The sequence below is a fragment of the Trichosurus vulpecula genome, chromosome 6 (genome assembly GCF_011100635.1).
Source record: "Trichosurus vulpecula isolate mTriVul1 chromosome 6, mTriVul1.pri, whole genome shotgun sequence".
NCBI classification, from domain to species: domain Eukaryota; kingdom Metazoa; phylum Chordata; class Mammalia; order Diprotodontia; family Phalangeridae; genus Trichosurus; species Trichosurus vulpecula.
In genome coordinates this window covers 269,757,420-269,887,902 of record NC_050578.1, presented here as the reverse complement: position 1 = coordinate 269,887,902, position 130,483 = coordinate 269,757,420, and the positions used below count along the sequence as shown (strand labels likewise).

Genomic DNA, 130,483 nt, shown 5'->3' with positions numbered 1-130,483 from the left:
TATGGAAGCAGGCAGCAATGACACTATAGATGTGTCTGATACCTCAAAAGGTAATGTGAAATGGTCTCCAGCCCAAAAAGCATTGCTGGAAGAGCTAAAGGAGGATTTTAAAAAACCAAATTAGGGAGTTAAAAGAAGACGAAATCAAGTCCCTAAAGAATAAGAGAGGTGAAATGGCTATGGAGATACAAATCTAAAGAGAGAAAATGACACCCTGAGAGGTAAAATCAACCAACTGGAAAAGGAGACTCAAAAGCAAAATGAAAACACTAACTCATTAAAAGTTAGAGTTGAGCAACTGGAAGGTAATGAATCTATAATGCAGCAAGAAGTAGTAAAGCAAAACGTTAAGAAAGAAAAAATAGAAAAAAATGTGAAATACCTGATTGGGAAAAAAAAAAAAAACAACTGACCTGGAAAACAGATGCAGGAGAGACAATTTAAGAGTTATTGGTCTACCGGAAATCCATGATGAAAAAAGGAGCCTTGACAGTATCTTCGAAGAAATTATCAAAGACAACTGCCCAGAGGTCCTAGAACCTGAGGGCAAAATAGTCATTGAAAGAATTCACCGATCACCCCCTGAAAGAGATCCCAAACTGAAAACACCAAGAAATATTATAGCCAAATTACAGAACTATAAACTCAAGGAGAAAATACTGCAAACAGCCAAAAAGAAGCAATACAAATATCGTGGAACTACAGTCAGGATCACGCAGGATCTCTCAGCTTCCACCTCAAAAGACAGGAGAAATTGGAATATGATATTCCGAAGGGCAAAGGAGCTGGGACTACAACCAAGGATCAATTACCCAGCGAAACTAAGCATAATTTTTCAGGCAAGGCAATGGACATTCAATGAAATAAGGGAATTCCAGACCTTCCGGAGGAAAAGGCCAGAACTCAATGGAAAATTTGATCTCCAAATACAAAACTCAAGAGAGACATAAAAAGGGTAAATTACACCAAATGAAGTGGCACAAAAACATATTATAGTAGAGGGAAAGAAGGGAGTGAGAAGAGCAGTATTTGAGCTTTACTGTCATCTGATCTAGTTCAAGAAGGGAATAACATACCCTAATAAGTTTAGAAATCTAACTTGTCCTACAGGAAGTAGGAGGGGAAGGGGGGGAAAAGGGAGGGGTGTGTTCAGAAGGGAGGAGAGAAGTAGTAAGTGGGAAATGGTGAGATAAGGGATGGGAATAAAGAGGGAAGGTAAACTGATGAAGGTGGCAGTCAAAAGCAAAATTTTGTTGAGGAGGAGAAGGGGAAAGGGAGAAATAAAAGCATAAACAGGGGGAAATAGGATGGAGAAAAAGACACAGATAGAAATCATAACTCTGAACGTGAAGGGGTTGAACACTCTCATAAAACAGAAGCAGATAGCAGAATGGATTACAAACCATAATCCTACAATATGCTGTTTACAAGAAATGCATTTGAAACAGGGGGATACACACAGGGTACAGGTAAAAGGATGGAGTAAAATATATTTTGCATCAGCTAATGGAAAAAAAGCAGGTGTAGCAATTCTAATCTCAGACAAAACAAACGTAAAACTAGATTTGATTAAAAGAGATAAGGAAGGACATTAAAAAGGCACATATGATAGACCTCTGGAGAAAACTGAATGGGGATAAAAGGGAATATACTTTCTTCTCAAAAGTACATGGCACATACTCAAAAATTGACCATGTACTAGGGCATAAAAACCTCACAATCCAGTGCAGAAAAGCAGAAGTAGTCAATGCATCCTTGTCAGATCATGATGCAATAAGTATCATTTTTAATAAAGTAACATGGAAAAATAAGCTAAAAACTAATTGGAAACTAAATAATTCAATTCTAAAGAATGAGATGGCCAAAGAACAAATCAGAGGAAAAATTAATAATTTCATTCAAGAGAATGACAATAATGAAACAACATACCAAAACTTATGGGATGCAGCAAAAGCAGTTCTTAGGGGAAGTTTTATATCTCTAAATGCCTACATGAATAAAATAGGGAAAGAGGAGATCAATGATCTGGGCATACAGCTGAAAAAGCTAGAAAAAAAGCACATTGAAAATCCCCAATTAAATACTAAATTAGAAATACTGAAAATCAAAGGAGAGATTAATAAAATTGAAACCAAGAAAACTATTGAATTAATAAATAAAACAAAGAGCTGGTTTTATGAAAAAAACAATAAAATTGATAAACTTTGGCCAATTTGATTAAAAAAAAGAAAGAAGAAAATCAAATTAGCAGTATCAAAAATGAAAAGGGTGAGGTCACCTCTAATGAAGAGGAAATCAAAACAATAATTAGGAATTATTTTGCCCAACTGTATGCCCATAAATTTGACAACCTTAGAGATATGGATGAATATCTACAAAAACATAAACTGCCCAGGCTAACAGAGAAGGAAGTGAAATTTCTTAATAACCCCATATCAGAAAAAGAAATTGAGCATGCCATCAATGAACTCCCTAGGAAAAAATCTCCAGGGCCAGATGGTTTTACAGGTGAATTCTATCAAACATTTAAAGAACAACTAATTCCAATACTTTGTAGACTGTTTGGGAAAATAGGGGAAGAAGGAGTCCTACCAAATTCTTTTTATGACACAAATATGGTACTAATACCCAAACCAGGTACAGTCAAAACAGAGAAAGAAAATTATAGACCAATTTCTCTAATGAATATTGATGCAAAAATTTTAAATAAAATATTAGCAAAAAGATTGCAGCAACTCATCATGAGAATAATACACTATGACCAGGTAGGATTTATTCCAGGAATGCAAGGCTGGTTCAATATTAGGAAACCTATTAGCATAATTGACCATATCAACAACAAAACTAGCAGAAACCATATGATCATCTCAATAGACGCAGAAAAAGCCTTTGACAAAGTACAAAACCCATTCTTATTAAAAACACTAGAAAGCACAGGAATAAGTGGAACCTTCCTCAAAATTATAAATAGCATCTAGAAACGTTAGCTGTAGCAATAAGAGAAGAAAAGGAAATTGAATGAATTAGAATAGGAAAAGAAGAAACTAAATTATCACTTTTTGCAGATGATATGATGATTTATTTAGTGAATCCTAGAGAATAAAGTAAAAAACTACTTGAAATAATAAACAAATTTAGGTACTGATGGCACTATAAAATATTTGGGAGTCTATTTGCCAAGACAAACCCAGGGCCTATATGAACATAACTATGAAACACTTTTCACGCGAATAAAATCAGATCTAAATAAATGGAAAAATATCAGTTGCTCATGGTTAGCCCGAGCTAATATAATAAAAATGACAATTTTACCTAAATTAATCTATCTATTCAGTGCCATACCAATCGAACTACCAAAAAAATTTTTTACTGAGCTGGACAAAATATTAACAAAATTCATTTGGAAAACAAGAGGTCTAGAGTTTCTAGGGTATTAATGAAAAGACATCCTAGAGAAGGTGGCTTAGCCACACCAGATATTAAACTGTACTACAGAGCAGCAGTCATCAAAACTGCCTGGTACTGGTTAAGAAACAAGGGTGTGGATCAGTTGAATAGGATAGGTACACAGGTAGGAGAAATCAACAAGTTGAGCAATCTACTCTTTGATAAACCCAAAGAGGCCAGCTTCTGGGCTAATAACTCACTCTTTCACAAAAACTGTTGGGAAAATTGGAAAATGGTAGGGCAAAAACTGGGCATAGACCAATATCTTACACCATATACCAAAATAAAGTCAAAATGGGTTCATGATTTAGGAGTAAAAGCTGATACTCTAAGTAATTTGGGAAAGCAAGGAATAGTTTACTTATCGGATTTATGGAAATGTAAAGAATTCATGACCCAACAAGAGATAGAGAGCATTACAAAATGCAAAATGGATAATTTTGATTATGTCAAATTGAAATGTTTTTGTACAAAAACAGCCAATGCAACAAGAATTAGGAGGGAAGCAGAAAATTGGGAGAAAATCTTTGCAACTAGTATCTCTGATAAAGGCCTCATTTCTAAAATATACAGGGAGCTGAGCCAAATATATAGGAATACAAGCCATTCCTCAATTGAGAAATGGTCAAAGGATATGAACAGGCAATTTTCAGAGGAAGAAATTAAAGCTATCTATAGGCATATGAAAAAATGCTCTGGATCACTACTGATTAGAGAAATGCAAATCAAAACAGCTCTTAGATACCACATCTCTCCTGTCAGATTGGCTAAAATAACAAAACAGGAAAATGATAAATGCTGGAAAGGATATGGGGAAATTGGAACATTGTTGCATTGCTGGTGAAGTTGTGAGCTGATCCAGCCATTTTGGAGAGCAGTTTGGAACTATGCCCAAAGGGCTATAGAAATATTCATACCCTTTGACCCAGCAATACCACTTCTAGGGTTGTATCCCAAAGAAATCACACAAGCGGGAAAAGGACCCATATGTACAAGGATATTTATAGCAGCTCTTTTTGTGGTAGACAAGAATTGGAAATCAAAGGGATGCCCATCAATTGGGGAATGGCTGAACAAGCTGTGGTATATGAAGGTGATGGAATACTATTGTGCCATAAGAAATGGGGATGATGCAGACTTCGTAACAACCTGGAAAAACCTACACGACATAATGCTGAGTGAGTGGAGCAGAGCCAGGAGAAAGTTGTGCACAGCCACAGATATATGGATCCCGTGAGGACCAACCCTGACATACTGTGCTCTTCTCAGCAACCTAAGGGGCAAGGACAACTCCAGGGGACTCAAGATGGAGAATGCTGTCTTCATCCAGAGAAAGAACTGTGAAGTTTGAATACAGATCGAGGCGCACTACATGCTCACCGTTTTTGCTTCTCTCTTGTTTTTGTTTTTGGGTTGTTTTTTTTTTGGTTCTGTTTCTTCTTTCTCATGATTAATTCCATTGGTCAAAGTTCTTCTCCACAACTTGACTAGTGCATAAATTAATTTAATGCAAAGTTATACATGACAGTTATATGAGATTCCATGCTGTCTTGGGGAGGAAGGGGGGAGGGAGGGGAGAAAATCTGGAACTCAAAACTATGTAGAACCGTGTGTGGCAAACTAAAAATAAATAAAGAAATTAAAAAAAAAAAAGAAAAGGCACATATGATAGACCTCTGGAGAAAACCGAATGGGGATAAAAAGGAATATACTTTCTTCTCAGCGGTACATGGTACATACTCAAAAATTGACCATGTACTAGGGCATAAAAACCTCACAGTCCAGTGCACAAAGGCAGAAGTAGTCAAAGCATCCCTTCCAGATCATGATGAAATAAGAATCATTTTTAGTAAAGAACCATGGAAAAATAAGCTAAAAACTAATTGGAAACTACATAATCTAATTCTAAAGAATGAGTGGGCCAAAGAACAAATCAGATAAACAATTAATAACTTCATTCAAAGAATGACAATAATGAAACAACATACCAAAACTTATGGGATGCAGCAAAAGCAGTTCTTAGGGGGAGTTTTATATCCCTAAATGCTTACATGAATAAAATAGGGAAAAAGGAGATCAATGATCTGGGCATACAGCTGAAAAAGCTAGAAAAAAAGCAAATTGAAAACCCCCAATTAAATACCAAATTAGAAATACTGAAAATGAAGGAGAGATTAATAAAATTGAAACCAAGAAAACTATTGAATTAATAAATAAAACCAAGAGCTGGTTTTATGAAAAAAACAATAAAATTGATAAACTTTGGCCAATTTGATTAAAAAAAAGAAAGAAGAAAATCAAATTACCAGTATCAAAAATGAAAAGGGTGAGTTCACCTCCAATGAAGAGGAAATCAAAACAATAATTAGGAATTATTTTGCCCAGTTGTATGCCCATAAATTTGACAACCTTAGAGATATGGATGAATATCTACAAAAAATAAACTGCCCAGCTTAACAGAAAAGGAAGCAAAATTTGTAAATAACCCCATCTCAGAAAAAGAAATTGAGCATGCCATCAATGAACTCCCTAAGAAAAAATCTCCAGGGCCAGATAGTTTTACATGTGAATTCTATCAAACATTTAAAGAACAACTAATTCCAATACTTTGTAGACTATTTGGGAAAATAGGTGAAGAAGGAGTCCTACCAAATTCTTTTTATGACACAAATATGGTACTAATACCCAAACCAGGTACAGTCAAAACAGAGAAAGAAAATTATAGACCAATTTCTCTAATGAATATTGATGCAAAAATTTTAAATAAAATATTAGCAAAAAGATTGCAGCAACTCATCACGAGAATAGTGACCAGGTAGGATTTATTCCAGGAATGCAAGGCTGGTTCAATATTAGGCAAACTATTAGCATAATTGACCATATCAACAACAAAACTAGCAGAAACCATATGATCATCTCAATAGATGCAGAAAAAGCCTTTGACAAAGTACAACACCCATTATTTTTTAAAACACTAGAAAGCGTAGGAATAAATGCAACCTTCCTTAAAATTATTAGCATCTACCTAAAACCATCGCCAAGCATTATTTGTAATGGGGATAAGCTAGATGCTTTCCCAATAAGATCAGGAGTGAAACAAGGATGTCCATTATCATGCCTATTATTCAATTTGGTACTAGAAACTTTAGCTGTAGCAATAAGAGAAGAAAAAGAAATTGAAGGAATTAGAATAGGAAAAGAAGAAACTAAATTATCACTTTTTGCAGATGATATGATGATTTATTTAGAGAATCCTAGAGAATCAACTAAAAAACTACATGAAATAATAAACACCTTTAGGAAATTTGCAGGATATAAAATAATCCCACATAAATCCTCAGCATTCCTATACATTACTGACAAAGCCCAACAGCAAGAGACAGAAAGAGAAATTCCATTCAAAGTTACTGTAGACACTATAAAATATTTGGGAGTCTATTTGCCAAGACAAACCCAGGGCCTATATGAACATAACTATGAAACACTTTTCACGCAAATAAAAGCAGATCTAACTAAATGGAAAAATACCAGTTGCTCATGGTTAGGTCGAGCTAATATAATAAAAATGACAATTTTACCTAAATTAATCTATCTATTCAGTGCCATACCAATTGAACTACCAAAAATTATTTTACTGAGCTGGACAAAATAATAACAAAATTCATCTGGAAAAACAAGAGATCTAGAATATCTAAGGTATTAATGAAAAGAAATGCTAGAGAAGGTGGCCTAGCCATACCAGATATTAAAGTGTACTACACAGCAGCAGTCATCAAAACTACCTGGTACTGGTTAAGAAACAGGGGTGTGGATCAGTGGAATAGGATAGGTACACAAGATGGAGAAGTCAACAACTATAGCAATCTACTCTTTGATAAACCCAAAGAGGCCAGCTTCTGGGCTAATAATTCATTATTTCACAAAAACTGCTGGGAAAATTGGAAAATGGTAGGGCAGAAACTGGGCATAGACCAATATCTCACACCATATATCAGAATAAAGTCAAAATGGGTTCATGATCTAGTAATAAAAGCTGATACTATAAGTAATTTGGGAGAGCAAAGAATAGTTTACTTATCAGATTTATGGAAAAGAAAAGAATTCATGACCCAACAAGAGATAGAGAGCATTACCAAATGCAAAATGGATAATTTTGATTATGTTAAATTGAAAAGTTTTTGTACAAAAGAAGCCAATGCAACAAAAATTAGGAGGGAAGCAGAAAATTGGGAGAAAATCTTTGCCACTAGTGTAATTGATAAAGGCCTCATTTCTAAAATATACAGGGAACTGAGCCAAATATATAGGAATACAAGCCATTCCCCAATTGAGAAATGGCCAAAGGATATGAACAGGCAGTTTTCAGAGGACGAAATTAAAGCTATCTATAGGCATATGAAAAAATGCTCTGGATCACTACTGATTAGAGAAATGCAAATCAAAACAACTCTTAGATACCACATCTTTCCTGTCAGATTGGCTAAACTAACAAAGCAGGAGGATGATAAATGCTGGAGAGGATGTGGGGAAATTGGAACATTGTTACATTGCTGGTGAAGTTGTGAAATAATCCAGCCATTAGGGAGAGTAATTTGGAACTACGCCCAAAGAGCCATAGGAATGTTCATACCGTTTGACCCAGCAATACCACTTTTAGGGTTGTATCCCAAAGAAATCACACAAGAGGGAAAGGGACCCATATGTACAAAGATGTTTATAGCAGCTCTCTTTGTGGTAGTCAAGAATTGGAAATGAAAGGGATGCCCATCAATTGGGGAATGGCTGAACAAGCTGTGGTATATGAAGGTAATGGAATACTATTGTGCCATAAGAAATGGGGATGATGCAGACTTCGTAACAACCTTGAAAAACCTACATGACATAATGCTGAGTGAGCGGAGCAGAACCAGGAGAACATTGTATGCAACCACAGATATATGGATTCCGTGAAGACCAACCCTGACAGACTTGCTCTTCTCAGCAACGCAAGGTGCAAGGACAACTCCAGGGGACTCACAATGGAGAATGCTATCTTCATCCAGAGAAAGAAATGTGAAGTTTGAATGCAGATTGAGGCACACTAGATGCTCGCCTTTTTTCTTCTCTTTTCTTTTTGATTTTGTTTTTTTTTTTTTTTGGTTCTGTCTCTTCTTTCTCATGATTCATTCCATTGGTCATAATTCTTCTCCACAACTTGACTAGTGTATAAATTAATTCAATGCGAAGTTATACATTGTAGTTATATGAGATTCCATGCTGTCTTGGGGACAGAGGGGGGAGGGAGGGGAGAAAATCAGGAACTCAAAATTATGTAGAACCGTGTGTGGTAAACTAAAAGTAAAAAATATTAAAAAAAATCTCTCCTGGATCTATTTTCCAGGTCAGTGGTTTTTCCAATGAGATAATTCACATTGTCTTCCATTTTTTCATTACTTTCATTCTGTTTTATAATATCTTGATTTCTCTTAAAGTCACTAGCTTTCACTTGCTCCAATCTAATTTTTAAGGTAGCATTTTCTTCAGTGTCCTTTTGGACCTCTTTTTCCATTTGGCTACTTCTTCCTTTGAAGGCAATTTTTTCCTCATTGGCTTTTTGGAGCTCTTTTGCCATTTGAGTTACTCTATTTTTTAAGGTGTTATTTTCTTCAGTATTTTTTTGGGTCTCCTTTAGCAAGTCATTGACTTGTTATTCATGGTTTTCTCACATCACTCTCATTTCTCTTCCCAATTTTTCCTCTACTTCTCTAACTTCCTTCTCTCAGTGCTTTTTGAGCTCCTCCATGGCCTGAGACACGTTCATGTTTTTCTTGGAGGCTTTTGAAGTAGGCTCTTTGACTTTGTTGACTTCTTCTGGCTGTATGTTTTGGTCTTCCTTGTCACTAGAGAAAGATTCCAAAGTCTGAGGCTGAATCTGAGGCCATTTTCACTGCCTGGCCATGTTCCCAACCAACTACTTGACCCTTTAATTTCTTGTCGAGGTATGACTGCTTTTAGAGTATAGAGTACTTTGTCACAAGTTTGAGGGGCTGTGCTGTTTTTTTCCGAGCTATTTCTACACAGCAAACTCTGCCATACCAGTGGTTCTCCTCCCCCAAGAACTGCCAACCAAGACTGTGACTCAGATTTGAGCAGGCTCTACACTCCCACTCTGATCTGCCACTTAATTCCTCCCACCAAGTGGGCCTGGGGCTGGGAGCAACTGCATCTGTAGTTCTGTAGCTGCACCTCCTCCACTGCCCATGGGGCACTGGCCAAACCACGAACTCTTTTCACTGGGTCCCTGAAGTTTTTCCCACTAATCTTCTCTGTTGTCTTTGGTATTTGTGGGTTGAGAAGTCTGGTAACTGCTACAGCTCACTGATTCAGGGCGCTAGGACCTGTTTCGCCCATCTCCCAGTCTGGTTGGTCTGGGCGAAGCCCATGCTATGCTCTGGTCCGCTCAGCTCCCACCTCCATGCAATAGACTTTACCCAGAGACCATCCAGGCTGTCCTGGGCTGGAGCCCTGCTTCACTCTGCTATTTTGTGGGTTCTGTAGTTCTAGCACTTGTTCAGATTCATTTTTTATAGGTGTTTGGAGCGTACTGTGGGAGAACTTTAGGCAAGTATCTGCCTTCCTGCCGCCATCTTGACTCTGCCCCCAGGCATTTAACATTTAAAATATTAAAAGGTTAAACCCAGAAGAGGATGCTTGCAGGACTCTTTCACATCATTCATGTCTTTTTTATTTTTTTTTAATTTTTAGTTTACAACACTCACTTCTACATAGTTTTGAGTTCCAGATTTTCTTCCCTTCCTCCCCACCTCCCTCCCCAAGATGGCATGGTATCCCGTATAACCTCCATGTATAACTTCTCATTGAATTAATTTACACACTATCAAGTTATGGAGAAGAATTGTGACCAATGAAATGAATCATGAGAAAGTAGAAACAGGACCAAAAATAAAAAAAAAAAAACAAAACCAACCCAAAAACAAAAACAAAAGAGAGAAAAAGAAAAAAAAAGGGGGCAGGGGAGGCTAGCATGAAGTGTACCTCAGTTTGCATTCATACTTCATAGTTCTTTCTCTGGATGTAGATAGCATTCTTCATTGTGAGTCCTTTGGAGTTGTCTTTGTACCTTGTGTTGCTGAGACGAGCAAAGTCTGTCAGGGTTAGTCCTCACAGAATCCGTCTATCTGTGGTTGTGTATAATGTTCTCCTGGCTCTGCTCCGCTCAGTCAGCACTATGTCATGCAGGTTTTTCCAGGTTGTTATGAAGTCTGTATCATCCCCATTTCTTATAGCAAAATAGTATTCTATTGCCTTCATATACCACCGCTTATTCAGCCATTCCCCAACTGATGGACATCTCTGTGATTTCCAATTCTTAGCTACCACAAAAAGAGCTTTTATAAATATTTTTGTACATATGGGTCCTTTTCCCACTTGTGTGATCTCTTTGGGATACAACCCTAGAAGTGGTATTGCTGAGTAAAGGGTTTGAACATTTTTATAGCCCTTTGGGCATAGTTCCAAATTGCTCTTCAAAATGGCTACACCATTCATGTCTTAAATAAGATTTCTCACTTCTGTTTTCATGCAAGAAACCCTGGAATCACGCATAAGCTTGTATTCCTCTGAGCATCTTTGGGTCAAATGCAGAGAATGAGGGCAAGAAAATAATAGGAAATAGTATTTAACAAACTGACTTCTGAGGTAACTGTCTCAGACACTCATTCTCATCATTGTCTGTGATTCAGTTTTCTTTCTATAAAATGATATGATTAGATTTGATGACTTTCATGTTCTATGTGTCTTTCTACCCATTCCACTCTCATCACATAACAATATGAAGAAAACATGAGAAGTGAAGTGATTTGGGATTAGGGGAACGAGATGTGGTAGGAGGCTGAGCAAAAGGAGTGGGGTGGAGGGGCAGCAAGGCCAGGATAGAAGTGGCAGGAAGAGAATGAAGGCAGACTTTTCAATGGGGTGAAAAGCAACCAGGCCATCCCTAGGCCATCATCACAACTGGAAGAAGGGCTGAGCAATGGAGAACTCGCCACTCTTCAAACTTCCAAAGCCCAGCAGCTATGGGGAAATATCTCCCTCTCCCTCCTCCTTCCATCCATTTAGATGGGAAAGAAAAATAAAAAAAAAAACTAATCTATTTATTTTACTATCTCCACTACAGATTGTATTTTGGAAGCCTTTTAATACATTTGTTGGCTCCCCTTTTTGCTGGCATGTTGCTACCTGTATCACAGATTGCATAGGAGGATGGCCCTGAGGGATTTTGTATTTCATAGACTGTCTCCTTAGGACTCTGCAGATATGGCCCTGGGCAGGTAAAATAAATCTCTGGGCAGGGCAACTACATGTTGCATTGGATAGAGCATCATCCCTGGAGTAAGGATGACTTGAGTTCAAATGAGATCTCAGACACTTGCTAGCTGTATGATCCTGGGCAAGTCACTTAACCTGGAATGCCACAAAAAACCCAAAACATAACCTCCCTACGTACTATGAAGCCCCAGATTATTTTGATAGAGGTTGAATAATTCTCCCAAGCAGAACCTTAGCATTTGAACTTGGGATTTGCTTCATTTTCCCTAGAACAATGAGCTGATTACTGTCCTCAGTGTTGTTGGGAGCTGGGATGTGGTTGTCCCAGAGGCTAAACTCCACCCCTTCTACCTGAAGGGATGAAGAACTTAGGAGGAGCTAGAGAGAGCCTGGTTCCAAAGTGGACCTAAGGAGCAGAATCAGAGACCCCTGGGCTCCAGCTCTTTCTTTTTGAGAAGATAGCAGAGACCTCTAGTGCTCTAGAGCAACCTCTGGGGTGTAGTCAGAAAAGGATAGGTGTCAAGGATTCATTGCAAATTTGCCTAAAGAGAAGTGTGAGAACCCAGAGGATCTGAGGCTGGAGCAGTTTAGTCAACTAAGCAATCAATCAACAAACATTTATTCAGCACCTACTATGTGCCAGACACTGTGCATGGCAGCTGTGAAAAAAGTGTGAGACATTGTGAGGAACCGCAGGATCCAGAAAAGAACGAAAGAGTTTCACAAGAAGGTCAAGCTCAGTCAATCTGAGAAAAATGATGTCTGCTTAGAATACAGGAGAACTGAGTCCAGGAAAATTCTATGAGGCAGGGGTTCCAGCTGAGTTGGGAATCAGGTGTCTGGAACCTCAGTGGATTCAGCACTGGACTAAGGGAAGGACCTTGGGCCAGGATACATTGGATTCTAATTTCTCTGAGGAAAGGAGAAATAGGCATATTTTCTTTTGTCTTGACCTGAGAATGTATGGCAATATCAGTGAACTAGACAATGATTTTAACAATATAGTGAATAATGTGAGTCTGTGTGGATTTAAATCTACAAGGAGACCAGGCAGCCTCTCTGAGCATCCCCAGAGGTCCCCAGAGAAGCAATCCAACATTTGGTCTCTTGACCTGCCTTCCTGCCTGGGGTCAGCTCTGGAGAGGAATGACATGGAACAGATACAAGAGTATGGAATATGGATCTCAGGATTTTGGTGGAGAATCACTGGCCCCACTTCTTCCAGTAATAGTAGCAGAAAGTTTCCAAGGCTGAAGAACTTTCCTCATGCCCCCCTTTGCTCCCCTTCATCTTCATGGAGGGGACTGTGCCATAGAGGAAAGAACACTTCTTTGGAATCAAAGATTCAATCCCAGCTGTGCTAATTACTAGTTGCATGATCTTGAGATAGTCAGTTTCCTCTTTGGGCAGCAGTTTCATTATCTGCAAAGTAAGGGGGAGTGGACTCCAGGTAATCTAATGGTCCCTTTTCATTCTAAATCCATGCATCTTCCTCCCTCCCTCTGCCATTGTTACCCTGTGTTACAACAATCTGGCTAGCAGATGTTGTGGGGGTGAAAGACCAACACAAGCCCAATGACAAGCATACTACCAGCATGCTGCAAAAGCCCAGGTTCTTTTGATCTGCTTTACTAAGGAAAGCAATGTTATGGGGTTGACAAGCTTACTTTAATTTAGCATACAAATACCATTCACTTAGTTCAGAGGGAAAAGCCAGCACCCTGAAATTTGGAGCAAATACAAATTACAAACATCTACAGACAGACCAAATACAATTCATAGTTACCAACATCTGAGTTCAGCCCAGGAGCTCATAACAAGGGCTAGCCCAGAGTCCTGCACGCCACCATGGCTGTGGGTAAGAGCTATGAAAAAGAGAAAGCTAATCCCTGGTTTTATATCTTTTTCGGGGTCAAGGGTGAGTCACACATGTGACTCACCCATGTGACCTGAAATTGTCACAAAGAGGCGACTTAAACCCACGTGGTCAAAAAATCTCTGATGTCCCAAATATGTCACTCAAACTCATGTGTAAACTAGGCCCTCCCCTGAGGCAAAGAAGTCACCAAGGATTCCCGATCTAATCAAGGAAACAAAGGCCAAACTCTTCAACTGCAGTTGGTTGAACTGGGTGCTAAGAGCCCATTTTGTTTGCCAACACACCCTGGCCTTCAGCATCCTGCCACAGTGCATGACACTTAGGGGAAACTGAGGACAAGGGTGATCCATCAAAGGTTCTGCTGATGCTGTCTAGTGTAGCCATCCAGGAATTAGTGAACTGTTCTCATGCCGGGAAGGAGTAGTGAGAAAGAGCCGATGCCCAAGACTAAGGTTGCTCTTTTATCAAAGACTTCCAGGAAAATTTAGTCATTTACCTGTCTTCAGTTGAGAAGTATCTATTCTAAGAAAACATCATCCATGGCGATGGGGAAACCCGTTGTTCAAATGGTGCAATTGGGATGGCTTCCTGGGAACTTGTCCTCACCAGCATCTAAGGCCTGAATCACCAACCCTTCTTTGGAGACTTCAGCCATTAGAACTTCTTGCACATAGGGAGAGAAAGACATGAGGAGGGTGACCTGCAAAGTTAACAGAAACCAATCCCATAAGTCCCTGGCTGAAAGACCCGGGGAGGCAGGCACTGGCAGCCAAGTGCTGGCAATGCTTCCCTTCCCTGCCTAGCCCCAGCTTCTCAACACAAACGCTGTCAGCCTGCTATCCCCTCCTCCCAGTTCCTCCCTGGTTGGTCCCCTACTTTTCTCCTTTGGAGCAAATGGAGGACTTTTCCTCTCCTGCCCTTGTTCTCCACGGGGACATTGTGCCTGCCTCATTGAAGAGATGATGGTTTGTGGTGATAGGGAAGCATGAAAATGGTTAGCAGATGCCAGCTGCTTAGCAAGGACTTGACAATTAGCCTCCCAATCTGGACAACAGGCTGTGATGCCCGGAATGTAGGAGGTAGAGACACCAGTGACCTGTGAGGTGCGGTATCCCAGAGAAGGTGGTTCTTCCTTAGATGACCTCTGTGAAGCTTACACACCTTTCTTAATGTCCAGTCCAGGCTCTCTGCCTGCATCTCACAGGTAAAGGCCCATGGGACTGTGGGCACCATGTGGCATCAGGTACTGACACCACCCTGCTTACAAAAAGTGATATGACAACCAAAACCTGATAGGGAGAATCATGATGTTGAATTCCAAGAAGGGGAAGACCAGCAAGAACCCATTGATACCCTAGAAAGAGAACAGGATGTGTAACTGGGGGAAAATTAAATATCAAAGAAAAAAGAACAGAAAAGAGTTAGAGGTGGAGAATTTTGTGAGAAATAAGGAAAGTTACCAAAGGTTAGCTAAGGCCAAGGATGGAGAGGAGGAGGCCAGGCCTATATTCCGAGTTTAAGCTCTGCCTGACTACCTGACCTGTGGTAACATCCTGGATCACTAGCTTTAAAATTTTAAACCTACAAATCATTACAATTGCGGTGATCATGACATATAGGACAGAAAGCTATCCTTGGAACCAGGGAAACCTGGGTTCAAGTGTATCTTCAGATGCATAATAGCCAAACACCTAAGCCTCAGTGCTCCCAGGTAACTCTAAGACCAGAGGAGGCAGAGGAATTGGTGACTTGGGTTAGTCCCAGGAGCTTGCTCAGCAATAGCCCCTTTACCCATGTCACTGCCCTTCCCAAGCAAAGGCAATGCTGCTGTTGAACCCTATGTCCCTGGGGCCTCTTTGAGGACACCTTGGGAAAGCCATCAGATAAGAAAGAGAAACCGTGTGTACAGGGAGGGTACCATAAGTGACACATCTCTTAGGTTTTCCCATTGGATGATGGCATCCTAGAAGAAATAAACTCAAGTCACAGTTATACTTACACACACACACACACACACACACACACACACACACACACACAATATCACACACAAACATTCATAGACATGCGTGCGCACACACATGCACACACAGAAACACCCACACGCACACACACAAATACAAACACACAAACAACCAGACTCACACACACACACACACACTCACACAAAGTTAAGGACCCTGGTCAAGATGATCTCCATTCTCCTTTTAGCTTTAAATCTATGGTCTCCCAAGGGCAGCTAGGTGGTAAAGTGGATAGAGCTTCATGACTGGAGTCAGGAAGTGCTGAGTTCAAATCAGGCCTTCCACACAGTTAAAAGCTGTGTGACCCTAGGCAAGTCACTTAATTTCTGTTTGCCTCACTTTCCTCATCTGTAAAATGAGGATAATGATGGTAACTCCCTCACAGGAATGTTCTGGAGATCACAAGAGATCCTACATGTGAAGTGCCTGGCACGGAGTAAATGCTATAAAAATGTGAGCTATTATTATCCTTCTCTGTCCCTCATTATCCATTTGTAAAATGGGAAAGCTGGACTAGATGATCTCCTAGCCCCCCTTTTTTTCTTATTGAAATAAGTTTTTAATTTTTTAACTGTATAGTTAGTCGCTAAAACCTATCATTTGGTCACTTTTTAATAAGAGATAGTTTAACATAACATGCGACCTATGAAATGCATTTGACAAACACAGAGCCCCTCTCTATAAGAAGTTATTTGAATGCAATTTAAAAAAAAATCTGTAGACATCTTCTGGCTTTCTAGATGGGAAAGACCAGAAACAAAGCTTGAACTAATAAAGTAAAATTGTATGTAAAGCAATAACTGTCATTAAAGCCCATCAGGCCAGTACACTTTTGATATTCCAAGGCTTTAGAGATCTATGTAATTATTCAAATATGGTAAAACAATCAATCCATTAGGTATTATTTAGATCAATTCAAACACTTAAAAACTTGTGGTACAGTTAATAAAGATTAACTATACTTACGCAATTGCAACATTGCTCCCATCTATAACAACATGCCTTAAATCTGATCTCCCTGGTTCATTTTTTAATTCCAGCCTGTATGGTGTTTTTAGAGTATCCTGGAATCTTTGAACCCCAGTAACTGAGGAATGAATACAACGATTAGATGGTCCTGCCAGCTTAACATTAGTAACTGAAGGGAGAAGCTGGGGTGGAAAAAAGGCATTGGAGGGAGAAGTTGGCAATTTGGCTTGACTTGGGAAGGGCTGCAACATCCTAGCTGGCTTTCACATATGAGATTAACATTATTCTTTGGAACTGTGATCCCAGCTTTTGGAAACAAAATATTTTCAGGAATAACTGGTACTCTTGGCTGGTGACTCGGAGTTCCTCTGGCAATAAAATCTAATTCTGTAAGTATTCCCTTGTCATTTAAGAGCTTCTTTAAAGGGGAAACAGAAGGTGAAGAGCCATCCATTTCATGTGGGGAACATGGCTCTGGGTAGAATTCCAGTTTTCTGCTCTCTCTTCTGTTGGAACTGAACTGGTAGTTTTCATTTTGCAGTTTGAGGTACCTGGTTTTTCTTCTATTCTGAGAGGTGACTGAGATTGTTCTATTATGTTTTGCTGCATGAGATCCTTTGTTTTCTTTGGAGAAAAAATCATTTTAAATTCATTTTGACTATTGCAAATACCCTTGCTTTTGGCTTCAGTGACCTCCAGGCACAAAATTGAAGCGTGCCTAGGGAAGACTTTTTCTTCCTGGAACTTTTGTTTTCCTTTTCAATTTCTTCTAAGAGTACTAAGGGTTCTGTAGATGGTCCCTGTTCTTTAATAACCTTTTCTACAGTTTCCTGGGAGTATCCCATGGTTTTAAAAAAGTTTACCAGGATGTTATATTCCATTTCCTCAGTAGTGTCTTTTACATCAATGCCTATATCTTCAGAGATTGTACAGGAATCAGAGAGCAGGTTAATCACTGTGCCAGCAGTCAATTTCTTAGTAGCAGATGGAGGCTCACCCCCCTGAACATTTTCCATTGAAAACTGCTTCTTCGTATGTCTTTCTTCAGGATCAGAAGACCTTCTTTTGTGACACATCCTCTCTTTGGAAACAGATTCTTCAGGTGGAGCTACACCATTTACAGGAACAAAAAGAACCTCTGTGGAACCAGAAAACCTGTGTCCATTTGTTTTGTTAGCTCAGAAACAGGGGTTCCTGCTTGCTTTCTTTCATCCTCCTGAAAAACTTGTCCATCTTTGGACATGCTCAGCTCTTGGATGCCATTGTGCGTAAATTCTGTTTTAGGATCTGTAAGATCAATAACATCATTATCGTCATAATCTAATTCATAGGGATCTTCACCATGGGTAACATTTAGGAGTTCTTTCTTCAATGAACCGTAAAATCAACAAGTCCATTGTATATTTATCTGCATGTGGTTCAACAAATTGTTTAAACTGCTTTTTCACCTCTGATTCATTCTGAGTACTTGGTAGACTCGCATTGTTTTCGAAGAGCTTCACAAATTGCTGTACGTGACTTCTGGCCATGATGACAGCTTCAGCACCACCTCTGATACTAAGAACACCAATATCCAGAATGGACATATCAGCACATGTGTCCTGGATCAAACACTTAAGAAACAGGTTCTGTGCCCCAATAAAAATACAGTGCATGTCCTTTGGATAACATTCTCTCTCTTTTAATTCGGGTTCACAGATTCCCTTGATGAATTCCTTGGCGCTGCTGACAGCCTCCTTGGCACCGCTGAGCTGCGGCCAGATGCGGCCAGGCGCGGGCAGCGGCGTGGGGGCGTCTGGCGGGCCCAGCACTGTGAGGGACACCCCGAAGAGGCCCTCGATGTGGCCCCGACTCTCCTGCAGCAGTGCCGTCCTCTCCCCGGGGGCCGTGAGCTCCTCTAGCACGGCCTGGACCGAGAGCCCCGCCATGGCCGCTGCTCCTCCGCCAGGGCCCGGGCCGCCCGGCCTCCGGGGCCCGATCCAGAGATCCGACCGGCGGTAGCAGCCCCCGGAGCCCTCCCCGGCCGCTCCGGGCCCCCACGGACCGCAATCTCCACTAAACCATCCCGCTCTGTGGGCCGCAGGACCGCACTGTAGGAAGGCAGGGCCGCGCCCCTCCACCCCTTCACCACCGCTGTCCCTTTTATGGTCTAAATCTACGATCCAATGAAGTTTTATGGGAGTGGAGTCAGAGATGGGAGAATGCTGAAGATAAAGTCTGTGATACCAAAGGAACATAAGGCTGATCTACACAATCTTAAGTCACTAGAGAAAATGTGGACCTTCCAAAGGGAAAGACTTCCAAGATTCCTCCCTGAGCCTGTCTGCCCATTCCCAAAGACATCAAAGTCCTCCAAGCAGTCAGAAGGGAAGGTCATATTCTCCTGTAGAATTCTTATTCCCACCCAGCTCAGGGAATACTCACAAATAAGATGGAGAACCCCATAGGAAAGACCTCAGACTCAGTGACAGAATGCTGAAAGAAGGAATATATTGCCTAAACTGCCCAGAAGTAAACAGATCCCAATCCCTGAGGTGATGGCACTGACAGTGTTCAATCCCAGGCTGCTCTTGACCTGAATAGAAAGATTCAAAAATGTTCTGAGAATCGGTTATTAACCCACCTTGTTACCAGAGTTGCCAGATGCAGAGATGTGTAAGCTCGAGGGAGTAAAACACTTGGGATGCATGTAACTATATGTGGGCTACTTTCTCCTTGGGGAATCACTATAAGGCCCTTCCCTTCCCTCTGGGCCTCAGTCTGCTCCAAGAAAGGGGTTGGACTAATGGTATTCCAAATCAAAATTCTGTGAAACCAATCATGTGAAGTAGCAAGAGGAGGAAGAAAAAGGAAAGGGCCCAAAGAGAAAGGAAGGCAATTGAGTGACCAGAGATCCAGAGCCATCTTTGCACCCTTCCCTGCTATCTCTTGGATTGCTGAGTTTCCTTCCAGGTTTCACCTTAAGTACTACATGAAGCTCTTTCTTCCCTCCACCCAAAGCCCCTTGTCTCTATTTCTGGCCATCTAAATGACTAGATAGAGACTTGTGTGTGTGTGTGTGTGTGTGTGTGTGTGTGTGTGTTATATTTGTATATGTGCATATCTATCAAGAATATATGAGTGAAACATCAATGCCATATTAATCTGTATAGCCATACATGTATTTGTATATGTAGTGTAGATGCCTCCCCAAACCATTTTGAACCCCCAAGATCTGAGAAAGGCCTACCACCTGGATGGGCCAGTCAAGAGGGGCATTGTGGCACATGCTGATCTTAATCTACCATAATGCCTTGTATTTTCTGGCAAAACAGACATGCCTTGCTCTTTGAGTGAACTCAAAATGCCCCTTCTTGTGTCAACACTACAAGGCCGGATGAAGCTGACTAGAGCATTGATATCATTATCTAAATGATAATGAAAGACAAGGTCCTTGACCAGATACTACATTGAATAATGGGACTTGACTTAAGTATTAATAGACGAATACTATATTATGTCATGTTAATGGTGAAGGAAACACAGATAGCCTGGGACTCTAATTTCAACTGACACGTTGTCAATTGTCTAGTCTTATTGTATTTACAACCTATTCACTTAAGAAATTCCTTTCTCATATCATCCATGTGGAGACCATAATTTTAGCTGACATAAGCATTCTGAGGCAGGAAGGTTGGGAGGGGTAGGAGGGAATTGCTCTGAAGATATAAAAATCCTGTTTATACATCTTCGAGTTCATTGTCTCACAACGAGCTTCTATGAGTCTGTCTATATTCATGTTTCACATGCATTTGAGAGAAATAAGCACTAATGTTCAGATTAATTTTGTTTGTCTTTCTAAGAACGAACTTACTAATGGTTGACAAGAGACACACCTCCACCAGCTAGACTGGGAATTTCTTGAGAGCAGAAACTAGTTTTCTTTTCTTTTCTTTATATGAACCTTACTATTTATCTCTGTGCCCGGTGACTAATAAGTGGTTAAAAAATCCTTGTTGACTTGTGGACTTGTCTGTGTATTTCCACAGCCATAGTAGGAACTTAATAAGAGTTTGTGGCTTGATTATTACCTAAGGAGAACCTGAGTTTAAATCCAGCCTCAGACACTTAACAATTATCAGCTGTCTGACCTTGGGCAAGTCACTTAAGCCCAATTGTCTTGCCTTACCCCTCCAAATAAAAAAAATCCATCTTGATTTATGGACTTGTCTGCGTATTTCCATAGCCGTAGTAGGAACTTAATAAAAGTCTGTGGATTGCATTCCTTAGTACGTAAGAGGCTGAGCCTGGATTTGAACCAATGTTCAACTAACTGATGGAGACAGTGCCTGGCACATTAATAGGGACTTAAAAATGTTTATTGACTGAGACAGCATTGTAATCTTTAATTCAATTCAATAAACAATTGTTTAGCACTTACTAGGCCCCAGGCACTGTGCTAAACACTGGGGATACAAAAAGAGGCACAATACCAGGAGGTTACAATCTTCCCCTCAAGGAGTTTATGACATCTTGGGCAGAAAATGTGCAAACAAATATACACAAGGCAAGTTATATATGGGATAAGTAGGAAATGATTAACAGAGGGAAGGCACTGAAATTAAAACGCATTGAGGAAGGCTTCCTGGGGAAGGTGGGATTTTTGTTGGGTCTTAAAGGAAGCCAGTAGTCAGGACAATAGTTGGAGCAGAGGAGGCAGAGCATTAAAGGCATGTGAGCAGCCAGAGAGAATGCCCTGAACCAAGAGATGGAGGGTCTCCTTGATGGAACAGCCCTGAGGCCAGTGTGACTGGATTCGAGAGTGCACATTGGGGGGCAGGAGTGAAAAGACTGGAAAGGCAGCGGGGGCCAGGTTAGGAAGGGCTTTGCACACCAAACATCCATGAAAGTAGAAGAAAGGATGAGTCTGTTTCTACCACTTGGTTCCCCCATGACCCAGAGAACTCACTTGCTTTCTCCTGATCTGCATCTTCTTTTCTAAAATGATGGTGTTGGACTAGGTGAACTCTAATGTCCCTGAGGCCTTTAAACCTTAAGACTCTCTGATCCCAAGGCTCCATCTAATTAAGCAGAGGAAGAATGTTGGGGAATGAGGGGAAATATCTGCTCAAGGTGGGGAAAGAGAAGACCCTCCCAGGATCATTTGACCTTCCCCAGCCCCAAAGGGGTGATGCATACAGGGACATCACCTCTGGGGGATTACAGGAATGTGTGTAAAGGCATTTTCTTTTTGGTACACGGATGTGTGCTGTAATGCAGGGAGGGGTCAACAACTGTCCTAAAACAGGGTTCTTTATTATAGATCTAAACTGTAATCTTAATTCCAAGTATCACATTAGGAACACTTGATCTAAGTGACTTCATATTTGAGTTCTATCTTTTTGAGTATAACATTAAAATATACATAAAATACCAAACAATATAAAATTTACAATGACCACATGTTGCCATGTATACCAAAGCAGTGAAAGTTTCATTAATTGCACCTAGTTTTAATCATTTTCTGTCTATACAATATAAACTGCATGGGAATTTCACTCAAATGAATAACCAGAACAACATTTGCAGGCCTTGACCTAGGGATTAACAAATGAAAAATGATGCTGGCATCAAGAATTTTTTAATTTACTGTCATTACAATGTTGCCTATATTCGAAATGATCAGTTGTGCAAATGATTCCTCCTCTGAGTAATGACAGCACTGGTTTTGATGTTTTAGAGACTGTTGATGCTTTTCTGCTCGTAATTATGAACTTCTGCAGATAGACTGAATTGTGTTATTTGCTCGGTTTATATAATGTATGGTTGGTTAAAGTCAGATTGATAACCCCTTGAAGCGGCTTTCCTTAGAAAAGCAGATCAAAGAACCTATGCTGGCAGCTCTTCTTGCTGGTCTTGTTGGATCTTACACCTATAGAGCAGCTGCTAGCCAAAGTGTTGTTACACTTATGTACTAAGTTGGTAGAGTTTTGCTAAACCTGGGCACGGGAAGTCTCTGAAAACTCTTTCCCTTATTCTCAATTAATTCTTCTTTCTTTTGCTTGCCAGAATTCTATAGCTCCTCAAATTCTTCTCTCAAAGTTCTCCTTCTCAGTTCTTCCTCTAATTAAATACTCTTTGTTATTTCCATCTTTTCCGCCAGAATTTCTTCATCTTGTCTTTATTCTGAGCATGCATCTACTCTGGTAGTGAAGAAGGGACTGTACAAGTCACATGAGGAAAATACATCTTAAAATATTATTTGTTAGGGTCTTCCTCTTTAAATGTTATAAAAGTTTGTTACTGCTCACTTTTCTGTACTAAAGAAGAACCCCAGTCATTTCAAATGAAATGACTCAAGCCTCATCCTTTCCAAGGACTTGGTGAAGGACAAGAGAGCTGTTTATCATATTTGCACATGACATGGAGCTGGGAGAGTTCGATTAAACTGGCATGAGCAGGACAGAACACAACCCAATAATGGAAGTCTCAAGAATCTAACTGAATCAGGTAAGGAGAAAGTTGACAGTAATAAATATGATCATAATTATTCCTTCAAAATCAGCAACATAATGCTACCATGACTGAGGAGTGGTTACTCTCAGGAAAGTTATTTTAGGTTTGTAGTAAGCTATTAATTGTTTCCAAGAGAGGAATTTTCTTCTATTACAAAGAATGTGATGGTCTTTCAGTGTAAGACTATAGTCAAACTACATTTGGTTTATGATGTTATTTTCTGGGCACAACATAATAGAAAATGCTGCAAAAAGTTAGAGAGGAGGAACAAAAGGGCAAGGAGTATGGCAAAGGACCTTAAGTCAATGTCACCTGCAAATGAGTTTGAATGAATCAGAGGGGTTTAAAAAAGCGAAGGGGAAACACGATAGCTCTTGTCCTGGACCAAAACCTATTTACTTGAATAGCTCTTCTTTTCATAGTTGTACAGATCATAATTAAGAGAGATGGCTTGACAAATTTAGGTTTAATGTAAGGAAACACTTCCTCATGATTAAAATTATGCAAATAAGGAATGCAGTCCCTTTGGATATTGTGGGATCCTCCTCAATGGAGGTTTTATATAACAGGGCCAAAGACTCCCCATCATATACTTTGTAGATATTAAATATTATGGGCCAGGTTTGGGACTTCACAGAGCAGTCAGAACAGCATTTGAAATCATTGTTTTGTGTACCTATATCACTCCTCTGCTCTTGCCATAAAGAACCTTATTGTGTACTCATTGTCTGTGAGAGTCTTTAAGATGGGCAGCCAGGTGGTACATTGGATTAAGTACCAACCCTGGAGCCATGAGCACCCAATATCAATCTGGCTTCAGACCTCTGACACTTACTAGATGTGTGAACCTGGGCAAGTCAGTTAACCACAATTGTCTCAAAAAAGAAAATGAAAAAGAATTAATAAGAGCTCAACTGTTGAGTTCCAATAGCCTTTCAGTCCCTGTCCCAGGCCTCATCTCACTTCGTAGGCTTATTGCACAGTACTTCTTTTTAAGTTATCCACATTGAATCCAAACTGATTTATTTGCTGCAGCATACCTGAAAACATAATTCCTTTTATGATATCTTTGCATAAGCAATTATTCATGTTGGAACATGCTCTCATGTGTACTTGGACTTTCAAAATTTTTGCTCTCTTCAAAGTTGATCTTTGAATCACTTGCTACAAGAAGTTTACCATCAGCTTTCTAGTAAGTAATGGAATCACAGATATTTCACTGCATTTATTTTTGTGTGTTTTTGTGTATGTGTAAAGATGGTGAGCCATCAATCAAATTTAAGCTTGAAATAGACAAGATTTTAAATTTCTTCTATTTTGATTCTTATGACATAGAGCAATGAATTGGTATATAAAAAGTTATGGAATAAATGAATGAAAAACCCTCAAAGAATGAACCAATAGTTAGTCTTTTCTGTTGCTGAAAGACTATGGTTCCATCACTTCCCAAATGGAACCAATGACTTCTATTTGAGCCTTGCCAAACCCCAACTCCAGATTACTCCCAGTATCTAACTCTTCAAATATTACTCAGATGCTATTAAGGAGAATGGAGGAAATCTAAAAAAAACTGCAGAGTGGATGCACTACAAATTTATACAATGTCATCTCAATTGGGCTCTCACTGCAAGGCAATTCATGTACTATTTCAAAGTTACTTCCTATTCTTTTTTACCCAAAAGATATTCAAAATCTGTGCTTTTGTTTTCAAACTTTGGTATTACCTCATTCTCCAAATTCTCAGTTGTGGATATTACTTTAAAATATTGGGATAAATTAGAAGCCATTAGTTTGATCTGCTCCTTCACTTTCCTCTGTATTCAAAGTACATGTCACATAAGAGTCATTCTCAATTGACTTGCTTTAGTCCCTAATAAAGTTAAGTATCTAAACATTTATACACTCATAATTTCTACCAAACTACAATCTTTTACGCTTTTCCCCTTTGCCTTCCCTCAATGACTACCCAAAAAGAATTTAAAACCTCATCTGTGAGCATTCGAATGGCCTCCTAGTGGCTCTTTTCCCATCCATCTCTTCTGACATTTGCTAGTGCCCCAATGATGTTGAAGGGACTTTCCTAGAATACAGCACATGGCCTGACACTCCCTTATTTCTAAATTTGAATCACTTTCTAGTACCTCTCTGGTGAAAGAAAAACTTCACAAGATTTATCATCTTCATACCTCAGTCCCCATCTCAGTATCTATATATATTATCCTTCACCACTTTTCGTGACGTTTTAAGTAAGCCAAAGAGTGCACACCACTCTTCATGTTGCACACTCCATTTCTCACTTTCATGCTTTTGGAAATAATCTCTTTTTTCCAAGAATGCAATCTCTCCTTACTTACACGTCTCACAATTCCTAGTTTCCTTTAAATTTCAAGTCAGTTGACATGAAAGCTTTTCTGCTCCGGCAGCTGCTAGAAACTTTCTTCAAATTATATTTTGTCACCTTTGTCTCTAATTAAATATATTGCTATATGCACATGTTTTCTGTGCAAGCTAGGTTGTAACCTCCTGCAGGGAAAGGATTTTTTTCTTCATTTTTTTTATCTCAACATTTCCATTATTTGGAAATGCCTGAACTCTAGTAAGGGCCTCAGATGCTTGTAAGGTGATTGAAATAACTTGTTAATTATTTCAATCTTTGCTGTCTTTCAGTTCACTGCATCGTGACTTTGAGAACATTTATTTAACTTCTCTTCCTCATTCTCACTGTATTTTCTTCAGCCCCTGAAACTGTGGAAGACTCTCTCCTCATTGGCGCCATCCTCTCTCTCAGTTTTAGGGATCATGTTTTAACTTCTGATCCTTTTCTTACTGCTCCTTCTCTGTCTCATTTGCTGGATCCTCTTCAGATCATACTGTACTGCAGGTTTCACTCAGGGATCTGTCTCCAACCTACTGTACTATTTCACTTAGTTATCATATCAGTTCCCATGATTTACATTACATCTCTATGCTGATGAATCTCAGATTTCGCTGTCCTGCCCCAAACTTTCTGCTGACATCCCATCTCATGTTACCAACTGCCTTTCATATATCTTCAACTAAAATTCCAGGCAACATCTTAAATTCAGTATGTCCAAAATGGAAATCCTTATTTTTTGACTCTAAACTCTACCTCCTCCTACTTTCCCTATTACTGTGCAGGACAAGACCATCCTCTCATGCCCTCTTGTTCCAAACCTTGGAGTGAACGTATAGTCTTCTATATCTCTCAACCCACATATCCAGGTTCTTGACTAGGTCTTTCAGTTTCACCTTCTCTCCTCTGACACTGCCAACAATATAGTGAAGGACTTCATTACCTCATACATTCATCCTGCAATAAACTCTTGGTGAGGCTGCCTGCTTTTAATCCTTCCCCACTTTAACCCATCCTCCATTCAGTCACTAATGTGATTTCCCTAAACACAGCTCTCATCATATCATTTCACAATAAAATAAACCCCAGTAACTTCCTATTGCTTTCAGGATCACATATAAATCCTCTGTTTCCCATAGAAAATCCTTTCTCACTTATTCCCCTCCTAAACATCCACTCCAGTACTTTATATTCTTCAACATAGTGCCAGTGGGCTTAGGGATGTTTCATAAACCAGAACCTCCATCTCTAGGATGTGGGTATTTTCTCTGACTTTTCCTCCTTCCTGGAGTGCTTTCCCTCTTCTGTGAAAGCTTAAATAGTTTTGTTTGTGCTAAACTCTTTTAATTTCATGAAATCTTTGTTATTCATTTTATTTCCTCTGATCCTTTCTATCTCTTGTTTGGTCATAAACTCTTCCCTTATTCATAGATTTTGTAGCTCCATTTTCCCATGCTCCTCCAATTATGTATGATATTAACCTTTATGTCCGAATCATTCATATTTTTTGACCTTATCTTCATATTCAGTGTGTGATGTTGGTATCTATCTAGCTTCTGCCAAAATGCTTTCTAGTTTCGCCAAAAATTTTTCTCAAATGGTGAGTTTTTCCTCTAAATGCTTGGACCTTTGTGTTTGTTAAACTCTGGATTGCTGTGCTCATTTCTACTGTGTATCTGTACTTAATCTATCCCACTGACCACATCTTTATTTCTTACCCAATACCAGATGGTTTTCAAAATATCCACTTTGTATTAGAGCTTATCATTTGCTTTTGCAAGGCCACTTACCTTCACATTTTTCATTGAATCCCTTGATATTCTTGACTGGTCTTACCAGATGAATTCTGTATTATTTATTTTTATTTTTATAAAATAATCTTCTGGTAATTTTCACTTGTAAATGCATCTGGTCCTGAGATTTTTTCCTAGGTGAATTGTTAATGGCTCATTCAATGTCTTTGTCCACCATGTTGTTGTTAATATTACTCAGTTTTGTCTGCTCTTTGTGTCCCTATTGACAATAGTACACCAGGTTCTTCTATCTGACACCAACTCTCAAAGTCTGTCCAAGTCCTGTTCTTTGTTTTCCATTACAGTTTCTATTCATCTCATCCTGTACCATTCCCTTTCCCTTTTTACTTCAATCCTTCTCAACATCAGGGTGTTTTCCAGTAAGTCCCATCTTCTCATTATGCGGACAAAGTATTTAAACTTGAGCTTCAGTGTTTTACCTTCCAGGGAATAGCCTGAATTAATATCCTGAAGAATGGACATATTCCATCTCTTTGCTGTCCAAGGGACTCTCAAAAACCTTGTCCAGTACCACAATTCAAGAATGTTAAGTCTACAGTACTCACCTTTCCTTACAATCCAACTCTCAGAATCTATGTTATCCTGAGTTCCATTGTTTCTGATTCTCCCTTTCCCCATTCCATTGATTTACGTCTCTACTTTTTATGAATGTCAAATGATTTCTATGGCTGTTGTTTATAATATAGTTTGACCTTTGGGAGGGCCATTCCTTTTATTGACACTTAATTCCTTATTTCACTTAGTATTCTAGATAAGTCATTTCTTCAGATGAATTTAAAGTATTATTAAGTTCTGTTATGTCCTCCTTTTTACATTTGATTAAACATTTATTTTGTAAACCTATTTTCCTAGTGCTGTCATTTGCTTATTTACTGCCCTGTCAATCAAACTACCAAAAATTACTTTATACATCTGCATGTCACAGAAAAAAATAAATTAGTTTAAGGATTATTTTCATTAAATTAAATGAGATTGGCCTATCCATGAACAAGGCATATTTACCTAATTATTTAGAGCTTTTGGAATATCTGTGAAGGACTTTCTCATAATGTTCATATAGCTCCAGTGTCTTCTCAGATAGACTCTCAAATGTTTTATACTGGCTATAGTTATATCACAAAAATTTTTTCTTTCTACGGTTTCCTACTTTATATGGTTGGTAATAAGCAGACATGCTAATAATTTGTGTGAATTGTTTGCATATCCTGCCACTTTGCTGAAGTTATTCGTTATTTGCATTAATTTTCAAATCAGCTCTCTAGGCTTCCCTAGGTAAAATATCATATAATCTGTAAAAAGGAATAGACATATCTTGTCTTCCTCTTGGTCCTCAGGATGAACTTGATTCTTTGTTCTTAAGTGACTGATATATGGAGGGGAAATTGTACAGGCTTAAACCTGAAAGTGAGGAACAAGAATGTGTTCCAGGCACATGGATATGGAGAATTTTCTGGCCTAGAACAGGGAATTTGGAACAGGAGAACCCAGGAGTGTAACCATATGGTATGGCATATTCTCCACTTACTGTGGAAGTAAAGGTCCCCTCACATCAAACTCCCCCCTTGCAAATAAAATTACAAAGGACTGAACTGCAAAGTTTATAAGTTTGTAGAAGGCAAAGGGGTCTTTTTTATTTAATATATTTAGTTTTCAACATTGGTTTTCACAAGAGTTTAAATTACAAATTTTCTCCCCATTTCTACCCTCCCCCCCCACTCCAAGATGGCATATATTCTGGTTGCCCTGTTCCCCAGTCAGCCCTCCCTTCTGTCACCCTACTCCCCTCCCATCCCCTTTTCCCTTCCTTTCTTGTAGGGCAAGATAAATTTCTATGCCCCATTGCCTGTGTATCTTATGTTCTAGTTGCATGCAAAACCTTTTTTTTTTTGTTTTTGAACATCTGTTTTTAAAACTTTGAGTTCCAAATTCTCCTCCCTCTTCCCTTCCCACCCACCCTTCCTAAGAAGTCAAGCAATTCAACATAGGCCACAGGTGTATCATTATGTATAACCCTTCCATAATATTCATGTTGTGAAAGACTAATTATATTTTGCTCCTTCCTAACCTATCCCCCTTTATTGAATTTTCTCCCTTGACCCTGTCCGCTTTCGAAAGTGTTTGTTTTTGATTACCTCCACCCCCATCTGCCCTCCCTTCTATTATCCCGCTTTTTTATCTTCTTCCTCCTTCTTTCCTATGGGGCAAGATACCCAATTGAGTATGAATGGTATTCCCTCCTCAGGTCAAATCTGATGAGAGCAAGATTCACTCATTCCCCCTTCACCTGCCTTCACATCTCTTCCTACAGAACTGCTTTTTCTTGCCACTTTTATGTGAGATAATTTACCCCATTCTATCTCTCCCTATCTCCCTCTCTCAATATATCCCTCTCTCATACCTTAATTTGATTTTATTTCTTTTAGATATATTCCCTTCATTTTTAACTCACCCTGTACCCTCTCTCTCTCTCTCTCTCTCTCTCTCTCTCTCTCTCTCTCTCTCTCTCCCTCTCTGATATACACACACACACACACACACACACATACATATATACATATATACACATTCAAATATACATATATATACATAAGCATAAGCATATATATGCATATTCCCTTCAGCTACCCTAATACTGAAGTCTCATGAATCATACACATCACCTTTCCTTGTAGGAATGTAAACAAAACAGTTCAACTTTAGTAAGTCCCTCACAATTTCTTTTTGTTGTTCTTTTTCTTGATTACCTTTTAATGCTTCTCTTGATTCTTGTGTTTGAAAGTCAAATTTTCTATTCAGCTCTTGTCTTTTCACTGAGAAAGCTTGAAAGTCCTCTATTTTATTGAAAGTCCAAATTTTGCCTTGGAGCATGATATTCAGTTTTGCTGGGTAGGTGATTCTTGGTTTTAATCCTAGCTCCATTGACCACCAGAATATCGTATTCCAAGTCCTTCGATCTCTTAATGTAGAAGCTGCTAGATCTTGGGTTATTCTGATTGTGTTTCCACAATACTCAAATTGTTTCTTTCTGGCTGCTTGCAGTATTTTCTCCTTGACCTGGGAGCTCTGGAATTTGGCGATGATATTCCTAGGAGATTTCTTTTTGGGATCTATTTTAGGAGGCAATCAGTGGATTCTTTCAATTTCTATTTTGCCCTGTGGCTCTAGAATATCAGGGCAGTTCTCCTTCATAATTTCTTGAAAGATGATATCTAGGCTCTTTTTTTGATCATGGCTTTCAGGTAGTCCAATAATTTTTAAATTCTCTCCCCTGGATATATTTTCCAGGTCAGTGGTTTTTCCAAGGAGATATTTCACATTGTCTTCCATTTTTTCATTCCTTTGGTTCTGTTTTATAATATCTTGATTTCTCATAAAGTCACTAGCTTCAACTTGCTCCAATCTCATTTTTAAGGTAGTATTTTCTTCAGTGGTCTTTTGGACCTCCTTTTCCATTTGGCTAATTCTGCTTTTCAAGGAATTCTTCTCCTCATTGGCTTTTTGGAGCTCTTTTGCCATTTGAGTTAGTTCATTTTTTAGGGTGTTGTTTTCTTCAGTATATTTTTCAGTATTTTTTTGGGTCTCCTTTAGCAAGTCATTGACTTGTTTTTCATGGGTGTCTCACATCGTTCTCATTTCTCTTCCCAATTTTTCCTCTACTTCTCTAACTTGCTTTTCCTAATCCTTTTTGAGCTCTTTTATGGCCTGAGACCAGTTCATCTTTTTCTTGGAGGCTTTTGTTGTAGGCTCTTTGACTTTGTTGACTTCTTCTGGCTTTATGTTTTGGTCTTCTTTGTTACCAAAGAAAGATTCCAAAGTCTGAGACTGAATCTGAGTGCGTTTTCACTGCCTGGCCGTATTCCCAGCCAAATAACTTGACCCTTGAGTTATTCAGCGGGCTATGACTGCTTGTAGAGTTAAGAGAACTATGTTCCAAGCTTGGGGGGATGTGCCAGCTCTGCCACACCACTACTCCTCCTTCCCCAAGAACCACCAACCCAAACTGGACTTAGATCTTCAGCAGGCTGTGCACTCCTGCTCTGATATGCCACTTAATTTCTCCCACCAGGTGTGCCTGGGACTGGAAGTAACTGCAGCTGTAGTTCTGTAGCTGCCCCACCTCCACTGTCCTGGGGGCAGTGGCTGAACCAGGAACTTCTTTTTTCACTCTGTCCCCAGCAGCTTTTCCCACTAACCTTCTCTGTTGTCTTTGGTGCTTGTGGGTTGAGAAGTCTGGTTACAGCTGCAGGTCACTGATTCAGAGTGCTAGGGCACGCTCCGCCCAGCTCCTGGTCTGGTTGGTCCCCGCTGCCCATGCTGGGCTCTGCTTCACCCCACTCCACTCCACTCCCAGCTCTGTGCAGGACAGACCTCACCCACGGACCATCCATGCTGTCCTGGGCTGGAACCCTGCTCCCCTCTGCTATTTTGTGGGCTCTGCCATTCTAGAATTGGTTCAGAGCCATTTTTTATACGTTTTTGGAGGGACTCGGCGGGGAGCTCACGCTAGTCACTGTTTTCCATCCGCCATCTTGGCTCCGCCCCTCCAGGCATAGGTGTCTTAAGCTTGTGGCAGTGGAAAGCCAGGGACTGTGAGACTGTCTGCAGTGCAGGCTTTGTGACATTAGCTTCAGATGTATTTTTCCATCAAAACTTCCCATGAGCCAGTTCTAGACTTTTTGTCCTTCTTGGCTTTGTATGTTTTACTTACACTGCATATTATTTGTTCTGGAATAATGCTGCCATTGGAGATATCACTGCTGTCATCTGGTGCTATTTCCTGTTGTTTTGGGACTGAATATTGTTTAAAAAGAAGTGAATAGATTTGGGCTATGGTATTTATATCCTCTTTACTACAGAAACAAAAATTGGTGCATTCACACAAAAATACATATGCAATTCTCTGTTTATTCCTTAGAAGAGATTACAGAATTTCATCAATCAGTTTTTCAGAAGTGCTCTAAGCCAAGAGTAACATTAAAAGATGTCCCCAAAACAAAGCAAATGGCAAGACGCTGCCTAACAAGAAGCACTGGGAGATGGGGTGAAAAAATAATGGGTGCTCAAAAATATCTCAATTATAGTACACTTCAAAAAAAAGAAGCAACTACTAATACATGACTGCTTTTTCATTTTTATTGTGTCTTCTGACAATCAGGTACTGATATATCCAAAATAACTTTGCCAAAAGTACTAGAAGGGAAAATACTGCTTTGGCAAGAGTTTTCTGGACCAGACCATGGCTTTACAAATACATAGTTGATAGAAAGGAATGAAAGGCAAAATAACTTCTGGTACTCTTTCACTGGTGACAAATCACCAGGCTTGGCAAATTCATTACGTCTTAAACATTCTCCAGCAGATCTTCTCTTTTGGCTATGTTCAATTCATCCAATAATATTTGATAAATATATTGAGTGATAAAACTCAGACATGCAATCTCAGGAAAATTATAGTTCCAATTTTGTAAATAAAAAAATCAATGACTCAGAATGCTGTATGGTCTTATGTAAGCTTAAAATTGGACACCAGGCACTCATATCTTTAAATTAATTTATTTTTCCACTATTATTTTAAATCATCATTCATGTATTAAGTGCCTGCCATACATAAGATATTTCAAAACACCTGATCTAGTACAACCTCTATTAAGAAATCAGGCAATGGGACTGCTATCAGTATACTATTAGATTCAGATGGAAAATATAAAGAGATGATATTAACAGAAAATAGAAGGCTCATATGGTAGATATATTTAAATATGTTATTAAGACTGAAAGGGACAAGGAGCAACTTCACTGTGATTAGTGATGAAAAATTTGAGAACATCTGGCTACTCAGGGATTAGTTTTCTTGTTCAATATCTCCAGGGTATTTCTGTCTGACCTCAGAAGGATCACATAGCACTTGGGAGCAAAGATGCAAATGAGAATCCCAGCACTGGAGGCCAAGATGGAAAACTCTTCCACAACCACCATGGCCTTGCCCTTGGTGCTCTGATATGTGGGCAGAAAGGATATCCAGACACTGAAGAACACAAGCATGCTGAAGGTCAGGAACTTGGCTTCATTGAAAGTGTCTGGCAGATTCCTGGCCAAGAAAGCCATGGTGAAGCTCCCCAAGGCCAGCAAGGCCATGTAGCCTAGGACACAGTAAAAGGCAATGATGGAGCCCTCATTACACTGAATAACAATGAAGGAAGGCTCCATATGCATGTCCATCTCCAGAAATGGGGGATAGGTCCCAAGCCAGATGCCACAGAGACATATTTGGAATAGAGTACATATCAAAATGACAGAATAAGATGCTGTGGGGCTCAGCCACCTCCTGAGCTTGCTCCCTGGCTTAGTGGCCTTGAAGGCCAGAACAACAATGATGGTTTTGGCCATGATGGAGGCAATGGCCACTGTGAACACAACTGCAAATGTGGTTTGTCGCAGGAGACAAGTGGCAGTATTAGGACGGCCAATGAAGAGCAAGGAACAGAGGAAGCAGAGGCTGAGGGAGACCAGAAGAGTGTAGCTGAGGCTGCGGTTATTTGCTTTGACTATGGGGGTGTCTCTGTGTTTCACAAAGACTCCAAGAACCAGAGCTGTGAGGAAGGAAAAGGAGAGTGCTGCACAGGCCAGAGTCATTCCAAGAGGTTCTTCATATGCCAGGAAGGTCACAGTCTTGGGGAAGCATTGATCTCTCTCCCTGCTTGGGTAGTGATCTTCAGGGCACAACAGACACTGCTCTGCATCTGCAAACAAGCAAAAAGAACCTTGCTATGTCTCATACAGATCACAGTTTTCTTTCTCCAATAAAGCAAAGTTGTATTCATTCCACGTTCAGCTCAGCCTCATTCTGTACTCCTGTAGGAGGAGAAGAATTCTAGAGGCTGAATAAGACAAACACATGTTGCAGTATGTTCATATCTTCACCTATGGATAAAATAATTTAATGAAAGTATTGATTCCTTTTCACACATTTACTAAACAGAAATATAAGTAGTCAATATTCCTTTCCAATATTAAATGAAGTACAATGAGCTCTAAAGGGTCACGTTACAGATAATCCTATATTTTCAGCATAGAAACAAGACATTGAAAGAGCAATTCTGCCATTTTTTCATAGATGAAGGAGAGGAAACAATAATAAAATTGATAAAAAAAGACTTAATGTTTTTCTTTTAATTCAAGGTCCTAACTAAAGATTTGGGTTCTTGTAGTACATGGTTCTCCTTATACAAGTCAAACATCTTCAAATAAAGTAATTTTTTATAACAATTCGTACTTTTATCAGGAAATATATGACAATTATTCCTTAGTTTCTGCAGCACAGTAAGTGAGGATTTCAAACCTGTCTCCTTGTTGATTTCCAGTACTCAGTGTTATTATGTTATCATCCATATATTCATTACTTCAACCTCAAGGCCCTATTTCTTATATATTAAACACACATGTACATTTTTTTATTGCTTGCTGAAGTAATAATAAATTGTACAGTTATTAAAATTGAAGTTTAGTTATGATTATGAGATTATAATTCTAGTCTCTTGTTTGACTATAAAGATAAAACAGAAATTCCATACATATGGAATTACATATTAAAAATGGAATTCTGAGAGTCAGAAGTAAGGAGTAGCTGTAATACAGAAATTGGGGAAAGCTAAGAAGTGAAGACAGGACAATGTGTTAAGGTAAAGTTAAACTGACCCAAAAAAAGTTCAAGCTTTTGAATAGATTGGTTGACTAAGCAACGTATGCCAATTACATAATAAATCAGAATTAGGCCTCCCCAGTTTTCACACTGAACCTGAAATGCAGGATGTGGGAGGGAGGGTCAGATTTTTATACAATTTTTTGAAAGTCAAGCTTGGTTGAGGCAGGACTCCAAGCCCCAGTAAAACAGCCTTTTATAAAAACTCCGTAGAATACTCTCATTAATCTGTCACCCAGGGACGATTTCATGAAGACTACCACCAGAGGCCAGACTCCTACCCTTTATCCAAATTTATCTCTGTTTACATAATGTTTCGATTTGAAGTATTTGACTACTATTATTTACCTTAGGATTGGGGAAGTTTAGGATCAAGTTTTAGTTTAAGGTTTCATACAGGAGTGAGGAGTTTGCAATTAGGGAATTAGGGAAGGGAGGGATTATGGATTCCAGCAGTAGTGAAATACTGGTGGGTCATTCTTGGATAGATTTTTTTTCTTATGAACCAGAGGATGCTCCTGAGTGTTACGGGAATGATGAAAAATCACGAGTGAAAGGGCTTGAATGAGTGCAGTATTATGTTACCACAGAAAATATTATTTTCATAACTAAAAGTCAATTCAGGTTTAGACTCCAAAAATATATAATTTCTATTACTTTGGGAGAAGGACTGTTTATCTTTAGGAACTCACCTGTCTGATTGGAAAACTGCCCTTCAGGGCATTGGGTGCAATCAAAGCAGCAGACAGGTTTGCTTTCAAGGACTGTCTTCTTGAATCCAGGGCCACAGCTCAGGCTGCACACGGAAGCTGGAGTCTGCATTTCCACCATAGAAAGGGATAAAATGTCAGTGTAAGAATTACTGAAAGATAGATGAAGAAAGGCAATGATGACCTTGGGTGCTTCCCATGGAAGGCATTCAGCAGAAAGGATGTGCAATTTTCAAGGCAAGGACGATCTCCTTCTCAATGGAGATTTTCTTCCTATATTTTCATCTTACACTCCATGTCATCTTTTCCCCAATGAACCTATACTGATTCTCCACTAGGCACAATCAAGCACCTTGGTTTTTTTAATGTAATATCTTGGTGACACATTTCCCTTAAAAGTACTAGTTTTTTCTCTAAAAATGCACTGTACTATTGAATAGGCAATGCTGAAATAATTCATTGACCATGTAAGGGATTATATTTCTTTAATTTACCCCCAAGTTCTTTTCTTGTGTTTTCATGAAGTATCCTGAATGTTTCAAAGAATCATAACTTTAGAGAATATGATCAACTAAGTATATATTTCACCTTGAGTGTAAGAATCAGTTGACTTGATTGACTGATCTAATCTTTGGGCTGACATTTGGATCCTCATCTGGGGACCACTGTGAATGGTGAGGGTGGGATTTATCAGATCACACAGACAAATGAAATTGCATATATACATATATTTACCATCAGTATATGACATAACCACAAGATTTAAATTAATAATCTCTAAAAGCTATTGTCCTACTTTGGGACACAAACTCAGGACAACTGTTTTTCTGTAGCTGTGGGATCCCAAATATTGCATAGTCTGTGGTGCAATAGGTCCCTTTGGGGGAAAAAATTCTGCACTCTTCAACCTGTTGTTATTATTCAAGCTTGAACACTTAATTTAGGATATTTCAACATTACCTTAGTATGAACAATTTAGAACATTTTGCAAGTTAGCTGGAAAGAACTGGAAAGTAGGATTATAAAAAAGCAAATCAGAGCTGTGAGTTACAATAAATGAAGAGTAAGTGGATGCAAGTACCTTGTCACAGTCATTTCTAGTGTCTGTGGGGTAGTTCCTGGTGCCAATGAAGAAACAACATCATCCAGGACCCAGAACATGCAAAGTGATAAATCCCATATCATTCACTCACCCCTTACCTCAGAGAACTCTTCTGGCCAATCTATGTCTTCTTCATTAATGCTGAATTGCTGGTCATGAGGGCTCACTTCACCCACTTTCACCATCATCTCATTCCAATGAACGAAGTATTTATAATTCAGGATATCATAAGTTTCAATAGCCTTCCTGGCTCCATCTCCACATGACTCATCCCTGGCACCACTGATGGGACTGGTGCACTTCAGAAGGTGGTGGAGCTGAAGGCGAGGACAGGAGTTTGTTACTCGTTGGGGAAAGAAGGACTAATGCCCGTATCCCAGCCTTGACTATGCACACCAAATAGGCTCTGAATTTGGAGCTTTTAAAAGTTGTAATTCTCTCTTTTCTTCAAATTCTTTTTAAGCTCCCTTTGGAGCTCTGCACTATTTTTCTCCTTTTCTGTATCAAGCAAAGGACAATGGAAGAACAACAAATCTAGTAAACAATTATGTGTTTACATACTGAGCTTACCAAAAAAGCCATTTCATCTTCCTTTCATGAAATCAGGAATTTCTTCCAAATATCTCAGGTTTTTTTTTATTCCAAGGTCTTTTGTAAAACCTGTGGTCACAGGGAACTCAGTACCTTCTACAAGTAGAAGTTTATCATTTCTTCCCCATTACATTGTTATATGCTTAAAAACTAGGACTTTCTTTTCCATTCTTTGCATCACCAGATCTTAGCACATTTCCTAGGACACTGAAGTTGTTTACAAAATTTGTATCAATGGGTTGATACTTAGGGTAAATGGTACTCCATGTACACAAAACTCTTTAAATATAAAAAGTTTGATGTTGTTTTCTGAAGTGGGTGATAAAGTAAACTAAGGAATAAAGGATGATTTGACACTCATACTGATCCATCTCACAGCAAAGAAGCAAAAGCAATTACAAATGATTAAGAGATAAAACCATTTGGAAAATAAGCAGTGCAAAATAAATACAAAATTGAATAATTTCAATGGAAGAAATTGTGAAAGAAATGGCATAATGATAAACTGTAACAAAATGGAACATGTATGCAATATGAGGAAGATTTGAGAACCAGAGATTGCAATAAAAGCTAGAAAATAATTTTGGACACAGGATCTGGATGACAACATTCATTCAGAAATATTCAAGAAAAAGTTCCTAGAGAGATTGAAAATTTGGAATTAGAAGGCTGAAAAGAGAAATGAAGTCTACATTCTTTTCATTGAGAAATGTTGTGGTAAGAGTACAGTATTAAAGGGGAAAAGCCAAGATTGTAACAGGCCAGAAATAAATGTTTGGTGTTCAGTTGTCAAGGCCTGTCCAACTCTTCATGACCCTATGGACCATGTCATGCTTGGCCCTTCTATTTTCCACCATATTTCAAAGTCCGTCCAAGGCAATGTTCAAGGTTTCCACGAAAATATCTTTCTATCTCACTCTCTGTCATTCTCTCCTCCTTTACCTTTAATCTTTTCCAATATCAGAGTCTTTTCCAGTGAGTCCCATCTTCTCATTAAGTGATGAAATTATTTAACCTTCAACTTCAGGATTTGACCTTCCAGTGAACAGTAAGAATTAATTTAAGTATTGACTGATTTGATATCCTTACTGACCAAGAGAGTCTCAAAAGCCTTCTCCAGCACCACAATTCAAAAGGATCATTGCGGTAGCACACAGTTTTCCCTATAGTCCTGATCTTCCAGTCATACATTGTTAATGAAAAAAAAAACATATCTTTGAAAACATAGAGCTTTGTCAGCAAAGTTTAATTCCCATAATCATCACATGTATATATTTTTTTATTTTTTTAAATGCAATTTATTTATTTAACATATTTGGTTTTCAGCAGTGATTTTCACAACATTTTGAATTACAAATTTTCTCCCCATTTCTACCCTCCCCCCCACTCCAAGATGGCACATATTCTGGTTGCCCTGTTCCCCAGTCAGCCCTCCCCTCTATCACCCCCCTCCCCTCTCCTCCCCTTTTCCCTTCCTTTCTTGTAGGGCAAGATAAATTTCTACGCCCCATTGCCTGTGTAACTTATTTTTTAGTTGCATACAAAAACATTTTTTTATTTTTGAACATCTGATTTTAAAACTTTGAGTTACAAATTCTCTTCCCTCTTCCCTTCCCACCCACCCTCCCTAAGAAGTTGAGCAATTCAACCTAGGCCACACATGTATTATTATGTATAACCCTTCCACAATACTCATGTTGTGAAAGGCTAACTACATTTTGCTCCTTCCCAACCCATCCCGCTTTATTGAATTTTCTCCCTTGACCCTGTCCCCTTTCCAAAGTGTTTGTTTTGATTACCTCCACCCCCATCTGCCCTCCCCTCCATCATCCCCCTGCCTTTTATTTTTTTTATCTTCCTCCCTCTTCTTTCCTGTGGAGTAAGATACCCAACTGAGTATGTATGGTATTCCCCCTCAGGCCAAATCTGATGAGAGCAAGGTTCACTCATTCCCCCCTCACCTGCCCTCTCCCCTCCTCCCATAGAACTGCTTCCTCTTGCCACCTTTATGCAAGATAATCCACCCCATTCTATCTCTCCCTATCTCCCTCTCTCAGTATGTTACTCTATCATCCCTTAATTTCATTTTATTTCTTTTAGATATCTTCCCTTCATCTTCAACTCACCCTGTGTCTGCTCTCTCTCTTTTACATATATATATATATATATATATATATATATATATATATATATATATATATATATATATATATATATATATATATATATATATATATATATAAACACATATATATACACATACATACATACATATACACATAGATATATACATACATACACATTCGCTTATATATATACATAAACATATATATATATATATATATATATATATATCTATATATGCATATTCCCTTCAACTACCCTAATACTGAGGTCTCATGAATCATACTCATCATCTTTCCATGTAGGAATGTAAACAAAACAGTTCAACTTTAGTAAGTCCCTTGCAATTTCCGTTTCTTGATTACCTTTTCATGCTTCTCTTGATTCTTGTGTTTGAAAGTCAAATTTTCTATTCAGTTCTGGTCTTTTCACTGAGAAAGCTTGAAAGTCCTCTATTTTATTGAAACTCCATATTTTGCCTTGGAACATGATACTCAGTTTTGCTGGGTAGGTGATTCTAGGTTTTAATCCTAGCTCCATTGACCTCCGGAATATCGTATTCCAAGCCCTTCGATCTCTTAATGTAGAAGCTGCCAGATCTTGGGTTATTCTGATTGGGTTTCCACAATACTCAAATTGTTTCTTTCTGGCTGCTTTCAGTATTTTCTCCTTGATCTGGGAGCTCTGGAATTTGGCAACAATATTCCTAGGAGATTTCTTTTTGGGATCTATTTGAGGAGGCGATCGATGGATTCTTTCAATTTCTATTTTGCCCTGTGGCTTTAGAATATCAGGGCAGTTCTCCTTGATAATTTCCTGAAAGATGGTATCTAGGCTCTTTTTTTGATCATGGCTTTCAGGTAGTCCAATAATTTTTAAATTATCTCTCCTGGATCTATTTTCCAGGTCAGTGGTTTTTCCAACGAGATATTTCACATTGTCTTCCATTTTTTCATTCCTCTGGTTCTTTTATAATATCCTGATTTCTCATAAAGTCACTAGCTTCCACTTGCTCCAATCTAATTTTTAAAGTAGTATTTTCTTCAGTGGTCTTTTGGACCTCCTTTTCCATTTGGCTAATTCTGCCTTTCAAGGCATTATTCTCCTCATTGGCTTTTTGGAGCTCTTTTGCCATTTGAGTTAGTCTGTTTTTTAAGGTGTTGTTTTCTTCAGTGTATTTTTCAGTATTTTTTTGGGTCTCCTTTAGCAAGTCATTGACTTGTTTTTCATGGTTTTCTCGCATCCTTCTCATTTGTCTTCCCAATTTTTCCTCTACTTCTCTGACTTGCTTTTCCAAATCCTTTTTGAGTTCTTCTATGGCCTGGGGCCAGTTCATGTTTTTCTTGGAGGCTTTTGTTGTAGGCTCTATGACTTTGTTGTCTTCTTTAGGCTGTATGTTTTGGTCTTCTTTGTCACCAAAGAAAGAATCCAAAGTCTGAGACTGAATCTGGGCGCGTTTTCGCTGCCTGGCCATATTCCCAACCAACTAACTTGACCCTTGAGTTTTTCAGTGGGGTATGACTGCTTGTAGACTAACGAGTTCTATGTTCTACGTTTGGGAGGGAGGTGCCAGCTGTGTCAGAGCCGCACTCCTCCTTCCCCAAGGACCCCCAGTCCAGACTGGGCTTAGATCTTCAGCAGGCTGTTGCACTCCTGCTCTGATCCACCACTTAATTCCTCCCACCAGGCGGGCCTGGAGCCAGAAGTAACAACAGCTGTAGCTGCCCCACCTCCGCTGCCCCTGGGGCTGGAAGCCGAACCGCGAACTCCTTCTACTCCCCCAGCTTTTCCCACTAACCTTCTCTGCAGTCTTTGGTGTTTGTGGGTCGAGGGGTCTGGTAACTGCCGCAGCTCACATATTCAGGGCGCTAGGGCCCCCTCCGCCCGGCTTCTGGTCTGGATCGTCCACGCCGCTCAGGCTGGGCTCTGCTCCCCTCCGTTCCCAGCTCCCAGCTCCGTGCGGGATAGACCTCACCCAGAGACCATCCAGGCTGTCCTGGGCTGGAGCCCTGCTTCCCTCTGCTGTTCTGTGGGTTCTGCCGTTCTAGAATTGGTTCAGAGCCATTTTTATAGGTTTTTGGAGGGACTCGGGTACGGAGCTCACTCTAGTCCGTGCTTACCAGCCGCCATCTTGGCTCCGCCCCCCCAATCATCACATATATTACTGTGGGCAAGAATCTCTTACAAGAAATGGAGTAGCCCTTGTAGTACATGAAAGGGTGAGAGAAGCAGTATTAGGGTCTCATCTCAAAAATGACAACATGGTATCTCTTAGAATTCATGGGAACCTGCTCACCGTAATAACAATAGAAGTGTTTGCTAGAAAGACTGATGCCAAAAAAGCCACAGTTGATCAGTTCTATGAAGACCTGCAGTATCATTAGCAATTCACACACACATACACACACATACACACACATACACACACACACACACACAAAGATGTCACACTAATCATAGGGGATAGGAAGGTCAAACTAGGGAATCAATAAAGAAATAGAATAATAAGCAAGTTTGTGATTGTGCTTCAAAATGAAGAAGAAATACAAATAAGAAAGCCAGATTACGTCATACAAAGTATGTAATTCAGAACACTAAATATGAAAAGTACAGAAGATACAACATAACAAAAGTCAGATGAACATAGTTTTTAATACCAAAATTCCTAGGTAGCCAAACTATGTCAGTGTGTTTGGGCAGACTTCTGTGGTATGTTCGTGCATACATATAGAGGTAGATATGTTAACTTTGAGAAGTCCATGAATTCTAGAAAAAGGGGCAAAACTTCAAAAAACCTTGGCCACTTCTGAGATAAAGTGCCCTTAACTTTCTTAAAGCTTGGCAGTCAAAGAATTAACAAGTGATTTGTAGAGGAAAATTATTATGTTCTCTTTAAGGTACCAGAAAAATAAAAAGAAACAACAATAAAGAATTCATCAGTAGGAAGGAATAAAAACAACTTCGAAGATGAAAGAAGGAGGCATGGCTGGGATTGTTTAGAATGCCTTGTAAAAGAGTATCACAAATAAAGTCCAAGCTATTGGAGAAAATTAGGAAAGGGGGACAGTAAATAATCCTCAAGTCTCTTGGGTAAATACAAAAAAAGTCATTGAAAATAGTTCATTATATTTTTTTTTATCAGAGCCAGGGAGGCAGAGTAGAGGTAGCAACCGAGATGAATTCTCTCAATATTATCTTCCAAATATGCATCCAATCCAATTCTGGAGCAGCACAGCCACCAAAAGTCATGATGAGGCAATTTTTGTGCTCCAAACAGCTTAAAAGGTTACATGGAGAGGTCTGTGATGTCTTTTTGGGTCCTAAACCAGAGGGGACATTGTCAAAATAAAAGGAGTGGGCATTGGAGGCAGCTGCAAGAGCAGCTGCAGCACCTTCAGGAACTCAGCCCAAAGACTTTCCAGGGCAGAGAGGAGCACTAACTACTTAGGCTCTAGAGGAACAGGGGACTTGGTCACAGTTGAAAGGTAGAGGGCTGTGTTTCTGCTCACAAGTGTAGAAGAAAAGAACTGATTCTTGGGTAAAGACCAGACCCCAGGAAAGAGAGCAGTAACTACACTGTAGAAAAACATCTTAGGAGCACCAATAACATGTACACACCCAGAACTAGGTCTTAAAAAAAGGACTGCATAAAAGACCAGACCCTTGAGGCAATGACCCCACCCCCACCCACTCTAAGACCACAGCCCAACCTTTCTGTAAGTTCAAAATTAAGAAATAGTCTAGGAATATGAGCAAGAGTTTCTGAACTATCCCAAATTCTCTTCAAAATAACATCACAATAATGCCTCAAAACAAATTCAGGAACAGGAGAACCAAAAAAAGGTGGGAGTGAAACAAATTTCCAGCCCAAGTCAACTTGAGAGTTGTTATGTTACACTGGAGTGGGAGTTTAGCATAGTACAGAAAAAGCCATTCCTGCACAAGCCAGTGGCTCTCCCCAGAAAGTCAGCACCCATGGCACACTCCTTAGTTTAATCTGCATTATTAACACTTTTTTTTTACCATCGCCTTATTTCTTGACAATCTTTTTGCTTCCTATAGAACCAATAAACAATAAAACAAGCCTTGATTTATACCCCCAAAAAGAGAGAGAATCTATTCAAGAAACTTATCAGCATGCAAAGACAAGTGTGCTAACTTACAGTTAATGTTAGTTGTCATAATAGTACTTGCAGTAGTTGCCTAGGTAGTGGTTGTAGTTGTAGTAGTAGCAGTAGTGATACTAGTAGTATAAGAAAATATAGCAGAAATAGTGGTATTTATATTATTATAATATAATTGTACATTTTGACATATATTTTACATTATATATCTAATATAATTACAAGATATTATAAAATTAGGAATTATTTTATAAATTATAACTATAATAAGAATAATTATTTTAGTAAAATAAGTACTGATAGAATACTTACTATGAGGCAGACACTGTACTAGGTAAATTACAAATGTAATTTTCTTTTATCCTAATAACAAACCTCAGACTTAGGTATAGTTATTTTCACCGTAGCAGAGCAGTAGAAACTGAGACAAATAGATTTAAGTGACTAGCCCAAGATCACATAAGCATTATGTGTATGGGGCTAGATTTCAATTGAGATCTTCCTGACTCTAGACCCAGCACTAAATCAATTAACAGAGTTGTCAGGTTCTCAAAAGAGAAACAGCAACAACAACAAACTCATTAAAACAATCAAACAGCCAGTTCACAGAAGGCTAGAGCTTCTCCCTCTGATTTATGAGCACAGAAGCAAAGCTTCAAATCCCCTCAGACACTATCCTCAGTGGATGTGACTATTGGTTCTTGATTTGTGTTAGTCTTTGCTCTGGTCTGACTTTCCTCTACCAGACAATTTACTAATCTCATTTGCTAACTCACAGATTAGTTATAAGGATTTCATTGTCTGGTTCACACCCAGGCCAGACAACTCCTTATAAAGTGTTTTATTTTACTCTCAGTGGATGGTAAAACAAGCAAACGATAACTGAGCAGCCACTATTCTGTTGCCACTTATCATTTTTACATTCAACCAAAGCTGTTTTCTCATCTATTATTTAATGCAAAAGCTGGAAAAAGTAAAGGACAAAATGACTTTTTCTATTAACCTCATTTCCTCAACAGACTAAGATAATTCTGATCTTTGGTTCTCTTAGAATTATCCTTACAGGACCATTTCATGTTTTATCATGGAAATCTGCGGCATGCCCTTTTCTCTTTCTCCTGTATATATGATATCTAGATCTGAGTTGGTGGTTGAGTTTTTCGTGCTTCATCCTTGCTCTACACAAGCAAGTTCCTGTTTCCTTCCTTGCTGGTACCATTTCTTGTTTGACTACTGAATTACTACCTTTAAACTTCCTATGCATCTCAGGATGAATTATCTTCTAGGACTTAAAACTAAAAAAGAGTTGCTTCTTGGGTAAAAACCAGACCACAGACAAAGAGAACAGTAACTACACTTCTCTCTGCAGAAAAATATCTTAGGAGCACCAATAATATGTACACCCCCAGAACTAGCTCTTAAAAGAACTGCATCAAAAGACCAAACCCTTGATCCATTGACCCCATTGATGGGTTTGGAATATGGCCTTTGAATCTGGACTGCCGATCATTCTGTACTCGAATGTCCTCTTTTCTATTATAATCTTTAATAGCCCATGATAACTCCCTATGTGTCAATTTCCCAATATTTCCACCACAGGAACAAGTTCCTTCAAGCACTAAGAATCATATCTAGATTACAGTTGTCCTTAAAGGATTCCTCTTCATTTAAAAAAATGAATGCATCATTGAAGCAAATGGACTCATACACAAAGATGAACTAGGCTGTTCAACTACAGATGTTAAGTGAAGTAAAAAGTGATCTAATGGAAGTCCTACAAAACACTTTGGTATTTTCAGTGTCATGGCCAAGATCATTGTAAAGGCCCTAAATTGGAACAAACTTATGGAAAATTTCTTGCCACATAGACACACATTCAGAGAGATGTGTAAAAGGAAGAACACCAACAACTTAAACAAGGTTGCTGTAACAGTTGAAATAAATGCCTATTAGCTGAGGTCATTACATTTTTTCACCTGAAATTTAATGAAATTAAAAATGAAAAAAAATAAACAGAGAATAATTAGAGAATAAGAGGTCATATTAATGTCTCACATCATTGATGCTTCATCTATAGAACAGATAAGAACGAAATGAATGTTGTGAATACCCTGCGCAAAGCCCAAGAGAGAAAGAGAAATGTTACCTTCCAAGAAAGATCTGGGATACTTCCAACTTCTGAGGTCTCTTTTGGCTCTGAATGGAGCATTTGATGGAGAGCATGGGCCACTAAATATACTGCTTTGTAAACATTAGAACTCAGTTCCATAATGATCTTGTCAAATTTTTTAAAATGTAGAGCTGTCAAGGAAAGGCCTTCTGGGCATATACTATATGACAGTTCTATATGACTTTTTTCTGAAAATTTGCAATTAAAGACTGACTCAAAGAAGGTCTTTAGGAAAATGTCCTCAGAGTTCACTCTGGGATTCAGGCTTCTTAGAAAATCTGGGAAACCAGGAATCTCAGTCTGGGAATGAGAAAATAGTATTGTACCATGAAAATGGGTAAGCACTTCGACGCTGGCATCAAAAGCAATATCCCAAGCAGTGGTGGCAACAAGTATCTTCCCATAAACTGGATACACAGTGAATGCATTAGCAAGTTGTTGAAGGGAGTCTGTATCTATATAGACGAAAATCACAGTGGATGATGATGCAGCGACCTTAGCAGTGATTTCATAATATTCATTAGTGTCATGCATTGTGAGCACTCTTTCCTTAAAAGCCACACACAGACCTTTCCTGTCCATCTCTCCTTTCAGAACCCTGAAGAAATTTTCCCCTGTCTCATTATCTGAAATAAGCAGTCCCACCCAAGTCCAGCCAAAATGGAGCATCAGTTGGATGAATGCAAGGTGAAGAGTGGATTCCCTCCTGCCCATCTGATAGATATATGGATACTGGACCTTATCAGTCAGGAGAAGATCGAATAGTCCATAGGTGATCTAAATGAAAGAGGAAGAACACTGGAATCATGATTCCAATTTCTTTAGAGTAGGAATTTGTCCTCCTTTTCATTTGTATATCAAACAAATGTCATTAGTTTACCCATAGGTAATAGTGAATAAGTGCTTGCTAATTTTAATTTATAGATTCAGATCACAAAACTACACTATTATGGAATGTAACAATGTGAAGGAAAGCTCCCTGAAGGAAATACTTCCTTAATAATTAAAATAAGGCAAGTGAAAGTTAATGATTCAGAAGATATCAAGGAAGAATAAAAGAAAATGAAATACATAAAATGGAAGCAAATAAAAACATAACTCACTGTAAAAGTAAATAACCTGTAAAATAGATACAGGAGTGATAATTTAAGAATTATTGGAGTACCTGAAAGCCATGATCAGAAAAGAGCTTAGACATAATATTTCAAAAAATTTTCAAGGAAAACTGCCCTGAATCCTAGAAACAGAGGATAAAAGAGAAATTGGAAGAATCCAATAATCACCTCCTAAAAGAGATCTCAAAAGGAAAATACCCAGGAGTATTAGAGCAAAATTCCAGACATCCCAGGTCAAGGAGAAGGCTACTGTAACACAAAAAATACAAGAGACATAATTTCTGGCTCATTAATAATCAATTTTAGTAATTATGTCTAGCACGCAATTAATACAATAATGGTCACTTGGATTTCTCTTGTAAACCACAGATAAGTCATGGAAGTCTTTCAATGCTTATATGCCCTTGAAAGAATGTCCTGTCAGTTTGAAATCAATAGTGCTTGATTCAGAATTAACGAGAGAATAGACATTATAGTGAAAAGTGGGCTTAGTCTAATGAGGAGCCCAGAGATAGGAAGTTGATCATATGCCTCATGGACAAAGAGAGACACATCCCAAGCCACCGCTGCCTTAGGCAAGCTATATAAAAGGATCTACCTAGGCCATGAGCAATGACAGATGGTGGGTTCAAAGTTCCCCTAGATGAGATGGCTTCAGTGGTGTTAATTTTAAGGACAGTATCAGAAATGACCTTGAAATTTTGGACTTTCAGTGAAGGAATAGAAAAGGAAAAAAAAACTTGGATCCTGGCCTGCCCTTCCCCCCCACCCATTAACTGATTATTTATATGGGATACAGATAACCATTTCTTTTACTGAAAACAGCCAGAAAGAAGAAAATTCCAATATTGTGGAGCTGCAGTCAGGATTACATTGGATTAAAAGCCTTGACCTTAAAGGATCATAGGCTTGGAACAGGATATTGTGGAAGGGAAAGGAACTATGATGACAACCAAGAATCATCTACAAGGTGAAAATGAGTCTAATTATTCAGGGGGAAAATGGATATAAATATAATTTACCCTATGAGGAAGTGGGATGGGAAGAGGACAAGAGAAAGACACAGGGGCTAATAGAAGGGAGGGCATATTCGAGTAGGTGGTAGTCAGAATTAAAACAGACTTTTGGTGAGGAACAGGATCAAAAAATGGAAAATCATAAATATGGAGAAATAGGATGAAGGGAAATACACAGTAGTTGTAACTGTGAATATAACTGGGCTGAACTCAGAAAACAGAAAAGGACAGCAAAGTATAGTAAAAAAAAAAGAGAGAGAGAGAGAGAGAGAGAGAGAGAGAGAATCCTGCAATACGTTGTTTACATACCACACATTTGAAGCAGAGAGACAAAGAGTTAATGTAAGAAGCTGGCACTGTTATGCCCTACCCCCCCCTTTTTCAGTTTCTCCATCTTGCCCCAGCTCACCCCGCTGTTTGTGTCCCCATCTCCACAGAAATGATCCTGCTTCAGCTTGTCCCACTGTTTGTGTCCCCATCTCCACAGAAATGATCCTGCTTCAGCTTGTCCCACTGTTTGTGTCCCCATCTCCACAGAAATGATCCTGCTTCAGCTTGTCCCACTGTTTGTGTCCCCATCTCCACAGAAATGATCCTGCTTCAGCTTGTCCCACTGTTTGTGTCCCCATCTCCACGGAAATCTAATTGTGTTCTTTCCCTTTAAATACTTTTTCTCTCCCTTTGCTCAGGGCTGTTGGATTTGAGTAATTACTCCAAACAGTCGCAGGCTTCAATAAATCCACATCTAAATTTATATCCAGGTCTTGCTCGCTTTTTTTCGGCACAACATTTCTGGAGGCCCCAGCGAGATTTGGGAGTGGTCTGTGACACCCCCCGACGCCGACCTGCCCTCTATTCGGACTTTTGTGGGAAAAAAAAAAAAAACCTCTGGGGAAGCAGTCTCTGAGACATTCCAGAGCCCCAGAGGGTAAGTTGAGTCAGGTTTCTGTTTTGTGGTTTTCCCTTCTGGTTCTGGTAGAGATTCAGGCCGTATGCGGCTGTAGTGGTCAGTAAGGCTGGGAGACAGACCTAATTCGTGTGATAGGCCCTCCTTCTGAAGCACCATCTCCCAGCCATGTGCTAAGGCGTTAGGACTCTGCCCGTTCCGGTTTCTGGTATCTGTCCCAGGGTGTCTTTCTGTTTTGTGTCTCTGTCTGTGTCTGTACATGTGCATCCAGGAATGAGTGAGAGTACCCTATCAGCCACTGCAGCAGCAGCTGGCAGCAAACTCCCCCCTTGCCACTCCCCATCATGCTGGCATTCCTGAGGAGGGAGCAGAGCAGGCTATGTGTCCGTACTCTGGTTAAAGTTTAACACTGTAAGGAGAAATACCCATAAGTTAAAGTCAAGTTGTGGGGGGATATTAATGTATGTTGAAGACCGGAGAAAACAGGGTACGTGAGAAAAGAAAGCCTAAGGAGTGTTAAGACCGAGTTCTCAGGGCTCTCGCATAACTTCTGCTCAAAAGGCAGAGTTATCCGAGCAGAAAGACTTAAAGGTAACCGCTCAGGAGAAAAACTTAAAAGTTACATGGGAGAAGTTCCTTTGAACTTCTCTGCACTAAAAAAAGTTTCAAGATAAGGAAGGGTTAACTCCTCCCTAGAGATCAAAAGGGAAACAGCTAGAGAAGTGTTTTAACCCTTTTTCTGCCTATATAAAGGAGAAAAAGTCTTTGTGTAATGGGACCCAACCAGAAAAGAAGTGAAAAGTGAGAAGTGAAGATGTGTCATTCCTAATTTAATGCTTAAGATAAATTAGAGTTCATTTTACTGCTTGTCACTAAGGTTTATGGGAAAAGGAAAAGAGAGACTGTGATAAAAAGTGGAAGATAAGTAAATTAAAATCTTGAGCAAGCAGCTTAGAGTAAAAGGCTTGATAGCCTGAGTTAAAAAACCCAATAGATGAAGTTATAGAGAGATGGAAGGATTATGTCCACCCACCTTTTGGACTAGATCTGTGAGTAGGTTCTATTAAATTTAACATGAATATTGGTCCAGTATGTCACTTTAAACTGACCTGGTTATAACAGGTGATTCCAAATTGTAATAGTATTCTTAATTGTCAAAGTACTTAGTATATTGATTTGCCAAAAAAACAAACGTTCAAGTTAAATAGAATTGCTCCATATGTGAATTTTCTCAGATGTTAAGTTTATGTAAATGGTGATAAGATGAAGGTGGAAATACATCCAGCCAGATTGGTAATTAATTAATTTTGATTCTAATGGTTTACATCTGTTTATGGTATTGTTCTATTTCATATTGCTTGGTAAGTTAGAGAAACAATTTCTCTAAGTGTTGTTAGACTGACAACTGTACTGTTAAAATAATGAATGGATTAGGAAACTGTTAAGTCACTTCATATGACCATGTCTTTTAAAGAAGTTTAATTTAAGAAGTTAAAAACTTCCAGGGTTTGTAGCAGCAGTACTGGGATCCCTATTTGTACAATAAGTTGGGAAAAGCCCAAGTAGAAGTTTTATACTGAAAGAAAGAGAACAGTGGAGTCAGAAACTAGCTGACCTCTGAACCTGGCTTTTAAAGTCAGCAGGACTAATTTTTAATAATTGGCTTTTAGGATATTCTTTTAAAAATTAAAATTTGATTGTGAGGTCGTGGTAAAAGCTTTAAAAAGAAAAGGTATTTGTCAGCAACTGCTGTTACTGTCAAATTGTGATACCCAAAGACCATGGTGAGTCCGCCTCCCTGGACCTAGCCCCGACACCACCCCCCCCACCTCTGTGTTGCCCTCCCCTCCCCACCTGCCCTTCTTGTGCTGAGTTCCTCCTTCATGAGCTGACACATCACCTTCTGCCAGCCCCCACCTGGACTGCCTTTTTCCCTGGTCCCTGGGGTTTGGGCCACATCTAACCCTCCTGGCTCCTAGCCACAGCCTCTCTGGTTTCTATTCATCAGTATCCCATATCTTCTGAGGCCAACAGGGGCATAGCTCTCAGGTTTTTTTTTCTCCTCCAGTGACCTTCCCCCAGGACCCTGAACTGCTTTTCTAGCCTCCATACAGATTCGTTCTCTTTCCTCAGTAGCTCTCCATATTTCCTGCCTCAAGGAGGCTGGCATCCTTGTCCCGTGCCAGTCCCCCTGGGACACCCCTCTGCTTTCTGTTAGAAAGCCTGGCACTTCTGATTTTCGGCCAGTGCAAGATCTTCGGGAGGGCAATAAGCCATCCTTACACCCTCCTCACGCTGTGTACACTGTCTTATACCTTAAAGACACTTTCTTCTCCATGCCTTTGGCTCCTGTAAGCCAGCCCCTTTTCTCCTTTACCTGCGTCGACCTTTCTTCGAGCTTCTCTGGCCAGCTGACCTGGACAAGGTTGCCTCAGGGTTTCAAAAATTCCCCCACCCTCTTTTATGAAGCCCTCCACCTGAATCTCTTGCCTTTCTCGGAATCTAACCTTTCTTGCTCCCTCATTCAGTATGTTAATGATCTCTTGTTAGCTACATCCACTGAGGACGGTTGCTTTCAAGCCACCCACTCTCTTCTGTCCCTTTTAAATTCCCTGAGCTACCGCGCAGATCTGTTACACCTCTGTTTCCCACCTTGGGCACCCCGCCTTGAGGCCAGAAATCTCTCTCAATCTCTGTCTCTCTGTCTCTCTCTCTCTCTCTCAAGCTCGCATCCAGGCCATCCTAAACATTCCTGTTCCTACTACCAAGAAGCGGGTCCGTGAACTGCTGGATCCTTGGGTTTGCTGACCTTGCTAAACCCCTTTACTCTTCTACTGCCGGGTCTGGCCCTCTAGTCTGGACCCCGGCGGAACAAAACTCCCTTGACCCCCTAAAAACGTCCATTTCCTCTGCCCCTGCCTTTGCTCTCACTGACATCACTAAGCCCTTTCATCTTTTCGTAGCAGATCAGCCCCTGCCCTACCCTTTCTAAGTCTTCTCCTCTTAACCCTGCCACACTCCTTCCTGACTCCGACGATTTTTCTGTCTATTTACAAAGAACGGGGCCCCCTAACATGTTCCGGTAGGACAGTCGGAGTCAGGGGGGGAGATCCACGCCCTCCTAGACTCTTTGGCTCCCCTCTCAAATTTCTCTTGTCCACTGCCTGGGCCATCAACTCGGCGACTACCGTGAAGCAACTGGCAACCGCCCAGCCGATGCCGCTGCCCAGGCAGGATCCCTCTTGGAAGCCGCCCCACTTCTTCTTGTTTCAGACCCCCTTCCCTCTGCCACCCCTCCTCCCTCTTATTCACCCTTGGATGATTCCTTCACCGCCAAAAGAAAAAAAAAAGCGGGTGGCGGGTGGGGGAAGAAGGATTCCGGGTGGTGAGTTTTGGGAGACGGTCAAACTTTTGTTCCTGAGGTCTTGGAGAGGGATTGGGTGAGAAGCCTCCATCAGATCATACCCCTGGGGGGAGCTACGTAGGGACAGATATTACATCCCCCACTTAGACAACATCCTTACCAGCACAATCACCAGATGCGCGTCCTGCGCCCAAGTGAACGCTAAACAGACGAACACAGCTCCACTGGGGGTGGGGTTGCCTAGGGCGCAACCAGGGGAACATTGGGAAATGGATTTTGCTGAAGCCAAACCATCAGCAGCAGGTTTTAAATGTCTCTTGGTCCTTGCTGAAGAAAGAGACAGCCCCAGTGGTTGTAAAGAAACTCTTGAATGAATTGATCCCCCGTTTCAGCCTTCCCCCTAGGATTGGCACAGATAATGGCCCCAGCTTTGTTGCCAAAGTATGTTAAGGTGTGCCCATGGCCCCAGAGCGCTGGTCAGGTTGAATGAGCAAACCGCACCTTTAAGAAGTTTCAGGAGAACTGGGTCACTCTGTTCCCCCTGGCCCTGCCCTACAGCCCATGCACCCCTAATAAACTAGGTTTGACCCCCTCTGAAATTCTTTTTCTGCACCCCCCTCCTATTAATGTTTCCCTCATTAAGTTCCTACAGGGTCTGCAATATACCCAGTCTCAGCTACATAAATCTGTCCGGGAAGCCCCGCCTACTCCAACTTCTGACCACCTCCACCCTTCCAGCCTGGGGACTCTGTCCTACTCCAAAAACCATACAGCCGCCTCTGGTCTGGAGCCTAAGCGGAAGGACCCTTACACTGTCACCCTGACCACCCCATCTGCATTCAAGGTGAACTCCATTCCTGTCTGGCTCCACCACAGCAATGTTAAAGCAGCTATGTCCACACGATGGAAGGCAGAGCCCCTCGAGGACCCCCTAAAGCTAAGACTATTCTGATCTCCTTCTTAATCTTCCTATTAACCCCTTCCAAGGTTCCTCACAATCGCCATACCCCCAGGCTAAGCTCTACTTGGGTAATCACTACAGGGAACAAATAGTTCTGGACTTTCCAAAGTCACCAAGACATGCATCTCCCCCTCAATATCCTTTTTGTGGGCCCACCAGCAGACACAGGCTACCTGCTCTGTTCTACTTCAGGATGCCCAACCACATGTGACTGCCCTTATATCACGACCTACATCCTCCCCTCAACTGATCTTAGTGACTCCCTGTGTGTCCCACTGGGCAGCATTAGGAGCTCCAACCAACCCTCAGACCCATTACTCCGTATCCGTATAATCAAGTCCAACACCTGGTACCCCAAACTCGATCTTATTGTCCTAAATCTTTTCGACCCTGCCTGGAGAGGCCTAGTCTCTCGGGTACTGTGACTCATTATTATCCCTTGGGTGACCAAGGGGTTTCCGCACGTGGGAGAGATGGTGACCCTGACTGTGACCAAGAAGCTTTTACCAGGTCCCCATCCCACTGGCCCAATAGGGGACCTGGCCATCCCTGCCCCATTAGGGAACCTAGTCATCCTGCCCCAATACCTATTACCCAAGAACCCCATACCTACTAGGTTTCCTTGCTTGCCCTTTTATCGGCTGTTCATAAGACACTTAACAGCTCTAACCACACACTGGGCAAAGATTGTTGGATCTGTGTTAAGCCCCAGCCTCCTTACTATGTAGTGGTGACACTAAATGCCTCCATCACCCCTACCTCCAACATGGAGAACTGCGAGTGGAACCAACCACGGCTCACCCTTGGGGATGTGCAGGGAACAGGCCTTTGCCTTACATCATCTAACACCACTTTATCCAGTTCTCAGTATGGCTCCATTTGCGAACAAACTCAGGAAATTCAGGCCTCCAGCTCAGACTACTTCCTGGCACCTCCAGGAGCCTTGTGGGTGTGTCATGGTGGCCTTACCCAGTGTGTCTCTGCTACTGTGTTCCTCAGACACCAACAACACCCAGAGGGCCCCCTGTGCATCTTGGTGGCCACAATTCCCCGGGTTTCCCTCCTCCCGGGTGAGGAAGGTGGAAGGCTGGTGCTATTTTTCCCTTGAAGGCCAACCAAGTTACCATCAAAGGCAAGCAATACCACTCCTCATCCCCATCTTAGTGGGCCTGGGGCTTGTGGGCTTCGCCACCACTGGGACAGCAGCCCTAGTCAAAGGGGATCTCAACTATAAGGCCTTAAGTGCACAGGTAAACACTGACCTCTGCCACATAGAGCAGTCCATCTCAGTCCTAGAAAAACAAATGGACTCGTTGGTGGAGGTGGCCCTCCAGAACCACAGAGGCCTTGACCTTCTTTTTCTCAAGCAAGGTGGCCTATGTGTGGCGCTAGGAGAGGCTTGTTGTTTCTATGCTAACAACTCTGGGGTGGTGCGGGAAAGCCTGAGGTTGGTATGCCAAAATATTGCCAATAGACAAAGGGAGCTGGAAAACTCTGAGAACTGGTATCAGTCCCTGTTACGTAGATCCCCTTGGCTCACTACGCTGGTGACCACCCTGGCTGGCCCCCTCCTCCTCTTCACTATAGCTCTGGTTGTGGGCCCCTGCCTCATTAATCGTTTTCTGCAATTTGTCAAGTCCCGCATAAACTCTGTTAAACTGCTATTGATTAGGGATCTCCATTTCCGATTTGCAAATCCCAGTCCCCCTGATTCTTGTGACAGATCCCCTGAGAATGTGTCAAAGAATTGACACACTTGAAAAAAGAATTGGGGAATGTTAAGCCCTGCCCTCCCTTTCAGTTTCTCCGTCTTGCCCCAGCTCACCCCACTGTTTTTACTCCCATATCCACGGACCCCACTGTTTGTGTTCACTTCTCCATGGAAATAATCCTGCTTCAGCTTGTCCTGCTGTTTGTGTCCCCATTTCCACAGAAATCTAATTGTTTTCTTTTCCTTTGAATACTCTTTCTCTTCCCTTGCTCACTGCTGTTCGATTTGAGTAATTACTCCAAATAGTGCCGCGCTTCAATAAATCTACATCTAAATTTATATCTGGGTCTCAATCACTTTTTTTCGACACAACAAAATCCTTCCGGGATTATGTCCTAAATGTGGTTTGGCTGCTACTCTTTTCTCTGCTACCAACTCTAGGGGATAAATGTCCTGGTAATGCAACTTTAAGGCCTTGAATGCTGAAAAGTTCAAAAACTCTTCCATCCTATGTCAAGATAGTTATTTACAAATGATAAAGAAAGGGAGAAAAGCAAAAGAAAGAAGCACAATATGTTTAAGTAGGAGAAGAATTGAGAACTAAGTACAAGACTGGCTTCCTGGTTCTCCTTTGAGAATACAAGAATTTCAAGAACTGATTTCTTTGCATGTCTGAGTTTAATGGAGGGGGAAGGGAGGTGTGGCCAATGAAACTAGGACCATAAAGCATGAAAAAACATTCCCCGCCTGCTACCATTTCAGCCTCTGAATCTTTGGAACAAAGTTTGGGCCTTAATGATTTAGAACTTCCTAGGAAATGATTCATACCAAGGACCAATATTTCCCTCTCTCTCCTTACTGATATTTTGGTAAGAATGCTAGTGAGCTCATAGGAGCTGTCCTCTTTATCCTCCCAACTGGATAAATGGTGGACTTAAACGGGGGATCTCCCACTACAACAAAAGAGCCTTCTCATCCTTGAAGGTCGGTTTGCCTGTCTAAGCACTTCCACCGGTCGGTCAGATCCTCCTACAAGCTCTTATACCTAACTTTCCAGAATTCTTCTCCACCATTGCTCTCAAAAATACCCACATCTTTTGCAAAATCCCCACAGTGAAGCCTCCTTTTTTTGTCTTATTTCTCCCATACTAGGACATAAGCTTCGGGGAATTAAGAACCTCAGCTATAGTGAGTATATCTGCAGGCCCAGTGCGTGCTGTTGTGTTCTTCTTGTTTGTTCTTTGTTCTTGAAGAAAACTACAGCATGGCTGGGGCAGGACAGTGAGGGTGGGGTGGGGTGGGGAATGATTTCAAGACATGCAAGTGAATTGAATTCAAGGGAAAGGGGGCTTTGCAAAGTCACCAGCCTTACTTTCTCCTCTGGAGGTATCTATGTCCAGTGGTGAGATATAGATCTGGAACACTGGAGATAGCCCAGATGCAGTGTGGGAACTTGGCCTTTCTTAAGCTAAAATATTTAACAGGTATCAGTTTGACTGAGGAAATACCCATTTAGTGATTAAGGCTAGGTTACAAATGAGGCAGAGAATGGTGCCCTTACCAGGTCAAAAAAAAAATAGATCTCAGAGGGGAGGGGAAGCCTTGCAGGTTTTCTGGCCATAACGGAAACAGTTGTTATTTACATTCACTTGGTGAAAAGGTTTTTCTTCAAACTAACTTAAATCGAATATACAAATTATTTCCGTACTGGAGGGATGCATCATATATTTGGCAAATTAGGCATGGATGCAGGAAGGAGGCAAATTTTCACTAAAATTGGAAGATTACTCTAACCACAGAGTTGGATGATGCTTGCTAACACAGACTGCTAAAGGAAACACCTAGAGTTTCATCCATTAGAGAAAATATACAAAAAGATTTCAAGACAAAAATGAACAGTGCAATTTCTCTGGGAATTTTCTGAGGTAAAGAAAGGATAAATCTTTCCTTTAAAGTCTTCAGAGTTCTATAAAATATAAAAAAAAATGAACTAGGAGTATAGTGACCATTAGTTGGGTAGGGTTTTCTTTGGTTCAGAATGGTCACAGTTAAACCGATGAAATACAACCTAATCTAAAAGGCAGAGAGAGTTCTCCCCCCCCCTTTTTTTGTATCTTCTTTTGTGAGAACAGTTCCTAGAACTTCTTGTTAACTGTTTATTGACTCAATGGCATTGTGCTAGAACAGATTGTAAAGGACTTGCTATTTTAAATACAAAGATCATACTGGAGGAAAATGAATCACAGTATTGGGTTCCCTTACCTGTGGAACTTTATAAAGTTTGAGAATGGTGGCCATGGCCATGGACAATTTGGATGTCATCCCTCCAATGACAGCCACTGAATTTTGCTCTTTGCCACAGCTATAGTTAGGGATAGTTGGACCCATCCCTGACAGCCATATCAAGGAGCTTTCCACAGCTACTCTGTCTCGAAGGAAGTTATTAAGCAACTGGTAACCCAAGGTTATGTTCGGCAGCAAATGGGGCATCTTGTTGATCTCATCCACAGCAAACTGGAAAGCGAGGATATGTTGGTAATACTTTCGTAGTACCCTAAAGTGAGAGGAAAAGTATAAAGAAGCAGGCAAACTCTCTATGCTTAGAAAGAGCAACATGTCTTACCCTACAAGAAATAAGGGGAAAGGGGATAAGGGTGGGGGGAGTGGGATAATAGAAGGGAGGGCAGACTCGGGAAAGGGGCAATCAGAATGCATGCCATCATGTGGTGGGGGGTATTGAAGAGATGAGGAGAAAATTTGTAACTCAAAATCTTGTAGAAATGAATGTTAAAAACTAAAAATAAATAAAATAATCTTAAAAGATAGAGAACGATGTCATAGTGGTTGAAATGCTAGACATGGAGTCAGGAATTGTTGTCTTAAATCTTTGACCTTATATTTACTAACAGTGTGGCCCTGGGCCAGTCATTGTATCACCATTAGCATCAATGGCCACATCTGTAAAATGAGAGACTTGAACTAAGCATCCACTAAAATCCTTTCAAGAATACTCACACACACACACACACACACACACACACACACACATAACACACACACTCACAGACAAATGATGATATGTTTTAGATATTAGAATATGTCTTGTCTTGCAGTGGAACTAAATTAAGCAGGTAGCCTGATTTTTTATCTTGTGCAAATATAGAAAGAGTAGTTCATAATTCTGAACTTGCAATTTGGAGATATTTTTAATGGACTCTTTTACCATGCAAAACATATTAGCTAGGAATAGACAAACATATTGATAACATAGCTTCAGATGTATTATACTGATTTTTAAGTTCATAGGTTGGGGTGAAAATAGAATACTTGTATTTCAAAAGTAGGACTTTCATGAAAATGCAGTGGGTGACACTGAAGGATTCAACATGAAGTACTCACTAACTCTTTCTGAAATAAGTATATGAAATACAGCAGGATAATTCTCAAAATTTGGAATTTCAGGGCATATTTTTAGCTCTATAGTTCATTCTCCTTTCTTATTCAGTTAAGGAAACTATGTTCCTCTCTTAGAAGCTGGATAACTGAGAACCAGGAAATCAAGCAAGCAGAACATATGAAGAATTTACTATGTGCCAGGCACTGTGCTAAACAATGAGGATACCAAAAGCAACAAGAGAAAGTCCTGCCCTCAAGGAGACTACAATTTATTGGGAAAGAGCATGAACACACACACACACACACACACAGAAACTAGAAACACACACATACATGTAGAAAAACAGAGAAACACAGAGAAATAGGCAAGAAGACAGAGAGAGAGAGAGAGAGAGAGAGAGAGAGAGAGAGAGAGAGAGAGAGAGAGAGAGTAAGAGAAAGAGGCAGAGAAAGAGGCAGAGAAAGAGGCAGAGATAGAGGCAGAGATAGAGGCAGAGACAGAGAGATAGAAGAACAGACAGACAGTTTAAATTGACTGGCTTTGGTAACATCTTGGATATGTGGGGACAGAGAGAGAGAAGAATGTAGGATTGCTCCAAGTTTGGGGGACACAGGGCATCGGGGGATGGTCTTGCTTTTTCTAGTATTAGGAGAGAGTTTAGGGGGAAGATAAAATTATTTCCATTTTGGATATACAGAATTTAAGCTCTCCAGTGATCACTTAGTTCAAAATGCCAAAAAACACAGTTGGTAATAAGAGATGTGATGTCAGCAGAGAGTTTGGGCCAGGATAGAGTATTATGAAGGCAGAATTTGTAATTTCAAAGAGAATCGTATATATGTCTGAAAGTTTCAGAAGTGCAGGATATAAGGAATTCTCAAGGTAGGAGGCAGAAGAATTGAAGCGTGTATTTAAGCTCCAGAGTAACAGACCCACAAACCAGCATCCCCATTTTGATATTTGGATCAAAAACCTCCAGGCCCAATAAGTCCGCCTCACAACAGTAACCAGGAGGCCACAGAGAAGCATGATGGTATAAAGCAAAATCATATACATGCTTCCCCTCTATGATAAAAAGATTACCCACTGGCCTCAAATCCTTGTTCAGCACTCCTTGATCCACCCGTAGGTCAGCTCTGCTACTGGCAGCTCCTGCTTCAGCTTCGGCTGTAGCTGTCTCTGGCTCCAATGGAAGCTGTTTTTAACAGTCCGGCTAGCAGCTTCTGTGGGGGTGTAAGACCCGCCCACAGCTTCTGCCAATACACCAGGAAAGCACAGGTTCTTTCGATCTGCTTAAGCAAGGTGAAGGGGTTGACTGGGAAAGCACAGGTTCTTTTGATCTGCTTAACCAAGGGAAGCAAGGTGAAGGGGTTGACAAGCTTACTTTATTTAATCCAACATAGGCCCTCCCTGGAGTTAGCCCTACCCCACCAAGCACCCATCAAGGCTCAATGAGATACACTGAGTCACTGAAAGAAAACAAAGGCCATTCTGCTTACAGATAGGTAAATCTGAGAATCACCATCATAGCAAGAGAGAAGAGAGTACCAAGGAAGAGAGAGTGATTAAGGGTGTCACATGCTGCAGAGAAAACAATGAGAATGAGAAAGAGAAGTTAAATAAATGGTCTCAAACTCACATGTAGCAAATGGAAGAAGCTGGAGTTCCCAATGCGCAGAAACTCAAAGGACTAACAAATGATTTCAAACACCTTACCAGCATTTATGAGGCCTGTGGTAGAGTTCAGGCATTTGCAAGTCATGGGGGTGTAGAGACAAAAATGGAAAAACAAAACACCTGTCCTCAAAGAGATTACATTGTAGCCCACAGAGAAAAACATGTCCATAAGGAAAACAATCCATTAAAGTAGACAAAGATGAAAAAGATGATTTGGAAGAAGTTACTAACAGCTTGGGGTGGGTGGGGGTGTGGTGATAATGTGATTAAACATCTTTCCCACCTATTCAATTAGTCTCAGGAGGGGCCAGTTAAAGGAGGACTGATTAGAGGCAGGCCTACACCTTCGCTATGCTAATCAGTGATTTAAGATCTTTCCCACACCCTTTTGCTAAGTAGAGCCTCAGGCCCACACACTTTTGCTGATTGGATGTGAAGCCCTCAGGCCCTAAAAAGAGTATATACAGCCAGAAGGTAGCCATTGAGGACCGGCAATTCAGAAGTCAGAAGGCAGAAGCCAGAATTCAGAATCCAGCCCAAGGAGGAGAAGTAAGAACTGGGAGACAGCAAAGCTGCAGAAAGAGTACAGAGTAGAGAGTGGAAACCAGGGAGCTACAGAGACCACAGAACTGAGGAAGGAGAGGATACAGGCAACCAGACAGTCAGGATTCATGAGTGTTTACAGAGAGGCAACAGAAGAGGGGAAGGTTGCTGGACGACTTGGTTCCTTGCTATAATACTATGTTATAATTTCTTTGTTACCCCATTGATGTGCGCTTACTGGTTTTGGAATATAATTACTGCCATATTGAATTGGAGTTATCGGTCTTGGGGATTTGATCCTCTTCCGTCTACATAAAGGTTATACTTTCTCTGCCTTCTACTTAGAGAGTTTTTCATACTTTGTGATTCTGAAACATACGGGCAGATACCTTCATGGTCATCCTCGAAGTCATGAATCTTGCCTTACTGATACAGGGGAAAATAAAGCCTTCATATCAAATGACTTGAAATATAAATGAAACTATCAATTCTGAGACACAGAAGTTGTGAGTGATTACTTTCCTGGGGGAAACAGTATTCCCAAAAGTAAAAAGGAGAGATGGAGGGTGGAACCTGAAGAATGGTGTGATCTCTTTGGCTTTTTTAAAAAGGTCATGAAAGGTGGTGAAGGACTATATAGATACAGATATAGATATAGATATGTAGATATAGATATATAGATATAGATACATATATAGATATAGATATGTAGATATAGATAGATAGATATAGATACAGATATAGATATAGATATGTAGATATAGATATATAGATATAGATACATATATAGATATAGATATGTAGATATAGATATAGATATAGATACATATATAGATATAGATATGTAGATATAGATAGATAGATATAGATACAGATATAGATATAGATATGTAGATAGAGATATATAGATATAGATACATATATAGATATAGATATGTAGATATAGATATATAGATATAGATACATATATAGATATAGATATGTAGATATAGATATATAGATATAGATACAGATATAGATATAGATATGTAGATATAGATATATAGATATAGACATAGATATAGCTAGCTAACTAGATATTTAGGCGTGCTCAAAGGTATGGCCATGTTACAGTCTTGTGAAGTTTATATGGACTAGAGAGGTATCAGAATGCAATTCAAATTTAGGATATAGGGAAATTTCGTGTCAGTTGTTGTACTTTATGAAAATCCCTAGATATCATTCGGGAAACTAGCAAATGTCAAAAGAGATATGTGGCAGGAGAGCCAGTAGGGGAATGTTTTAGTGCTCATTAGTAGAGGCGGTGATTTCTTGTTGGGAAGTCATGGAGTGAAGTCAAAGGGGGGGGGACAAGTATAAAAGATTGTAGTTTGGTAGAAATTATGAGTATATAAATGATTGTATATGTATCTTCATCAGACACCAGATGAAATGGAGAGAGAATGGGCAATTATGTGAATATGAGTCTGAATATGGAGAAAAGGGAAGGAGCAGAACAAACTACTGATTTCCGTTTTATCAGTATATTTTTAGGCAATGTCCTCAGCTGAAAATGTGGAGAATGAGGTCACATTGGAAATTTGCATATGCAAGTGAAGGCTTTGAATAGCTGCTGAGGAAAGAGGAATCAGCATTGACTTGGGAAGTAGTACATGGATTGCCTTGCTGTAATGAGAGCCCCATCAGGATAATATACCATCAATTAGTAGTAGATTCATTCTACAACATGTTATGACTTTCTTAACTTTTATTTAATAGCACTTGAGTAGTATTTGAAGAAGTAGACAGTGGGAATAATGTGGAGCTTGTGTTCAACAAGGCTCAAACGGAAATCTTTGGGACTGTTTTCACAACGGAAAAGTCCCATCATTGGTCCATTCTTCAGAGTTTTTTCTGATTTTTTTGGATGTGCATGTGTGTGTGTATGTATGTATATGTATGTATGTGTATATGTGTGTATCCATGTATATATGTATGCATATGTGTTTATATATGTATATACACACAATTGTTAATGCTCATCACTGTTCTAAGTGCTACGGGATCACAACAAAACATTTCAAAATCCTAGGTACTTCTACCTTGATTGATGGGAAACCATCTATACACATACACACACACAAACAGAAATACACAGTATGTACATAAAAATCAACGCAATGAAATTTCTGTGGTTTGGTTATAGTAACTGGAAAACTCAGAGAAAACTTCTGGTAGTAAGTGGCACTCAAGATTAATTTTAAACGAAGCAAACTATTTTGAATGTCCAAGTATATGTGAAATCATCTTCCAAGAATGAGTGATTACCTGTGCAAAGTTAATATATAAGGAGTCATGATTTCATATATGACTCGCAGCAAGTAAAGCAGGTGGGATACAGTGTAGATTACCTGAAGGAGTGTGTTGGGCAATAAGTTTACAAAGGGTGATGAAGCCTGGGTCAGAGGCTGAAAGGCTATTGGAACTTAGCAGATGAGTTATTTACTCCTACAGACATTAAGTAGCCAATGGCCTGCTTTGGGCCTAGAGCAGAAGAGTGATATGGGTACACACAAACAAATGTATTTCAGTGTTGTTCTGGCAACTCTAAGAAAACTCAAACCATACATCACAAAGGTGAATCTTGATAATATATGTAATGACAGGTTTCTTTGCCCTTTTATTTCAAATCTCCATTGAGGAGGATCACACAATATCCAATGGGAAACAATTCTATATTTGAAAGTATTTCCTTCCATCAACCCTAAATGTGTCTAACCATCTCTCCAAGTTGTGACTTGTAAAGCTAAGGGATGAAACCCACCCCAAATAAAGAGTCTTCCAAATCAATAGGTTGGGTCTATGATAACCATTATCAAGTTCCCCTGGGTTTTTTAAAGCATTACGATTCATTCAAAATGATTTGTAGGTTGCCATTTCCGTATTTCCTGACTTTTTCCACTTCTCCAACTTTTTGCATCATTTTCAACAATACTATGCCCAGAAAGTAACATAATAAACCAAATGTGGTCTGACTACTGTCTTGTACTGAGAGATCATCACATTCTTTGTGATAGAAAATTCACCTCTTTAAATCACTTAATAATTCACTACAGCCGTGAAATAATTTTTTTTCTGATAGTAATCACATCTCAGTCATGGTATTCTTATTTTTTGATTTTGAAGGCAGAATGAAGAGTACATTTATCACTATTATGTTTCTCCTCAAAGGATGCAGTGCCATCCTTGAGTCTTCCAAGATTGTGTAGTGTCCTGAGTTTCTCCAACCATGTTTTATCTCACCCTCCTAGCTCTGTGTCATCTGCTTGTTTGATAAACTGCCCTCTTATCCTTTATCAGGTCCTTGGAAAAGATGATATTTAAGTCATTTCATTAGAAATGACCCGGATTCTTCCCAGTGTATGCAGAAAATTGATGAACAACACATATTTTTTTTAGCCTTTAAACGCACACCACACACAAAGTTAGTATTTTTAAGATATATTTTACTCTTGGGATACCTTCTCCATTCACAGTGTAGGTGTATGACCAGAATGAAAACAAGATGAAGAAATTCTGTCAGAAAAGAAGGAATTAAACAAGAATACATAATTAGAAGAAGGACTGAGAAGTAGAAACTTGAGAGAACAACCTGCCATGAAAAATGGCAATGAATTAAATGAGAATAAAAGAAATACTCATCAGAGATTTCCAATGCTCAGGTTTTTGAAATACTCCACCTGATGGTTATATAAGGAACACAGAAGGAATTAAAAATATTGTGCATTTCACACACCTCAATTAGGAGATATCCTAGAAGACAGCCATATGCCATTATCACTGACCACATTGTAATGACGTCTGAAGGACAATTCCCAAATCAAGCGCAATCACTATGTCCCCTCCTAAATTTTCAAAACCATATTTAATATGTGGAAGGGAAGGAGAGGGAAGGAGTGGAAAAAGGAGAGGAAGGAAGGGAAAGAAAGGGATGAGAATGGAAGGTAAATAAGGAAAGGGAAGGGAAGGGAAGGGAAGGGAAGGGAAGGGAAGGGAAGGGAAGGGAAGGGAAGGGAAGGGAAGGGAAGGGAAGGGAAGGGAAGGGAAGGGAAGGGAAGGGAAGGGAAGGGAAAGGAAGGCAAGGGGATGGAAGGGAAGGCAAGGGGATGGAAGGGAAGGGAAGGGAAGGGAAAGGAAGGGAAGGGAAGGGAAGGGAAGGGAAGGGAAAGGAAGGCAAGGGGATGGAAGGGAAGGCAAGGGGATGGAAGGGAAGGGAAGGGTAGGGAAGGGAAGGGGACAGAAGGGAAGGAGACGGGAGGGGAGGGGAGGGAAGGGAAGGGAAGGGAAGGGAAGGGAAGGAGACGGGAGGGGAGGGGAGGGAAGGGAAGGGAAGGGAAGGGAAGGGAAGGGAAGGGAAGGGAAGGGAAGGGAAGGGAAGGGAAGGGAAAAGAAGGGAAGGGAAGGGAATGGAAGGGAAGGGAAGGGAAGGGAAAAGAAGGGAAGGGAAGGCAAGGGAAAAGAAGGGAAGGTAAGGGGATGGAAGGGAAGGGGATGGGAGGGAAGGGGATGGGAGGGAAGGGGAAGGAAGATTGCAATGACAGTAAATAAAACAATTTTTGATTCCAGGGTCATTTTTCATTTGTTAATCCCTAGCTCATGGCATACACATACTGTATATTGGAGAGAAATTGTCCTCTAGTTTATACTATGTAGATATAAAAGGATTGAATACTCAGTTCAATTGTCAGTGGCCTAATAGACATGGCACTTTTGGTCATTGTGACCTTTATATTATTTGGTGTTTTAGATACATTTTAATGTTGTCATGATAGATCTCCAATATGGAGTCACTTAGATAAATTTGTCCTAAAGTCCATCAGAGTATATAAGCAATGAGAAGCATTTTGCCTTTTCCCTTGGTAACTGTCAGGCAGACGAGGCTTGATACTTTGGACTGGATGAAAATCTGGACCTACTGTAGTATTCTGAATTCATTCTCTTTTCTGGAGCCTAAGATAGTTAACATTTGATTCTTCCCCTAATTTGTTCTATGTAGTTTCAGAAACCCCCAACCCAAACCTCACCCAAGCTTCGAGAAGTGACCTCGAAAAGTTCTCCCTCATAGACAGATCCAGTAAGGAGTAATTCCTAACATATTTGGCACCAATAACAAGTTGTCAAGTAGCCCATTCTTAAGAAATAGAGTTGACCACCTAAAGTCCAGTTATGAATATATTTTCTCCCTGATGTGTCTCCCTCATCTTTGTAATGGTTGAGTTTTTTTCATCTCTTAGATGAATCTCTGACTTTTCAAATGGCATGTAGATGTGTATGGATAGTCTCCATTTCTCTGCTTGCTGCACTGTACATTAATAAAACCTTTAATTTACCAGTTTCCTGAGTACCAGGATTCTAGAAATTATCAAACCCAGGTCTTTGCTTTAAACAATGCTGTGAGGCTAAATAAAACACAATCCAAGCAACAAACCAGTCAGTCAGAAATATGGATGAAAATTTCAGCAATCAGAAAAATACAAACAACCACTTACTTTTGGTCTGGAGCAATCCAGAGGGGAGGACTTTGGAAGAGAAACTTGTTATATGTTACCTCCACCTTTAAATACAAGGAGAAGAAGCCCCCTATGACTAGGTCCCCTTCTTTTCTATAGGTGGGAGTGTAAGGTCTTTCTAGATAACAAAGACTCTTCTCCATGTGATACTCAGAGAGAGAAAACTGCAAAAATAGGATCACAAAGAACCTAGAGAACAAGAGCAGCAGTTTCCCCAGACCCATGGCCAATATCCCAAATCTCTAAAGAGCCAGTAAGTAGGGCACTCTAAGTTGACTCTAAGTTGTTGTTTGTGGAGCTATAGGCAGATTATTACTAAAGACTTTCCTTTCCTAACGGATGCCCACACTTTGAAAAATCTCTCTCGCTTGGACAAGCTGAATGTAAGACATGCAGCAGGCCTCTGATTAGGTCAAAGGCAAAAGCTAGAAAAAGCAGGGTATACTTATGGGATATTTTTGCCTCCTGGATATTATTCTTCTTGTCACCTGTGGATGGATTCAAAAAGGAGGGCCACCTTTAAGCCTCTTGGGTTCAAGTCAAGCAAATATGTTGACTGAAGTCTGAGAGTGAGGGTCTCTATGGACCATATTACACAGAAATTCTGCACCTGTGTCCTTCACATTGGAAACCTGAAAAACACAAGCATAAAAAGATGTTTGTCTCCTTCCCAGCCTTCAGTCCTGGGTGGCATCACAGCTTCCATGGCTTCTGAGATGCCCACAGGACCCTCTCATCACTATCAAGTGAAGTTTCTTGCACCTTGCAGAGTACTACTTCCATTCTCCCAAAGCCAAGTTTCTGCAGTGCCTCAAAATTACCAGATGTTATATCAGTCAAAGGACAGTGTGACATGACAAGGGCAGAAAGTGTGAATGATAATGATGAGGCCTAGGCCTACAAGTTCCCAGACTGAGATGAATGTAATATTTATGTGACTTGGATTGCTTTGGCCATGGGAAGTACACACTAAACATTTGCTGAATGAATAAACAATCATAAGAACAATAGAACCCTCAATAATATTTTAGGTTGACAAATCACATTGCTTACAAGCCTGTTTCTGACCTTACTAGTGGATGCCATGAGTTCAGTAGGGCAATTACCTCCCACAGGAGAAGGATCATAGAAGATGAAATTGGGTCATACTTGAGATGAATGAAAAGCCAGAGAAACAGAATTTCTGAATAATTAATAGTCAATTTCTCAATTAGACTGGAAAGTAATCAATAAATTGAAGATCAGTGGTCTTTCTTGGAACAAAGACAATACCATGGACATCACTGAATGCTTATATATCTTTGGAAAAACTGGTGTCCTGACAGGTGAAAATCACCCCTGATGGCTTAACAATCAAGGGGGTCAGGGCTTTTTCAAATGAGGAGGTGGGCTAAAAGCCCTCAACCCATCATGCTGAGAATGTGGTTTGATCATGAGACCCAGCCATCTCCAGTAATCTGGACAATGGAATGTGTCTCTGCTGAGAACACTCTGGATTGATTCTCCTTCATGAGCTGAGTTGTGCTACACACAATGGGAGGATTCCAAGGGCATAAGCATAGTGCCTTATGATTGGAATTCTACTTGATTAAGTTTTGTTTATACTGGAAACAGAAATGAGGTCTTGTACACTAGTGAGGAAGATATACAGGGCAAAATTTTCAGACAGTAGATGTCAGTGGGTTGGGGTGGAAATAAAAGAAAAAGAAAAAACTGGATCCCAAATTAATAATTGGTTCTGAATATAATAGAAAAATGATCCCTTTTCTCATACTCCAACTGCCATGCTTGAGTTGGGGACAAGTCAGACTCTTTACTCTCATGCTCATTAATCCATCCTTGTGGTTATATATTTTTATTTAATAAACATTTATCCTGTCCTGATAATGTGACAAATGTTATGCTGGTGCTAAGGATAATAATGACAGCACCCCAGTAATTCAATGATCTTCTCATTGTCAGCTTTCACTCCATAGATTGTGATCTCAGCCTTCAGATGTCTATCTTGGGGGCATCTTGCCTCTGTCTTCCCATTAATTTCCTACTGGGAACCACCCCTGCTGCTGCAGCTTTTCCCTAATTTCTCCCAACAACACAAATGTACCAATGGAGCAAACGAACTCTTCGTCAATTATCACTACTGCTATCATGTGATTGTGGCACCTCATGTTTTACCCATACATTTAATGAATTACATATTTTTCACTGTTTGTTCCTTGTGAAGCCTTATTATAACACTCTGTCATCTGGAAACACCTATTTAAAAGGAAGATATATTTAATCATCTCACCATTTCCTTTAAATAGTTGGAGTCTATGTTTTGATGTTAGTTCAAGCCAATACAGTGAGTCTGTGTGAATGAACTAGTGAGCACCAATTTCGTCGGTAGCTTAGCATTAGCCACCCACAAATTGGAGCTTGGCATACCATTGTATCCCCACTGCCTGGTACCATGCTTTACACATAATAATGGATTCATAAATGCTGGTTCAGTGACTGCTCTCAAGAGCACAAGTTCATGGGCAAAGATGGCAGAGTGAAACAAGTGACTTACTGGAGCTCTCTTACAAATTCTCTGAAAAACTGAATCTCAGCAGATTTGAGAGAGTTAGAAGACAATAGGAGACTGAGTGTGGCAGATTTCCAAGCCAGAATTGTCCTCAGGGATGAAAGGATGAGTCTGTGGGCTGGGAGAGTGCTGAGCATATGGAACTAAACCATATGTGACGTGGGGTAGGAGAAGGCCCAGGGCTAAAATGGCAGCTATGGTGGCGATCCCCAGGCCTCTCAGTGCAGGAAGTGAGTCTGCTGGAACTACAGGAGACAGGAATGCAGAGCCTGCAGCCGTGGCACCAACTATTACTGAGGCTTCCAGCCCATAGTCTAAGGGTTCGAAACTGCCTTTCTTGAATTTCTGGGAGCCATGATGACCACGTAAAATGGCTTTCATCCCTCCCTTCCTCGCCCAGATAATACTCCCCTTGGAGAAAACCTAGAATAGAGGACTCGGAAGTGGGGCTTCAGTAGCTTTGACCTTGGGAAGCTCAAGAAATGGTCCCCTCCTGTGGTGGCAGAAGAAGACCAATGCAAGACCAATGCAGACCAAGGAGAGTACTGGTGCTGCAGGGGTATGGAAACTGCAAGCACCAATGCTGGAAACCCAGAGGTGCCTTCACATAGCCAGGGAAGTTGCGGACGCCAGCCCAGACAACTGCTGAAACCACCTACACTGTAGAGCAGCCCTAGGGGAAGACGAGACTTCTAGCAGCCAGACCACCCCTCCCCCACACTTCACATCAGGAACTTCAGTGTAACCCATAGGAACTCGGAAGGACATTACCTGGCACAGACCTTGGCACATGATCCAGCCCTAGCTCAGCACCAAGTGACTGGCAGCATTATATAGACTCTACGTGACAAAGCAGGAGGCCACAGCACAAAAAGCAAGTAACCAGGCCACACTGTGCAGCACAAGAAGCTTGGGATACAATGCCCTGGTCCTTAGAAGCAGAAATCCATTTTAAAAGCCAGGAAAAAGACAATCACCAGGAAGAAACAGCAGAGAAAACCAAGAACTCTTGATTCTTATTACAGAGAGGGGGAAGATTATATACCAATTCAGAAGAGGACAGCATTGACACTATATCCACATCTGAAATCTCAAAAAGGAATGTGAAATGGTCTCAAGCCCAAAAAGCATTCCTGGAAGAGATTAAGGAGGATGTTAAAAACGAAGCTAGAGAGGCAGCCAGGTGGCACTGTGAGTAGAGCACCATCCCTGGAGTAAGGAGTACCTGAGATCAAATCCATACTCAGACACTTGACACACTTACTAGCTGTGTGACCTTGGCCAAGTCTCTTAAACCCAGTTCCCCTGCCTTCCCCCCTCCAAAAGAAAAAGAAAAAAAAGTAGAGAGATAAAATATAAAATGGAAAAAAGTAACTGATGAGAACATTTTTTTTCCAATTAGATCTTTGATTTTTAGTTTACAACACTTAGTTTTACATGTTCTTGAGTTTCAAATTTTCTTACCTTCCCTCCCCTTCCCCTTTCCCCCCAAGGCAGCATGCAGTCTGATATAGATTCTACATAAACCTTAACATAAAACTTACTTACACAACAGTCAAGTTGCTAAGAAGAATTATGGCCAAAGGAATGAATCATGAAAGAGAAGAAACAAAACCACAAAAAAAGAGGAAAAAAAGAGAGAGAGCAAATAGTTTGCCTCAATCTGCATTCAGATTCCACAGTTCTTTTTCTGGATGCAGCTAGCTTTTTCCAATATGAGTCCTTTGGAGCTGTCTTGGGCCTTGTATTGCTGAGGCAAACTAAGTCTATCAAGGTCAGTCATCACAAAATTAACATGTCTGTGACTGTGTGTAATGTTTTCCTGGTTCTGCTACTCTCACTCAGCATCAGATCATGTAGGTCTTTCCAGGTTATTATGAAATCTGTATCTTCCCCATTTCTTATAGCAAAATAGTATTTCATTACATTCATATACTCCAACTTGTTCAGCCATTCCCCAATTGATGAGCATCCACTTGATTTCCACCACAAAAAGTGCAAATATAAATATTTTTGTACATACAGGTGCCATTCCCATCTGTGTAATCTCCTTGGGATATAGCCCTAGAAGTGGTATTGATGGGTCAAAGAGTATGTACATTTTTATAGCCCTTTGGACATAGTTCCAAATTGCTGTTCACAACTCCACCAACAATATATTAATGTTCCAATTTGCCCACATCCTCTCCAGCATTTATCATTTTCCTTTTTTGTCAGGTTAGCCAATCTGACAGGAGAGATGTGGTACCTAAGAGTTATTTTGATTTGAATTTCTCTGAACAATAGTGATTTAGAGCATTTTTTCATGTGCCTGTAGATATCTTTAATCACTCCCTCTAAAAACTACCTGTTCATATCCTTTGACCATTTCTCAATTTGGAAGTGACTTTTATTCTACAAATTCGGCTAAATTCCATATATATTTTACATATGAGGCCTTTATCAGAGACAGTGATCGTAAAGATTTTCTCCCAATTTTCTGCTTCTGTCCTAATCTTTGCTGCATTGGCTTTGCTTATACAAAACCTTTTCAGTTTAGCATAATCAAAACTATCCGTTTTTCATTTTATACTGCTCTCTATCTCTTGATGTGTCATGAATTCTTCCCTTTCCCATAAATCTGACAGATAAACTATTCCTTGCTCTCCCAAATTGCTTATAGTATCAGGCTTTATTCCTAAACCATGTACCTATTTTGACTGTATTTTTGTATACGCTGTAACATATTTGTCTATGCCCAGTTTCTGCCATATTCTTTTCTTTTTTCTCTCTCTCTTTTTAAAAAATTTATTAATTTAATTAATTTAATATATTTAGTTTTCAGCATTGATTTTCACAAGAGTGTGAATTATGAATTTTCTCCCCATTTCTACCCTCCTGCCCACTCCAAGATTGCATATGTTCTGGTTGCCCTTTTCCCCAGTCAGCCCTCCATTTCGTCACCCCACTCCGCTCCCACGCCATTTTCCCTTCCTTCCTTGTAGGGCAAGATAAATTTGTATACCCCATTGCTTGTGCATCTTATTTCCTAGTTGCATGCAAAAACTTTTTTTTTTTGTTTATAAGCATCTGTTTTTAAAACTTTGAGTTCCTAATTCTCTCCCCTCTTCCCTCCCCACTGACCAACCCTGAGAAGGCAAGCATTTCAACATAGGCCACATGTATATCATTATATAAAACCCTTCCACAATACTCATGTCGTGAAAGACTAACTATATTTTGCTTCTTCCTAACCTATCCCCCTTTACTGAATTTTCTCCCTTGACTCTGTCTCTTTTCAAAAGTGTTTTGATTACCTCCTCCCCCATCTGCCCTCCATTCTATCGTCCCCACTTTTTTATCTTCTTCCTCCTTCTTTCCTGTGGGGTAAGATACCCAATTGAGTGTGTATGGTATTCCCTCCTCAGGTCAAATCCGATGAGAACAAGATTGACTCATTCTTTCTCACCTGCCCCCTCTTCCCTTCCTAATGAGCTGCTTTTTCTTGCCACTTTTATGTGAGATGATTTACCCCATTCTATCTCTCCCTTTCTCCCTCTCTCAATATATTCCTCTCTCAACCATTAATTTGATTTTATTTTTTAGATATCATCCCTTCATGTTCAACTCACCTTGTGCCCACTGTTTATATATATGTATATATATATATGTATATATATATATATATGTATATATATATATATATATGTATATATATATATATATATATATATATATATATATATATTCCCTTCAGCCACCCTGATACTGAGGATTGATGAATCATACACGTCATCTTTCCATGTAGGAATGTAAACAAAACAGTTCAACTTTAGTAAGTCTCTTAGGATTTCTCTTTCTTGTTTACCTTTTCATGCTTCTCTTGATTCTTGTCTTTGACAGTCAAATTTCCTATTCAACTCTGGTGTTTTCATTGAGAAAGCTTGAAAGTCCACTATTTTATTGAAAGTACATATTTTGCCTTGGAGTACGATACTAAGTTTTGCTGGGTAGGTGATTCATGTTTTAATCCCAGCTCCACTGACCTCCAGAATATCTTATTCCAAGCCCTTCGATCCCTTAATGTAGAAGCTGCTAGATCTTGTGTTATTCTGAACGTGTTTCCACAATACCCACATTGTTTCTTTCTGGCTGCTTGCAGTATTTTCTCCTTGATCTGGGAGCTCTGGAATTTGGTGACAATATTCCTAGGAGTTTTCTTTTTGGGATCTTTTTCAGGAGTCAATCGGTGGATTCTTTCAATTTCTATTTTACCCCCTGCTTCTAGAATATCAGGGCAGTTCCTGTTGACAATTTCTTGAAAGATGACATCTAGGATCTTTTTTGGATCATGGCTTTCACTTAGTCCAATAATTTTTAAATTCTCTCTCCTGGATCTATTTTCCAGGTCAGTGGTTTTTCCAATGAGATATTTCACATTGTCTTCCATTTTTTCATTCTTTTGGTTCTGCTTTATAATATCTTGATTTCTCAGCAAGTCACTAGCTTCCACTTGCTCTAATCTCATTTTTAAGGTAGTATTTTCTTCAGTGGTCTTTTGGACCTCCTCTTCCATTTGGCTAATTCTGCCTTTCAAGGCATTCTTCTCCTCATTCGTTTTTTGGAGCTCTTTTGCCATTTGAGTTAGTCTATTTTTTAAGGTGTTGTTTTCTTCAGTATTTTTTCTGTATTTTTTGGGTCTCCTTTAGCAAGTCATTGACTTGTTTTTCATGGTTTTCTCACATCATTCTCATTTCTCTTCCCAATTTTTCCTCTACTTCTCTAACTTGCTTTCCAAATCCTTTTTGAGCTCTTCCATGACCTGAGACCAGTTCATGTGTTTTCTTGGAGGCTTTCGATGTAGGCTCTTTGATTTTGTTGACTTCTGGCTGTATATTTCAATCTTCTTTGTCACCAGAGAAAGATTCCTAAGTCTGAGACTGAATCGGAGTCTGTTTTCACTGCCTGGCAATGTTCGCAGCCAACTTACTTGACCCTTGAGTTTTTTTGTCCGGGTATGACTGCTTGTAGACTAAAGCATACCCTGTTCCATGCTTGAGGGGATGTGTTGTTGTTTTCAGAACTATTTCTATACAGCCAGCTCTGACAGTCCATCAATCCTCCTCCCCCAAGAACCACCAACCTTGGACTGGACTCAGATCTTAAGGAGGCTCTCACCCCTGCTCTGATCTGCCACTTAATTCCTCCTAGCAGGTGGGCCTGGGCCCAGAAGCAACTCTACCTGTAGTTCTGTACCTGCATCACCCCTGCTGCCCTGGGGCTGTAGCTGAACTGGGAGCTCCTTTCGCTCTGTCCCCACAGCTTTTTCCACTAACCTTCTTTGTTGTCTTTGGTGTTTGTGGGTTGAGAAGTCTGGTAACTTCCACAGCTCATTGATGCATGGTCCTAGGGCCTATTCTGCCCGGCTCCTGGTCTGTTTGGTCCTGCCGCTTCTCATGCTGGGCTCCCCTGAACTCCCAGCTCTGTTTGATAGACCTTACCCAGTGCCCATCCAGGCTGTCCTGGGCTGGAGCCCTGCTTCCCTCTGCTGTTCTGTGGGTTCTGCAGTTCCAGAATTTGTTCAGAGCCATTTCTTATAGCTTTTTGGAGGGACCTAGTGGGGAGCTCGTGCAAGTCCCCACTTTCTAGTGGCCGTCTTGGTTCAGTCCCCCTTCCATTATTATTTTCCAATTTTCCCAGGAGTTTTCGTGAAATAGTGAATTATTAGCCCAGAAGCCGGATTCTTTGGGTTTATCAAAGAGTAGATTGCTGTAGTCGTTGACTACTGTGTCCTGTGTACTCACACTGATCTACCACTCTGTTTCTTAGCCAGTACCAGATAGTTTTGAGGACTGCTGCTTTATAGTACAATTCAATAACTGGTATGCCATCCCTAGCATTTCTTTTCGTTAGTTGCCTTGATATCCTGGACTTTTTGTTCTTACAGATGAATTTTGCTATTATTTTATCCAGCTCTGTAAAATAAGTTTTTGGTAGTTTGATTGGTATGGCATTGAATAAGTAAATTAATTTAGGTAAAATTGTCATTTTCATTTTATTAACTCATCCTAACCATGAGCAGCTGATTTTATTCTATGTAATTAGATCTGACTTTATCTGAGGCAAACTATTCACTCTCTTGCTTTTTTTTTGCTTTTTTTTATTTCTTCTCTCCTATGATTCATTCCATTGGTTATAATTCTTCTTTGCAACTTGACTATTGTATAAATCTGTATCAGACTGCATGCCATCTTGGGGGGCAGGGAGGAGGGGAGGAAGGAGAAGAAAATTTGAAAATCAAGAACATGTAAAACTAAGTGTTGTAAACTAAAAATAAAAAAAAACAATTGAAAAACCAATTTTTAATATATATTTTTAAAACATTGTGATTCCAGTTCTCTTCCTTCTGCCCCTGCCACCCACCCTCATTAGGAAGGTGAGCAATGCAATCTAGGTTATATAGGTGTAGTGAAGTGAAACACTTCCGTAATAGTCATGTTGTGAAAGACTACATAGACTTCCTTCCATCTGATCCCTCCCCTGTGTTTATTCTATTCTCTCCTTTCACCCTGTGCCTCCTCAAAGTGTTTGCTTCTGATTATCCCCTCCCTCAATCTGCCCTCACTTCTATCAACTCCACTCTCTTATCCCTGCCTCCACTTTCCTGTAGGGTAAGATAGATTTCCGTACCCAACTGGGTATATTTGTTATTCTTTCCTTAAGCCAATTCTAAGCAGTGTAAGGTTCACTCATTTGCTCCCACCTACCCCCTCTTCCACATCACTTGCATCTTTTATGTGAAATAATTCATTGCATTCTATTTTTCCCTTTCTCCTTCTCACAGTCCATTCTTCTCACCCTTTTATTTTTATTTTTTGGATATTCATATTCAATTCACCCTGTGCCCTTTGTCTACATATATGCACTGTTCATATCAGCTGGGAAAAAGCATGAGACATTGTGAGGAACAGTAGGGTTCAGAAGAGGATGAAATAGTTTCATAAGCAGGTCAATCTCAGGGAATCTGAGGAGGATGACGTCTGCTTAGAATACAGGAGAACCGAGTTCAGGAAAGTTCTGTGAGGTAAGGGATCTGTTTGATCTGGGAATCAGGTATCTGGAACAGCAGTAGATTCAGCACTGGGCTAAGGGAAGGACCTGGGGCAAGGATTCATTAGGTTCTGATTTCTCTGAGGAAAAGAGAAATAGGCCTAATTTCTTTTATCTTGTCCTGAGACTCTATGGCAGGATCAGCGAACTAGACAATGATCATAACAAGGTGGTGAATAATGTGAGTCTGTGTGGATTTAAATCTAAAAGGAGGCTAGGCAGCCTCTCTGAGTATCTCCAGAGGTCCCCAGAGAAGCAGTCCGACATTTGGTCTCTTGACCTGTCTTTCTGCCTGGGGTCAGCCCTGGAGAGGGATGATGTAGAGCAGATACAAGGGTACGGAATATGGATCCCAGCATTATGATGAAAAATCACTAGCCCCACTTCTCTCACTAATAGTAGCAAAAAGTTCTCAAGGCTGAAGAATTTTCCTCGTGCCCCCCTTTGCTCCCCTTCATCTTCATGGAAGGGACTGTGGCATATGGGAAAGAACACTTTTTTTGGAATCAAATATTCAGTCCCAGCTGTTCTAATTGCTAGTTGTATGATCTTGAGATCGACACTTTTCCTCTTTATGCATCATTTTCCTTATCTGCGAAGTAAGGGGGAGTGGACTCAATGTAATCTAAATGTCACTTTCCATTCTGAATCCATGCATCTTCCTCTCCTTCTGCCCTGGTGTGACCCTGACCTTGACCATCCTGCCATGGTGCATGACACTTAGGGGAAGGGGAGATCAAGGGAGATCCATTGACAGTCCTGCTGATGCAGTCTAGTGCAGCTGTGAAGGAATTAGTGAACTGTTCTTATGCCAGGAAGGAGAAGTGAGAAAGAGCCCATTCGCAAGAGTGAGGCTGCCCTTTTATGAAAGACTTTCAGTAAAATTTAGTCATTTTCCGGTCTTTAGTTGAGAAATATCCATTCTAAGAAAGCACCATCCATGGTGATGGGAAAGCCCATTGTTCAAATGCCAAAATTGGGGTGGTGCCCTGACAACATGTCCTCAACCAGCAGCTGAGGCCTGAATCACCAACCCTTCTTTGGGGCCTTCAGCAGTTAGCACTTCTTGCACATAGGGAGACAAAGGCATCAGGAGAGTGACCTGCAAAGTCAACAGAAACCAACCCCATAAATCCCTGGCTAGAAGGCCTGGGGAGGTAGGCACTGGCAGCCAACTTCTGGTGATGCTGCCCTCCCCTGCCCAGCCCCAACTTCTCAACGCTAATGCTGTCAGCCTGCTGTCCCCTCCTCACAATTCCTCCCTGACTGGTACCTTGCTTTTCTACCTTGTAGCAAATGGAGGATTCTTCCTCTCCTTCTCCTCTCTTCCACAAGGATGCTGTGTCTGCTTCATCAAAGAAGATATGATGGTTTGTGGTGATAGGGAAGCATCCAAATGTTTAGCAGACAACAGCTGCTTAGCAAGGGCATGCCAATAAGCTTCCCAATCTGGACAACAGACTATGATACCCGAGATGTAGGAGGTAGAGACACCGATAATCCAGGAGGGGCTATATCCCAGAGAAGGTGAGTCTTCCTTAGATGCTTTCTCTGAAGCTTACACACTTTCCTTAATGTCCCATCTAGGCCTTCTCCCTAAATCTCACAGGTAAAGGCCCATGGGACTGTGTGTACCATGTGGCATCTGATACTTACCCTATCCTGGTTACAACAGGTCGCATGACACCTAAATACTGAAAGGGAGATGGCGATGATGTGTTGCAAGAAGGAGAAGACCAGCAGGAGCCCACTGATACCCTAGAAAGAGAACAGTATGTGTAATGGTGGAAAATTAAATATTAAAGAAAAAAAAGAACAGGAAAGAGTGAGGGGCAGGGAATTTAGTCAGAAGGAAGGAAAGTCACCAAAGGTTAGCCAAGGATGGTAATTAGGAGTCCAGGCCTCCAGTCCCAGTTTTAGCTCTGATCAACTACATGACCTGTGATAACATCCTGGATGTCTAGCTTTACTTTTTTTTAACCTACAAAACATGACAATTGTGGTGATCATGATACAGAGGATAGAGAGCTAGCCTTGGAACCAGGGAAACCTGGGTTCGAGTCCATCCTCAGATACCTAAAAGTGAATCACTTAAGCCTCAGTGCTCCCAGGGAACTCTAAGACCAGAGGAGGTAGAGGAATTGGTTACTTGGATTAGTACAGGGAGTTTCCTCAATAACAGCCTCTTTACCCAGGCAATGCTGCCTGCTGAGCCATGCTTCCCTGGGGCCTCTCTGATCATACCTTGGGAAAGCCATCAGATAGAAAGCAAAATACTGTGTACAGGGAAGTGACTGTAAGGGACAAATTTCTTGGGTTTCCACATTGGATGATGGCATACTAGAAGAAATCAGCTCAAGTCACAGTTATACTTACACATGCACATACACACTCATGCACACACAGATTCATAGACATGCACACACAAACATTCATAGATATGCACATACACACACAGAAACAGCCACACTCACACACAGAAATAAAAACACACAAACACACACATACACACACACTCATAGACATTCACACACACTCACATCCACAAGCACACAGACATAAACACCCCCACACAAATACAACCACACACACACACTCACACCTGCACATAAGCACCAACAGTCACGCATACATATATACACACAAATACACACACACTAACACATTCACTCATACAAATAAAAACATTCATACACAGTCACACATATACACACACTCATAGGTACAACCAGTAGCAAGCCCCAGGAACTGGCTCACCAGGAAGGAGAACTAACCATCCTGGACCTGTTGAGATCCAAGGGGCCATGAATGTCTCCTCTCTGATGGACCTCTCCTTCACTGATGCATGAAACGACCTTGGAAACAACAACCAGCTAGAGTGGAAACAACATCAAAATTGGAGGTTGAAGATCTGAATTTAAATCTGGGCTCTCTGCTGTTCATCATATTGCCTGAGGGACCTTGGGCAGGTGATCTTGCCAAGCTGTACTCTGAGCTCCAAGCTCCTTTCTTGCAAAGGAGGCTTAGATAATGAGCCCTTTAAGGCCTGATATAGAGCTGGAAGATTTCCCAAAGTTGGGAAGCTCAGTAAGTATCAGGATGGCTATGTGGTGCAGCAAAAGGTACTCTGAATTTGTGGCCATGAGACTTCCCAACCAAACCCTGCTCTGCCCTTTGTAGCTCCTCTGAAGCCTGGCTTTCCTCCTGGTCTTTAAAAAGGGTATTTTGACTGGAAGAGTGAGTTCCCTTCCAGCTCTAAACCTGTGATCATGTGCTTCATCTCTGGTTCTCAGGTAACCCATCCTTAGAGGAGACCACAGGTGCTACACCCAGAGGCCATAAACTTATTTTATAACTACTTGAGTAACTATTCAAATGTCAGGGATTTCCTCTATTATCCTTTGTACTCACTCATACGCACACACGCACACACGCGCACACACGCGCGCGCACACACACATACACTGACACACAGACTGACACACATAGACACACACTGACATAAATTTAAGGACCCTGGTCTTGATGATATCAAGACCCATTTTAGCTTTAAATCTATGATCCTCTAAGGGCAGGTAGGTGGTACAGTGGATAGAGCTTCATGACTGGAGTCAGGAAGTGCTGAGTACAAATCAAGCCTTCCACACACTTACTAGCTGTGTGACCTTAGGCAAGTCACTTAATTTCTATTTGCCTCATTTTCCTCATCTGCAAAATGAAGATAATCATAGTACCTACCTCACAGGATTGTTCTGGAGATCAAATGAGATCCAATTTGTGAAGTGCCTGGCAAAGAATAAGTGCTATGAAAATGTGAGGTATTATTATCCTTTTCTCTCCCTCAGTTTATCCATCTGCAAAATGTGGAAGCTGGACTAGATGATCTCTACTAGCCCCATTTATGTTCTAAGTCTATGACCCAATGAAGTTTTATGGGGGTGAAGTGAGAGATAAAGTCTATGGTACCAGAAGACGATAAACCTGATCCACAAAATCTTAAATCACCAGAGAAAATATGGACCTTACAAAGGGAAAATCTTCAGAGATTCCTTCCTGAACCTGTTTGCCCATTCCCAAAGGCCTCAGAGTCCCCCAAGCAGCAAGAGAAGGTCATATTCTCCTAAAAGAGTTCTTATTGCCACCCAGTTCAGGGAATACTCACAAATAAGATGGAGAAGCCCATAGGAAAGACATCAGACTTAATGGCAGAATGCTGAAAGAAGGGATATACATTGCCTAAACTTCCCAGAAGTAAATAGATCCCAATCCCTGAGGCAATAGCACTGACAATTTTAAATCCCAGGCTACTCTTGAACCGAATAGAAAGATTCAAAAATCTTCAGAGAATCTGTGTTTAACCCACCCTATTACCAGAGTTACCAGATGCAGAGGTGTAAGCCTGAGGGAGTAAAAGGCTTGGGATGCATATAAGTGTAAGTGGGCTACTTTCTCCTTGTAGAACCACTCCAAGGCCCTCCCTATCTCTCTGGGCCTCAGTCTCCTCCATGAAAGGGGTTGGACAAATGGTATTCCAAATTAAAATTCTGTGAAACTAATCATGTGAAGTAGCAAGAGGAGGAAGAAAAAGGAAAGGGTGCAAAGAGAAAGGAAGGCAATTGAGAGACCAGAGATCCAGAGCTCTCATTGCATGGGCCGTTGGTCCCCTGAGCCTGGAATGCACTCCCCCTTTCCTGCTACCTTTTGAGTTACCAGTTTCCTTCCAGATTTTCGCTCAAGTAATATATGCTACATGAAGTCCTTTCTGACCCCGCTGCTGCCAGTGCCTCGTACCACCCAAAGCCCCTTGTCTCTATTTCTGGCCATTTATATGACTAGATAGAGATTTGTGTGCATGTTATATTTGTATATGTGCATATCTATCAAGAATATATGGATAAAATGTGAATGTCATATTAATATGTATAATGCTACACATATTTTATACATTGTGTGGATAGACCCCTCCCCAAACCATTTTGAACCCCCAAAATCTGAGAAAGGCCTAAAACCTGGATGGGCCAGTCAGGAGGGGCATTGTGGCCCATGCTGATCTTAATCTACCATAATGCTTTGTATTTTCGGGCATAACAGACATGTCTTGCTCTTTCAGTGAAGTCAAAATGCCCCTTCCTGTGTCAACACTACAAGGCCGGATGAAGCTGACCAGAGCATTCTTCTGTTAATGACTATGAAAGACAAGTCACCTTGACCAGACACTACTTTGAATAATGGGACTTTTCTTAAGTGTTAATGGACATATACTCTGTTATGTCACGTTAATGGTAAAGGAAACACAGATACCCTGGGATTGTAATTTCAACTGACACTTTGTCAATTGTCTTGTCTTACTGTATTTACAACCTATTAACTTAAGAAATTTCTTTCTCATATGGGGGTTAACCACATGGAGACCGTAATTTTGGCTGACATGGGCATCCTGAGCCACGAAGGGTGGGAGGGGTGAGAGGGAATCGCTCTGAAGATATAAAAATCCTGTTTGTCCATCTTTGAGCTTCCATGCGTATGTCTATATGCATGTTTCACAAACTCTGAGAAAAATAAACACTTATATTCAGACTAATTTTGTCTTTCTAAGAATGAACTTAGTAATGGTTGACGACGGACATACCTCCACCAGCTAGACTGGGAATTTCTTGAGAGCAGAAACTAGTTTTCTTTTCTTTCTTTTATATGAACCCTACTATTTATCTCTGTGCCCGGTGACTAATCAGTGGTTAAAATATCCCTGTTGACAGGGCAGCAAGGTGTTGCAGTGAATAGAGCACTGGCTCTGGAGTTGGTACAACCTGAGTTTAAATGCAGCCTTAGACACTTAACGCTTATTAGCGGTCTGACCTTGGGCAAGTCACTTAAGCCCAATTACCTCGCCTTACCAACTCCAAAAGAATCCATGTTGACATATGAACTTGTCTGTCTATTTCCATAGTCATAGTAGGAACGTAATAAGAGTTTGTGGGTAGATTATTCCTTCGTTTGTAAGAGTCTGAGCCTGGATTTGAACCAACGTTCAACAAACTGATGGAGCCAGTGCCTAGTGCCATTTAAAAGGCACTTGAAAAATGCTTATTGACCGACTGAGACAGCAATGCATCCTTTAATTCAATGCAATAAACATTTGTTAAACATTTACTAGGTCCCAGGCACCATGCTAAATGCTGGGGTTACAAAAAGAGGCAAAATGCAAGGCGTTTACAATCTAATGGGCAGAAAAATGTGCAAACAAATATATACAAGGCAAGTTATATACAAGATGAGTAGGAAATAACAACAGAAGGAAGGCATTGGAATGAAGGCATGTTGGGGAAGGCTTCCTGTGGAAGGTGGGATTTTAGTTGGAACTTAAAGAAAGCCTATAGTTAAGTTAGCAGTTGGAGCAGAAGAATGAGAGCATTCCAGGCATGTGGGCAGCCAGAGAGAATGCCCTGAACCAAGAGATGGAGTATCTCATTGATGGAACGCCCCTGAGGCCAGTGTGACTGCATTAGAGCATATGCATTGGGAAGAAGGAGTGAAAAGAGAGGAAAGGCAGCAGGGGCAGGTTAGGAAGGGCTTTGGACACAGAACAGCCATGAAAGTGGAAGAAAGAAGGAGTCTGGTTCTACCACTTAGCTCCCCCATGTCCTGGAGCAGTCACTTCCTTTCTGCTGATCTGCATCTTCCTTTCTAAAATTATGGTGTTGGACTAGCTGACCTATAAGGTCTCTGATCCAAGGGCTCCATCTAATTAAGCAGAAGAAGAATGTTGGGGAGTGAGGGGATATATCTGCTCAGGATGGGGGAAGGGAGGACCCTCCCAGGATCATCTGATCTTCCCCAGCCCCAAAGGCCAGTCTCATCATCCTGGGACCAGTGTGCTTCAAATCAGTTCTACAAACATTCATTAAATGGTGGCAACCTACCTGGCACTTTGAAACAAAGATTAAAAAAAGGAAGCAATTCCTGCCCTCCAGGTACTTCTATTCCCTGACTTGAAAGAATCAGAGTAGGGTTTTCTGGGATTCTGACTTGTAGGTGGTTAGGAATTAGAGAAGATTTGGAGCTGTTCTCTCCAACCTCCCCAGGCCATCAAACTTCTCCTGAAGCATTTCCCCCAAGCTCATTATCATGGGGTCTCTAATGCAATTTCTGAATTATGGTGACAGGATAACAGATCTCATATGATCATAGATTTATAGATCATAGAATCCATCCAGTCGAACCCTTTCATTTTACAGGTGAGGAAACTGAAGCCCAGATGGGGGCAGTAAAATGTCCAAGATTGCACTGATAAATGGCAAAGTCAGAATTAGAACCCAGGTCTTCTGATTCCAGATTTCCTACACCTATTAAGTCGAACTGCTTCCAGGCTAGCCCATTTGGAAATCAAGGTTAAGGCTTTTTTTAACAGATTTTTATCATTTGCCTTTGCTTTTATATTGACTAGATTTCCTTGGATTTCTTCCCCTATCTCCTCCCAAAGAGCTATCCTTTATTACCAAAAAAAAGAGGAAGAGAAAAAAGTCAGCAAAACCAACCAATGAAATAAAAAAAAATGCTATAATATGCAATATTCCCCACCTGTGGGTACTGACCTCTGCAGAGGAAGTGAAGGGACATATATTCTCATGTATCTTCTCAGATTTGTTCCTTATGATTTTGCAATATTCTGCTTTGCTTGGGCTGGGGTAGAGTTTGTTACAATTGAAAACGAATGTTTCACAATTATGAACAAGCACGCACCCTAAGAAAAGAAGTTCCTAAGATGCTGGTCTGACCTTGCCATCCCTCCTACTCCAATAAACTCCAGTAGCTCCCAGTTGCATCCAGGATCCAATACAAGATGCTGCTTGGCCTTCTAAGTCCTTTACCTGGCCCCTCCTCCTTTTCCTGTCTTCTTACCCCTTATTCCCATCACCAGGCTCCAGGCCCTTGTTCCATGAACAAGACACTCTACAACTCCCCTCTGGGCATCCTCTGTGGCTGTCCCCAAGCCTAGAGGGCTCTCCCTCCCTCCTCATCTCCCCTTCCTGGCTTCCTTAAGGTCCCAGCTAAAACCCCAGCTTCCCCAGAAAGCCCTTCCGAAGCCTCTTCATTCCAGGAAACCCCTCTGTTACTTCGTCTTATCCCATAGAGAGCTTGTTTGTATATACATGTTTGCATGTTGTCTCCCCAGTTACACTGTGAGCTCCTTGAGAACAGCACTGTCTTGTGCCCTTCTTTGTTCCTACAGCACCTAGCAAAGTGCCTTAGGCATTTAACAAATGCACATTGACTGAATGACTGATGGAAATGAGAAGACACCTTCCACCTAAAACATCTTTGCAGAGGTAGAAGATTTTCAGGCCTGTGACATGGCACATATTTGGAAAATTTTTGAATGCATTCATGAGTTTTGTTGATTTTTTTCTTCTTCCTCTTTTTTTTTAATTGTTATGTGGATGGTTCATCTGAAAACTGAAAGGGAAGAATATGGAAGAAATTTAGATATATAAAAGATATCAATTAAATATATTTTAAAAAATAAATATAAATATTTTTCATTGGCACAGTCATTGTACGTTGTTTTCCTGACTTTCTTTGCCCCATTCTTCATTCAGTTCATAAGGCTCTTTTCATGCTTCTCTTTCCCCATCATGCTTTTTATTTCTTATAGCACAATAATATTCTGTGACACTCATGTCCCACAATTAATTCTCCATCCTCTTAAACATGGGCCTCTACTTTGTTTCCAATTCTTTGCTTCCCCCCAGTGCACACACACACACACACACACACACACACACACACACACATACACACACATACACCCCATCAATATTTTTTTCTAACTGGATCCTTTCTTTTTTTCCATGACCTCTTTGGGGTATAAACCTGTTGGCAGGATCTCTGATCGAAAGGGATGGACGTTTGGGTCTCTTTATTTGTATATCTTTCCAGAACAGTTGTACCAATTCACAGCTCCAACAGACACAACAATGCCTTAGGGTGTTTCCCAAAATTTTCTGTCCTTTGAGATGACTTCCACCCTCTCTAACAAATCTTCCCTCAGCGTTCCTGTCAAAAAATGTGAAGTCTATTTTCCTCCCCCCCCCCCACTTACTACCACTCCCTTCCTTCTTGAGCTGAACAGAAAAATGGCCACTCACCATGCCTTTTGCAGTCCTTTTCTCAGCAGCAATGGTAAAGGAGGCAGAGAGGATGAACTGTCAACATGAAAAGGACTGTCCCATGGCCTGCAAACTCCTTCCCATACCCATCAAGCTCCCTTTTATCCAGCTTCTGATAGCAGCCCCCCCTTCCCCCACCGCTTCTCCCATCCCTGAAAGCAGGTCACTTGTGATGGGCACATTCAAGCAGTGGAACATTGGACTAGCTGGAGAGCCAGTCTGGCTGCGGAATTAGGAGGATTCCAAAGCACACTAAAGCCTTGAAGCACAGGGTGAGAGAGCACAAGGGAAATTGGAAAGCCTATGCTAGGGAGTCTTCCCTTTCAGAAAAACGCAAAGTTAGTGCAGTCAGGAACTCTTAATCTTAGGTCTGTGAACTTAAAAAATATATATTTGGATACCAATATTTCTTTTGGAACCTTATGCATTTTATTTCATACCTTTACAAATGTGATTCTGAGGAGTCCAGAGGCTTCACTAGACCCCCACAGGGATCTGATACCAATAGGTCAAGATCTCCTGATTTAGACGGTCAAGGCCTGTGATGTCACTGTTTTTCTTCATCTATTACTATTTATAATAATGTATAAAACACATAGTACAGTGCCTGGTACTTACCAAACACCATATAAATGTCAGCTATTATTATCATTCTATAGCATTTACTATGTGCCTAGGATGGTGCTAAACACTTTAGAACTTTTATCAAAATTTGATCCTCTCAACAATCCTGGGAGGGAGGTGCTGTTAGTATCCCCATTTTACAATTGATGAAACTGAGGCAAGCAGAGGTAGAGTAACATGCTTATTAATTTATTACTATTATACATTCATATATATGAATGAAATTGTAATATTAATTTATTAAGTTACTAATGCCCGAGACTAGATTTGAACTCAGTTCCTCCTAACTCCAGGCCCAGTGGTCTATCCACGGGGCCACCTAGCTGTCCCTATGATTTTTATTCATGAGGGGAACTTATACCCCAACTAGTGCAGATCAGCAACTCATGTGGACCTCAGCCTCTCAGGGACTTTCCTGGGTCATTATGGGACTTGCCAGCCTCCTGCAGCCAGTGTTTGTCAGAGGCAAGATTGGACCTGGGCTTCTTGATTCTTGATCCATGCTACCTCCTACTATTCTTGCCCAAATGGGGCCACTGGGAAAGGAAAGAAGAGCTTGAGATCTCACAGACTGATTAATTTCAGTGCTTTGGGATAATGGCACTCCCAGCTGGAAGAAAGTGGAAAAGGGGCTTAATGGATGTGAATGAATGAATAAATGAATAGCTGACCCCACAACTAGAGATGAAGTTCTGCTGTGGCTGAAGGAGTATAGACTCTTTATCTAGGATCCCTTAGAGTCCTGGATCTAGAACCAAGGAAGACCTCAGATGGACCTTTTTCCCAATCCCAAGGAGTCATTATAGGAAACAATACCAGGATAGCAAGCAAAGAAATTGAGGTCCATCCTAGCTAACAGACACCCTTCTAACTCATCACAGACAACATTGCCTAGAGCTTCAGAAACAGGTGCTAGAGTCTGATCTCCAATGGGTTCTTTCCAGTCTGAGAAGGACTCAGTCAACAGGATTTGCAGTAAAGACCTCAGGGGACATCCCTCAATGTCAGCCACCATCCCCCTTGTTCAAAGAAAAGTCATGTGTAGAGTTCCTAACTGGGAGGAGAGAATTGAAAGCTTCCCAGTGCATGTATGACTGAAATAAAAGAGTACTTAAAAAGGGGAAGTTGGGCAGGTGCTTCCGGATTGAAAGAAGATGAAGAGGAACGTTCAAATTAAGCTGCTCACTGGAAAGTGTGTGTGTATGTGTGTGTGTGTGAGTGTGGGGTGTAAGAGGGCATTTGTGAGTGAGTTTGTATGTGAATATAGGTGTGGGGGGGTATGTGTGTGAGTGTGAGTGTATGTCTAAGTGTGTATGAATGTGTATGTGAATGTGTGTATGGAGGGGTGTGAGTGTGTGTGTATCTCTGAGTATATTGTGAGTATGTGAGTGTGATTGAGTGTGTGTGTGTGTGTATGAGTATTGGTGTGTGTGGGTGTGTGCTGGTGTTAGAAAGTGGGCAGAGAGATAAGACTTTTATTGTATAGAAGCCATAGCCAAGGATTCCAGCAGAAACTGGGCAATTTTCAGGACAGAACACCACCATATCACGGACTTCTATGATGTGTGTGCCCAAAGACTAACAAAAGCATGCTATGGACTTGTGCTGCTGGGCAAAAACCTACAAGGCTGTGGAACTAGGTCTGTGATAATCAACCATTGAAAGATGAAAACAAGACACTGTGGGTTGAACCTGATGGGTTAAGGTTGCCCTTCCCTAGAGAGAAGAAAGGGGAAGGTGAAGATAGAAACAAGAACGGGAGAAGAGTTTGTTTGCTGCAGCTCCAGAAAACAAACAGGACTTTGACAATAGCCATGGTCATCCCTCTCTATCTCATTCCTGAGCCATATCTTCAATGGCAGGAGAGGCAGAATAGCATAGGGGACAGGCTGATGAAATTTGGAGTCATGGTGTCTTTGGTCAAAATCCTACCCCTGCCACCAACTGGCTGATCCTGGGTAAATCGCTTTAGTCCCTGAGCCTCGGTTTCTTCAGGTGTGGAATGAGAGGAATGGCCTAGAAGAGATTAAGTTCACTTTTAGCTCTACTTTTTGACTTTGTCAAAGATGAGTGGGGTCTGCTTATTCTCAACTATTGCATTTGTAAGGGTTCCCACTCTCTATGTCTCTCTGTGTAAGACAGTGCTAAGAATAACTGCTCTAGACAGCCTGGTCCAACCTGAAATTCAGGTCTGAGTTGGCCTTTCCTATACCATGTGCGATACGGGGACCTGAAGCAGACTAAATGAGACCCAGAGCATTGGTGAGATGACCGGTGCATATTATTGTCACTGTCTTTCATCCATTGGATCACTTGATGTCTCTAACTAGAGTTAGAGCTAGTCTGTCTGTCCTTAGAACTCCAGACTGGACTGGCAGCAAAATGAGCCAAATGCCTTGAGCACCAAAATTTTAAAGAGGCTTCTAAAAAGTTCATGGAAAAGGAAATGCTCTGATATATAATCACTAAGTTGGAGAGAGAAGTCCTGGAGACGTACAAAATGAGGAAACAAGCCCTGGGAATGGAGCCATTCGTCAGTTGTTCTTGGTCATACCCCTTTTGGGGAGGGGGTATTTTAGCGAGGCAATAATCACAATATAGATGCTAATTGTAATTATGCCTATGTAGTTCTGTATCACAAAATATCAGAGACTCTCCATATAGAAGGTAGAAGAGGTAAACCATTTATTCAGACACCAGAGAACCAGGTCTCAAAACCAGTAAGTCCAACCCATCCATGAAGCAAACAAATTGCAGGACCAGTAAGTCAACTTTATCATAACAGCAAAGAATCCACAACTCAACATCACAGCAGGGAGCCAAGCCATCCCATAACCTTCCTGTCCCCTGCCATGGCCTTGCCACCAGCAATCACTCACAGCAGAGCCACCACTACCTGCTCTCTCCCTCAGTTCTAACTGTTCTCTCAGCATTTCCTGTCACACACTTTCCTTTTTCTCTCAGTAAGCTCCTCCTACCACACGTGACTTAAGCTTCCTGTGACATAAGCAGGTCACATGGCCTATCAATGGGTGGGAAAGATCTTAAAATCTAAATCATTATTACAAGGCAGATGACAAAGATACTGAAGTAGTTTGCCATTTCCTTCTCTAGCTCATTTTACAGATGAGGAAACTGAGACAGTGTCAAGTCACTTGCCCAGAGTCACATGGCTAGGAAGTGTCTGAAGTTGTGTTTGAACTCAGGTTTCCCTGATTCCAGGCCTAGTACTCTGTCCACTGCACCCCCCCCCCCATTAGTCCCTGGTAATGGAGATTAAATGTGAAAGCATGGGGTGAGCTCATATCCTCACCAGAAGTCTTCTAGCAAAGGATGAAAATCAAATTGTACTGAAAAGTGTCCAGAGGTCCTGGGTTCAAATCTTGCCCTGATGATTAATAATCCTGTGATCTTAGAAAAGTCACTTGAGGAAGCTAGATGGTCCAAAGCATCCCAGACTCAGGAAGACTTGAATTCAAATTCTGCTTTAAAGATTCATTGAGTTAAGTAAGCCAGGGCAAGTCACTTAACCTCCCCTAGCCTCATCTTCTTCACTGGTAAAAGGAAGATAAATGATAGTACCCACATTGCAGGGGTGTTGTGAAGGTCAGAAAAGGCAACAGGTCATGCCCTTTGCAACCCTCAGAGCACTATATAAATGCTTGTTGTTGCTGCTGCTACTACTGCTGCTGCTGCTGCTGCTGTCATCACCTAGTATCTTTGGGCCTCAGTTTTCTATCCTGTGAAACTGGGGTATTGGACTAAATAGCTTATGAGGTGGGGTCTTTAGCTAGTTCTCTGATCCTGTAAAAGGACACTGAGAGAAGGGTGGGACCAGATGGGCCATAGATTATCAATAGCATTACTCTAATTCTCACTCCCTGATGCCTATGACCCCCACAAGGACCACCCCAAAGCCTTCCAATAGTGCTATGAAGTTTCCAGGGGACAAAGGGAAGGGGCAAAGTTTGAGGGATGCTGCTTTTGAAATGAGAATAGAATCTGAGTTATAGAATGTTTTAAACAAAATACCATGGCAGGTACTTCAGAAGTATACAGTGACGAACTTTAAAAATCAAGTGTTATCTTGGAAAGTCACTGAAGGGCCTGATTTTATGAAATCAACAAGAATTACACTTGACAAATCAATTGTTTTAGGTAGATGTGCTGCTGAAGAGCCATTGATTGTATTGGTCAGAAGTCAAAGCTGCACCCTTGGGTCTGAGTTCCATCAGTGGCTTGCTCTGTAGTGTTTTCTAACAGATGGCCTACGCAGCTCCTTCCTGGCTAAATGCTTCCTGACTGGGAATCAATGAGATCCAAATGGGCATGGGACAGAAAGGCTCCCTGTTCAGGGACCAGGAGACTATCTGGCAGGCTCATGGGTCCTTCAGATGCCTCTAGTCCCAACCCCAGCTCAGAAGAAACACCTAGAATGAAGAAGCTTTTGGTCTCAGACCTATCCTGAGACCCAAAGGGAAAAGTATCAGGTTAATCGTAGAATGAATAACTCCTGAGACTACACACAAAAGCTGGTCCCCAGAACATTTAGCCTGAGTAAAACAAAAAGGGTTGTCCAGTTTGGTTAAGAAAGGTGTGATCTAAAATAGTGCCCAGGCTGAAGTTGATAAGGCTGATCATGATTTAAACCACCTAGAAGACAGGAAAGAAATTGTGAGGTTCTTACCCACAGCTGGGTCACCATTCTGGAGTCTCTAAGCCTGTTGACTTTATCCCCAACACTCACTTCAGACTTCAGGGTGAGAGGTAGCCCTTCTTCCCCAGGCTAACCTCAATATGTGTGCCTCCAGTCCCACTCCCTCCTTTCATCTCTGTGGGATAACCAGCACAATCTTGGCCCCTCTCTCATATTTTACCTTGCCCTTTCTCCTCCAGCCTTCCCTGCTAACTACAAACATGCTCAGATATCATGAGGAGCACATCTATTAGGCCAGGCAAAGGTTCTTAACTGTTCCAGGTGATTAGAGTTGCCCCACTGATATAGCTTCCTGATGGCCTAGATCCAAAAGGCAGTGCGTTAAAAGTGAGGGAGAAGGGGTTCCACCAGTTTGAAAATATTTCTGCTCTGCAAAAGCCTCCACATGGGTCTTCTTGCCCTCAGCCTCTCCTCTCTTTAATCCATCCTCCATGTGGCTGCCAAAGGGTTTCCTAAAGCACAAATCTATCCATACCACTGCCTTTTCTTTAAAATCCAGTGGTTCCCTATAGCTCTAGGGTCAAATACAAATGGCATTTGAAGTCTTTCATGACCTGGTTCCAACCTACCTTTCCAGGCTTATTGAACATTATCCCCATTCACATATTCCACAATCTAGCCAAAGAGGTCTTTTGACTGTTCCTCCCACTTAACAGTCAGTCCCCAAGGCCAGAAAACCCTCCTTCCTGACCTTTTCCTCTTAGAATCCCTAATTTCCTTCAGATCATAGCTTAACCATCAGCTTCTACAAGAGGTCTTTCCTGATGCCCCTAGCTGCTATCTCCTCACCCTAAAAAATGACCTTCCATTCATTTTGTATACGGTATTCATATTTGCGCACATGTAGTCTCCTGCCTGGAGGGCAGGGACTGACCTGTCAGTCTTCATATACCCCAGTACTTGGCACACAACTTGGCACGTAGTAAATGCTTAATAAATGCCTATAGAATGAATTAATAAGGCAAGAAGCCTCCTCACTTTTTCACTCTTCCTAATCCACATCCTCAGCCAGTCCTTGGGGCTTCCGCATTAAGTCCTCCCCAAACATTCCCCTCATGTGAACTTCCCCATTGCTGTGGAGGCTATCACCATCCTCCAAGTTACTCATGCTTCTAACTTCTATGTCATTCTCAGGCTTTCACTCTCACCTCGTTTAGCCAAATAGCTATTAAATCTTGTCATTTCTATCTTCACATCTCTAGCATGTAGCCCCCCTGGCTGATGCACACAGCCACTCTCTCCTGGACTATGGGAATAGCTAGGGATGGGCTGGCATCTGCTCCAGCTGGCCCTCAAGAAGCAAGTGTTAAATTTTCAACATGGCCATTTACACGTTGGAAATTGACAAATGCCACAACTCAGAGGTAGATGTTATTTTAATTGTCGAGACAATTACATTTTTAATTAACTAATTAAATTTAATTAAATAAATTTGTTTAATTGTTAGACAAGTGACACAGAAAATCATAATAATACAGATTAAATTTAATTCAGAGAGCCAGGTGTTGAACATTTATCAGAACATTCCTGGAATAGCCTTCTAATTGGTCTCTTGGCCTCGAGTCTACTCCTAGTCCAAACCATCCTCCAAGGATCCAGCAAAGGAATTTTCCTAAAGAGAGGCTCTCATCGTATCATCATTCTGCTCAATAAACACCCATGGCTCCCTATTGCCTCTAGGATCAAATTAAAATGCTTTTGTTTATGCTTTAATGACTTCACAACTTGGCCCTTTCTTGTCTTCCTGGTCTACTTACATTTTGTTTCCCTCTTTGAGTTTCACAGGCCCACTACTGGCTCACTGATTGATTGCTATGACCCTGCTGGTCTTGAATTAAAGGAGGCTTTGGATTGTCCCAGAACTAGGATTCTCTACCAATTGAAACCTGCTTTGCTGGAAGTCTGTGGCAGCTGGGGATCCTGAAGACAAGAAGCTAGACCTGTAGGGTTTCTGAAGGTCCTTTCCATTTTCCAAAATATAGAATTTTCTTTCTGATTCATTGATTTACTTTGCAAACATTATATAAAAAGTGAATTATTATGATTAATGATAGAGGAGAGGTTCAAGCATAGAAACTTTCACATGTCACATAAATAAAGGAAAAAGGGTAAAAAATGCAATTAGGAAAGATATTGGCCTTGCCCCTGGACAAAGTTTTGTTTTTATGCCTTTCCACCTTTCCAATCCTTTGTATGGGAGAGGAAAAGTTTTGGACTTGAGAGAGAGGGCACCATGACCTCAAAAGTTATTCAAAGTTTGCTGGAAGGATGGATGGATGCTGCACGCATGCTGACAAGAAGCATTCTTAGCAATGTGAAATTAAGAAGTGAATTAGATGTCTTTTCTGACCCTGTCAGACAGAGATTTCTGACAGAGACATGGCCTTGGCTTCCATGGTGTTCAGGAAATACAAGTGAAGATGCAGCTCTAAACCTCAGGGCATAGTTTAAGTAAAATGATGCTAGCTCAGTGTTCAAAGACTTAGCTGGCATAATGAATGTCCTTCTGGAAAGAAAATGCCCATTCCAGTCAAAGCTCAAAGAAATAAGCACAACATCCTTTGGGGAGGGAGAAGCCTTAGAGTTTTATTTGTTTTCCCTTCCTCAGCATATGACTGAGTGTAAGAGGGTTTCTTCTTTCCTCTAAAGGAGCTACAGCAAACAAAGCTTCCCTTGCTTGAAAGCAAAAAGGTCAGAGGCAGGGCTCATTTGTCTTTGAGGGTAAGATCATAGTTAGTCAAGTTCTGCTGAATGGGCGTTAAGGAGGGATGCTACAATAAAGGTAATAATAAATACCCTCATGGGGCTCCCTCCTTTCTAGAATCACTGGCACAGCAAGGCCCAAGACTGATGGATTCCCTGCCTTCCCTTTTCCCTCTCTGTACCTCATTCCACTGTTTCTTTCTAACCTTCTTTCTTCTTCTTACTCCGACTTCCTCCCCAATGTTCCTGCAGAGGATCATTTAGAGAAAAAAGGCAAAGCTAGGAAATAAAGCAGACATGCCTTTTTCAGGGCCCTGTCATTCCTCAGAAGAGGTGAGCCCAAAGGTAAAAGAAAATGCCCTCACATCCCCTCCTCACTTCTCCCTGCAAGTTCTTAGCACAAATGATCTCTAGACAGGAGCTTTCACAAAGGTGAGCTATAGCCCAGTGAATTTCTGTCTCTATCTCTTGGGACCAGGACTCATCCCCTAAACACATAAATGGTCCCTGCTAGAACTGCAGGAGAACTGCCCAGGTACTGGACTCTCCCTGCGTAAAGGCAGCTGAGCCCTTGGGAGATGGCAATAAGGCCTCTCCTCTCCCTAGCCAGGAGAAAGAACACTGACTTATCCTCAGATCCTTGGGCTTCCCCTTCAGGAACTTCTCCAGGGTGTTTTCCTCTGATAGAACTGCATGGGTGCCTTGACTAGCTCCACCCCTGAGCCCACTGGGCATCCCAGGGGCTTTGTTGGGGGATGGTCTGGATCATTCCCTATGGTGATGCCTGGGTCTCCATGAGGCTGCCCACGATCCTGGAGGAAGAGAAAGGAAGTGGCACTTGGCCCTGACCCAGAGGCTGCACCAGTCTAGGAAATAATGGGAGCTGCAGGAGGATGGACAGAGCCAGGAGACCAGAGCTCATCTTTGTAAGCCTTGGAACTGCCATTAGGGTGACGTGATATCAGGAGCCCCTTTTGCTCCTTAGGTCTCAATTTTCCTCATCTGTAAAGTGGCCATAAGGCCTGTACCAAGAAACATTTCTTATGTACTACCCAGGCACCAGGTCCTGGGGATATAAAGAAAAAAAAGACGAAAACAGTCCTTGCCCATTTGGTGTGGATGTTTGGAGAGGGAAGCTCCCCCCTCCCCCATCTAGGATCTCATCAGAATATGGAGTTCCTAATGAGGAAACACCCTTTGTCATTTCAAATCAGCACTGGCTCAGCCATTTAAAATCCTATAAGGGACAGGGCTTCTCAACCACTTTTTGTGCCCTGGACACTGTGAAGCCTATGGTCCTTTTCTCAAAATGACGTCTTTAAACGCATAAAATAAAATACATAGGATCACAAAGACACTCAGTTCTATTGAAATACAAGTCATAAAGAATGAGATTCACAGGCCCCAAGTTGATTTGAATCCAGACCTCCCTGACACCCAGTCCCACCTTCTATCCCCTCTGACTTTCATCGTTCTGCCTTGGCTGCCTCTCAGTCAATGGAAGGATAAAAGGATTGAGATAATTCATGTAAAAGTCTAAGAGATACAAAGGTAAGAAGAATTCCTGGCCTGCCCTGAACAGGGGATGATACACAACCCACTATTAGGAGGTCTTACACTCTGAATATTCTAATACTGGGGATGGCTTGCAAGCACCATCCACACTGTCCGAAGCAGACCTCTCTCTGACCAAGACTCGATGTACCAGGAGGTTAAAAAAGAGAATTGCTATAATGGAGCTCATTTTGGGGTTTGATACTTATCACTTCTGTGGGTTAGCCTCTCCCTCCACCTTCCTGGCAAATCTTCTCATCCTCTACCTCATGACCTCTTTTTTTCAAATCTTTTTTTTTACAAACCCAATGACATGTAAAAACAATTTTTAACATTCAGGATTTTTTAAGTTTTGAGCTCCAAATTTTATCTTTCCCTCTGAGGCAGTAAGCAATTTGATGTAGGTTATACATGTGCAATCATGTAAAACATAATTCCATGTTAATCATTTTGTGGAAGATAATGTGAGCCAAAAAAAAATGAAAGAAGGAAAAAAATGAAAATGTTTTCATCATGAGTCTGTATTGTTAAGGAGTTATGTGCAACTGCTTTAGGTACCTTTTAGGATCAGATTGCACAGTATAATAAGCACTCCACAACTAATTAAGATCAGTGTAACATTTATTCTGTACACAAGTACAATATAAAGCAATATTAAAGAAATATAGACAAATAAAGAGAAAGCTTAACAGATTAATACAAATATTTACATGCATCACCAAACAGTGGAACACCAACGGGGGGGCTTGGTTTCAGTTCCCAGAATCCCAGCATTGACAGAATGTCATGAGTGAACCCTAAGGGAAAAATATCAATTTCCAAGAATACGTAGTTTCAAACAAAGAAAAAATGGCACGGTGTGTTTTAGCAACTGATAGGCTCAGCACCGGAAGGCATCAGAGCCTGTGTGACTCAGTACCTGATGGGATCTGAGCCAGGGCTCTATGTGACTCCTCATAGAATGTGTTGCAGCTATGGACTGGGCCAGAGTTCAAAGGATCAGGATATCTGTGATTGATAAGGCAAAATGTACGTGTTCTGACGGACACAGGATTGATTTCATATGTTCCTAGAAGGATGGCCAACCCTTTGAGGAAGAAATGTCAGCCAGGTATACTCTTACCTTTAGTCTTGGGAACATGGCCCCTGTTCCAAGGAGAAAGGGGAACATATGTATCACATAGGCCTATAAATGTGCAGGGAAGATCTTTATATTTCACTAACTCTTCAGAGTCCTCTGGAATTGACTTCAAATATTATTTTGCTGAAAATAGCTAAATCATTCACAGTTGATCATCATACATTAGTGCTGTTACTGTGTACAGTGTTCTCCTGATTCTGCTCACAACACTCAACATCAGTTCATGTAAGTCTTTCCAGGATTTTCTGAAATCGTCCTTGCTTATCCTTTCTTATAGCACAATAGTAATCCATTACAATCACATACCACAACTTGTTCAACCATTCCCCAATTGATGGGCATGCCCTCAATTTCCAATTCTTGGACAGTACAAAAAGAACTGCTATAGATATTTTTGTACATATATATATTTCTCCTTTGTTAAAAATCTTTTTGGGATATACACCCAGAAGTGGTATAAAAGAAGCTAGATTAAAGGATATGCAGTTTTACACCCTTTTGGGTATTATTCCAAATTGCTCTCCAAAATGGTTGGATCACTTCACCAACAGTGAATTAGTGTCCCAATTTTCCCACATCCCTTCCAATATTGATAAGTTTTACTTTTCTGCCATATTCGTCAATCTGATAGGTGTGAGGTGGTACATCAGAGTTGTTTTAATTTGCATTTCTCTAGTGAATAGTGATTTTTGAGTATTTTTTTCATGTGACTATAAGTAGTTTTGATTTCTTTCTTTGAAAACTTCTTACTACATCCTTTGACCATTTGTCAACTGGGGAATGACTTGTCATCTACAAATTTGTCTCAGTTCTCTATACATTTAAGAAAGGAGGTCTTTATAAGAGAAACTTGAGGTAAAAAAAATCTATCCCATTTTTCTGCTTTCCTTCTAATTTTTGTTGCATTGGTTTTGTTTGTGCAAAGATTTTTAAATTTACTATAACCAAGGTTATCCATTTTACATTTTGTAATGCCCTCTACTTCTTGTTTGGTTCTAAATTCTCCCTTTCTCCATAGATCTGACAAGTAAACTATACAGGATACACTAATTTGCTTATGGTATCACCCTCTATATGTAAATCATGTACCTATTTTTTAATTGTATCAAATATTATTTTTAAAAAAAATTAGCAATTTTATTTTTCCCAATTACATGTAAAAACAATTTTTAACATTTGATTTAAAATTTTGGGTTCCAAATTCTCTCCCCACTGCTCGCCCCAAGAAGGCTGGCAATTTAATATAGGTCATACATATGTAGTCACACAAAACATATTTACATATTAGTTATGTTTTAAAAGAAAACATAGACCAAAAAGCTACCCAAGAAAAATAAAGTTAAAAAAATGATTTAATCTGTATTCAGATTCCATCAGCTCTTTTCTGGTGATGGATAGCATTTTTCACCATAAATCCTTCAGAGTTGTGTTGGATCATTGTATTGCTGTTAATACCTAAATCATTCACAGTTGATCATCATACAATATTGCTATTACTGTGCACAGTGGTTCTACTCATTTCCTTTTGCCTCAGTTCTTTTAAGGCTTTCCAGGTTTCTCTTTTTTTCTTTTCCACTTAAGAGTATTTTATTTTTTCCGATTATATGTAAAGATAGTTTTCAACATTAACTTTTATAAGATTTTGATTTCCAAATTTTTTTCACCCTCCTCCTGTTGCCCCTCCCCAACCTGGTCTGCAATCTGATATAGGCTATAGATGTAAATCCTATTAAACATATTTCTTTTTTTGAGATTTTTTTATTTTTAATTTACAACACTAGGTTCTACATAATTTTGAGTTTCAGATTTTCTTCCCCTCCTCCTCCCCTCCCTCCCCAAGATGGCATGGAATCCGATATATCCTCTATGTATAACTTCACATTGAACTTATTTACATACTAGTCAAGTTGTGAAGAAGAGTTATGACCAATGGAATGAATCATGAGAAAGAAGAAACAGAACCAAAAAAAAAAACCCCAAAAACAAAAAAAAAGGAAAAAGAAGGTGAGCATAAAGTGTGCCTCAATCTGCATTCAGATTCCATAGTTCTTTCTCTGGATGTAGATAGTTCTCTCCATCATGAGCCCTTTGGAGTTGTCTTTGCAACTTGTGTTGCTGAGAAGAGCAAAGTCTATCTGGGTTAGTCATCACAGAATCCATATATCTGTTGTTGTGTATAATGTTCTCCTGGTTCTGGTCCACTCACTGAGCATTATATCATGTAGGTTTTTCCAGGATGTTATGAAGTTTGTATCATCCCCATTTCTTATAGCACAATAGTATTTATTACATTCATATACCACAACTTGTTCAGCCATTCCCCAATTGATGGGCATCCCCTTGATTTACAATTCTTTGCTACTACAAAAAGAGCTGCTATAAATATTTTTGTACATACGGGTCCTTTTCCCACTTGTGTGATTTCTTTGGGATACAACCCTAGAAGTGGTATTGCTGAGTCAAAGTGTATGAACATTTTTATAGGCCTTTGGGGATAGTTCCAAATTGCTCACCAGAATGGCTGAATCAGTTCACAACTCAACCAACAATGTAACAACATTCCAATTTTCCCACATCCTCTCCAGCATTTGTCATTTTCCTGTTTTGTCATTTTAGCCCATCTGACAGGAGAGATGTGGTACCTAAAAGTTGTTTTGATTTGCATTTCTCTAATCAGTTGTGATTGAGAGCATTTTTTCATATGCCTGTAGATATCTTAATTTTTTTCCTCTGAAAACTGCCTGTTCATTTCCTTTGACCATTTCTCAATTGGGGAATGACTTGTATTCCTATAAATTTGGCTCAGTTTCTGTATATTTTAGAGATGAGGCCTTTATCAGACACTGGTTATAAAGATTTTCTCCAAATTTTCTGCTTCTCTCCTAATCTCTGCTGCATTGGATTTGTTTATACAAAAACTTTTCAGTTTAACATAGTCAAATTATCCATTTCGCATTTTGTAATACTCTATCTCCTGTTGGGTCATGAATTCTTTTCATTTCCATAAATCTGATGGGTAAACTATTCCTTGCTCTCCCAAATTGCTTGTAGTATCAGCCTTTATTCCTAAACTGTGAACCCATTTTGACTTTATTTTGGTATACGATGTAAGATATTGGTCTATGCCCAGTTTCTGCCCTGTCATTTTTCAATTTTCCTGGCAGTTTTTGTGAAATAGTGAATTCTTAGCCCAGAAGCTAGATTCTTTGGGTTTATCAAAGAGCAGATTGTTATAGTCATTGACATCTCCATCTTGTGTACCTATCCTATTCCACTGATCCACGACTCTGTTTCTCAGCCAGTACCAGGTAGTTTTGATGACTGCTACTTTATAGTACAGTTTAATATCTCATATGGCTAGGCCACCTTCTCTTGCATTTCTTTTCATTAATACCCTAGATACTCTAGACCTCTTGTTCTTCCAGATGAATTTTGTTATTATTTTATCCAGCTCTATAAAGTAATTTTTTGGTAGTTCAATTGGTATGGCACTGAATAGATAGATGAATTTAGGTTAAACTATCATTTTTATTATATTAGCTCAGCCCAACCATGAGCAACTGATACTTTTCCATTTATTTAGAATTGACTTTATTCAGATACACAGGCAATGGGGCATGGAAATTTATCTTGCCCTACAAGAAAGGAAGGGAAAAGGGGATGGGAAGGGAGTGGGGTGACAGAAGGGAGGGCTGACCGGGGAACAGGGCAACCAGAATATACGCTATCGTGGAGTCGGAAGGAGCGTAAAAATGGGGAGAAAATTCAGAATTCTAACTCTTGTGAAAATCAATGCTGAAAACTGAATATATTAAATAAATTTAATAAATAAATTTTAAAAAATAAAAAATAAAATAAAAAGAAGAATTGACTTTATTCGCGTGAAAAGTGTTGCATGATTATTGTCATATAGGCCCTGGGTTTGTCTTGGCAGACTCCCAATCATTTTATAGTGGCTACAGTAACATTGAATAGAATTTCTCTTTCTATCTCTTGCTGTTGAGCTTTGTTAGTAATGTATAGGAATATCAAGGATTTATATGGGTTTATTACATATCCTGCAACTTATGCTTATTATCTCAAGTAGTTTTTTACTTGATTCTCTAGGATTCTCTAAGTAAATCATCACATCATCTGCAAAAAGTGATAATTTAGTTTCTTCTTTGCCTATACTAAATCCTTCAATTTCTTTTTCTTCTCTTATTGCTACAGCTAACATTTCTAGTGCAAAATTGAATAGTAGCAGTGATAATGGACATCCTAGTTTCAACCCTGATATTATTGGGAATGAATCTAGCTTATCCCCATTTCAAATAATGCTTGTTGATGGTTTTAGGTAGATGCTATTCATAATTTTAAGGAAGACTCCATTTATTCCTAACATATTTAGTGTTTTTAATAGGAAGCGGTGTTGTATTTTGTCAAAGACTTTTTCTGCATCTATTGAGATGATCATATGATTTCAGCTAGTTTGTTGTTGATATGATCAACTATACTGATAGTTTTCCTAATTTTGAACCAGCCTTGCATTCCTGGAATAAATCTTACCTGGTCATAATGTATTATTCTCGTGATAAGTTGCTCCAATCTTTTTGCTAATACTTTTTTTTTCAAATTTTTGCATCAATATTCATTAGGGAAATTGGTCTATAATTTTCTTTCTCTATTTTGACTTTACCTGGTTTGGGTATTAGTACCACATTTGTGTAATAAAAAGAATTTGGTATGATTCTTTCACCTATTTTCGCAAATACTCTATAAGGTATAGGAATTGATTATTCTTTAAATGTTTGATAGAATTCACATGTAAAATCATCTGTCCCTGGAGATTTTTTTTCTATGGAATTCATTGATGGCATGCTCAATTTGTTTTTCTGAGATGCGATTATTTAGAAATTTTACTTCCTCTTCGGTTAACCTGGGCAATTTATGTTTCTGTAGATATTCATCCATATCCCCAAGGTTGTCAAATTTATGGGCATACAATTGAGTAAAAAAATTCCTAATTATTGTTTTGAGTTCCGCTTCATTACGGGTGAATTCAAACTTTTCATTTTTGATACTGGTAATTTCATTTTCTTCTTTCTTTTTTTTTAATCAAATTGACCAAAGGTTTATCAATTTTCATTTTTTTTCTTTTTTTAATTATTATTTATTTATTTAATATTTTTAGTTTTAAGCATTGATTTCCGCAAGATTTTGAATTACAAATTTTCTCCCCATTTCTACCCTCTCCCCCAATCCAAGATGGCATATATTCTGATTGCTCCATTCCACAGTCACCTCTTCCTTCTGTCACCCCACTCCCCCCCATCACCTTTTCCCTTACTTTCTTGTAGGATAAGATAGATTTCTATGCCCCTTTTCCTGTATATCTTTGTTCCTAGTTGCATGCAAAAACTTTTTTTTGAATATCTGCTTTAAAAAGTCTGAGTTCGAAATTCTCTCCCCTCTTCCCTCGCCACCCACCCTTCCTAAGAAGGCAAGCAATTCAACATAGGCCACATGTGTATTATTATGCAAAACCCTTCCACAGTAATCAAGTTATGAAACAATAAATGTATTTTGCTCCTTCATGTCCTATCCCCCTTGGTCCATTTTTCTCCCTTGACCCTGTCTCTTTTTTAAAAAAAATTTTTAAATTTATTTATTTAACATATTTAGTTTTCAGCATTGATTTTCACAAGCGTTTGAATTACAAATTTTCTCCCCCTTTCCACCCTCCCTCCAACACCAAGATGGCATATATTCCGCTTGCCCTGTTCCCCAGTCAGCCCTCCCCTCTATTATCCCACCCCCCTCCCATCCCCTTTTCCCTTCCTTTCTTGTAGGGCAAGATAAATTTCTATGCCCCATTGTCTGTGTATCTTATTTGGTAGTTGCATGCAAAACTTTTTTTTTGTTTTTTAACATCTGTTTTTAAAACTTTGAGTTCCAAATTCTCTCTCCTCTTCCCTTCTCACCCACCCTCCCTAAGTAGTCAAGCAATTCAACATAGGCCACATGTGTATCATTATGTATAACCCTTCCACAATACTCATGTTGTGAAAGACTAACTATATTTTGCTCCTTCCCAACCCATCCCCCTTTATTGAATTTTATCCCTTGACCCTGTCCCCTTTCCAAAGTGTTTGTTTTGGATTACCTCCACCCCCATCTGCCCTCCTCTCCATCATCACACCCCCTTTTTTATCTTCCTCCCTCTTCTTTCTTGTGGGGTAAGATACCCAATTGGGTATGTATGGTGTTCCCTCCTCAGGCCAAATCTGATGAGAGCAAGGTTAACTCTTTCCCCCCTGAACTGCCCTCTCCCCTCCTCCCACAGAACTGCTTCCTCTTGCCACGTTTATGCGAGATAATCCACCCCATTCTATCTCTCCCTATCTCCCTCTCTCAGTACGTTCCTCTCACATCTTTTAATTTGATTTTATTTCTTTTATATATCTTCCCTTCATCTTCAACTCACCCTGTGTCTGCTCTCTCTCTCTCTTTTATATATATATATATATATATATATATATATATATATATATATATGCACACATAGACATATACATACATACACATTCACTTATATATACATAAACATTTATATATATACATATATATATACACATACACACACACACACACACACACACACACACACACATATATATATATATATATATGCATATTCCCTTCAGCTACCCTAATAGTGCGGTCTCATGAGTCGTACATGTCCTCTTTCCATGTAGGAATGTAAACAAAACCGTTCAACTTCAGTAAGTCCCTTGCAACTTCTGTTTCTTGATTACCTTTTCATGCTTCTCTTGATTCTTGTGTTTGAAAGTCAAATTTTCTATTCAGCTCTCATCTTTTCATTGAGAAAGCTTGAAAGTCCTCTATTTTATTGAAATTTCATATTTTGCCTTGGAGCATGATACTCAGTTTTGCTGGGTAGGTGATTCTTGGTTTTGATCCTAGCTCCATTGACCTCTGGAATATCTTATTCCAAGCCCTTCGATCTCTTAATGTAGAAGCTGCCAGATCTTGGGTTATTCGAATTGGGTTTCCACAGTACTCAAAATGTTTCTTTCTGGCTGCTTACAGTATTTTCTCCTTGATCTGGGAGCTCTGCAATTTGGCGACAATATTCCTAGGAGATTTCTTTTTGGAATCTCTTTGAGGAGGCAATCAATGGATTCTTTCAATTTCTATTTTGCCCTGTGGCTCTAGAATATCAGGGCAGTTCTCCTTTATAATTTCTCGAGAGGTGATATCTAGGCTCTTTTTTTGATCATGGCTTTCAGGTAGTCCAATAATTTTTAAATTATCTCTCCTGGATCTATTTTCCAGGTCAGTGGTTTTTCCAACGAGATATTTCACATTGTCTTCCATTTTTTCATTCCTTTGATTCTATTTTATAATATCTTGATTTCTCATAAAGTCACTAGCTTCCACTTGCTCCAATCTAATTTTTAAAGTAGTATTTTCTTCAGTGGTCTTTCGGACCTCCTTTTCCACTTGGCTAATTCTGCCTTTCAAGGCATTCTTCTCCTCATTGGCTTTTTGGATCTCTTTTGCCATTTGGGTTACTCTATTTTGTAAGTTGTGGTTTTCTTCAGTGTATTTTTCATTATTTCTTGGGTCTCCTTTAGCGAGTCATTGACTTCTTTTTCATGGTTTTCTCACATCCTTCTCATTTCTCTTCCCAATTTTTGCTCTACTTCTCTAAGTTGCTTTTCCAAATCCTTTTTGAGCTCTTCCATGGCCTGGGACCAGTTCATGTTTTTCTTGTAGGCTTTTGGTGTAGGCTCTTGCACTTTGTTGACTTCTTTAGTCTGTATGTTTCGGTCTTCTTTGTCAGCAAAGAAAGATTCCAAAGTCTGAGTCTGAATCTGGGCGCGTTTTCGCTGCCTGGCCATATTCCCAACCAAATAACTTGACCCTTGAGTTTTTCAGTGGGGTATGACTGCTTGTAGACTAAAGAGTTCTATGTTCCATGTATGGCAGGGAGGTGCCAGCTCTGTCACACCAGCACTCCTCCTTCCCCAAGAACCCCCAAACCGGACTGGGCTTAGATCTTCAACAGGCTGTGCACTCCTGCTCTGATCTGCCACTTAATTCCTCCCACCAGGTGGGCCTGGCGCCAGAAGCAGCAGCAGCTGTAGCTGCCCCGCCTCCGCTGCCCCCGGGGCTGGAAGCCGAACTGCAAACTCCTTACCCTCCCGCAGCTTTTCCCACTAACCTTCTCCACTGTCTTTGGTGTTTGTGGGTTGAGAAGTCTCATAACTGCTGCAGCTCACTGATTTAGGGCGCTAGGGCATGATCTGCCCGGTTGCTCGTCTTGTTGGTCCACACCGCTCAGGCTGGGCTCTGCTCCACTCCGTTCCCAGATCCCAGGTCCCAGGTTCCAGGTCCCAGCTCCCAGCTCCGTGTGGGATAGACCTCACCCAGAGACCATCCAAGCTGTCCTGGACTGGAGCCCTGCTTCCCTCTGCTGTTTTGTGGGTTCTGCAGTTCTAGAATTGGTTCAGGGCCATTTTTTATAGGTTTTTGGAGAGACTCGGCAGGGAGTTCACACTGGGCCCTGCTTTGCAGCAGCCATCTTGGCTCGACCCTGTCCCTTTTTGAAAGTCTTTGCTTTTGATTAACTCCTCCCCCTACCTGCCCTCCCTTTTATCATAACTCGTTTTTTATCTCCTTCCTCCTTCTTTCCTGTGGGGTAAAATACCCAATTGAGTGTGTATGTTATTTCCTTCTCAGGACATGTCGGATGAGAGCAAGATTCACTCATTCCCCCTCACCTGGCCCCAGTTCCCTTCCTGCAGAACTGCTATTTCTTGCTATTTTTGTGCCAGATAATTTACCCCATCATATCTCTCCCTTTATCCCTCTCTCAATATATTACTCTCCTATCCCTTAATTTAATTTTTTAGATATCCCTTCATATTCAACTTACCCTGTTCCCTCTGTCTATACCTATATCTATATCTATATCTATATCTATCTATCTATCTATCTATCTATCTATCTATCTATCTATCTATCTATTCCCTTCAGCTACCCTAATACTGAGGTCTAATGAATCATACAAATCATCTTTCCATGTAGGAATGTGAACAAAACGGTTCAACTTTATTAAGTCCATTATGATTTCTCTTTCTTGTTTACCTTTTCATGCTTCTCTTGATTCTTGTGTTTGAAAGTCAAATTTTCTATTCAGCTCTGATCTTTTCATTGAGAAAGCTTGAAAGTCCTCTATTTTATTGAAAATGCATATTTGGCCTAGGAGCATGATACTCAGTTTTGCTGGGTAGGTGATTCTTGGTTTTAACCCCAGCTCCATTGACCTCTGGAATATCATATCCCAAGCCCTTTGATCCACTAATGTAGAAGCTGCTAGATCTAGTGTTATCCTGATTGTGTTTCCACAATACTGAAATTGTTCTTTCTGACTGCTTGAAGTATTTTCTCCTTTACCTGGGAGCTCTGAAATTTGGTGACAGTATTCCTAGGAGTTTTCTTTCTGGGATCTTTTTCAGAAGGCAATTGGTGGATTCTTTCAATTTCTATTTTACCCTCTGGCTCTAGAATAGCAGGGCAGTTCTCCTTGATCCTTTCTTGAAAGATGATATCTAGGCTCTGTTTTTCATCATGGCTTTCAGGTAGTCCAATAATTTTTAAGTTATCTCTCCTGGATCTATTCTCCAGGTCAGTGTTTTTTCCAATGAGATATTTCACATTGTCTTCCATTTTTTTTCATTCCTTTGGTTCTGTTTTATAATATCTTGATTTCTTATAAAATCACTGGATTCCACTTGTTCCAGTCTAATTTATAAGGTAGTATTTTCTTCCATGTTCTTTTGGACCTCCTTTTACATTTGGCTAGTTCTGCCTTTCAAGGCATTCTTCTCCTCATTGGTATTTTAGACCTCTTTTGCCATTTGAGTTAGTCTATTTTTTTAAAGTATTATTTTCTTCAGTATTTTTTGGGTCTCCTTTAGCAAGTTATTGACTTGCTTTACATGGTTTTCTCGCATCACTCTCATTTCTCTTCCCAGTTTTTCCTCTACTTCTCTAACTTGCTTTTCCAAATCCTTTTTGAGCTCTTCCATGGCCTGAGACCAGTTCATGTTCTTCTTGAAGTCTTTTGATGTAGGCTCTTTGACTTTGTTGACTTCTTTTGGCTGTATGTTTTGGTCCTCTTTGTCACTAAAGAAAGATTCCAAAATCTGAGTCTGAATCTGAGTGCTTTTTCACTGCCTGGCCATGTTTCCAGCCAACTACTTGACTGTTGAGTTTTTCATCGTGGCATGACTGCTTATTGATTAGAGACTACTTTGTCCCAAGCTTGGGAGCCTTTGCTGTTGTTTTCAGACCTACCTCTACACAGCAAACTCTGCCACACCAGCTCTCCTCCTCCCCCAAGAACCCTCAACTCTGACTGTGACCCAGATCTTAGCAGGCTCTGCACTCCCGCTCTGACATGCCACTTAATTCCCCCCAGCAGGTGGGCCTGGGGCCACAAGCTACTCCAGCTGTATTTCTGTAACTGTACCACCTTGGCTGCCCCCAGGGTGGTAGCCAAAGTACAAACTCCTTTCACTCTGTCCCTGAAGTTTTTCCCACTAACCTAACCTTCTCTGTAGTCTTTGGTGTTTGAGGGTTGAGAAGTGTGATAACTGCCCCAGCTCGCTGATTCAGGGCACTAGGGCCTGTTCCTCCCTGTTCCTTTTCTGGCTGGTCTGGGCACCACTCATGCTGGGCTCTGTACTGCTCTGCTCCCAGCTCCGTGAAATAGACCTTACCTAGTGACCATCCATGCTTCCCTGGGATGGAGCTCTGCTTCCCTCTGTTTTTTAATGGGTTCTTCAGTTCTAGAATTTGTTCAGAGCCATTTTTATAGTTGTTTGAAGGGTCCTGGGGGAGAGCTTTAGTTGAGTCCCTGCTTTCCAGCCATCATTTTGGCTGCACCCCAATTTTATTAGTTTTTTTTCATCAAACCAGATTTTTGTTTTATTTATTAAATCAATAGTTTTCTTGACTTCAATTTTATTAGTAGCTCCCTTGATTTTCGGTATTTCTAATTTGGTATTTAATTGGGGAATTTCAATTTGTTCTTTTTCTAGCTTTTTCAGTTTCCTGTCCAATTTATTGACCTCCTTTTTCTTTATTTTATTCATGTAAGCATTTAGAAATGTGAAACTTCCCCTAAGAACTGCTTTTGCTGCCTCCCATAAGTTTTGGTGTGTTGTCTCATTATTGTCATTCTCTTGAATGAAGCTATTAATTGTTTCTATGATTTGTTCTTTGGCCCACTTATTCTTTAGAATTTAATTATTTAGTTTGCAATTAATTTTTCGCTTATTTTTCCATTGTTCTTTATTACAAATAATTTTTATTGCATCATGACCTGAAAAGCATGCTTGACTACTTCTACCTGTCTGCACTGGATTGTGAGATTTTTATGCCCTGATACATGTTTAGTTTTTGAGTATGTGCCATGTACCGCTGAGAAAAATATGTTCCTTTTTATCCCCATTCAATTTTTTCTAGAGGTCTATCATATCTGCCTTTTCTAAAATTCTGTTCACCTCATTAACTTCTTTCTTATTTATTTTGAGGTTAGATTTATCAAGTTCAGAGAGGGGGAGGTTGAGGTCTCCCATTATTACAGTTTTGCTGTCTATTTCTTCCTCTGACTCCCTTAACCTCTCCTCTAAGAATTTGCATGCCATACCCCATGGTATATATATGTTAAAGAATGACATTGCTTCATTGTTTATGGTGCCTTTTAGCAGGATGTAGTGTCATTCCTTATCTCTTTTAATTAAATCTATCTTTACTTTTGCTTTGTCTGAGATTAGGATTGCTACACCTGTTTTGTTTTTGGTTTTTTGTTTTGTTTTGTTTTTTTCTTACTTTAGCTGAAGAGCAATATATTTTACTCCAGCCTTTTACCTTTACCCAGCGTGTATCTCCCTGTTTCAAATGTGTTTCTTGTAAAAAACATATTGTAGGGTTATGGTTTTTAATCCATTCTGCTATCCACTTCCATTTTATGGGAGAGTTTGTCCCATTCACATTCACAGTTATGATTTCTATCTGTGTCTTTTTCTCCATCCTGTTCCCCGCCCCTTCACGCTTTTATTTCTCCCTTTCCCCTTCCACTCCTCAAAAAGTTTTGCTTTGGACCACCACCTTCCTTAGTTTACCCTCCCTCTTGATTCCCCTCCCCTATCTTACCGTTTTCCACTGCTACTTCTTCCCTCCCTTCTGACTACCCCCTCCCCTTTTTCACCTTTCCCTTACTACTGCCTCTAGGACAAGTTAGATTTCTATAATTATCAGAGTATATTATTCCCTTATTGAACCAGATCCGATGAGAGTAAAGCTCAAATACTGCTCTTCTCCCTCCCTTCTTTCCCTCTACCATAATGTGTTTTTGTGCCTCTTCATTTGATGTAATTTACCCTTTTATGCTACCTCACTACCTCTTCTCCCGTAAGCCTCTCTTTACATCTCTTAATTATGTTTTTTATCCTTATATTAGTTATTTTATACAGACATCCATAGCCTATCTGTATCCCTTTCAATTGTCATAATACTTGTACTATTCTCAAGATTGACATGTATATATAATATATATATATGTGTGTGTGTATATATGTATATATATATATAACATACATAAGATGATATAATCCTGTGTAAAGATGTAAATAATTTGCCCCTATTGATTAATAAGTTTTGTGGGTTTTTTCCCCCTTTTTACCTTTTTATGTCTCCTTTGAGTTTTTTATTTGAAGATCAAATTTTCCATTGAGCTCTGGCTTTTTCATCAGGAAGGTCTGGAATTCCCTTATTTTGTTGAATGTCCATCTCCTTGCCTGAAAAATTATGCTTAATTTTGCTGGGTAGTTGATCCTTGGTTTTAGTCCCAGCTCCTTTGACCTTTGGAATATCATATTCCTGTCATTTAATGTAGAAGCTGAAAGATCCTGTGTGATCCTTACTATAGTTCCATGATATTTGAATTTTCTTTTTGGCTGCTTACAGTATTTTATCCTCGACTTTTTAATTCTGAAATTTGGCTATAATATTTCTTGGTGTCTTCAATTTTGGATCCCTTTCAGGGGATTCTTTCAATGACTATTTTACTCTCTGGTTCTAGGACCTCTGGGCAGTTGTCTTTGATAATTTCTTTGAAGATACTGTCAAGGCTCTTTTTTTAATCCTGGATTTCTGGTAGACCAATAATTCTTATATTGTCTCTCCTGGATCTATTTTCCAGGTCAGTTGTTTTTCCAATCAGATACTTCACATTTTTTTTCTGTTTTTTCATTCTTTACATTTTGTGTTACTACTTCTTCATGCCTCCTAGAGTCATTAGCTTCCACTTGCTCAACTCTAAATTTTAATGAGTTGCTGTCTTCATTTTACCTTTGAGTCTCCTTTTCCAATTGGTTGATTTTACCTCTCAGCGTGTCATTTTCTATATTTAGATTCTGAATCTCCATAGCCATTTCGCCAATCTTATTTTTTAAGGACTTGATTTTGTCAGTTGTTTTGTTTTTCCATTTTTTCTTTTACCTCCCTAATTTGGTTTTTAAAATCCTCCTTTAGCTCTTCCACTAATGCTTTTTGGGCTTGAGACCAGTTCACATTCCCTTTTGAAGTATCAGATGTGGTTTCAGTGTTATTGCTACTCTCTTCCAAGTTGGTGTTTTGATCATGCCTGTCTCCATAAAAAGAATCCATGGTCCTTGGTTTTTTTGTATTCTTCTTCATGTTGGTTAGCCTTTTCCTGGCTTTACAATGAATTTCTCCTTTTGGGGATCAGGGCTCTCTGTCCCAGGTTTCTTCTTTTGGGGATTGTGAGTCTAGTTGTTGGCTTTGTGAATTACAGCCTTCAGTTTCCTGAGCTGTGGGGGAGGGGTCTGGCTGCCTGAAGTTTCCTCTTCCCCTGGGGCTGCTCTCCAGCTCTGTTGCTCTTCAGCAATGGTCTCAGCTGTTTGTTGTTTTTGCTTGTGTCTGCCTCTTACCCTGGAGGTGAGAGGGTACATTTGGGCTCCTGATGTTGACCCCTGCTCGCTCTGCCCCTCTGGGACTCAGAAACTCCCAGGGCTCAGCCCCTGAAGCCCTACTTCTGTCTCCTCTATTCCAGCATTTTTTGACAAGGAATTCTATTGGTGGGGGGTGGGGGGTGGGGGAGGGACTAGAGCCATTTGCCTGGTCATTATGTCTCCTGGAAGTTCAAGAAGACAATGCTGGAGAGGATGTGGGAAAATTGAAACATTGTTACATTGCTGGTGGAGTTGAGAGATGATCCAGCTATTTTGGAGAGTAATTTGGAACTATGCCCAAAGGGCTATAAAAATGTTCATACCCTTTGACCCAGCAATACCACTTCTAGGGTTGTGTCCCAAAGAAATCACACAAGCAGGAAAAGGACCCATATGTACAAAAATATTTATAGTGGCTCTTTTTGTGGTAGCCAAGAATTGGAAATCAAAGGGATACCCATCAATTGGGGAATGTAATTTACATGTAATTGGTATTACAATTACAAACCAAGCTGTGGTATATGAAAGTAATGGAATACTATTGTGCCGTAAGAAATGGGGATGATACAGACTTCATAACAACCTGGAAAAACCTACACGACGTAATGCTGAGTGAGTGGAGCAGAGCCAGGAGAACATTATACACAACCACAGATATATGGATTCTGTGAGGACCAACCCTGACAGACTTTGCTCGTCTCAGCAATCTTTCTCACGATTCATTCCATTGGTCATAATTCTTCTCCACAACTTGACTAGTGTATAAATTAATTCAATGTGAAGTTATACATGGTAGTTATATGAGATTCCATGCTGTCTTGGGGAGGGAGGGAAGAAAATCTGGAACTCAAAATTACATAGAACAATGTGTTGTAAACTAAAAATAAAAAGTTAAAAAAAAAAAAAAAGAAGACATGTTTCATACCTTTGGGCTGTAAGCCTCAGGAGTTGATGTCTCACGGCCAGTGGCGTTGTACTGCTGCCTCTCGTTGTTTCCACAGACTCTTGTCCTGTGTTTGGAGGCCTGGGGATCTCCACCAGTTTCAGGCACCCAGCTTTATTCCAGCCTTTCTCGCTGGTTGGTTTCCGCAGTTTCCTCCGCTTTGGTGCTGTCTGGTGCAGCTCCGCAGACCAAGCGCTCTCCCAGCCTACATATCCATCCCATTGACCTTTGAAGAGTCTCCTGGCTTGGAAATTTGCCCCACTCAGAGTGCTAGCAGTTTCTAACACACTCAAATCTGCTCAAATTAACTTGTTTTAGGTTTCTGACAGAGATTGTGAGAGAGCTCTGGTAAGATGTCGTTTTCACACGGCCATCTTGGCTCCCCCCCAACCCCACCCCCTGCCAGGTACCCATTTTTACCTTATCTTGGTATGCAGTGCGAAATATTCGTCTATACCTAATTTCTGCCATACTATTTTTCAGTTTCCCCAGCAGTTTTTGTCAAGTAATGAGTTTCTGTCCCAGTAGCTTTGATCTTTGGGTTTATCAAACACTATATTACTGCGGTCATTTACTACAATATATTGTATACCTTATCTATTCCACTGATCCATCACTCTATTTCTTATCCAGTACCAGATTGTTTCAATGATTATTACTTTATAATGCAGTTTGAGACTTGGTACACCAAGTCCATCTTCCTTTACATTTTTTCATTAATTCCCTTGATATTCTTGACATTTTATCTGAATGAATTTTGCCAGTACTTTTTAGCTCTACAAAATTATTTTTTGATAGTTTGATTGGCATATCACTGAATAAGGAATTTAATTTGTAGAATTGTCATTTTTATTTTATTGGCTCCACCTACCCATGAGCAATTAATATTTTTCTGGTTGTTTAGATCTGACTTCATTTGTGTGGAATATGTTTTGTTATGGTGTTCATATAGTTCCTGGTTTTCTCTTGGTGCGGAGACTGCCAAGTACTTTAGATTATCCACCCCTGACCTCAGATCCCTCCACCCTTCTGCTGCTCAGTTCTCTCCCTGGCCATCTTCTCTCCATTAGCTGCTCTCTCCTCTTTTCCCCATCTTCACCTGTCAGTGAATCAATTCAACCGTACACAATCCTCTTCCCTTGAATCCCTAGTCACCTTATCATATCATTGATTATGCCTCGACAAACTTCTCCAGAGGGAGAATGAATGACCAGAGGAGCAATCTCGAACCAACACACAGAGGAATTGAAGCTTTACCACCTAACCTAACATATAACTGAGCAATAATCCTTTCTATAAGACCCCACTTCATCTTCAATAATGGCACAGTGCAGTGGGAAAGTCCTGGCTTTGGAGAGAAAGGACCCTAGCTCTAATCCAAACTCTCTCCTTTCCTGCCTCTGTGACCTTGGGTAGGTTACTGCCTTCCACCTTAAATTCCTCAAATACAAAATGGGGCGGGGGCGGGGAGGGGTTGAGGTTCCCTTGTGTCTCTCAATATACAATTCTGTGGCCTTCAGGAGCACAGGACTCATTGCCTCCCCTGGCAATCCATTCTCCTTTGGCATAGCTTGAATGGTTTGAATGGTTTCCCCAAAATTTAGCAGAAGTGGCCATTTCCACACCTGTGCTTGCTCCTGTTTCTGCCCTCTACAGTCAGGCAGAACAGATCAAATGCTCCCCTCCACCCCCAGCACCCCATCACTCTCCCCGCAAGAAACACTGAATGCTCCTGTCCCCCTCAGGCCACCATCCCTCTGCCCCTCACCCCACTCTGAGGTACCTCCAGGTCCAACAGTTTCCCCAGGAACCAGGAACATCAGGAAGGACCACTTGTCATCTCCACCAGTCCCATCAACAGTTTTCTGGCTGATCAATCACCTCTGGTGTGCTGCAGCACTCCGTGGTTTCTCTTCCTATCCCACTGACTGTTTCGCAGTCATCTTCTCTCTGTCTCACAAGATTTCCTGAGCCCTGCAAAGACAGGGCTCTGACCAGCACTGACAGTTCCTTTTCCTCTGTAGAGAGATCCTGGTGCTTTAAGGGCTCAGCTTAAGGCAGTGGCCACTATTAGAAAATTTCTCAGATCAAGGACAGGATGGCATTTGGGCAGAGTAACTGGCCACCTTGCGAGGGAAGGTTTCCTACTAGAGACAGTGATATTGACTTCATCACAGTTTTAAATTCACATTCTCCCATCTGTCTTTATGCATTTTTGGCTATATCTGTTTGCATGTGGTCTCTCTCGTTAGATTGTCGATTTCTTGTAGGCAGGGACTATTTCTTGCCTCTTTTTACACGCCCAGCCCTTAGCACCGTGTCTGACACACATTAGGGGGTTAATAAATGTTTATTAATTGATTGATTGACCTTCCAAGTACAATGCCACTTTAGGTATTGTCTCCTCATTTGAATGGAAGTTGCTTGAGAACAAGGACTGTCTCATGTATTTGTACCCTCAGCACTTAGTACATAGGAAGCCCTTAATAAATATTTTCTCCACGACTAATATGGAAATAGCTTTAACATGATTCCACAGGCATAACCTATATCAGATTTCTTGCTGATTTGGGGAGGGGAGAGTGGAGGGAGAGAGAAAAAATTGGAATTCCAAATCTTATTTTAAAAAGGACTGTTGAAAACTATTTTTACATGTAATTGGAAAAAAATAAAATTCCATAAAAAATAAATAAATGTTTTCTCATTCATTCCTTGGTAGCCTTTGAGAGAACAGTTGCTGTAGAGTAAAAAATCTAACCTGAGAAGGTGAGGAAAGCTTTTTTAGCGATGTGGAGTGTTCTGGTGTAGACAGTTTTTCAAGGCTGACAGCAAAGCTAAGGGGATAGATGAGACATTTTCTGGAAGAAGCAGAAAGATCAAGGCAAGGATTTTTATAATAGGGGAGCCCTGAATATATTTGTGGGCAGATGTGGAGAGGAAGTAACTAAAATACATAAGAAGCCATGACTGCTGGAACAAGATTCAGAAGGGTATGGGAGGGATGGGATCAAAGTCCAAAATCAATGGTCATTCTTCTTGAGGAGTAAGGTTGTGTCTTCTTTCACCAGAAGGAAGGAGGGGAAAAAGAGTTATAATGCTGGGAAGTTTGGAAGCAGGGAATTGGAGAGCTGCTGTTAGGTGGCCTCAATCTGCCCCATGAAGTTGGAGCTGAGGTTATTATCCATGAACATGGGATTTTGGGATTCTGGTGCTGTCTCAATAGCTTTAGGAGGTAGGCAAAGACTTGGGAAAAGGACTTCCTCCAGAGCCAAGTTAATAGGATCACAGATTTAGAGCCAGGTCCCAGGCCATAGCATCTGCTCGCCCTGATTTTACAGATGAAAAAACTGAAGCTCAAAGACATGTAGGAGGTATCACAGGCAAAATTTGACCAAAAGTCCCCTCACTCTGCAGCCAGTGCTTTCAACTGGACCATGAAAAGTATCATTTTACAGATGACCAAACCAAGTGTCATAGATCAAGCAACTTTCCTAGCCTCACTTAGCTAGGCTCTAAATGTTAGAGTCAGGATTTGAACCCAGGTCTTCTATTCACTAGATCACACAGTTTGGATGTAAGGAAATCACTTTATAATTTAGAAAGCATTGCATAAATGCTAGCTATTATTAAGAGGCATGAATTTGCCACCAGCAGAGATCTCTTTCAAGTCATGGACTTCAAAGGCTTATCCCCAAAAAAGGAGTCCAGCCTTCAATGAAATGAGTGTTTCTATTCCCCAGGTCACTGGTGTGAAAGGGGGAAACCTCATTTCAATGTACATGTTTTGGTCTAATTGGTTCAAAGAGAAAAATCTCCTTACTGTATGGCCATTCCGCACTTCACAAGGGTCTTATATCATTAACTACATCACAAAAAATCCTTCTGAATAGGGATTACACATCCTTCCCCTCCTGCCTTTGGTAAAAGCTCAGCAAATGTTGGGGAAGCATAATGAGGAATTGGCAGAGCTCTAGTGTAGTGGAAAGAAACTTCAGGCTGGAAAACCTACATTTGGGTCCTGGCTCTCTCAACTAACTGTGTGTGAACTTAGGAAGCCTCCTCTCCCTTTGACTCAGTTTCCCCATCTGGAAAATGAGGCAGGTGGACTAGGCGATCTCTGAGCTGCCTTCCAGTTCTGACATTCTATGGCTGGGTGAACGTTTGGTCCGCCTGTCCCTAGGCCGGTATCAATAACAGAACTGTGCTTCCTGCATTGATTCTCACATATTTCCCCAGTCAGATTCCAAAGTGATCACTGATCTTTTAATTGCCACATCCAACAGCTGTTCCTCAGATCTCAGTCTTCTCTTTGCCTCCTTAGATCCTGGGGAGCACCCTCTTGTCCTTGGCGCCCTCTTCTTTATAGATTTTCACGACACCTCTTGGTCTACTTTGCTGGATCTTCCTCCAAGCCATAGCTGTTAACCTTGGGTGTCCTCCACTGTTCTGTGCTGGGTCTTCTGCTCATTGGTCACCTTATGAGCTTCTTGGACTTCACTATCGTCTCTATGCAAATGATTCTTACCCCCACAGAGCAGCTGGACAGAGCTCTGGGCCTGGAATCAGAAAGACCTTGTGACCCTGGGCCAGTCACTAACCTCTATTTGTCTCAGTTTCGTCAGCTGTAAAATGGGGATAATAATAGCACCTTCTTCCCAGGGTTGTAGTGAAAACCATAATAATTCTAAAGCACCTGGCGCGGTGTAAGCACTATATAAGGGTTACATATTATTGTCTGTTTCATATTTATATAATTTATGTACATTATTTTAAAATATATGTTTTATAGATAAGTCCAGACTTATCCTTCCTGACCTCTAGCCTTCCCTCCCTGTCAGACATCTCGAACCCAGCATCCTAGAGATGTCTTAAACTCCCCGTGTCCAAGACTGAACTCTTCATCTTTCCCCCCACACTCTCTTCTCTTCCTAGCTTCCCCATTTTCCCAGGCACCCAGGCTCCCAACTTCAGTGTCATCCTCAACTCCTCCCTCTCTCTCAGCCCCATCGTGTCCAATCAGCTGCCAAGGTCTGCCCTTTCTACCTTTTCAGCATCTCTCCTCTGTTCCTGCTACCACCTTGGTAAACACCATCATTGCCTTCCACTTGGACTATGGTGGTCACCTGCTGGTTGATCTTCCCACAGATCACTCTCCAATCCAGTCCATGTTTCACTGAGTTGGCAAGTTGATCTTCCTAAGTGTAAGTCTGACCCCATATCTCTCTCTCTCTCTCTCTCTCTCTCTCTCTCTCTCTCTCTCTCTCTCTCCTCTCATTGTCTGTCTCTCTGTCTCTACCTTTCTCTGTGTCTGTCTCTCTGTCTTGCTGTCTCTGTCTCTCTCTGTCTCTGTCTCTGTCTGTCTCTGTCTGTCTCTGTCTGTCTGTCTCTGTCTCTCTCTCTGTCTCTGTCTCTCTGTCTCTGTGTCTCCCCTCTCTCTGTCTCTCTCTGTCTCTGTCTTTCTCTGTCTCTGTCTCTCTGTCTCTCCTCTCTCTGTCTTTGTCTCTTGTCTCTGTCTGTCTGTCTCTGTCTGTCTCTGTCTCTCTTTGTCTCTGTCTCTCTCTGTCTCTGTATTTCTCTGTCTCTGTTTCTCTGTCTCTCTCTGTCTCTCTGTATATCCTCTCTCTGTCTCTCTCTCTCTGTCTCTGTCTGTCTGTCTCTGTCTCTCTGTCTGTTCCTCTCTCTGACTCTACTTGCCAGGGCTGTGATGTTTCCTCTATTCACTTTGCCTGTTTCTATGCTAAAGACATGAGGCTTTGGATTAAATCAGGGTGTGATTTGCTCGCTAATAATTTTTTTAACTATAAAACTTGTTTTCTGCATTGTTTCTCAATTGTGTTTTTAAAGTAATAGGAAGCCCCAGGAGCAGATATGATAGGAGAGTTTCTGTCTCTGTCTGTCTCTGTCTCTGTCTCCCTCTGTCTCTGTCTTTCTCTGTCTCTCTGTCTGTCTGTCTCTGTCTTTCTCTGTCTGTCTCTCTGACTCTCTCTCTCTCTGTCTCTCTGTATATCCTTTCACTGTCTGTCTCTGTCTCTCTGTATATCCTCTGTCTGTCTCTGTCTCTGTCGCTCTCTCTCTCTCTCTCTTTCTCTCTCTTCCCCCAAATTGTCTTGTCCTTATTTGCCTCTCTTTATACTATATCCCTGGTGGGATGGAAGTTCTATGAAGATGGGGACTATTTCACTTGTGTGTTTTTCATTGTGAACACCCACAGAACCAAGCAGCAGCACAGAAAAGGGGCTTGGTCAATGTCTGCTGAGCAGGGGTGCGTTGTCACCTCTCTCTGTCATTGCCTGCCATCTGCATCTGCTCTCTCTCTTTCGCATTCATCTTTCTCTACTTTACCTGACCTCCTGACATTGTCCTGCTGATTTCTTCCTCTCTGTCCTGTCCCTTTCCTGATGCCTGTTTTATTGCCCCCTGAGAACCACGAGGAGAAACTTTTGGAACCTAGGAAGGCACCAAGCTTAGGTATAGTAACAGAATTCCCTCTCTGGGCAGAATTTTTCAGAGGAAACAAGGTCTAATCCAAGCCTGACATCAGGTTCAAACCCTTCTCAGTCCAGGGGGAAAGAGGGAGGCAAGAGGGTCAAGACCAGAAGGAGGCCACCAATATCAGCCTTTGGAAAAAGCCGTCACTCCTGGAACAATTGGGACCCATCTTCCAACGTCTGTGTGCATGGAGACATGTACTCAGATTATTGACAGCAAGAGGAAAGAGGGAGGTCCAGTAGGGGAGAGAGTGAAGAACTCCTTTACGAACCTTTGACTCGGGGAGTGGTGCAAATGTTAAACTTTGATCCCTGCTCTTCCTTATTTTGAAGTCAGGAAGGATGTGTCTCATTCTCTTCCTTAGATATGCCCTGGGCCCTAGTTTTTCTAAACCTTGTTTCCAAGACTCTCCTATCATATCTGCTCCTGAGGCTTCCTATTCCTTTAAAAACACAATTGATAAACAATGCAGAAAACAAGTTTTATAGTTAAAAAAATTTATTAGCAAGCAAATCACACCCTGATTTAATCCAAAGCCTTATGTCTTTGGCATAGAAACAGGCAAAGTGAATAGAGGAAACATCACAGCCCTGGCAAGAGACTGGGATCTCAGCTTTCTAGCCCAAGTCCGTGAGCAGCAGTGGGTGAACATGAGAAGGAAATAATATGACTCTGTTTCACCAGAAGTGGCAGCCAAATTCACCCTATCTGGCCATCCACGGTTCACAAGACAACAGCAGTAGAGGCTGGGGTGGAAGGGGCAGTTTGCAACCTGGGAAAACGCTCAACAGAGATATTCTTTCTTGGAAACCCTCCATGAGGCTGAGGCCAAGGATGAGCATGGGAAGTTCATGACTCATGTGGAAGAAAGAAATTTACTTTAAAAGGAACAAACATATTCTGACTCTCCATCCAAACTGGAAGTTTGCAGGACCTTGAATCACAGTTCTCTTGGGCATTGGCTCTCTCATGTGATGGTGACTTCCAAAACCCACAGGAGGAGACCCACATCATCTTCTAAGTAGAAGCCCCCAGTTCTTCATAGGCAGGATCATAAAGAGCTGTTCTTAAGCTAGAATTGATATTGCGACCATGAGGTAGGAAGAGGATTCTCTAGAAACAGCCAAAAGAAACCCAGTCAGACATGTCCTCCCTGTCACCAGCCCTCCAGGACTCCTGACCCAATAGCCATACTGTCTATTTCAGCAAGGGCTTTCCCACTGTAGCTGCAGCATCCCTTATCAATAGAGGCCCATCTTATGCCCACTCACCACCACCTACCAACTAGGTCCAGAAACACAAATCAATAGGCCTCTCCCAGAGGATCCCTGCCTGGCTGTGGTGGGGAAGGCACTCACCCCATTAGAATCCATTGACAATCTCCTCCAGTCAAAAAAAGCCGAAAACACAGCAATGACTAACTCCAGACCAGTGAAGATCAGCATCACAGACAGAGTCCCCTGCAAACACAGAAAAGATGGTTTGGGATCTGAGCCTGTCTTTCATAAGCTCCCTTTTGGGTCCCCTTGAGCCATGGCCCTAGGGACAGAAGTTGCAGGGAATTCCCATAGACAGAGAAGCTTCCTCTTCCACCCAAGGATCATGGACTTCCAGGGAGTAAAACAGAGGCACCAGTGGCTTCTAACTCTTCTTCAAAGCAGAGGGCATGAGGACCAACCATGCCCCCTTGTCTTCTGCTAATTTCTCATCAGCCTGACATATAGCCAAGGCCTTGTGTTATTCACAATTGCATTCCCTGCCCGAATGGATGTAGACTTGGAACTGTGGGTCCCCTTAGAGACAGGCACTATATGATGCCATTTCCAATGGAATCAGTTGGCTTTGGGGGCCAAATGGTTTCTTCATGTTGTCTATATTGGTAAACCAAGAAAAGAATGTACAGGAGAGGATTGTGATTCCTTTCCCCAGCTCTGGGCATGGATTCACAGAAGGCCTCAAATGCAATCTAAGGTGTTAATGAAATATTAAACAACCTGTACATCTCAAACCTGAATGCTTTTTGACTTGTAAACTATTTTCTGGCAGAGGCAAGGAAAGATTATCTCTATTAGCAGAGAAAAACAATTAGTAATATCTAAAGGAAATTTAAATACCCAAGTCTTGGGGAGCTTGAGGTTGTCTAGGCTTGGAATAGTTGTGTAGTGAGGCTCCTGACCAGTGGAGGATGAGATTTTTCTCTCTCCCCCACCACTCCCATCACTAGTTGTAGCATCTTAGCATCAGGTGCCAGGGAGATCCCCATCCATTCTGTTGAAGGCATTGCCAACTGGAGTCTGTGTGAGGACTCCTGGCTGGAGCCCATCCCACTGTCCAGGTAGATTTGAGAAAAGCCACCAAGAGAGGAAGCTCTTCCAGACCCCCACACGTCTATGTATGCGTAGGCCTGGGTAACATTAGATCCTGAGGCTTTGCCCACTTTTCCCACTGACACTGAGCCAGTTTGTGGGAGAGTGTGTCCTACACTAAGGAAGGAAACATTTTGTGACTGCTGTCCTTGCTGTGTCCTTTAGAGAAATGCCTTTCGAAGGATGTCATTTAGTTTCTTGGTTGGCAGTTAACAGGAAGCACACCATGGGGCCTCCATAAGGTGCATTAGCAGAATTAACCACCCATGCAGCTGCTTCCCAACCTATGACACTGAATGCAAGTTGGGCAGCGACCTCTAGGGGACGTTACAAGGACAAAACAGCTCGTGTGGCTGTTTCCAACCCATCTTTCAAATGGCTTGAATTGTCTGAGTATTCAGGAGGTTTTCAACCTTGAAAATTCACTGGCAAACTGAGGTGGTGTGTAATTAGGCACCGGCTTCAGGACCTGAAAGCGCCCCTAGGGACTGCTTCAGAGAACTGGCACCAAAGGAAGTGATGTCCTCTCTTGGGAGCTGGGGGAGCCCTTCCAAGGGCCGAAGGATCCAAGTCTGCAGGTGTGAAGGATGGACCTTTGGAACCACCATCAGACTTGGGGGAGGAGCTGGCAATAAGAGGGTTTGATCAGCCCATTTTGTTCCTTGGGGTCTCTCTGCCTCTCCTCCCCTCCCCTGCTTCCCTCCTGTCCCCTCCCCTCCCCTCCCTTTCACTCCCCTCCCCTCCCCTCCCCTCTCCTCTCCTCTCTTTTCTCTCTCCCTCTCTTTCCCTCTCTCTGTCTCTGTCTCTCTCTGTCTCTCTGTCTCTCTCTCTCTCTCTCACTCTCTCTCTCTCTCTCTCTCTCTCTCTCTCTTTGTTCTCTTTATCTAGACACTATGTGGGGCAGCTAGGTGGTGCAATGGATAAATTCCTGGGCCGGGAGTCAGGAAGACTCATCTTCCTGATTGCAGAGCCAGTCTCAGTCGCTTATTAGCTGTGTGATCCTGGGTAAGTCACTTCACCCAGTTTGCCTCAGTTTCCTCATCTGTAAAATGAACTGGAAATGACTGAACAACAAAAGTCACAGTATTCGATGTCCCCTTTATCATGCAACTCAGCTGATTAGCAACAGTGCCAAGTAAGGGACATCTCCTAAACTCAGACTAGGCCAGACCTAGGTTCAAATCCTGCCTCTGATCTTTGATAGCTCATGGCCTGTGAGCAAGTGGATTTACTTGCTGAGCTTTTAGCTCTATCTGTTGTGGTTGGTGTTCATTCCTTTCAGTCCTGTCTGACTCCTCCTGACCCCACTTGGTGTTTTCTTGGTGAAGATACTGGAGTGGTTTGTCTTCTCCTTCTACAGATGAGGAAACCGAGGCAAGCAGGGTGAAGTGAATCCATCAAGGTCACACAGCTAGGAAGTGTGTGAGGTCAGATTTGTAGTCAAGAAGAGGAGTCTTCTGACTTTGGGTCCAGGCCTCTATCCACTGCAGCACCTGTTAGATGGCGGTAATGGTAACTGACCATAAAGCTCTGGGTAAACTGAGGTCCTGTGTAATTAAGACTTATTGACTTGTAGTTCTGTTGGGTAAAAATATAGACTTTGCCCAACCAGAACAACAATTTGCTGTCTGAGGATTCTTGGGAACACGGAGGATTTGAGCAACTCTCCCTTCCTGTTTCTAGGTCCCACTTTGTCCCCTCCCCTTCTTCCTCTCTGCCCCCTTCCCTCATCTTTCTCCATTCCCCCAGGGCCTGGCTTCTCCCCCCTCCCCTCTCCTTCCCTCTCTCCCCCCTCCCCCCTTCCTCCCCTTTTCCCATGCCCCCAGGGCCTGGCTCCTCAGCCCTCCCCTCTTCCCCCCTCCCCTCTCTCCACTCCCCTGTCTCACCTTCCTTTCTCTCTCCCTCCTTCCCCCTTCCAGTCTTTTCTTCATTTTCCCAGGTCCTAGCTCCTCCCCCCTCCCCCCTCCTCTCCTCTCTCCCCCCTTCCCCACTTTCTCCATTCCCCCAGGGCCTGGCTCCTCAGCCCTAGCACAGTGCCCAGCATGCAGAAGATGCTCAGAGGTCTGCTCAGCCTCTCTACCATGGGGCCTCTCCATAGAATGGCTCTTTTTAGTATTAGGTTCTCAGCTCCAGGGCTCTCTTTCCTTCCTCTTTGCAAACCCTTGAACTTTCCCCAGAACCCAGAAGACCAGGGGCCTGCCCAACCTTGGTGGCACCTTCCGGTACCAACAAGAATTCCAGAAGTGGAAGAAGAATCACTGAAACTTTGACATGGGGTCTGAAAATGCCTACAGTGAGAGTGGAGCCAACCAAGTCGCATGCCCAGTAAGTGGGAGGAGGATGGTAAGGAAGGTAGCCAGTGTAATGATCTTCATCCTGTCTTTCTTCGTCGCTTAGCTGGTGTGCATTGAGGACTTGGTGAATGCACTGAGCTAAATCCTCCCTTAGCTCAGACAGGACGACAGAGAACAAGATGAGCCCCGCTGTGGCCCCAATGCCACTGATCACGTTGGCAGCCAGGCTGATTTGGGTCTGAAAGAAAAAGCCCTGATTCACCCATGTGGAAGGCTAGGAGGCTGTGGGCCTCCAGGGAGGAGAGCAGGGAACAAGGGAGATCCTACACGTGGAGCTGGAAGGGACCCTCAGAGCCCCCAAGTCCTACCCTCACCTTGAAAAAGAGAGCCGGGGGGAGGCGGGGGGTGGTGGTGGTGGGGAAGTGACTTGGTCTCTGTCAAATGAGGCTGTCAGTGGGCAGAGCCCAGAATCAATCCCAGGCCTTTAGCTCTAAATACTACTCTCTTCCTGATGCAGAGAGAGAGAGAGAGAGAGACAGACAGAGACAAAGAAACAGAGAGACAGAGAGAGACAGACAGACACACACACACACACACACACACACACACACACAAAGACAGAGAGAGACAGAGTCATAGAGAGAGAGCACTCTTGAAGTCTCTTCCCTTTACTGGTCCACTGTCAGAGAACAATTCTCTCTCTCTCTGTCTCTCTCTCTGTCTCTGTCTCTGTCTCTCTGCCTCTCTGCCTCTCTCTCTGTCTCTCTCTCTGTCTCTCTCTCTCTCTGTCTCTGTCTCTCTCTCTCTCTCTCTCTCTCTCTCTCTCTTCCTTCTCCTCTTTCTCCTCCTCTTCTGAAGTCTAGTATGGCTCCTAGTATATTCCCCCATGTCCTCTGGGTCAGTGGTGTCAAATTCATGTAGAAACAGATCGACTTTGAAAACTACAAATTAACATTATCTATGTTGCACTCTATTTCTAGTTATCTTGTCAAATGTTTTCCAATTACGTTTTAATCTGGTTCCAGGTACGTGGGTCACCAGGGCCCTGAGTCTGAATTCTCTGCTCTGGGTGGCCTAACTTCCTCAGAGCGGCACCAACTGTACAGATGAAACCCCAGTAATCTCCCAGAAGCCTCAGAGGATGCCTAGTCTCATCCCTGCCTACATAGGAATCTTCTTTCCAACATATCTGAGAAGTACCTACTTATCCTACACTGTTAACATCTCCGTAAAAACTGTACCTTCCAAGGCAGCACATTCCACTTTGGGACAGCTTTAACTGTTAAGGAATTTTCTTTCATCAAGACAATTCTGCTTCTCTTCAACTAACTTGCACCTGTTTCTACCTCTCCCACTGGTCCTTACCCAGCTCTTACCCACCCTTTCCCAGCAGCCTCTTCTGCAGAAGGGAGAAGGAATAATCCAGGTAATTTTGTCTACAATTGTGCTCTCTCCACTCATGGACTACTCTAAAAAGACCTTGTTTTAAAGGGGTGAGGGTCTGGGGGTAGCTTTTTTGTTTTTAGATGCATGGTGGTTCTTAGGCCTTGCCCCATTAGGGGGTCCAACATGCTCCAGGGAGGTCAGCACAGTATGAAGAAAGAGGACTAGCTGGGTTCCTAGCCCCCTGGGATCTAGATCAAGTTCTTCCAGTGCATTCCTGAATCAAATGACTGTCTCTCTCTATGCTAAGTTCTAAGGCTGAGGATGACCTTAGCAATCCTTGAGTTAAGGTTCTCACTTTATGGACCCAGAAGGAACAGGGACGCGGCCAAGGACATACAAACAGGAGCTGAGCTGAGTTCCAGGGCTCCATGCCCTGCACTACACCTGGCTGGCTTATCTTGCACAACGAGGCTGATAGGACTAGGTGGCAGCTTGCCATGTCCTCAGATATCTATGATACTCACCAAGGATTTAGTCTTTTTTCTTTCTGATGCTACAGACAGTGATCCAGAAATGATAAACTGTAAAGAAGAATGCATGCACAACGGTCAGTTGTAGGGCCATAGGGAGACACAGCCCCAGGCCACAGGGGCCACTTAGCCAGCAGATGCTCCCCCATTGGCTAAGCCTGACCCCTGGGTCCCTGGGGCAGTCCTGGGACCCACTCTGAGCTTAGACTTGGGCTGGATCAGCCTTGTACTCCAGTGGGAAAGAAAGGAGAAAGTTCCAACCATAGCTATGCACCATCTTAGTGATCAGAAGGGGTCAGAAGGGAAGGCTGGTACTGTGTTCAGGGGTTAGAAAATGGGCTGCTTCTGGAAGGCGGGCCTTTGCCTGTGATTTAAAAAGTGAAACCATGGGGAGGGATGGGGTGAGTAGCAAACGATAGGGAGAATGGGCTAAGTACTGCAGGGTGCAGCTCATTTGGGCCAGGAAGTACCTGAGCAGGACCAGGGAGCCCCTGGAAGAACAAGGGGCCAGAATGAGGTGGGGAACTAGGGCCCTCATCAACCCTTACTCAGACCATTGCCTCAGGCCTCAGGAAAACTCCATTCCCACAACAGCCAAAACTTCTTCCCAGGGCATAGGGCTGAGCAGGGTTACTCTTTAGCTTGCAAACTTTGAATGGCTCCCTATTACTCCTAGGGCAGGCCTTTTGACCCTTGTGGGCCATGGGCCCTTGGGCAATGTCTGCTGAAACTGATGGATCCCTGTCCAGATTCATGGCTTTCAGATGCATGGAAGGATTACAAAGGAGCCCAATTTGTGAGATGCGATTATCAAGATAAATAGAAAATGAGTTCCTAGGCCTAAGGTTAATAATCTTTGCTCTGTGCACACTCCAAGGCCTAGCATGTTTAAGACACCCCACAGTCTGGTGCCAACCTATTTTTCCAGCCTACTTTACCTTCCTCAGGGGCAATGTGGTTCAGGAGAAAGAGTTCTGATTCCAGAGGCAGGGGATCTGGGTTCAAATCCAAACACTGCCAGTTATCATCTGTCTTATTTGGGGCAAATATTAACTGCTTTGAGACTCAGTTTCCTCACTTGTCAAATTAGGGGGGTCAGCCTCAGTGACTCAGCTATAGTGCCCCCACACTAGTTCTAGTTTCAGATCCTGTGACAGTCTCCTCTCCTCACTTTGCATTCTAGCCAAGGAGAATTATACTTTGTTGCCCAGTCTTGGGGTGTTCTTTTCTCTCTCCCATGACTGGAATGCCCTCCCGCTCCTGCCTTCAAAGCCCAGCTCCCTGAAGTTCTCCCTAATTCCCACAGTGGGAAGAGATTGACCCCTGCCCCTCTCCTCTGGCTCCCTCTGCTCCTGTGACCTGGGTCACACAGATTTGTGCAGGTGCCACACCCCTCGGGGACCACTAAAGCTCCAGGGGAACCTAGAATGTCCTTTTTTTCATTTTCGCATTTCTAGCATCTAGCCTGGGACCCTGTATACGGGAAGTCTGTCATGAATATATGTTCCATGGAATACAGTTGAGAAAAACAAGAAATGAAACCAGGCAGCAAAGGGAGGGAGACCTGAAAGCCACAGCGGAAGTTCATTAAGGGGGCAATACAAAGTTACTGCATGGTGAGCTATAATAGAGAGGCCTGGGTAAATAGGAAAAATAAGAATAACAAATATTCTAATGCTTGGTGCAGCCAGGCCATCAGAGGGAAGTTATAGGCATCCAGAGATAAGACCCAGGCAAGGATGAAAGCTTTATTGTCAGGGACAAAAGGCATCTAGGTGGTGCAGTGGATAGATTGCTGGGCTTAGAATCAGGAAGACTCATCTTTCTGACTTCAAATCTGGCCTCAGACACTTCCTAGCTGTGTGACCCTGGGCAAGTCGCTTAACACTGCCTGCCTCAGTTTCCCCATCTATAAATGAGCTGGAGAAGGAAATGGCAAACCACTCCAGTATCTTTGCTCAGAAAACTCCAGATGGTGTCACAAAGAGTCAGACATGACTGAAGTGACAACAACAAAAGGAAATGGACAGGCTTGAATATTGGAATTCCTGGACTTAGGAAAACTTGGTAGCAAAAATGGACAGATTTTCTAAGACAATCATGGCTCCCCTCTGACTTAAGCAATTTTAAAAATAAAATACAGCTTCTTAATGAGTGGAGGAGAGAATGGAGGGAAGGAGTGAATTTGGACCTTCAAATAAAACACAATTGAATAAAAAAAATTCTATGAATTAGCTTCTTTGGTTGCCTTCTTCCAGCTGTTCCCTGACCCTAACCTCTGTACTTTCCCCCAAAGCTATAGGATAAAGAACGCTGCCCCTCCCTCCTTCCTGTCAGTAATGCAGAGAATGAGACTAAATCTCCCAGCCCCTCCTGAACACAGGCCTTCTACATGTTGGGAAAGCAGGTGGACAGAGTCATCTTTATGCCTTGCTCTCCTCCTGTATGAGTCACCCAGATGAAATCATGGAAGAGCCTCTACTTACCAACACCCCACCAATAAATGGGTAACTAGACTTCACAATTTTGGAACAGGAAGGTTTGAAGTAGGTTGCATCGTATACACATGCCAAAGTGATGCCCACGCTCAAAATCATCAGGCCAGTCAAAATTTGGATGGTCTAAACAGCAAGAAAAAGAAATGGGAAGGTTTTTTTTAGGACAGATTCATTTTTGTTCCCAAGGGGCAGGGAGAACCTTGCTCTGCAACCCCCAATAAGTGACCACAATGACCAGATCTGGGGCTTTTAACCTGGAGCCCACAATTTTTTTAAAAATATCATTATTTAAATTATATTTAAATATAATCTGTTTCCTTTCTAATTCTGTATATTCTGTTATGAATCAAAAAAACAGAATTTTGAGAAGGTACAGAAGCCCTGTCTTGGGCAGTGTTAGGCTAAAACAGGGGATCTGAGGTGCCAGGCAGGTTCTTAGTGCCCCCCAAGCCACAGTTCAGTCCTGCTCTGGTAACAGCCCCCATACTCATTCAGTAGATACAACTGGCCTTCCAGGAAGTGCCCACTGTATCTGCTTCCTGAAAGCAGTTACCTTCCACAGTCATGAGCGCCAGTTTGTCCAAATACCTTTCCTGAGTAGATGGGACAAAAACAGCCAAGTCACACAGAATCTCAGAGTAGGGAAGGACCTCAGGGGCCATCTGGTTCAATCTGTGCCTCAGTGAAAACAGAAGATTTCTCTTAACACCTACCTGACAAGTGGTCATCCAATCTTTGTCCACAGACCTCCCCTGTCACCCCATTCTGCCTTGGAACAAGGCCAAGGGCTCCTAAACAAGTCCCGATAAATTGGCCGCTTTGCTGCTTCTCCCCACGTTCCTAGTTATGCGCCCTGAGGCCAAGCCCAGTGCATCTAACCCCCTTACACACCCTTTCAGATACTTGCCCATAGCTTTTATCACTTTTCTAGGTTTTCTATTCTCAGGAGATTTTGATCTTACCATTTGCTTCAACTGTTTCTAGGCTCCCCCTTATCAGTGTCTTCCCAAAAATGTGTCACTCTGAACTGACCACAAGATTCTAGATTAAATGTGACCAAGGCAGAGAACAGGGCTGATATCCAGAGGGGTGCTAATAAATATTTAACAATCAACTCTCCAGTAAAATAAAAATGTATGCGGAAGACATTTTGAAGTTCAGTTGATCTTATTAACATTTTCTCCACCACTATCCTAAATCTTGATAATCAACAATACAAAAAGAACCAGTCTCCATTTGGAGTGTTTCCTAATTTCACAGGTGTAAATGCTGACACTGAAAATACAACAATTGACTCCCATAGGCCATCACAGCTGGTTCCAGCCCACCCCTCCTTCCATCTCCTTATTTCTAGACACTGTGTATTAAGGGAGCCTTAGCTTCCTGTACTATAAAGTTATTTTTCTGTGGTACTCAGTCCTGGTCAGACATGCCTGGTCTCTTGGGCCCAGCTCTGGGAGCCACATACATCCAAGGTCATGGCTCTTGAGAGCCAAGGTGGCTAGACCTCTCTCTTGTTCAAGTCCTATCCCAGATCCAGGAGCTACCCAATGGGGAGTTGGAAAGTAATTGTGCATCCCATTCATGGCCTGAGAAAAGCCAGAGAGGTGAGATGTGCATCCCTTCTGTTTTCTAGCCTGCTGAGGTCTCCAGTTGTGTTTCCAGATGATAGGAGCAAAAAGATCTGTAAGAACTAAGCATTCTTTCATAACCAGAGGGTGCAATAGTGGGGAAGGAAGGATTGGGTAACTTTTCCTCTATGTCTTTCTCTGCTGGGGGCCTAGATGAGGAAGTTTGGGTCTTTCTCTTCAGTTTCACCCTAACCCCGGCAAAGCTTTTATAATTTTCATTCCTCTAGGCCTGCAGAGGACAGGCTAGAGGTTCCCCATGGAAAATCTCTGCTCCCTCTCCCCTCACCCTTAATTCCTCCAATTGTTACTGGCATCCAACTGAGGCATCTCTAAGCCCAAGATAGAGCTGAAAGCTTAAGATGTGGTTGGCTTCTCCAAGACTCCTCAGTGAAAGATGAGGACTTACCCCAAGAGCTTTGGACTCCTCCTTAAGCCCTTTCTTCAGATTGCTATTTGGTGCAGAGGAAGGTCCAGGCTGTTCCAACTGGGGGATACTGATTCCACTGGGGGTTAAAATCATGAATGTGCCAGAAGGCACAGGTTGGGATGTCATGATGTTGTAGTTGGTGCTAGAAGAGATAATAAGGTATGTCAAGTCTCTACATGAGCCTCAAAGACTCAGGTTTCCCATCTGACATTCTTCAGTGCAATCTGGGAGAACTTGCCATTTGGAAAGTAGGAGAAGAAAGTGCTGGGAATCTTGGACCCTAGCACTGTGGAGTTCCTCCCAGGATGCTTTATGAAATTCAACTAATCCTCACCCCAACATAGATTTGGAAGCCAACAACTAAAGACTCTCATGGAGGCAACTCACCCCAAATCTGTCCAATATTTAGATGGGAAGCAGTGTTTACCTAATCTAAATCAAGCCACTTACTGAATCAATCCAAATACTTACAATCACTGTGTGTGTGGTACAACCTAGGCTAGGCAGTGTGCTAGTTTTTGGGCTGGTTCCCAGACTGTGATGCTGACTAGCTGTGTGACCACAGATGGTCCCCTAATTTATCTTTGCCTCAGTTTCCTCACCTGTAAAAGGGGGATAATAATGTCTGCAGGCCCTATACACAGGGTTGAGATGAGAAAATGCGTCTGTAAACCTTGAAGCAATGTAGAAATATATATTACTATGTCAGCCCAAGCACAGGATAAAAAAAATAAGGATTAGTATTAATTATTAATAATAATAACTAACATTTATATAAAGATTTAAGGTTTGCAAATTATTTGAAAAATATTCTCTTTTGATCCTCACATTGACACTAGGAGGTAGGTGTTAATATTATCTACATATTACAGATGAGGAAACTGAGGCAGATAGAAGTTAAAGGATTTGCCAAAGATTTAGCAGCCAGTCAGTGTCTGAGGTCAGATTTGAACTTAGTTCCTCCTAACTCTAGGTCCATTGTACCACCTAGGTGCCTAATAATAATAAATTATGAGAGTGTAGTAATTGTAATATAATTAATAACTGATTAAATTAACAACTAAATAGTTGTAGTATTGAATTTCTTTAATATTTCAGACATGTCCTGATTTTCAAACCTCCTACTGTTTCCCCTCCTCTGAAGACTTTGCCTCTCAGTCCTAGTCTTATAATGACTCGATAAGATCTTGGGAACATAAGACTGGGATATGAAAAGGACCTTAGAAATAACTGAGTCCAACCTCATTTTAGATATGAGGAAAATAAAGTCTATGGAAGGGAAGAGACTTTGACATGGCAGCACAGAGCGTCAGTGGCAGAGTTGGCATTTGAACCCAGGCTCTCTTATCCTGGATTCCCTTATCCCCCTGTCCTTAGAGCAGCTAGATAGCCACTGTAGTGGATAGAGCACTGGGCGTGGAGTCAGGAGGACCTGAGTGCAAATCTGTCCTTAGATTCTCACTAGCTGTGTGACACTGTGTCACTTCATCTAGTTTGCCTCATTTTCCTCATCTGTAAAGTGATCTGGAGAAGGAAATGGCAAACCACTCCAACATCTTCGCAAAGAAGGTCATGAAGAGTTTAGACATGACTGAAAAACAACCTCTCATCCAGCTGTGACATTCTTTGTCCTGAACATACTGCTTACTCCCTTGTTGTGTCCCTCAGATAGGATGTGAGTTCCCGGATCATGGAAGTGGTTTGATTTTTCACCTTGGTGTCCCTAAAACCTCTCACATAGTAGGCACTTGATGACTGCTTATTGAATAGAACTGTCTTAAACCCTTTTAACGCATTTATAGAAAGGATCTGGAGGGGACCCCAGATAACATCTAATCCAAGTCATTCTCGAAGAGAATCCTTCTATGTAACATTCCTCCTTCTATGTAACATCATTCATCCTCCTCTTGAAGACTGAGTGAGGATGAATTCACTATCTCCCCAGCCAGTTACACTCTTGCTCCTTTCTAAACCTCAAGGACGTTTTTGTTCCTCATGTCAGGTCAAAATCTGGACTTTTCAAATTGCCACTCAGCCCTCCTGGTTATGTCCTCTGGAGCCTAGAGGAGATAAAGCCAGACACACTCCACAACCCCTTAGCTGAGGACCCAGGCCCTACTTCACTGAGAAACCTCAGGTTTTCAATGGGAACTTCCTCCTCTCCTCTTCTCTTCAACTCCCACACATCATCTCTCACTCTCTCTGGCAAAGACTG

General features: G+C 41.2%; 3 protein-coding genes and 1 pseudogene across 3 annotated transcripts in view; all 4 read right to left on the bottom strand.

Annotated features, from left to right (window-relative positions):
- Nucleotides 1-14,216: 14,216 nt before the first annotated feature.
- LOC118855192 lies at nucleotides 14,217-93,904 on the bottom strand (annotated as a pseudogene).
- On the bottom strand, nucleotides 16,641-18,884 carry LOC118853248 (NEDD4-binding protein 1-like). Its single transcript, XM_036763248.1, is given in 6 exon segments — nucleotides 16,641-16,838; nucleotides 16,841-17,106; nucleotides 17,109-17,393; nucleotides 17,396-17,803; nucleotides 17,806-18,026; nucleotides 18,028-18,884. Coding segments are annotated over 6 exon segments (2,235 nt in total).
- LOC118853788 (vomeronasal type-2 receptor 26-like) lies at nucleotides 33,165-66,313 on the bottom strand. Its single transcript, XM_036763991.1, has 6 exons — nucleotides 66,069-66,313; nucleotides 57,186-57,477; nucleotides 45,826-46,626; nucleotides 36,939-37,157; nucleotides 35,721-35,844; nucleotides 33,165-34,069 (listed from the first exon to the last, which is right to left on the bottom strand). Exons 1-6 carry the CDS (start codon nucleotides 66,311-66,313, stop codon nucleotides 33,165-33,167), a joined length of 2,586 nt encoding a protein of 861 aa, XP_036619886.1.
- A 23,731-nt stretch (nucleotides 93,905-117,635) lies between the features above and the next one.
- LOC118852773 (membrane-spanning 4-domains subfamily A member 6A-like) overlaps nucleotides 117,636-130,483 on the bottom strand; it is a 15,428-nt gene continuing 2,580 nt past the window's right edge. Inside the window, exons 2-7 of the mRNA XM_036762464.1 lie at nucleotides 128,248-128,410; nucleotides 126,199-126,333; nucleotides 123,707-123,763; nucleotides 121,795-122,034; nucleotides 118,495-118,596; nucleotides 117,636-118,249 (exon numbers count right to left, since the gene is read on the bottom strand). Of these exons, the coding sequence (XP_036618359.1) occupies nucleotides 118,154-118,249; nucleotides 118,495-118,596; nucleotides 121,795-122,034; nucleotides 123,707-123,763; nucleotides 126,199-126,333; nucleotides 128,248-128,394 (777 nt within the window). The 5' untranslated portion in view covers nucleotides 128,395-128,410 and the 3' untranslated portion in view covers nucleotides 117,636-118,153. The remainder of the gene's footprint in view (nucleotides 118,250-118,494; nucleotides 118,597-121,794; nucleotides 122,035-123,706; nucleotides 123,764-126,198; nucleotides 126,334-128,247; nucleotides 128,411-130,483) is intronic.

Coding starts and splice junctions, on each gene's coding strand:
- LOC118853788 (XM_036763991.1), bottom strand. CDS start 66,313: ATGGGTCTGGGGAAACTGCTGCTCTTGTTCTCTAGGTTCTTTGTGATC. Junction 57,478..66,068: donor TGGATTGCTCCAGACCAAAA/GTAAGTGGTTGT, acceptor CTCTCACTTTAG/GGTACTACGAAAGTATTACC. Junction 46,627..57,185: donor AACTTTATAAAGTTCCACAG/GTAAGGGAACCC, acceptor TCTTTCATTTAG/ATCACCTATGGACTATTCGA.